Source organism: Chiloscyllium plagiosum, unplaced genomic scaffold, assembly GCF_037043375.1.
Source record: "Chiloscyllium plagiosum isolate Xiang-an unplaced genomic scaffold, Cpla_swu_hap1 HiC_scaffold_23, whole genome shotgun sequence".
In the NCBI taxonomy this organism is placed as follows: Eukaryota; Metazoa; Chordata; class Chondrichthyes; order Orectolobiformes; family Hemiscylliidae; genus Chiloscyllium; species Chiloscyllium plagiosum.
In genome coordinates, this window is record NW_028270161.1 from 18,309,017 (window position 1) to 18,453,195 (window position 144,179).

The 144,179-nt window shown below is 40.6% G+C and overlaps 1 protein-coding gene and 1 long non-coding RNA gene across 5 annotated transcripts; both read right to left on the reverse strand.

The window, feature by feature from the left end:
• Nucleotides 1-1,693: 1,693 nt before the first annotated feature.
• ube2h (ubiquitin-conjugating enzyme E2H (UBC8 homolog, yeast)) lies at nt 1,694-119,634 on the reverse strand. Of its 4 annotated transcripts, XM_087999421.1 has the most exons (8): nt 119,005-119,634; nt 63,586-63,662; nt 50,592-50,666; nt 35,480-35,533; nt 19,896-19,935; nt 17,260-17,312; nt 3,381-3,509; nt 1,694-2,701 (listed from the first exon to the last, which is right to left on the reverse strand). In XM_087999421.1, exons 1-8 carry the CDS (start codon nt 119,055-119,057, stop codon nt 2,577-2,579), a joined length of 606 nt encoding a protein of 201 aa, XP_087855547.1. In that variant the 5' UTR covers nt 119,058-119,634; the 3' UTR covers nt 1,694-2,576. The 4 variants fall into 4 exon arrangements, with proteins under 4 accessions (XP_087855547.1, XP_087855548.1, XP_087855549.1 ...); XM_087999422.1 differs by lacking the exon at nt 35,480-35,533 and having other exon boundaries at nt 119,005-119,629; XM_087999423.1 differs by lacking the exons at nt 63,586-63,662; nt 119,005-119,634 and adding an exon at nt 73,055-73,250.
• On the reverse strand, nt 87,228-118,997 carry LOC148145821 (uncharacterized). Its single transcript, XR_015761078.1, has 3 exons — nt 117,702-118,997; nt 93,639-93,721; nt 87,228-93,402 (listed from the first exon to the last, which is right to left on the reverse strand). It is a non-coding gene; the product is annotated as an uncharacterized LOC148145821 (long non-coding RNA).
• Nucleotides 119,635-144,179: the final 24,545 nt, after the last annotated feature.

The following is a 144,179-nucleotide window of genomic DNA, read 5'->3' on the forward strand; positions in this document are numbered from 1 at the left end:
CAATACCAGTCGTGATTACAGATGGAAAGAAAGCTTGCAAAATTTATCATAACCCAGGAGCAATAGTGAATTCAGTCAACATAACTAACTACTCAAATAGGAAAGTCCTTTAATACTCCCAATCCAGGTTCTCTCAGAATCAAAAGCAAAGTACTGCAAATGCTGGAAATGCAAACAAAAAAAATTTAATACTGGAAGTTCTCAGCCAGCCAGATAGAACCAGAAAAGAGGGAAACCAGCTGAAGCTTTGAGGGTTGATGACACTGTCAGAACTTGCAGCATTGATGTGAAACATTAGGTCTTTTTCTCTCACCACATCAGCACTGTTTATTTCTCTCATTGACTAATTTAAATGATGTATCCAAATCTGTCACAAATGGAATGGTACATATAACAGAGATGGCCATTTCCAAATGTTAACATCAAGACTGTTGAATGACAGAACACAAAAGAGAACTGAAATGCAGACAAACAGTACTGCACAGATTCTTTAACTGTTAAGAACTGCAAAAGACTTTGTTTGGAAATTAGATTCGGACATTAAAACTGCTGCTTCGCAGCTGTGCTTGCTAAAGCTTTATATAAAAATGGATGATCCAGGGAAAGTGGGCATTGTTGTGTGCAAGATACAAGCCCTTCACCTGCACTTAAACTGATAACAGATTGATGAAATCTCCTCTGGTTGATACCCAAAATAATTGGTGCAGTTTCAATGTCAGTACAGCACGAAGCTCTCGGAAATTAGTATGTGGGAAATATTCTGCTGATACAGTTTCTTTATGCTATGCTCCCTCAATATGGGTAACATCAAACACTCAAAACTAAACGGTGTAGCAGGTTTACTCTGAACATGGTTGGGTTGCAATGAAAGAGAAAAAGTGAGGACTGCAGCTGCTGGAGATCAGAGCTGAAAATGTGTTGCTGGAAAAGCGCAGGCCAGGCAGCATCCAAGGAGCAGGAGAATCGACGCTTTGGGCATGAGCCCTTCTTCAGGAATGAGGAAAGTGTGCCAAGCAGGCTAAGATAAAAGGTAGGGAGGAGGGACTTGGGGGAGGGGCGGAGGAAATGCGATAGGTTGTTTGAGAACGTGGCTGAAGAGCGTTCCACCTATCGCATTTGCAATGCTCCTCCCCCAAGTCCCTCCTCCCTACCTTTTATCTTAGCCTGCTTGGCACACTTTCCTCATTCCTGAAGAAGGGCTTATGCCCGAAACATCGATTCTCCTGCTCCTTGGATGCTGCCTGACCTGCTGCGCTTTTCCAGCAACACATTTTCAGCTCTTGCAATGAAAGGGCACTGGTAGATGGGCGAGAAATAAAACAAGATGAAACTTGCGAAATCCTTCAAAAGAGGCAGCCCAGACATGGTGAGCGTATCAGCCACCTTATATGCTCTATCTTCTGAATTTGGGTGAGGGCGTCTCTCTTTTAGAAGGAGCACAGCAGCAGGCTTTGCATCTGAATATAGTTTGTGCATTCGGTGAGTACATGAAATGTGAAGTGCTCTATTCCCAAGTATTCCACATCTTGTCTTGATGAGTGCAAAGTTCATACAAATGGGAGGGGATAGATGAAAAATCAATACATGCTGCAAAGAGGAAGATCCAATGTCCCTTTGTTGTACAGCTGTATTTACAATTGCTGGCACAGAATCCTACGCAGGAAAAAAATTTCAATCAATGTCAAATCAACTATTGTAACAATGAAAATATACATTTTTTATTTGAAATCACCAGCGAGCATACTAACTAACCCTAAATAAGTCAAACAGGTATAAGTCAGCACATAGCAATAGGCCATTTAAAAAAAAAATCTATATAGCAAGATAGGGTGCCAGCAAGTATTTCCCCAATAATAATAATACAACGTGCTAATTAGAGTAATCAAGTTCACCACTACCTAGTAATTACTTAATACTATCCTTCAGGTTAAAGCCACAAACACTAGGTTTTTTTTTTAAATAATTAAATCTGCTTTACGAACCAAAGTCCTAAACAAGTTGTATTCTTCCATATCATGCCACAATAAAAAAAAAAGATGGATAATCTGTACGTCCATTTTTATTCACGAGGAAAAAAAATAGAAACCAAAAATAACATGCAGAGCAAATAATGTGTTAGTTTTTCTTCTGCTAATAAACCTTCCATTGTGCTTCGATTTTACTGAAACTTTCTGTTCTCTCTAGCGCTGTTTTTTCTGATCGAGAAGCAGACAGCATAAATAGTCACTCTTGCTTGGTTGATATCCCGCTCTGCACCAATCCATTGTTCGTTTTTTCTTGCTCTCTTCCATTTTTGGGTCAAAACATGTTACAAGTTAGGTATACCAAAGTTATGAGATAGCATGCATTTGGGCCTCACAGCTAGTGGAATGTGCGGTAAGATGCACTTCAAGTTGGAGAAATGACCAAGGAGAGAAAAAAACTAGGGTGATAATATACCAATGCTATCCATAAAAACCTGGTTTTAGTAATAAAAAAAACTTGCTTTTTTGTTTTTAAATATGAATATTATAGTCTGCTTTTCAATGGTTAGGAAATTATATAGTCTGTCTCTTTGAAAGAGGATGGTGACACTACTACAATTCCATATCCTGGGCCTCATCCTCGGAGAAGTCAGACATGGAGCTCTCTGATGAACTTTCACCTGCACCCTCCTCTTGTTCCTTTAACGCCTCTTCTGTTGCGTATTTTTGGATATATTCTGTGAAAAGTGTTTGGGTTTGAAGGAGGGAGGGAAGGAATAAAAAGAGACTTGCATTTAGTATAGCAACTGCAACTTTACAAAATCTCAAATGCAATAATATACTTAAGGAAAACGCAACACAGCATGACAGCACAAAACAGCAGTGAAGTGAATGCCTAGTTAATTTGCTCATTATTGACACAGGCTCAGGATACTTTCTAATATAATGTCGTAATCTCTCCTCATTACAGTTGAGTGTCAGCGAAGACACCACTTCAAAGCTGGAAATCCTCAATCTCTGAGTACTGCAATAAAAACAAAATGTTGCAAACATATCAGTCAGCCACAAAGAGACTGAAAAGGTAACACTTTCGGTGGATCTGCCGGTAGAATGTGGGATCAGATAACACTGCTTCACTGGGTAAAATCAGCTGAACCAAAACAACATCCTAGGCCAGTCTGATTTACACACACACCCAATCCACAGTCAAGTTGCCCACAAAGGCAGGTGCAAATACAACAGTCTTCCTCAGGGAGGTTAGACTCCACCACTAGTCATGATGCTGCTCATTTAGGAGAACTCTGTGCCAGCACTGGATTCCAAATATGCCAGACTAGCACCAAATCTCTCATTCCACAACCATAAAACCTTGTATCATATTCACAGTTTTAATATAAATTTAAAGGTAACCCTTACCTTTTATTTTCTGTTTGTACTCTTCTGGTCGATGGAGGTACATTGCGGCAGCATCACCATTTAAAGGGTCAATTGGATTGGGATAGGCCAGCAGCTGAGGCAGGAACGACTCAAATATGTTGGTGAGGTCTAGTAGGAAAATACACAAGCCAAATTACTCCCTTGCGTAAGAGCAAATTTGTAGTGGGACGATCAAAAACTATCCCACAGACACTGTACAGTCTGCTCTAAAGACAACTGTTTATGTTAGGCCAAGTATGAAATGCCCTCATTACATGACAAGGAATCTGAACAAAAAGATTGATGTTTGATCAGCAGGGTATCAGATGTACATGGGTGAACATCACCATACCTGAACAGCCCTGAATTTAAACACAAATACCTAATCAGGTCTCTTTCCTTTACTGTGATTGCATACACTCTCCATTTACTTAATTGTGGACGTTCAGACATAGATTGCCAAAATTTAGGAATCTTCAACTATGCACACAGGCGCATAACTAGTTGAACTCCAAAATTTACCTTCATGCAGTTATTTGAACAGCTAGAGTCATCCTAACGATTAGTGATGTCCAAACTTCTCAGCTCAACTTGTTAAACCCAGTGATTGCACACAACTATGCAAGTGAAATTACCCAATAATGACATACCTAAAACAAAATATTTCCAAACTACCTTGCAGCCCTTGTCACTAACAACTTCATGCCTCAGCTTACTTAAATTGCTGAACCTGAAAGATGGGTAAAAGCACGTTTGTAAACCTTCAAAATCCAGAGAACACCATTTTCAAGATGTCCAAACCTCACAAAAGCTCATCCAGAATTGGCTTTGTACAAAGTGCATAAATGAAGGATTGAGATTGGGTTTCGAGGGTTAAATCAATCAAAGGAGTTCACAGAATGCACTGGTTCAGAGTTCACAGAATGCATTGGTTCAAACTTCTCATCAACTCACTTGAGGGGTAAGGTAGAATTGCAAAGAGTCCAAAAACAAATCTAGATCCCATTAAATCTGGCAAGCTATCAACAGGAGCAACATAGGGTCATCGATACTACATTACTGAGGTAAAGACTGTTTTAGATTGAAGTTTAGGGAATCTTGCACCCATACAACACATTACTTTGTTTTGCTTTCCTTTTCAATAACTTCCTTGCCATGAATGGGCATGCTTAACTCAGCTTTTGAAATCAGCTTTAAACTAACTTGGGTGATAAATGGTGAAAGTCACAATGGACGATTAAGGAACTGGGTGAAACTACTCCAGAGGCACTGTGCTCAGTACTTAAGTCGTCAGAAATGACAGCATACATAACAAACATGTTACTAGGCCCAAGGCTCATTTTCACCTCCAATTAACATGCATTGATTTTATAGAAATTGGTGTCACTTGTTTTCTTCTCTTGAAAATACTGACATCTTATTTGGTGTAGTTTCAGGAGTGTCTCAGCTATCTTACCCACCCAGCTTCTATTGGTGTGCAAGGACTGTCAGCAGGCTGTGGCATATTGCTTGCGCTCAATCTAATACTCAGATGAGTATATTGTTCAGTGTAGACTTCTAAGTGCCTTCAGGTTGAATTTAACACTCAAACGATTTCCAACTTAAACCATAACTTTTCACAAAATATAGATTACACTCAGCAGTTTCCTCAATCTAAATAGATCTATTGAGAGCAATATTTTCTCAATCTTATTCAGTTAGATTGGCATTGGGTTTTGGTCTCAGAACACTGATGGATAAGGCAATATTTGTCATGAAGCACTTTGTAACATTGCGAACAGTTAATGAATGTCCTTTTTCACAATGCTATTTGAAGCTAGATGGAATTCAAGTCTAGAATCCAACTCAAGATCGACTGAATGTTGCTCAAGAATTACATTTGAAAATTCAAACCAAGAAAAAAAATCTCAAAGTAGTTGGACTCACTTATTTCAAAAAACAACTTTTAAAAGAGATCAAAAGTTTTTGATTCTGAAGGAAACTGATTAACTAATCAAGAATATTTGTTCAGCATTGCAAAGAATTTTAAGTATCAGAAACATGACTTCAGACAGATGTGGTGAAACAAGACTTCAGCAAATTCTTGCTAAAATAAATCATGCAAACATGAGACAGGTTTCTGGGAGGAGGACAGATCGCAGAATCTCTGCAGTATGGACGCAGGCCATTCGGCCCCTCTGAAGAGCATCCCACCAAGACCCACTCCCCTTCCATACCCCTGTAACCCTACATTTACCATGGCTAACCCACCCAGCCTGTACAATCCTAGGCATTGGGGGCAACTTAGAGTAGCTATCCAGCATTTGTGCACATTTTTGGATTGTGGGAAGAAACCCATGCTGATATGGGGAGAATATGCAAACTCCAGTCATCTGAGGGTGGAATTGAACCTGGGTCCCTGGTGCTGTGAGGCAACATACTAAGAACTGAGCCACCTGTCATTGGTGAACAACTTTACTGAGATGGAAAGAATGACACTACTACCAGAGTTCAGCAGTTATGCAAATGCCTGGACTCAGTACAAATTGTTTAAATCTGATACATCAATGTACAATGAAATCAGAGGCAACTCAGAAATTATGGGACCATTTGAGCAAAATATAAATACATGGGTTAATGTCAACTACAACAGCACATAGAAAAGGAAAACAGATCAAAAATGAAATACATGAACAATAAAGCTGAATAAGACTGAGGTGTGCAATAGACTCAATGTTGAACCAATGTGAGAAGCAGTCAATAAAGTCAACTGATGTTGAAATATACAGCAAAAACTGCACCTCCATTGGGTACAAGTCAGAAGAAATCAAAAACTGTGCAGCATGCTGATCCAAACTACACTGCAGTTTTCACCAGGTTCAAGCTGCTCAGAAACACTGGAGACATTCAAACACTTTTTAAAAAAAGCAATGAAACTGATGCTTAGTATCAGATGATTTGATGATAGACAATGGTTCTTTCAACCTTCAAAGCTGGCAGCAAAGAAGTAACTTCAGAGGTGTGCAAGATAACAGTTGCATGATGAAGACATGAATTAAAACTCATCAAGGATGGCAGATTAGGAGATGTGTCAAGACAGCAACATGTGAAAGTTCATGGATACCACTGCAATCCAGGGCCAACATCTACAGTGAACAGTTGAAGCTCAAATCTTTGCTCAGAGTTTAAGCTAAAGGCTGAACTATAGGTGGGGTGGAGTGGGAACAAAGTTACTTGGATTCTTTGTACCAGGTGGCAATCACATCACTTGGGAAATTGACTTTTGATTTGGTCAATGGCAAGGGTAGGAGGGTTTGACTGCAACGGAGGCAGATGAGAGGACCTAAAGGCAAGGAACAATGTTCCCTTTAAACTATGCAGCTGCGCAGACTTCAGAAATTCTGGTAGGCCAACTAATGTGCTAAACTACTGACCTCTTATTCCAGAAGCCACAACTATGCATGGAGCGTGAAGGTCCACACAGAGGCAGTAATCATAAGGGAGAAGTAGGAGTGTTAGCTTCTGGAAATGCCCTACAGGTTTAATGTTCTCTCAACATGTTCAGATTAGAGCAGGGGCTGCAGGACAGCTGAACAACCAACTGTGGCATAGAGGTGCAGGAAACCACAGTGGGAGGAGCACCAAAGAATTGAGTAACAGTAGTAGGTGACAGTATAGTGAGGGGTTTTGACACCATTCTGTGCAAAGAGAGTATTTAAATGGCTGAGTTGGCAGCCTGGTACCAGGACCAAGGACAACTGCTCAAGGCTAGACAGGAACTTGCAGTAGTAATGGAGGATCCAGTGGTTGCGATGCATGTAAGTACCAAAATAAAGAACAAGGGAAGAAGTTCTGCACACAATATGAGGAGCGAGACATGAAATTAAAAAGCAGAACCTTAAAGTTTATAACTGCAGGATTATCACCCAAGCTTTATGCAAATTGGCATTACATAAATTAGAGAAATGAAGATATGGCTCAAAGACCGACATTAAAGAAGCAAGCCACTTGTACAAGTCTAAAGTCATAGAGATATACAGCACAGAAACCGGCCCTTCGGTCCAACTCGGCCATGCCGACCAAACATCCTGAATTAATCTAGTCCCATTTGCCAGCACTTGGCTCATATCCTTTTAAACCCTTCCTACTCATATACCCATCCATATGCCTTTTCAATGCTGTAATTGAACCAGCCGCTACCACTTCCTCAGACAGCTCATTCCATACATACACTACCTTTTGCATGAAAACAGTGCCCCTTAGGTCCCTTTTAAATCTTTCCCCTCACCCTAAACCTATGCCCTGTCATTCTGGACTCCTCCACCCAAGGTATAAGACCTTGTCTATTTACCCTATGCATGCCCCTCATGATTTTATAAACTCCTGTAAGGTCACTCCTCAGCCAGGGGAAAAAGCCCAGCCTATTCAGCCTCTCCCTATAATTCAAACTTACTGAAGAAAGCAGGTCTAAACTTGACTTGTGCTGGGGTCAGTATTCTTGTGAACTGCACAACAAGCAAAGTAAAGAGGGATTTACCAAAACAGAATAGGGAGAAAAGATTCAAATATGGAAAGATGTGTTATATCAAACAGACAAAGTGGTACAGGAGAAAGAAAACACAGGAATACACCAATCAAGATTAGATGCGACAAATGTAACTGGAAAAAACTAAAAGTTCTGTCCCTGAATGAATGCAGTATGCACCAGGTAAATGAATTGACAGAGCACACTGAAGTGAATCAATATGACCTGGTAGACATTACAGTGCCATGGGCTCAGGAAAATACGAATTGGGTTGTGTGTGTGTGTGTGTGTGTGTGTGTGTGTGTGTGTGTGTGTGTGTGTGCGCGTGTTGTGTTTTTGTGTGCCCGCATGCATGCATGCGTGGGGAGGGGGTTGACATTCAATAAAAATAGGAAGCTACATAAAGGTAAAGGGATAGCTCTGTAAATTTACTTGGCAGAGATGACTTTGGTTCAGGAAATCAGAATGTGGGACTTCTTTAGGTTTCGGTGAGAAATAGTAGAGGGTTGTTAGAGAGCATAGTCTACGGGGGGGGGGGCGAACATCAACAATAATGAAAGACAAAATATACAACAGGAAATAGTGAGAGATAATGGGAAGAAAATAATCATGGATGACTTTAATCCACATATAAACAGGACAAAAGATAGCCTGGATGAGTTTTTAGAATATTTTAAAAATTGTTTCTTAAAGCAGCACATGTTTGAACCGATCAGACAGCAGAACATATTTAGGTTTGTAGTTGCATATGATCTCAGACTTCAAGAATTCCTTGGTAGCAGTGACCACAACTATAGTGAATTTTGCATCCAGCTTGAGAGAGAGAAGACTGGGGCTAAGACTAGCATTTTAAACAAATACGGGCAACTATTTGGACATGAAAGCTGAACAGATCTGAGGTGAATTGGCAAACTACAGGATAATCGAGACAGTGCACAGACATTCAAGGGATTTTTAGAATGCTAAGTATATTCCTATTGTAAAGTACAATTCCAAAAGGAACAACCACATCCATAGTTAAATAAAGCAGTTAGGAAAAGCAGAAAATTTAAAGAGAAAGCATATTACTGCACAAAGATGAGACGCCAATAAGAGCTGTAAATCTGGAGATCAAATGGGAATGGGGAACCTGGTGAACTTACAATCACAAGTTAAGTGGAACTAACCAAACTGATAAAGCTGTAGGCTGAAAAATCTCTCAAGAACCAGATGGACCTCATTCTAGGGTTTTAAAAGAAGTTACTCATGAGGTAACAGATACAAGGAGGTCAAGTATCCAGTTTTTCCTATTATCAGGTAAAGGTTCCAACAGACTAGAAAGTAGCAAATATGACTGCGCTATTCAAGGGAGGCCAGTCAGCCCTATATTTATACTAGGAAAGGAATGATTCAGTCCAAGAAATTATGGCTGCCCACATAGAAAAACTCAACATAACTGGGAACAGTCAGAATGGGTTTGGCAAAGGAAAATAATGTTTAGCCATTTTATTGGAGTTCGCTGAAGGACGCAAATCTGCAGTCAAGTTTGCAGATGACGAAAAAAAAAGGTGGAAAGGCAAGTTGTGAGAGGGATATAAAGAATTTATAGATAAATATTGAAAGTGCTGTTACTCAGGATAAAAGGGAAGCCTGTGGACACATCACACTTGGATTTTCCCAAGTAATTTGATAAGATGCCACATCAAAGGCTACTGCAAAAAATAAAAGCTCTGGTATTGGGGTAACATTAATATGATAGAAGATTGGCTGGTTACCAGAAATAGAGTATACAAACTGTCTTTTTCCGATTTCTTGGATGTGACAAGTGGAGTCCTGCAATGATTGGTACTGGGACCTCAGCGTTTTACAATTTATATCCGCCAAATTTGATGAGAAATCAAAGGCATGGCAGTTAAATCCACATTCGACACGAAGATAGGTAGGAAAGAATATTAAGACAAGTTACAGATGGATATAAATAGGCTAAGTGAGTGGGCAAAAATCTGGCAGACGGAGGTATGGGCAACGTGAAGATGTTTGATTTTGATAAGAATAAAATAAACAGAATCAGTTAAATAGAACAGAGTGGAATAGAAATTCTATTCTATTCAAATAATATTCTGCATTTTTTTATTCTTATCAAGGTGGAGAATAAATGCAGAATTCTGAGCTGCAGAAGGATTTAGATGCTCTGATGAATCACAAAAAATTAATATACAGGTACAGCATATATTAAAATGGCTAATGGGATGCTATATTTTATTACAAAATTATTTGAGCCTAAAAGGAAGGATAATATGTTCCAGTTAAAGACAGCACCGGTGAGACCTCATCTCTAATACAGCATGTGCAACTTTGGTTTCCTTATTTAAGGCTGGGTGTAAACACATTGGAGGCTGTTCAATAGAGGTTTACTAAGTTAATAACTGGAATAAGTGGATTATCTTAGAAGCATTGGCTGGACATGGATTTGTTTTCACAGGAGCTGGAAGAGTGAGGGCGATATGATTGAAGTGCATAAGTTCCTAAATGGTCTTCATAAACTGCACATGCAAAGGGTGTCTCCAGAAATAGAAGACATAGCATTAAAATTATGGGTCACCATTTTAGGATAGGTTATTTTTCAGGTTGGCAATCTGCAACCAGTGGGGTTCCACATGGATCAGTACTGGCATTGCAACTGCTTAAAATACATTGCTTCCTTTCTTGAAATCATTAAATCTGCAGCCAAATTTACAATGATGAAAAAAAAGGTGGAAAGGCAAGTTGAGAGAGGGATACAACAGTTTATAGATAAATACTGATAGGTTAAATAAATGGATAAAAAATTGGCAAATGGAGTTTAACGTGTTAAATTATGAAGTTGCTCATTTTGGAAAGTGGAACAAAAGAACATAATTTAAATGGAGAAATACTGCAGAAAGCTGCAATCCAAAGGGACTTGGGATACTTACTGACAAAACACAAAGCTAGCACACAGGTGCAGCAATTAATCAGGATGGCGAATGGAAAGCTGGCCCTATTTCAAAGGTGTAGGAGTATGAGTGTGGGGCAATCTTCTGCAACTATGTAAGGTGCTGGTGATAATACATCTGGAGTACTGAGAGCAGTTTTAGTCCCTTTAAGGTACCATTTAATTGGAGGCAGATCAGAGAAGGTTCACTAGGATGATCCAAAGTGTAGAAGAACTGTTTTATAAGCAAAGACTAAATAAACTGGGCTGCTACCCACCTGAGTTTAGAACAGAGGCGATTTCACTGAAACATACAGGATTGTTAAGAGATTGACAGGGAAAATGCTGAGATGGTGGTTCCACTTTTAGAGTGTCCAGGACCAAAGGCAATTGCCTCAGAATTAAATGATGGCAATTTAAGACATGGGCTAGGAGAAATTTGTTTTGAGGGTTGAGTGTTTTTGGAACTTCTTACCACAAAGGTCTGCAGGCAGAGTCCTTGTGTATATTTAAGGCTGAGCTAGATAAACTCAAATCAGGAGGAGAATCAATGGCTATGGGCAAAACACCAGAAGGCTGACGCGAGGAATGTCAAATCAGCCATGATTCGAGAGAATGGCAGGGCAGGCTGGAGGGGTCAAATGGCCTACTCCTTTTCCAATTCCTCATGATCTTATTGCCAGAGACAAGGAGAAATGTTTCCAAAATAGAGGAAGACGAAGCAATGATCTCATTCGACGTAACAGCACTGTTCACCTCCATCAACATCGACCTCGCAAAGGAAACACTCGCCACACTTTTAGAACAGACCATCACACACACCCCAACCACCATCAATCACATTACCAACGAAAACATCATGAAGCTAGTGGACCTGTGCCTCACCACCCACTTCACTTTCAACAACATAGTCTACAAACAAACCAACGGCACACCCATGGGATCTCCGCTATCAGGATTCATAGCAGAAGGGGTAATGCAAAGACTAGAACAAACAGCCCTACCAATCATCAAACCAAAAATCTGGGTTCGCTACGTAGAAGACACCTTTGTCATCACAAAGCGAAACAAGATAGAAGAGACATTTAACATCAACAGGCATAAAGTTCACCAAGGAGGAAGAAACTGACAACAAACTTGCATTTCTGGACGTCACAGTAGAAAGAAAGGACAAGGGAGAATTACAAACCTGCGTATACAGAAAACCGACAAACACCTGACCAAATACTCAACTAACCAGCAACCATCCCAACACACACACAAACAAAGCTGTATCAGAACACTATTACAATGAGCCACCACACACTGCAGCACAGACGAACTTCGAAAAACAGAGGAGAACCACCTATACGACGTATTCAAGAAGAACGGATAGCCAGACTACTGAGACCCCTTGGAATCCTTGTAGCACACAAACCCACCAACACACTCAAACAAAAACTAAAACTTAAAAGACCCAGTACAACCCATGGACAAAACCATCATCTATAAAATTCCATGCAAGGACTGCCAAAAACACTACGTAGGACAAACAGGAAGAAAGTTAGCCACCAGGATACATGAACACCAGCTAGCCACAAAAAGACACGACCCCCTCCCCCTCGTAGCCCAAAACACAGATGAAAAAAAACCCACCATTTCGACTGGGACAACACATGTATCCTGGGACAGGCTAAGCAAAGACATGCCAGAGAATTCCAAGAGGCCTGGCACTCCAACCACAACGCCATAAACAAGCACATAGATCTACTTGCCATCTACCAACCCTTCAGAAAATGAACAGGAAATGACATCACCACAAACCCCAGGAACCCCATCCAGGAGAAAGATATAAATAGAAAGCAGGTGACAACAGCTTCACTTCACTTGGAGGTCGCCACTGATGTTACCTAGCCAGGTAATGAAACATCTGGATATCAAACCTACAGCTCAGTGAGCAAACCTACACCCTAAACCTCAACCTGAGCTACAAACCTTCACAAACCTTGCGTTTCCTCTCTGAAGGCTGTACAACTTTGGAACACAATGCCTCAGAAAGTAGTGCAAATGGGGTCGTTGAATTTTTTTTCAAACACAGGTGGACAGATTTTTATTATGCAGGGAAACTTGAAGTCATCGGGATAGATGGAAATTTTGAAACAATCCAATCTGCCATGATCTTACTGGCTGGTGGAGCAGGCTCAAGAAGATGAAGGAGCAAGTGACGACTGCAGGTGTTGGAGATCAGAGTCGAGAGCATAGTGCTGGAAAAGCACAGCCGGTCAGGCAGCATTCAAGGAGCAGGCGAATCAACGTTTCAGGGCTGAAGAAGGGCTTATACCCTAAATGTCGATTCTGCTGCCCCTCCGGTGCGGTCTGACAGTCTGTACTTTTTCAGCTCAGTCTCAATTCAAGAGCTGAAGGGACTAAGTCTACTCCTAATTTGTATATTCATAGAACCACACAAGGAGTGCAGAGAGATGCAAATGTAATTACTCACTTCTATTCTTGTGTGGGAGAGATGGAAGGAAATCATACCAATACCATATGGAGTGCTGAGTGTTAACTTGGTTAAGACACATTATTGGGCTAGGATAAAGGAATCATTATGCACCTGTGAAACCCAAGCTTTAGCTAGGTGTCTTGGGGCTGAGGTAGACAGTCAGGAGGGAGACGAAAATACTTGCTTTGCTACAGCATCTTTCCATCTCAGAAGTCAAAGTGTTTGACAGCCACTGAAGTACTTTTAAAAATCAAGAAAGGCAAAAGTGATTATTACATAGCAAAGTTTCAAACAACAATGTGACAACAACTTGTCCAAGTGATGAAAGAAGAATAATACATATTATTGGAAATGGAGAATTCTACTGCTCTTCAAAATAAAGCCATTAAATCTTTTGAATTGTCCTGAAAGCAGACCTGGCCATAGGATGAAGTCAACACTGCATCAGTAGTCAACCTGGATTTTGCAAACAAGTTCCCAAAGTGATTTGAACCCACAATCAGACCTGACCATAATAACAAGTAGCAAATAATGAGAAAGGAAATTAGTGCATCTCATCTTGCAAGGTGTGAAATACTTTCATGAATTTAAGTTAGAGCGTACCACAATGCAACAACTTCAATTTTCTGGATTCTGGCACAGTTTGAAAGGAGGTAGACACAAATCAAATAGTAATATTTTAAGAAGAATTGAAAAAACGTGTGATGGGGTAAAAAGTGTTACAGGATTATACAGAATGAGTAGGAGTGGGAGAAACTGGATCATACAACTAAGAGCCAGAACAGTAACAAGGGGACAAATGGTCACCTCGTTGGCTACATTAATCGATTGTGCGAAATAAGGCATTTCTCAGATCTAAAAACACCTGAGTAGACTCATTCATTTTTGTATTAATTGTTTGACATCACCAGTAAGATTGCAACTAGTCAAACATAATACTTGAGTCAATTGGCTTTTTTTGAAAAAACAACTTCAGAGTTGCACAAGCTGTTTATTGCTTTTCAACCTCTTTTGAACATAATAGTTCAAAAATACAAACATCACAGCCATTTAAACCTGTGAAATGGCAATTAAAAGATCTCCAAAGCAGTCAACCAACCAGGTGGCAAACTCTGGATATGCAAGTATTAGGTTGGAGCTCTTCTCCCTGGGGCTGAAGAGTGACTTTACAGAGGTTTACAAAATCATGAGGGGCACAGACAGCCAAGCTCTTTTGCCCAGGGTAGGCGAGTCCAAAACTAGAAGGCGCAGGTTTAAACTGAGATAGAAGATTTAAAAAGGTACCTAAGGGGAAACCTTTGCATGCAAAGGGTGTGTGTATGTAATGAGCTGCAAGAGGAAGCGGTGGAGGCTGGTACAATTACAACATGTAAAAGGCATCTGGATGGGTACATGAATAGGAAGGGTTTAGAGGGATATGGACCAAATGCTGGCAAATGGGACAAAATTTGAATAAGTAGGACCAAAGGGTCTGTTTCTGTGCTCTACAATTATGACTCAATCAGCAGAAATTTTCTCTTCAGGTTAAAGCAAATTAGCTGTTGGCAAGACTTGTCGAAGTATGATAAATATTTAACTACACTGCTGCATATTAACTATCTGAACTTGCAAATCAAAATTTGTAAGAGGAAAGGTATAAATATCATACAAGTTAGATATTGCTTTGCAGCAAATAGTGAGACAGCAATTTTCCATTAGCAATCTATGAGCAGACCAGTTTTGGCAGAAGCGACTCTCCACTTCAGTTAATTTACTGCACAGCACACAAAGATGCCTCTTGAAATCGAACAGCATTAAGCAGAAGCTTGATTAAAATACGTTTCAGACGAAAGTGAGTACTTGCTGGAGATTAGAGTCGAGAATGTGGTGCTGGAAAAGTACAACAGGTCAGGCAGCATGAGAGGAAGGGCTTTTGTCTGAAACAAGGATTTTCCTGCTCCTCGGATGCTGCCTGACCTGCTGTGCTTTTCCAGCACCACACTTGACTAAAATCAATTTCAGCCAAATTAATTCAGAAAATTATTTTACGCCATTCTGGATTGTATAACACTAAAGTTTGAGATCTAGCAAATGCAGAAACAAACATTTTAAAGATAATGTAGATTAAAGATGAAATGATTTCAGTTAATAACTATTGTCATTTGACAGAGTACCCCTACAGTGAGAATTCTGAAAGCCTTTGGCAGGCCCATGCACACCATTTAGCAACACAGTAGGAGGTGCACAAGAAGCTTTTCTTTCTGACTGCAGCAGTTTTATTCCACAGGTGGCATCTCTTAAAACTGCATCAACCTTCTATGGCATATTTGTCTATATTTATCCTATGTTTTCAAATGCTTTCAAAACCAGCTGCCTAGATACACTGGCTCCTTTCTCCCAGAAATGAAGACTATTTTGATGGTTGCTTATTCTAAATAGCTTCTGCAATTTAGAGTCTCAATCTCACTTTCCTGCAAGCAGCTTGATGCAGGTTATACAGAATCACTTCATAGCTACATGATCACATCTTCTCAGCATTTTACAAATCTTGATTGTGCTCTGTTCTCACTTCTCCAAAGATTATTTTTTCATCTGACTGATCAAGGTCAAACCCGACAATATTCATTCCTCATCTGAAACTACACAACTGCATTTTTTTTTAAAACCCGAAAGCATAACGTTTTAAAAAAATGCCTTTCCAATGAATTAGGGTAATTTCTTTTGCCTACTACTCCTCATCAAATGCCCATGAAATACATCCCAGCATCTCAACTTTAAACAGGCTCACAACGGTAAGATATTTTAAGAAACAATAAATGACTGAATCCAAAACACTTGGCTTTGCAATTAACTCTCACTTATTAACATTTCATTACCAACTTGTGCAACCATCCAGTTGTAGTTCACATACCCCTCTATTCCATCTTGGAATAGACAAGAATGTGAAAGAGATTAATTCACTTCTGCTCTGCACAGTTCTGTACAATATCTAGGCTAAGGCTGACAAGGGGAGAGTAACATTCACATTACTCAAGTGCCAATGACCATCACCAACAAGAGATTTTAACCATCAGCCCATGATATTCAATGGCATTCCCAATGCTGAATCCCCCATTATCAACATTCTGGAAGTTACCATTGGCCAGAACCTGAACTGATGTAGCCATATAAATACTGTAGAACACAAGAGCAGGTCAGAAGCTACAAATCCTGCATGGAGAAGTTCTTTTCCCAACTACCATTTACAAGGCACAAATCAAGAATGTAATACTCCTCACTTTCCTCAACAGATGCAGTTCCAACAACAATTAAAAGGCTTAACATGATGAAGGACAAAGCATTTACTCCCTTCATCATGGATGCACAGTTGCATTGATACACTGCAAGGAGTTACCAAGGGTTCTTAGATTACACCTTTCCAACTTATGACATGACCATTTGAAGAACAAGGGCATCAGATACATGGAAGCAATGCCATTCAAAGCCCCCTCTAAACAACACACCATCCTGACTTAGAAATATATCACCACTCCCTCACTGTTGGGTAAAAATCCTGGAACTCCAGTCCTAATAGCATTGTGGGTGTACCTGCACCAAGCAGACTGAAGCACTTCAAGAAGCAAGTTCACCACCACCTTGCAGGACAATTAGGGATGGGCATTAAATGCTGGCCCAGCCTGTGAAGCACATAATCCATGAAATGAGTAAATAAATGGTACAAAACCAAAAACTATTAAGTTAATGCTTCAATTTTGGCTTCTATCATTTTGCTAAGCCTATCATAGATTGTGGTTTATTAGGCTTGGGAAAAGCACAAGAGCAGGATCAGTTACAGAGACAGAAATATATTTAAAATATACTCACTTTGCTCCCATCTCAACAGTCAAGACAGGAACCCTAGCTCCAACTAATGCAGGATTACAGCTGATATCCAATTTAAATAAAGATGCATTTAAAATTCCTATTTGTTTTTACTACTCACCATAAAGAGCTGTCCACGTCTGGTTAATTACATCTAGACATACTGTTCCTGATCTAGAAATAAAAGTGAAAGAAAGATGCCTGAAACAAGTTTGACAAATAAAATCTTGTAACCCACAACCTTTCAAGGACCATATCAAGAACCAGATTCAGCAACATTTGAAATAGGCTGACTTCTGTGCAAGAACATTTTCCCTAACTGATATCAAAAATCTAAAATATATTTGTTGTAACTTGCAGTGCTGGATTTTAGTTAAATGGTCCACGACAATGGAAGAAATAAAAAGAGTAAAGTTACTGTGGTGATAAAGGAATACAGTTTTCAGGAGGATGATTTAATTTGGCATGGAAGAACATTTGCATCAGATAGAGACAACTTCATCTTAGCAACAGGATCTCTCCACTTTATCGGAGTAAAAGGCGGAGGAGGAAAAAGCAAATAAAAATTAAGTCCAAATTCGATGGCAATGATTGTTAGATTTCTAAAATGAATACTGCAAAGGTATTTTGTCAAAACTAAAAGAAATTGAGAGGGGTGAGTGGTTAACCAGAAGTCACCTTGAAGTAAAATCAGACCATCTATTGTCCAGGGGAAGCAATGCACTTTTTTTTAATATTTCACTGCATCCTAAGTTTAGGTTCAGCTGGTTCAGTTTGGGATGCAGAATGATGCCAACAGCGTAAATTCAATTTCCACACTGGCTGAGGTGATTATGAAGGACTCTCTCCAACTTCTCCCCCTCTCTTGAGGCATGGTGACCCTCCGATTAAACCACCACCAGTTGTCTCTATTGATACAGCAGTTCTCCAATCTGTGACTTCACTTTTACTTTTTACATTGTAAATTGCACTGTTTAACTGCAGCCAACTGCTGATCAGTACATTCAATCTATGCGAAATAAGGCAACTTATCAATTCACATCTGGACTTGTTTTAATCAAGATGTTTTCACTCTACAATGGCATGCCCCAAGTGAGAAAATATGAATCTCTCGTTTAGATCTTAGAGATGGATAACTGATGTACCTCTGGGTCATGCTATCATACATACAGACATAAGGCAATATATCTCTATTCCCAGAAAAGAAGCCGGCTTGAAGGAGTGACTAATGGCAATGAACTGGAAGTAACATTGAACAGAATAAACTCAATAGAAGAAAAACTGAATAATTCACCCCATCCTCAGTTGCATTACTTTGTAATTTTGGTGGTAAGTACTTAACTAATAGATTCAGAACACTAAACAAACCACATTTGTAGGGAAGCAGCAAAAAGGGAGAGAAAATATTTATGGGTGTGGTCTACAGGCCTCCAAATAGCAGTGATAAAGTAAGGGATGGCATTAACAGGAGATTAGGAAAATAAGCAACAACCATGCTATAGTTATCATGAATGACATCTACATAGACTAGGTTAACCACATTAGCAGTTAGACAGTGGTGGATGAATTCCCTGAGTGTGAACAGCATATTTTTAGACCAGAACATTGAAGAACCATTTAGGGAACTGAATATCCATTTGGTTTTGTGTAATTAGAAGTTTTTTTTTAAAAAAATCTTGTTCAGAGAGATCCTTTAGAAAACAAAAGGTGACCACAATAAATTGCTAGAATTCTTTATTTGGATTTGAAAGAAAAGTAACCCAATCTGAAACTAGAGTCCGAGACCTAAATAAAGGAAACTATGAGATTAGAGGTGACAGACTGGGTAACTCCATTAATAAACAATGGCTAATACTGAAGGAACAAAAAATTGGAACAGTAATATATTCCTTTTGGGCAAAAGAACAAATAGAAAAAGTAACCCAACCATGAATAACAAAATAAATCAAGGGTAGTATTGGATCCAAAGGAGTCATACGAAATTGTTATACAAAATAGCAAGCCTACTGCAGTCAGATTGTAGACAGTTTAGAATTCTACTGAGATACAAGGGCTCCAAAACAAAGGGTCAGTCTCAGTACAAGGCAGGCCATTTTGGACTGAGACAAGCAGAAATTCCTTCACTCAAAGTTGTGAATCTGTAGAATTTTCTACCACAACAAGTCTGTGGAGGCCAAGTTATTGCGTATGCCTAAGAAAGAAATAGATTGACTTCAAGAGGCTACATGTATCAAGGAAGTAAGGGGAGATTGCCAAAGCATGGCATTGAGATAGCAAATCCAACACAAACATATTGAACGGTCGAACAGACTTGATGGGTCAAATAGTCTGCTCCTTACTTAGTTTGCATTTTGAATTAAACTTGTTATTTTAAGCTTCTAAACTTGAGAAATAAAATAGTCCTCCCTTCTTTCCAATATACTTTCTAGATTCCTCTTGCCTAAATATATTTTTTCCAAAGGCAGCATCACCATGGCAGTGCATGGCTCCGGGGATATCACAGTCTTGTAATTTCACTCAGCACTCACAACTAGTTTATGCGGAATTGAGCTTATTTTAGCTAACATGACTGATAAGTAGTAACTTGATGTGCATTTAGATTACAGACAGTGTAGACACTGGGACTGTAACATCCTCTAAACACACCCTCGAATAATATCTTGAGATGGAAGTCATTGCCAACTCAATCACCAGATTTGTTCTCTCCTAATACTAAAACATTCTCTTACATGCTGCATAGAAAAAAAAATTACTTACGCTTCATCAATGTTCGGATGGAAAATTTTATTCATAAACCCTGTAAACAAACAAACAAATGGTCACCAACACAAACAGAAAATAAGTGGCAACATTTGAAAGAAGTGAGGATAGAAACAATTTCTGCTGTTCAAGAATGGGGTGAGACAAACTTAATCATCTTAAAACTTGGCAAAAAGGTCTCCAACTAGCATATGGCAAATCTGCAGCACCACTCGAAGTGGTTCACAGTACAGTTGCAAAACACCAAGGAATGAGAAATCATGCTAATATACTGGTCTGAATTAAGTTTTGTCTCGCTTTTGTAGCTATGGTATTAGTTTCAAAGTCACAGTTATATATGGTATCTTTGTACAACAGAGTTACCATGATTGATTCGATCTAATGATTATTGACATACAGCATCCCATCCATCAGCATTCTTCATTTTAAGGTTACCAACTAAAAGACAAATCTCGATCATATACTTGATTGTGCAAACATCTCTTGCCCTAAAATCCTTTTTTTAAAAATGGCTAATAAAACTTTCTACAGCATAGACCGACGCATGAAATTTAGCTCAAATGTTCAATCCAGCAATGTTTAAACTGAAAATCAGAGTGGTTTAAGCAAATTAGTTATGCTTCAAATGCTGAGCTATAAGACAGACAAGGAAAAGTTTTTTTCACCAACCAAATACCCGAACATGATTGCAGAGGCTTTTGCCAGCTTTCAAACCTTAGAAAAGAGGAAAGGTAACATCAGCATGGCAAACACTAGATTTTCATACTACATGATGACTGTGGCACTCTTAGGAATTCTCCTGTCTCCACTCCAGCCTCGATGCTGGAGGGCAAGAACAATCTCATTACCCAAGTTAATGCAATTTTCAAAATCATTTCTTGCCCTATCTTTTAAGATTGGTTCATGACTGGTATTTGAATAGAAATTCTGATGAAATAGTTCAGCTAACCAACAGTAGGTTATTTCCTATGGGGGAACACTACTATATAGCCTGATCACATCCTTAACTGGCACAATGGGAATTTCCCTTTCTAGGTGTGAAGTGAGCAGAAAAAAGCAGAAACCCAAATCTTGGTGACTAGCATCCAAAATGATGCTTGGGGTGCGATCAGCAAACACAACAGAATTACAGAACAAGTTCAAAATCTTGACAATTACACAGTTCACTTCTATAATCAGGTCTATAAAACCTACATTTATATAGCACATTATCAGGTGTTTCAGGGAGGCAGATTTGAGAACGAGTGTATGCACAACAAGTTCCCATTAATGATGGATGAACTGTCAGCATATAGTCCTCCAAGCTCTACAAATTTCATACATCTCAACTGCTACCACCATAGACTGGCAAATTACCAGTAAACAGTCAGTACTTCAAAGGAATATTCCAAAATGTTTTGAATATTATATAAAACCTTCCTCTCTCTTTGATACTTCTGATTAGGACTGATGACAATATAAATTATATACATATTCTCCATACTGTGTGCCTTGATGTTTGCCATATCTATATTCATCCCAGGAATAGAGAATCTAATGACAGCTATTGCAAAAGTTTCACGACTAAGTGCACCATGCAGATTGAACTGAAAATAACAAGATGACCTGTTTGATTCCTACTCTGAAGAGATTACTTGACCTCAACCAGTGGTTTCACTAAAGGTGTAGGCAAAGAAAGGTTAAGTGCAGGGGGACAAAAGAAAACAACCACTGTTGCAGAGTAATATCTAAGAACACGTATAGAGAAGTTTGTAGGGACAAGATGGGAGTAGAATCATGGTTTGGGCATGGTTCCTTCCCTGCCCAAACCTACGTTAACAGTATTTTCAGGACAGAACAAAGAACTGGTCTGAAGAATAAAAGGGATTATTATGTATGCTGCATACTGCAGAAAAGTCTTTTTTTCAGGAATTATCCATGGTAGCATACTTAACTTGAGGGAAGTTTTGTTTTGAGAGAGAATGCAAACACAAGCCAATGTTTCAAAATGCTAAGTACAATTTCCCACCACCTTAGTTCACTTCTGCTAATGCAGAATATCAATTTCACAAATTGAACTACCTGACCGATGCCTCTGATCTCATTCCTCACATATTTACTTGAGATTTTGAAAAGTAATCAAATTACAGGCCATGACAATGGGTGAAACAGAATTCAACTGCTTAAAAACTACAGTTAGAGAATTCACTCGTCACTAGACAGATTTTCTGTAATTACAAGAAACACTTACGAACGCCAATATATTTCAGTGTGATACATTTTTATGATGAAGTTGCTAAAATTGTACTTTATATTTTCTCTGTACCATTCCCACTAGAGCAGAGCTTCTCTACAGGACCAGCAGGAAACTGTTCAAGCTGCATCACTTCCAGTTCACAACCAAGGCCACCCCAACTTCCACTGAGCTATAGTGTGCTTATAGGCATTCATGAGTGCAAAGAGGCAGAGTTTCTAGTGTGCCAGAGCAACATTTGGCAATCTCAAAATTGACATTAAGCTGGTCTACAGGACAGCAATGTTACCAATCCTCCCACATGCAGAGGTGATCAATGTACAGCAGATACCTGAAATTAAATATATCCTCCACAAAATTTTCAGGATAGCCATTCCAACAGTGTCGTCTCTCAGGCCGACATCACCAGTACACTGGTCATAACCAGATTCTGTGTTGGGCAAGCCACATCATCCATATGCCTGATGTAACATTTGTAATCTGATTTGAGCTTTGTCACTCCAAACACTTCAAGGACTTTCTCAAAACTTTCCCAAAACTTTCCTCAAAAGAAAAAAAGCAACCACACTGGTTTGAAAGAATCTCTAGCCAAAGACTGTCTAATTTGAAAAAGCATCCATGAAAGAGTGAACCATTTAAGCATCCTTGCCAGGCTTAGTTGGAGAACAAGTGCAAACAGAAGGAGCATGGGAAACAGCAAGCATTTCACTTACTCAGGCAAACATCATTGGCTATATTGGTAGCAAGACTTGCAGATCCGAAATTGGACTACTAAGCCACCTCGGCACTAAGAACACTCGAGTGAAAGAAAGTCATCTTCACAGAATCATAGATGTATCGCACAGAAACAGACCCTTTGGTCCAACTCATCCATGCCGACCAGATATCCCAACACAATCTGGTCCCACCTACCAGCACCTGGCCTATATCCTTCCAAACTCTTCCTATTCATATACCCATTCAAATGCTTTTTAAATGTTGCAATTGTACTAGCCTCCACCACATCCTCCACCCCAGGCAAAAGACCTTGTCTATTTATCGTATCCATGCCCCTCATGATTTTTATAAACCTCTATAAGGTCACCCCTCAGCCTCTGACGCTCCAGGGAAAACAGCCCTAGCCTATTCAACCTCTCCCTATAGCTCAAATCCTTCTGAATCCTTTCTGAACCCTTTCAAGTTTCACAACATCATTGCACACAATATTCCAAAAGTGGCCTAATCAATGTCTTGTACAGCCACAACATGACCTTCCAACTCCTGTAATCAATACACTGACCAATATAGGAAAGCATCCCAAGTGCCACCTTTGCTATCCTATCAACCTGTAACTCTACTTTCAAGGAGATATGAACCTGCACGCCAAGGTCTCAAGTGATTGAGTTAAATGGCAGCAGGACTGAAACTTAACTTGAAGCCATGGCGGTTCATTGGGGACAACACACAAGATTAGCCTGTTGGACATCCAGGAACTATCCTATTTGTGCTTCCACTGTACAGTGGGGCCATGAGCATTTACAGTCCAAGTCATACAGCAAGGAAACTTTGGCCCAACTTGTCCATGCTGACTAGGTTTCCAAAACTGAACTAGCCCCATTTGCCTGTGTTTGACCCATATCCCTCTAAACCTTGCTTATCCATTAACTCATCCAGATCAATTTTATGTACTGTAATTGCACCCACCTCGACAATTTCCTCTGCAGCTCATTCCACATGCACACTGCCATCTGTGTGGAAAAAGTTGCCCATCAGGTCCCGTTTTAAATATAACCACTCTCACCTTAAACCTATGCCGTCTACTTTTGGGCTCCTTGGGGAAATCACTTTGGCTATTCACCTTACCTACACATTATTTTATAAACCTCTAAGGTCACCCAATAATTTCAAACATTCCAGGGAACAAAGTCTCAGACAATCCAGTCTCTCCTCATAACTCAAATCCTTCAGTCTCACTAACTTGCCTGTAAATCTTTTTTTGCAACCTTGCAAGTTTAATAACTCTTCCTTTGGCAGGATGACCAGAATTATATGCTGTCTCCAAATGTCACCATATCAATGTCTTGTATAGCCATAACATGACAATCCAACTTCTGTACTCAATGCACTAACCGAAGAAGAGAAATGTGCCAAACGCATTGTTTGCCACCCTGTCCTCCTGCAACCCTAGGTGTCTGTTTGACAATACTCCCCAGTGACCTACCATTATCTGTTTAAGTACTGCCCTGGTTAGTTTTACCAAATTACAACACCTCATTTATCTAAATTAAACTCCATCTGCCATTCATTGGTCCACTTGATCAAGATCCTGTTGTACTTTTAGATAACCCTCACTGTCCACTACAACTTTGTATCATCCACAAACTTATCAACTATGGTTCCTATTTTCTCATCCAAATCACTTACATAAATGTCAAACAACAGTGGACCTGGCACCGATCCTTGCAGCACACCACTGGTCACAGGCCTCCAGTTTGAACAACCCTCTACCACCCTCTGTCACCTCCCGTCAAGCCAATTTTGTATCAATGTAATCAATACACAATTGGATGAGCAACAAAATAGTATTATACTAGACTTTTACTGCATCACTAATGCCAAATCCTTCTTGTGAAAGGGATTTTTTTTGTGTTTCAGCCAAACTTAAACACCAAGGATTGCTGCTCAATATTCAAGACAAACTCTTCTAAAAAGTCAATTTGGAAAGGGTGCCAACCCATAAATCAAAACAGACGCAGGAGTTGGTAAATCGAATGTTAGGAGCAGGTTTCAAGTTCTGAGTTATCTCTGAAGAAAAAGACAAGGTACTTTTTGAGTTAAAGTATTACAATAGTTTTCTCCTGAGATCATGCAGTAAAAACAATGAAGTGTCTTATGGAAATATGAACATGGTGCCTCACAGACAAACATGTGGTTCCTCCCTAACTAGTTCACTGATGCTGGTTGTGGGATATGACTGTATGAATGAGACCACTGAGATGGAAGTCAGCAAATGGGACTATATCTGGTCAGTTCCCACCCAATGTGTCTTGAGAGAAAAGAGATACCAGCCAAGTTCTGAAGGAGCTAATGCAGCTTTGCAAAATTAGCTGCTTGAGGTTGGTTCTCTGGCTAGACGTGACATGTGGCTTCCATTAAAATAAATACTTTAATTTGCATGCAAAACATGCCCATTAGCAAAATAACACTGGAGTTGCCGTGAAGGATAGCTGGGCATGAAGAGTCAGTGCATATAAAAGGTGCAAAACTGAGGATATATAACCAGGATTGGCTATTTAGGGACCCCCACACCCCAGCTCCATCACCACCATCCACGTCAAGTACTTTTCTTGTCCCCCAATCTTTCCCCCACCTCAATAGTACAGATTGATCACTTTACTGCTATGTCCCAATTCAACTTACTATTTCAACACTGACAAAAATAGAAATTCCTGGAAAAGCTCAGGTCTGGCAGCACTTGTGGAGAGAATCAGAGTTAACGTTTTGGGTCAAGTGACCCTTCCGCAAAACACAATTTTGACAAAGGGTCACAACTCATTTCCAGTTTTCCCTGGTGCTGAGAAAGTTTGATTCCCCAAATAATTAAACTCATCAATAACTGTACAAAAAGCCAAGTGAACACAGACATGTTAGAAACTCATTGAGCCATACACTGTCAGATCTGACTTGGCTATATAAAATGCTATCAGGTTCTGCTGTCACCTGTCAAAACTGTTCAGAATTTCAGGTTAATTCTGGATCTTTCTTAACCGACATGCTGAATTTGGTTGTCAGCCACATCCTCGAATGCTTCTCGGCACGGTGGCACAGTGGTTAGCACTGCTGCCTCACAGCGTCAGAGACCCGGGTTCAATTCCCGCCTCAGGCGACTGACTGTGTGGAGTTTGCACGTTCTCCCAGTGTCTGCGTGGGTTTCCTCCGGGTGCTCCGGTTTCCTCCCACTATCCAAAGATGTGCAGGGTCAGGTGAATCGGCCATACTAAATTGCCTGTAGTGTTAGGTAAGGGGTAAATGTAGGGGTATGGGTGGGTTTCGCTTCGGCGGGTCGGTGTGGACTTGTTGGGCTGAAGGGCCTGTTTCCACACTGTAATGTAATCTAATCTAAATCTAAATCTAATCTAAATCTAAATCACTATCTAGATGGGTAAGGTTACACTTGCCTGGTTCCATGCTCAGCTATCCAGGCACAGCCAAAGAACCAGCTGTAATGCTTCCCCAAGAAACAATCCTAGTCTCTCACCTCCCCCTTTACTCCTATTTGCAGGCTTCCCATTGGCAACCTCATGAGCCAAGTGTCAATTGTCAACTTCCATTAATAACACCCAGCTTTGGTATCGAAGTCCAATTATAGCATCAGAAATTCTGTACATTTAATTGTGCAGTTAAGACAGATAAGTTCTTGATTAGCAAGGGGTTCAAAAGTTACAGGGAGAAGGTAAATGAATGGAGTTGAGAAACCTATCATCCATGATTGAATGGCAGAGCAGACTTGATGGGGTGAATGGCACGATTGGGTTTCTATATCTTATGGTTCTATGATCCAAGTTTAAATCACTAAGAATTGATAGATACATGATGGCATGCTGAAGGGTCAGACCTTGAGAACTATTAGAGAAGGTGCAAAAACTTATCTTACTCTTGGGAAATAAGGCAGGGTAGGTGACCGAGGTGTCAGTGGTGGAGCACTTTGGGGCCAGCAACCATAATTCTATTAGTTTTAAAATAGTGATGGAAAAGGATAGACCAAAAATTGAAGAAAGGACAATTTTGACAGTATTAGGCAAGAACTTTCAAAAGCTATGTGGGGGCAGATGTTTGCAGGAAGGCAAGAAGCCTTCAGAAATGAGATAACAAGAGTATAGTGATCTGTCAGGGAGAAAGGGAAGGCTGGTAGGTATAGGGAATGCTGGATGACTAAAGAAATTGAAGGAAAAGAAGGAAGCATATGTCAGGTATAGACAGGATAGATAGAGTGTATCCTTAGAGTATAAAGGAAGTAGGAGTATACTCAAGAGGGAAATCGGGAGGGCAGAAAGGGGACAGGAGATAGCTTTGGCAAATAGAGTTCAGGAGAATCCAAAGGGTTTTTGTAAATACATTAAGGACAAAAGGGCGATTAGGGACAGAATAGGGCCCCTCAAAGATCAGAGTTTAGATCAGAATGGTGCTGGAAAAGCACAGCCAGTCAGGCAGCATCCGAGGGGCAGGAAAATAGAAGTTTCAGGTAAAAGCCCTTAATCAGGAATAGAGGCAGGAAGCTTCTACACCCTGAAGGCTTCCTGCCTCTATTCCTGATGAAGGGTTTTTGCCTGAAACGTTGATTTTCCTGCTCCTCAAATGCTGCCTGACCTGCTGTGCTTTTCCAGCATCACTGATCTAAACTCTGGTTTCCAGCATTTGCAGTCCTCACTTCTGCCCCTCAAAGATCAGCAAGGCGACCTTTATGTGGTGCCGCAGGGACGGGGGGGGGGGAAGATACTAAACAAGTATACTGCAGTGTTTACTGTGGAAAAGGACATAGAAGATATAGAATGGTGACATCTTGAAATATGGCCATGTCACAGAGAAGGAAGTGCTGGATGTCTTAAATTGCAAAGAAGTGGATAAATCCCCAGGACCTGATCAGGTGCACCCGAGCTCTCTCTAGGAGGCTAGGGAAGTCATTGCTGGGCCTCTTGCGGAGATATTTGTATCATTGATAGTCACAGGTGAGGTGCTGGAAGACTGGAAGTTGGCATACGTGGTGCCACTGTTTAAGAAAGGTGGTAAGGACAAGCCACGGAACTATAGATCAGCGAGCCTGACGTCAGTGGTGGGCAAGTTGTTGAAGGGAATCCTGAGAGACATGACGTACATGTATTTGGAAAGGCAAGGACTGATTAGAGACAGTCCAACATGGCTTTGTGCATGGGAAATCCTGTCTCACAAACTTGATTAAGTTTTTTGAAGAAGTAACAAAGATGATTGATGAGGGCAGAGCGGTAGACGTGATTTATATGGACTTCGACAAGGTTCCCCATGTTAGACTGGTTAGCAAGGTTAGATCTCATGGAGTACAGGGAGAACTAGCCATTTGATACAGAACTGGCACAAAAGCAGAAGATAGAAGGCAACGGTGGAGGGTTGTTTTCCAGACTGGAGGCCTGTGATCAGTGGAGTGCCACAAGGATCGGTACTGGGTCCATGACTTTTCATCATTTATATAAATGATTTGGATGGGAGCATAAGAGGTATAGTTAGTAAGTTTGCAGGTGACACCAAAATTGGAGGTGTTGTGGACAGCAAAGAAGGTTACCTCAGATTACAACAGGATCTTGATCAAATGGGCCAATGGGCTGAGACATGGAAGTTTAATTTAGATAAATGCGAGGTGCTGCATTTTGGGAAATCAAATCTGAGCAGGACTTATACACTTAATGGTAAGGTCCTAGGGAGTGTTGCTGAACAAAGAGAGCTTGGACTGCAGGTTCATAGCACCTTGAAAGTGGAATCGCAGGTAGACAGGGTAGTGAAGGTGGCATTTGGTATGCTTTCCTTTATTGGTCAGAATATTGGGTACAGGAATTGGGAGGTCATCTTGCAGCTGTACAGGACATTGGTTAGACCACTGTTGGAATATTGTGTGCAATTCTCGCCTCCTTCCTATTGGAAAGATGTTGTGAAACTTGAAAAGGTTCAGAAAAGATTTACAAGGGTGTTGCCAGGGTTGGAGGATTTGAGCTAGAGGGAGAGGTTGAATAGGCTAGGGTTAGTTTCCCTGGAGTGCAGGCTGAGGGGTGACCTTATAGAGGTTCATAAAATCATGAGGGGCATGGATAGGGTAAATGGACCAAGTCTTTTCCCTGGGATGGGGGAGTCCAGAACGAGAGGGCATAGGTTTACGGTGAGAGGGGAAAGATATAAAAGAGACCTAAGGGGCAACGTTTTCACGCAGAGGGTGGTACGTGCTGGAATGAGCTGCGAGAGGGAGTGGTGGAGGCCAATACAATTGCAACATTTAAAAAATATCTAGATGGGTATATGAATAGGAAGGGTTTGGAGGGATATGGGCCAGGTGCTGGCAGGTGGGACTAGATTGGGTCAGGATATCTGGTCGGCATGGACAGGTTGGACTGAAGGGTCTGTTTCCATGCTGTACATCTAACTATATTTTTTCTTCAGATTGACATCAAAAATTCTTTTTAATTAGTATCTGAAGGGTTCACACCCTCTTCACACTGCACTGAGTTTGGTAGAGCAATTTGCAAACCTGGAAAACAATCAGAGACGATTGTTATCTGAAGTGCATGTGGGATGAATAGAAATTAAAGGGCAATCAGCAACAATTTGAAACAGACAATGTTATTAAATCAATAGACAATAGGTGCAGGAGTAGGCCATTCAGCCCTTCGAGCCTGTACTGCCATTTAATATGATCATGGCTGATCACTCCTAATCAGTGTCCTCTTCCTGCCTTATCTCCATAACCCTTGATTCCACTATCCTTGAGAGCTCTATCCAACTCTTTCTTAAACGAATCTAGAGACTGGGCCTCCACTGCCCTCTGGGGCAAAGCATTCCACACAGCCACCACTCTCTGGGTGAAGAAGTTTCTCCTCATCTGTCCTAAATGGTCTACCCCGTATTTTTAAGGTGTGTCCTCTGGTTCGGCACTCACCCATCAGCGGAAACATGTTTCCTGCTGCCAGAGTGTCCAATCCTTTCATAATCTTATATGTCTCAATCAGATCCCCTCTCGGTCTTCTAAACTCAAGGGGAGACAAGCCCAGTTGCTTCAGTCTTTCAGTGTAAGGTAATCTCGCCATTCCAGGAATTGACCTCGTGAACCTACGCTGCACTCCCTCAATAGCCAGAAAGTCTTTCCTCAAATTTGGAGACCAGAACTGCACACAGTACTCCAGGTGTGGTCTCACCAGGCCCTATAAGTTGCAGAAGCACCTCTTTGCTTCTATACTGCTTCTATACTCAATCCCTCTTGTTATGAAGGCCAGCATGCTATTAGCCTTCTTCACTACCTGCTGTACCTGCATTGACTGGTGTACAAGAACACCCAGATCTCTGTACTGCCCCTTAACCTAAATTGATTCCATTGAGGTAGTAATCTGCCTTCCTGTTCTTGCGACCAAAGTGGATAACCATACATTTATCCACATTAAACTGCATCTGCCATGCATCTGACCACTCACCTAATTTGTCCAGGTCACCCTGCAATCTCCTAACATCCTCATCACATTTCACCGTGCCACCCAGCTTTGTATCATCAGCAAATTTGCTAATGTTATTGCTGATACCATCTTCTATATCATTAACATATATTGTCGAAAGCTGCTGTCCCAGCACGGATCCCTGCGGTACTCCACTGGTCACTGCCTGCCATTCCGAAACTGAACCGTTTATCACTACCCTTTGTTTCCTATCAGCCAACCAATTTTCAATCCAATCTAGTACTTTGCCCCCAATACCATGCACCCTAATTTTACTCACTAACCTCCTGCGTGGGACTTTATCAAAAGTTTTCTGAAAGTCCAGGCACACTACATCTACTGGATCTCCCTCGTCCATCTTCAGAGTTACATCCTCAAAAAATTCAAGATTAATCAAGCATGATTTCCCCTTCATAAACCCATGCTGACTCTGTCCTATCCTGTTACTCCTATCCAGATGTGCCGTAATTTCATCCTTTATAATAGACTCCAGCATCTTTCCCACCACTGAGGTCAGACTAACTGGTCTATAATTACCTGCTTTCTCTCTCCCACCTTTCTTAAAAAGTGGTATAATATTAGCCACCCTCCAATCCTCAGGAACCTACCCCGAATATATCGAACTCTGGAAAATAATCACCAACGCATCCACGATTTCCCGAGCCACCTCCTTCAGTACCCTGGGATGTAGACCATCAGGCCCCGGGGACTTATCAACCTTCAGACCTAACAGTCTCTCCAACACCAAATCCTGGCAAATATAGATTCCCTAAAGTTCAGGTCCTTCAGCCACTGTTACCTCAGGGAGATTGCTTGTCTCTTCCCCAGTGAACACAGATCTGAAGTACCCATTTAATTCTTCTGCCATTTCTTTGTTCCCCGTAATATATTCCCCTGTTTCTGTCTTCAAGGGCCCAATTTTAGTCCTAACCATTTTTTTGCCTTGCACATACCTAAAAAAGCTTTTACTATCCTCCTTTATATTATTGGCCAGTTTACCTTCATACCTCATTTTTCCTCTGTGTATTTCCTTCTCAGTAATCCTCTGTTGCTCTTTAAAAGCTTCCCAGTCCTCAGTTTTCCCACTTATCTTAGCTATGTTATACTTTTTCTCTTTTAACTTTATACGTTTCTTAACTTCCCTCATCAGCCACGGCCGCCCATGCCTCCTCCTGGGATCTTTCTTCCTCTTAGGAATGAACTGATCCTGCAACTTCTGCATTATACACAGAAATATCCGCCATTGTTCCTCCACGGTCATCCCTGCTAAGATATTGCACCATTGAACTTTGGCCAGCTCCTCCCTCATAACTCCATAATTCCCTTTATTCAACAGAAGTACTGTCACTTCCGACTGTACCCTCTCCCTCTCAAATTGCAGATTGAAGCTTAATGTATTATGGTCACTACTTCCCAATGGCTCCTTCACTTCGAGGTCTCTGACCAATTCTGGTTCGTTACACAATACCAGATCCAGAATTGCCTTCTCCCTGGTCGGCTCCAGCACCAGCTGCTCTAATAATCCATCTCTGAGGCACTCCACAAAGTCTCTTTCTTGAGGTCCAATACCATTTTGATTCTCCCAGTCTACCTGCATGTTAAAATCCTCCATAACAACTGTAGTAACATCTTTGCGACAGGCCAATTTCAGCTCCTGATTCAACTTGCATCCGACATCCAGACTACTGTTTGGGGGCCTGCAGATGACTCCCAAGAGGGTCTTTTTCCCCTGAGTATTTCGCAGCTCTGTCCACACTGACTCTACATCCCCTGACTCTAGGTCCCCCCGCGCAATGGACTGAATATCCTCCCTTACCAACAAGGCCACCCCACCTCCTCTGCCCGTCAGTCTGTCCTTACGATAGCACGTGTAGCCTTGAATATTCATTTCCCAGTCCGTGTCCACTTGAAGCCATGTCTCAGTTATCCCCACAATATCATATCTGCCAATTTCCAAAGGAGCCTCAAGCTCATCCATCTTATGTCTAATGCTTCGTGCATTCATGTATAGTATTTTTAATTTGTTACTGCTCTCACTCTTCCCATCAACCCCTATTTCACTCAACCTTACAGCATGATCCCTTTCCAAATTTTCTGCCTCATTGATAGTTATCTTTCTTGACTTCTCTTGTTCTAACTTTCCCTTCAATTTCCTTTTTAAACATCCAGTTTGTCCCCTCCCCCCGCTACTTAGTTTAAATGTAGCGGTGTTGCAGTAGAAAACCTGCCTGCCAGAATACTGGACCCTAACCTATTAAGGTGCAAACCGTCTCTCTTGTAGAATTTATGCTTACCACAAAATATACCCCAGTGATCCAAGAACTTAAATCCTTGCTTCCTGCACCAGTTCCCCAACTACACGTTCCAGTCCATTGTCTCCCTGTTTCTGGCCACACCAGCCCGAGGAACTGGAAGCAAACCGGAGATAACCAATCTAAGCCAGTGAGGTTGTTTTGCTCGATTCTGACAGTTAAGGATATAAGTCATTTCAGGTATAAGTGCTACTCCCTCATACAGCCATATATTGAACCAAAACTCAATGTATTTTAAATACTGGAGCTTTTGACCAGGCTAACATGAATATCTTTGATACATGATCTGGTCGCCAATGCTTAACTAACTATATTTGCACGTCATAACTACTTAAAATTTATCTTTGCCTAAAATATGGTAACTTTACTGGAACCACTGAACAGTTTACAAGAATAGAGCAGCTTTTGTCTCAAAGCAACTTTAGGACCTACAGAAACAAAAACCTCCCAAAAGCAACTTTACTCCAAACTTAAAAGTCAGTTTTTGAAAAAAAAATTTACAGTCAAACTCTATCACCAAATTGCTGACCCAAAATTAAGCTATGACAAATAAGCAAGCATCTCCATCAGAAAAAGATCAAGATCCATGATGGCTCAGTGGCTAGCACTGCCACCTCACAGCACCAGGGTCCCAGGTTCAATTTCTGCCTCGGGCAACTGTCTGTGTGGAGTTTGCACGTTCTCCCAGTGTCTGCATGGGTTTCCTCTGGGTGCTCCGGTTTCTTCCCACAGTCCAAAAGAGGTGCACGTTAGGTGAATTGGCCATGCTAAATTGCCCGTAGTGTTAGGTGGATTAGTCAAAGGTAAATATAGGGGGGGTGGGTTTCTCTCCGGAGGGTCGGTGTGGACTTGGTGGGCCAAAGGGCCTGTTTCCCCACTGTAGGGAATCTAATCTAATCCCCCAAAACCTAACTGTAAATTTCCATTTTAAGAAACATTCCAAATAAAATACTTTTAGACAAAGAATATTTGGTACACCAGGAAATTAAGCAGTATCATGAACTATACATTTTCAGTCCTGGTTCTCTTCAAACTCAGTCTTGAAAGATGGGATGTTAGTCTCCTGTTTGCTGGTTGCTAGCATCACCACCTTGCACCCCAATTTCGAGCGAGTACAGGTACACTTGGACCCATTCTAGCCACTTCTGATTCAGTTAAAACAACTGTGGATTCAAACTAAATGTTTGTGTTCAACACATAATTTAAGCTGAGACTTGCAGGCAGTACTGAGGGATTGCTACATTGCCAGAGATGCCAACCTTCAGATCAAACTTCTATTGGGACATTAAAATAACAATCCTTACCATATGAACAGCAGAGAATACTTCACAATAACCACACACCATAATAGCTCATTCCTGCAGCCTTTTTATGAAACAAATTGACAGTTATGCTCCCCTACAGAACAATGATCGGACTTCAAAATAATGAACTGCATACCAAGCACTAAGTACAGTAGTTGGAGAGCTGTATTGTGAGAGATCACAAGCAAATCAGAGGCATGAAATGATTGGTTCAAATGCAAAAGTAAAGTATTGTTCTCGGACTCCCAAGGGATCGTTCCGTAGTGGGTGGGACAACGTACACAGGAACTTCCCTCGATTACCTGGAACAGCTTAAATGAGAAAATGTTGCAATGCCTGTACCAAAGGCCTTCACAGTGATTTCTAAGAAAGTTGCATTTCAAAATTAAAGACATTTTCATAGAAAAACAGGTAATTCAAAGTTAAATATTTATTTAAAGAAATCAGCTGAGTCTGAAAGCATGAAAGGACTGCATTAAACTGATTGCATACATAAAGTGGCAAATCAGTTTCCACAGCATCAATCTGTTACAGGGGAGGTAACAGCCTTACTTCAGAAATAGCTCATATTCAACAGTGTGTGTTAAGGTTACAAACGGAGTAGATTTGTTTTGATTGGGGGAGTCATTCCCACAAACTGGAGGCAGGTCAGAATATAACAAAATGATTGCAGCAATACAGTCCTTCCTCATCCGAAAAGGATGTTCATATAGAAATCTGGCATTGGCTAGGATGCCTCTGCAATACGCTACAGCTTGACATTCTGGCAAACAACACTGACAGCTTACAAACTATTCTTGCTACAACCTCCAGTCACAGTCCAACATTAATGAATTTCAATGGCAGTGACCCAAAATGGCACATGCCAAAAAGTTAAATAAAATTGCCAGGTGGCAATCAAATCTAAAGAAAACCAGAAGAAATCTAGGATAAAGCAACAATAATAGTACATAAATATTCATCACATTACACAGTCTACAATTCACCAACATGCTATTCAACATAAAACATCTTTGCCAGCATTCATGCTCCATATGAGTCTCTATCTACTTTGAATTAGTGAATCTGCACATGACAATGAGATGAAACAAGGGTGTTACAGTAACTTCCTTTTGTTCATTCAAGTATTTTCATTTTTCTGTTAGTTTTGCTTGCATGTCAATCTCAACTCCTACTAGCTTTCACTTGTTGAGTATGGGATCGATTAAAAACAAAAGTACTCGATTTTCAAAATTGACACATACCAGAAGGACAAATCAAAACAGATTTCCATATACTCATTCAACCTCAAAGTTCACTTTCAATACTTAATGAAATCAGCCAATTGATTACGAGGAACAACAAATATCATGCCTATCATCTTACAAGGAAATTAGTAGCTCTTGCAGCTCTCGTCTCACTGACGTTTTATTGTTAAATAGGTAGTGCAGAACTCAACAGCAAGGATGTCATAATAGAGATAACATCGATTATTTGATGCAGTTTTTTGTTACAATATGAACTGCAAATATGACAAATTATGTCTATTTACCTATTTTCATTCTCTGCAACTGTGACAATGGTGCACTGCAACTCACTGTTCTCTCTGCAGTTTAAAAAGAATTAAAAGGTCAGAAGATTGCCATTATTTAGTCATTCTGAGAACAAAGAATCAGGAGAAACAAATTAGAGCATGAAAAGATAGCTGGAAATGTAAAAATAGGTAAGAGTTTCTACAGTTATCTAAAAAGGGAGGGAGAACAGAGTAAAGCGAGTGCCCATCTTCTAGAGAGAGATGGAGTTTATAGTCGATAAGGAAATAGAAGACGAAATGAATAAATATTTTGTTTGTTTTCAGAATGGAGTGTACAAAAAATTACCATTATATTGTAAATCAAGAGGTGGAGGGAAAGAAGAGGTTTTGAAGCTACAATCACAAGGGAAACAATAGTGAGCAAACTATTGATAGAGGTGCAGGCTGATAAGTCTCCAGGTCCAAATGGATTTCATCCCAGGGTCATAAAAGCACAGACTAATCAGGGATAGAAGCATTGCCATTAGTTTTGAACAATTCCTTAGATTCAGCAAAGTACCAGAGTTGAAAAGTAGTTAATATAACCCTTCTATTCAAGATGACAAGGAGGTACAAAACAGGAAACTGCAGCCCAGTAAGTTTCATGCCTGCCATGGAGATCGTGAAAGAGGTTACAGCTGGGCATTTGAGAAACTTAAGGCAATCTGGAAGAATCAGCATGGCTCGATCAAAGGGAAATTATTTTAATTAACTAGAATTCTTTGAAAGAGATACATGTGCTGTGGATTAAGGGGAGTCTGTAAATGCATTGTACTTAGATTTCCAGAAGGCATGAGTCAAGATGCTACAACAGAAGTGGAGGGAAATAAAAGCTCATGGTGTCAGAGGTAACATGAGCAAGGACCTAACATTATCTGGCTGACAAAACAGAATATATAAATACGCCCTTGTTTGAATGGCCAGCTGAGTGGAGTAGTCTGCGACAGTCCTGGAGACTCAGGTATTTATGATTCACATTAATGACTTAGCGGAGAGAAGTGGACAACACAAAGGCAGGTAGAAAAGTATGCTATGAAGATGACAAAGAGGTTGCAGACATATTGATAGAATGACGAGTGTACAAAAGTCTAATAAATGGACCATAATGTGAGAAAATGTAAAGCTGTTCATATATATGTATCAGGAACACATGTGCCATTTGGACCATTGAATCTACTCCACGATTCAATAAAACCACCTGTTAGGGGTTGGATTCGATGTTCCCATCTACCTCAAATCTAATCTTTCATTTACTTGCTCAACCACTTCCAGCTTAAAAGATATTCTATACCTTCAATTCCATCACCTTCTGAGGCAGAGTTCAAAAGTTGCACAATGCTCAAACCATTTTGCTTATCTGTCCTAAAAAGGTCATCCATAATTTTAAAATGTTGTCCCATAATTCTGGACTCACCCGAGTCTCAATAACTAGGTATGGAGGTACAGCAAGTAGGCCAATGGGACTTGATTCTTCATTAGGAGTGGAGGCAAATATAAAAATGTGATCATATGCTTCAGTTATATTCGGTGAGATCCCATTTTGAATACTGCTTGCAGTTTTGGTCTCTCCAAGGATTATTTTAACTACACTGGAGGTGGTTCACAGGAGGTCTCTAAATGAATAACTGGAATGCATCGGTTGTCTTATGAGGACACACTGGACAAGCCAGGCCTATTTCCACTGGAGTTAAGATGACCGAGGGATGACTGAACTGAATTGTAATTAATCCATATTTCTTTGGAGTATTAACTAGGAAAAATGAAAGTTTGGACAGTGTAAAGAATGAACCAGGCGGTTTTTTTTCCCCTCAACTCCAATGTCAAAGTTAGAAGCAAGTATTGTTTACTTTTCTGTTATACATTATGTAACTTTTGGAGAAGCTGGATATGATATTTTGAGAGACAAGCAGGCACCAGATGCCTCTGAACTGAAAACATCCACAGCTTGGAATGAGGGGGCAGATGCAGGCAGGCCTCAAAAAAGCCTAAAAGCTAAGACAGGGGTCTCAACCTTTCATGCAGAGTCAAAAAAAAGACAAGATTCAGATTCTGGCAAGTACAAGTGAAGAACAGGATCCAAATGACCAGCTCCTGAATGGAGGACAGTCTATTGATAACATGACTTCACTGCCAAAGACCAAAAGAACTATCAGATTCTTGATCAACAGAATTTCTTTTTTTTTTGTCCATACTTTCAACTCTTGATATGCCTGCAGAGCTGTCTCCTCTTTCCAAATCCATTCGCTAATGCAGACATTTGAGGTTTAAGATAATATAGTTGAAATCAACATACTAGTAACTAGTGGAATTCGAAACACAGACAGACCATGTGATCATATTTAATGGCAAAGCAAGCTCAAGAGGTTGAATTGCCTATTTTTGCTCATATTTTATGTTTCTATGCTCGCATCAAGTTCCTCCAATGCCTCTGCTCTGCAATAAAGCATAGTGAGTCTATTCTATTGGAATAAAAAAATAAGTCAAATTCTGTTTAGATTAACATTCATAAAACACTGGCTTGACTTAATTATACTGTCCCAAATCTGAACTTAAAAAAGAATTGCGAAGGCTTTAGAAGGTGCAGAAATGATTTGAGAACAGTCCAGGGACAAGGGACTTCAGTCATGTGGATAAATTAGAGAAGCTTGGATTTTCGTCCTTAGAGGAAAGAAAATTGAAGGGCTATTGGATAGAGGTGCTCAAAATCATGAAGATTCTAGTAGATAGAATGAAATTAATTACTCCTGTGGGTGGAAGGATCAATAGAGAACACAAATAAAGACAACAAAACAAAGCAGTACAAAGAAAAGTATATCTGGAATGTACTGCTCACAACAGTGCTATTTAAACATGGCTTTCAAAAGGAATGGTTAGGTAACTGAAGAGAAAATTTTACACAGTCATGGAGAAAGGGGAGGGAGCTGGGACTTGTGAAACTGATCTTGCAGAAAGCCTGCATAGATTCAGAGGCCAAGTGGCCTATTTCTACTTGTTAACATTTCTCCTATTCTGTCTGTAGCAACTCTTTGTAACACTATCCAATCCAGAGTCCCCAAAGATGTGCCTTTTGGCAGCATCATTCAGACATGCTGCCAACTTCCACTGATATACACTGATGTGACCAAGCTATCCCCTTTCACCGACACCTCACGACCACTACCATCAAGACTTGTTGTTCACCAGTTAAACCATTTGGAAAGGCTGAAACCACTGCCTTCAGTCACTGCCACAAACTCTGTACTCTCACCATTGTTTCTGTTCTCCCAACTGTTTCTGAACCTCTAGCCCGTGATTACATCATTTTCATAAGTCGAGAGAGAAAAAGGGTGCAGTGCCACGTTCTGCACGACAAGTCTCAGCAGACGAAATTAAAAAATTAATCAAAATAGGTCAAAACCTTTTGGTCCAATTTCCTACCACCACATCCACTGAGAAGGGATGAGATTGTCGTGGTAATGGCACTGGACAAATAATCTAGAGGTCCAGGTTCTGGGGTCAGAGATACAAATCCCACCATTGCAACTGGTGAAATTTAAATTCATTTACCAAGATCTGAATTTGAAAATGTCTCAGTAACAGTGACCATGAAACTACAGTCAATCATTGCATTAACCAATCTGGTTCACTTATGCCATTTAGGAAGGAAATCTGCCATCTTTACCTGGTCTGATCAGAGCAACAATGTGAGTGACTCCTGTTTCCTGAAATGACCAAGAATGTCACTCAGTTCAAGCTAACTTAGGGATGTCTAACAAAAGCTAGCCTTGCCACTGATGCCTATATCCCATGAAAAAGAAAGTGGCTCTTGCTAGGACACAAACATGCAATGACCTTGCTCCTTTGCTTCTTTCAAACCTAAATAGTGAGGAACAGCTCCTTTTAACATGGAAAGCATCACATTCTAGCTTGCACTTACATGATTCACAGCTGCCTAATAGCAGAATCAAACAGATATTGGGAGATCCTTCCCTACCTTGGAGCAACCCAAGCTAAATATAGTACTCCTACACAGATGAGAGTCAAACTCGAGACCTTAGTCTGGTTCAATTACACATTACTGCATTGCTATTTTCCAAATGGAACAGTCAAGAATGTCAGACATTTAAATGAAAAATCAGTCCAGGTAAAACACGTTCAGTTTTTCCCGAACAAACTGACTACCCAACCTTTTTTATTTGAAAAGGATCAATTAAAGCTCTCTCAGGTAAAGGAGCCTCTTTTCTCTAGATTTGTTTACACATTTAAATTTAAATGATGCAAGTAACTTCATGAATCATTTGCAAATAAAGGATAATTTCACTGACACTTTCCAAATCAAGAACCACGTTCCAAGGATAAACATAAGAAAAATCAGTCTAATGAGGAACCATTCAGCGAGTCCCTCTTGCACGATAACATACTTCTGAAAACAGTAACGCTTTGAGAGCAACAGAACTGCAAAGAACAGGGATTCTAACAAAATCATACAGATCCAAAGTAGTCTATCATTAATAAGTAGCTCTTTAAAAATTTACTTGAAATTTTAAAATACAATTGCGGCTGAGAAACAGGATGTGCACATGCCAAACCCTATGACTAATAAAGGAATAATGTTGTCAAGTCAATGAACATGTTGATCAAGGAAGTTTTCCCTCCTCTCCAAGTTTTTCTTTTAATTATTAAAGTTCTTGAATTCCACAGCAATAGCTACAAGGTGAGATGGAAATTTAAAAATGTACACAGTACTCCACATGCATTGTAACAAAGTAAAAACAATGACTGCAGATGCTGGAAACCAGATTCTGGATTAGTGGTGCAGGAAAAGCACAGCAATTCATGCATCTGAGGAGCAGTAAAACCGACATTTCGGGCAAAAGCCCTTCATCAGGAATACAGGCAGAGTGCCTGAAGGGTGGAGAGATAAATGAGAGGAGGGGGTGGGGAGAAAGTAGCATAGAGTACAATTGGTGAGTGGGGGAGGGGATGAAGGTGATAGGTCAGGGAGGAGAGGGTGGAGTGGATAGGTGGAAAAGGAGATAGGCAGGTAGGACAAGTCCGGACAAGTCATGGGGACAGTGCTGAGCTCGAAGTTTGGAACTGGGGGAGATGGGGGAAGGGGAAATGAGGAAACTGTTGAAGTCCACATTGAAGCCCTGGGGTTGAAGTGTTCCGAGGCGGAAGATGAGGCGTTCTTCCTCCAGGTGTCTGGTGGTGAGGGAGTGGCAGTGAAGGAGGCCCAGGACCTCCATGTCCTCGGCAGAATGGGAGGGGGAGTTGAAATGTTGGGCCACAGGGCGGTGTGGTTGATTGGTGTGGGTGTCCCGGAGATGTTCCCTAAAGCACTCTGCTCGGAGGCGTCCAGTCTCCCCAATGTAGTGGAGACCGCATTGGGACCAACGGATACAATAAGTGATATTGGTGGATGTGCAATATCCTTTGATGGGTGTGGAAGGCTCCTTTAGGGCCTTGGATGGAGGTGAGGGAGGTGGTGTAGGCGCAGGTTTTGCAATTCCTGCGATGGCAGTGGTGCCAGGATGGGATGGTGGGTTGTAACAAGTCCTATACAGCTGCCTCACTCTAAATTGCTTTCAATGCATTTTCATTAGGTTAGTGGGGACTGAATACAAATCTGTCCAAGTTCAGAGAAGTAATGTATGTGCATTCTGCTTCCTCCTCCTGCATTCTAATTTAACATCATGAATAAATTTCAACTGGACAACAAAAGAACATGAAATTTAAAAGACAAATTAGTCATTGTTGGGATGTGGGCTTTGCTAGCAAGACCAGTTGTTATTGTCTATTTCACATTGCCATTGAGCAGGTGGTGCTGGACCTGTATTTTACAGTCAAGGAACTCTCAGAGCTTAAGGCTATTCCAGCATTTTAATCCAGTGACAAAGAAGAAACAGCAATGAATGCCATGTGCCTCCCCTTTGATAGTGCCATTCAACTCGCCCCACTTCCTTTCTCTTTCTTCAGAGTCCTGCACATTGCTCATTTCTAAGAGTGCTTCAAATACCCTTGTAACAGGTACATTCAAATTTGCTTCTACAAATCAAGTGCATTTCAGCAATTTTTTGTCATTGTTAACTAAATTCATCTTGTTAATTAACTTGTACTGTCATGCGTGACACCAAATACAATTGCTCTCAGAGATATTAAGGCCTGTTGTGCAAATTAACAGATTCCACAGAAAATATGGCACAGAGACAGGCTGTTCATCCCAAATGATGTTCATGCTCCACTTGAACGTCCTCCTATTTTGCCTCATCTAAATCTACCATTATAATCATCTATTCCCTTCATCTTCAAATGCTCACCTAGCTTCCCCTGCAATCGGTCTATACATTTTGTTTCAAACACTCCATCTTAGAGACAGAGTTCACGGGCTGTGTTATGCACAAAAGACAGATACAGGCCATTTCATAGGATCATAGCTAAGTTGTTTCTTACTCTAAATTCCAGCAGATGCAAGCCAACCTTTGCTCTTAAAGCAAACATCCATTCCAGGTACTTGCTTGGTAAAGTTGCTCTAAATTGCTTTCAATGCATTTACATCCTTCCTTAAATAAAAGGCAACTGGTACAGTGCACAATACTCCAGATGTAGTCTCACCAATTCCCAGTTGAAATGGAGCATAACTCTCTACTTTTATATTAAATCCCCCTTGCAATGGTGATATAGAATCACAGAATCCCTACAGTGCAGATCGTGTCTACTTAGCCATCAGGTCTGCACCAATCTGCTAAAGAGCGCCCACATTCTATCCCTGTAAACCCACATTTACCATGGTTAATCAGTCTAGCCTGCGCATCCTTGGACTGTACTATTACTCTGTGCTGTCAAGACTAATAATTATAATTCATTGGGTTAATATTCTATTAGCATTGTAATTAATTGCTGAAACTGTATGCTAATTCATTCAAATACAAAGGCCCCTCTAAGTCTCAGCTCTGCAATCTATTTAGCTAATTAAAAAAAAATCTTTCTGCCAAAATGAACAATTTCACATGATCCCATACGGTACTTGATTGGCCAGATCTTTGCCCACTCACTAAACCTATATGTATCCCATGTAGTATCCTCATGTCCTCTCAAGGTATTTTCCCACCTACCCTTCATCCACAAATGGAATGAACAAATGAAATTCTAGTATTGATCCCTGACACACCATTTATTACATCGTGCTAACCAATGACCCATTTACATCTGGTCTGTTTTCTGTTAGCTGGCCCATCTGCTTTCCACAGCAATACACTAATCCTACACCATGAGCTTCTATTTTTGACAATTACTTTGTCTCCTTTTAAATTTGATTTTATGACCAACCATGGTGCTGGACCTATCCCTTGGAATTTTTCTTATTCATTGGAATGTGCATTATGAAAGATTTCCATAAAATGGCAACCACTATCTTTATCACTCCATTATTTCACCCCAATATGCCAACTTTGCTTTTATTCTGCTTTCATGCCCTCATTGTTCCCAATTCAAGTTTTGAAAAATAGTCCCAGGCCCATTACTCCCTCCCTCAAACTCAATATGAACTTCAGTCTTAAGGTTCCTGCTTATCAGTAGCATCTTCACTTCGAGATGATAACTAACCCAAACTTATCAGTTAATACAAGGTCTCAAAGCCTGCTTGCTGGCTGGCTCCCAAAATTATGATATAATTGATAATGTATATCTTGAAGGGAAACCAACAACAGACATGAATAATTTCAAAATGCAATTAGTGCCAATCCCCTCATTAAGAACACTGAAGATTTTCTAACTAGATGATTGATAAGAAGATAGTTCTCACCTTAAAGATGTGCCCCCTAATTTGGGATTCCTCCATCATATGGAAAAGACCTTTGCTATTTAACTTATCAATACTGCTCATGATATTATGAACTTCTTTAAGTTCATCTCTCAATCTTATACAGTCCGGTGGAAAGAAGTCCCAGCCTATCCCCCCTATTTTTATAGCTAATATCCTCCAATTCTATCAACATCCTGGTAATTATTTTGAATCCTCTAGTTTAATATCCTTCCTCCACCAAGGAAGCCAGAACTGGACACAGTACTCCAGAAGCTTCACCAGCATCCTCTACAATCTCAACATGACATCCCAACTCCTATACTCGAAAGGACTTAGAAATGAAGGCAAATATGCAAAACATCGTGATCCAAATTTCAAACCATTATCTACCTCAACTCCTAGATGTCTCAGTTCCACAACAATACAGAGGGCCCTACTATTAATTGCATCAGTCCTGTCCTTGCTTGTTTTACAAAAGTGCAATACCACGCATTTATGCAAATTAAGCTCAGTCTACCACTCTTTAGCCTATTGACCCAACCAACCAAGATCTCTTTGTAATCTTTGATAACCTTCATTATCCATGTACCAATTTTGGTGTTACACTTACCAACCAGATCTCCTATATTCTCATCCAAGTCATTTAAAGACGACAAAAAATGGACCCAGTACTGATCCTCGCAGAACACTACTGGTCACAGGCTTCTGACCCAAAAAACAACCCTCCACCACCATCCTCCAAGCCAATGCTGCATCCAACTGGCAAGCTTACTCTGAATCTCACGTCATCTATTTAACTAAACTGGTCTATCATGCAGAACCTTATCAAGGCAGCATGGTGGCTCAGTGGTTAGCACTGCAGCTTCACAGCACCAGGGTCCCAGGTTCGATTCCAGCCTCAGGCAACTGTGTGTGGAGTTTGCATGTTCTCTCAGTGTCTGCGTGGGTTTCCTCCAGGTGCTCTGGTTTCCTCCCACAATCCAAAGATGTGCAAGTTAGGTGAATTGGCCAGGCTAAATTTCCCACAGTGTTAGGTGCATTAGTCAGAGGGGAAATGGGTCTGGGTGGGTTACTCTTCGGAGGGTCGGTGTGGACTGGTTGGGCCAAAGGGGCTGTTTCCACACTGTAGGAAGACCAAGTAAATAACACTTAGCACTCTGCCCTCAATCCTTTTGGTTACTTCCTCAAAAAAGTCACACTATTTCCCTTGTACAAAACCATGAAGACTAGCCCAAATCATTCCTAACCTCTCCAAAAGTATCTAAATCTTAACTTTCAGAATCATCTCCAACATCTTATCCACCATTGATGTCAGACTCTCAGGTCTATCGTTCCCAGGCTTCTCCTTACAGCCTTTCTTAAAGAAAGTCACAACATTAGCCACCTTCCAGTCTTCTGGCACCTCAACCGTGGTTATAGATGATACAAATATTTCTGCTGGGGCCATGCAATTTCCGAACTTCCCACAACTTCCTGTTCTAAGAGACATGATTTGGAGATGCTGGTGTTGGACTAGGGTGCACCAAATTAAAAATCCCACAACACCAGGTTATAGTCTAACAGGTTTATTTGGAAGCACTATTTGGATGCACCTTCATCAGCGCTCCGAAAGCTAGTGCTTCCTAATAAACATGTTGGATTACAACCTGGTGTTGTGGGATTTTAAAATCTGTTATCATAGAGTCATAGAGACATATAGCATGGAAACAGACCCTTTGGTCCAACCCGTCCAGATATCCTAACCCAATCTCCAGCACCCGGCCCATATCCCTCCAAACCCTTTCTATTCATATACCCATCCAAATGCCTCTTAAATGTTGCAATTGTACCAGCCTCCACCACTTCCTCTGGCAGATCATTCCATATACGTGCTGAAAATGTGTTGCTGGAAAAGCGCAGCAGGTCAGGCAGCATCCAAGGAGCAGGAGAATCGACGTTTTAGGCGTAAGTCCTTCTTCAGGAATGCTCATGCCCGAAACGTCGATTCCCCTGCTCCTTGGATGCTGCCTGACCTCCGCGCTTTTCCAGCAACACATTTTCAGCTCTGATTTCCAGCATCTGCAGTCCTCACTTTCCCCCCCATTCCATATACGTACCACACTGTGAAAAAGTTGCCCCTTAGGTCTCTTTCATATCTTTCCCCTCTCACGCTAAACCTATGTCCTCTCGTTCTGGACTCCCTGACCCCGGGGAAAAGACTTTGTCTATTTAGCCAATCCATGCTCCTCAATTTTGTAAATCTCTATAAGGTCACCCCTCAGCCTCATTCCAAAAATGTTATATGAACTCCGCATCAAGGCTACCTTTGCCCATCAGGCTTTTCCAGTCTATATGCAGATTAAAATCTCCCATTATTGCAGGCATTTCTAACAAGCTCCATTATCACATCTTCTATGCTGCACACACATCTGTGGAGAATGTTAAGGGACCTTCATTTCTCATCTCGACTTAAAACATTTCCATACCTTGGTTTCCGGAATGTAGACCTCCCCTTTGTATTAAGTAACACAGCTCGCCTTTCAACTTTTTCTAGTTTTCTGGCCTACACTGATGACCTATACTATTCAATATTCAGGTATTAATCCATGCCATTCTGCTGCCACGTCCTTTTAATAACCACCAGATCGTTTGCATTTATTTTTGTTTGTATTGTTTGCTTCATTTCAGGTGCTATTTGAGACAAAGTTAACTTTTATCTTTTTATAACCTCTTGCTTAATCTGCACATTTATTAATTTGTACTGTGCCCTGTCACAGTATCATTTTCCATAATTTTCCTCTTGCCTGTCGACACTTCGTTATATTTTCCCAAATTTGAGAGCTTGCCCTCACTACTTAGTTTAAAATCCTCTATTTCCCAGTTATACAGCTCATAACTCTGATGCTAACAGTAGTTGGAAGTCATCCAAAAGGTTACAGATTCCATTTACCACTGTACTAATGCCAGTGACTTAACAATTTCAACCAACATCAGTTTGAACTGCTCATCTGATTTGTCCAATGACAATTTGTACATGGGTCAGGTAATATTGCAGTGATTATAAGCTTTGAGATTCTGTTTCTTCATTTAGCCAGCTCCTCATCTGGACTATGCATCCTTCTTTTCCCTGCCTATTTTGGTAGTATCTACAAGAACCACAGTGGCTCACCCTCTCATTTCAAGTTCCTCTTCAGCCCTCTGCAGATGGCTTGAACCCTGGCATAGACAGGGGACACAGCTGCCTGAATTTGTGCTCTTTGCTGCAGAGAGCAGTGTCAATCTCAATGACTACACAGTTCTCCACTAATATGGCTTCCTACACCACAGAGCCATTGTCAGTTATCTCATCTACCTTGCAACCCCTATTCTCATTCCAACAATCAAAAAACCTCAGATCTGCGTTCACCATAGGTTGAGGCTCTTGCACTCTGGGTACCCTTACACACCTCATTCGCAGTCATGCACTTGTCCCTGAACAATGACCAAATATATAAACTGAACTATAAATACCTCTAAATTAAAAAATAAACAGAGTAAAAAGGGAAACTTACAAGTTGGCCAGTATGGGAAAGATAGCCAGTCACTGGGATTCTGGAAATTTCTCTTGTAATAAAAGAGTTGCGTGAAAGCAAACGTACAAGATCTTATACACAGTTTGTGGAAAATTGCTAGTGACAATTGCTAGTGGCTCTCTCCACTGGATAAAGGAACTGCAGCATATAGTATTACATGAATAGGATATCGGTTAGCATCCACAAGTTATTCTTGGTTGATCAAGGAATGTGTCGACATAAAGCTTGGGGTCAGTGAGGAATTGATTAGACAATCAGAGCAAAAGACCATCTAGAGATAAACAAGACACAAGAATGAGACAGAGCGAAATGATGAGAGAGACTCTCAAAGCTAGGACAGAAATCATTGAGCACTCTGCTTTCCAGATTTTGGAGTATATTCTATGTTAAACTGCAACTGATAGCCAAACATACAAACATGGTTTCTGAGAACTGAATAGATTAATCCCATTCTTGATTCAATGCAATCTAGAAGACTTGACCTCACGAAGCAGCAGCACTCAAAGCTTTTGATTTGAAATAAACCTGTTGGACTATAACCTGTTGTAATGTGACTTCTGACCTTGTCAACCCCAGTCCAACACTGGTATCTCTACATTATATTCAAAACAAAACAGCCACGTTTGTTCTTGCCTTAAAGATGCAAGACCTTAAAATCTGATATACATATATCTACAGTGATGTGACGGAAATTCACATTGTAAATCTAGTAACAGTGAAAAATGATGTTATGGATCAGACCTGGCCCCCTCAAAACATGAAGAATGTTGCCCAGACCCTAACCTTCTAGTTGTTTTAGGCACATTTAAGGTGGATATCCCAGGAGTGATGCAGTTGGTCAAACCACCTGGCTTCAAGTAAAACAATTTATTTACACACCCCCAAATGAAACAAACAAAAGAAAACAATTTCGAAGAACTATATGAAAACCTGAGCGACAATCTTACGAAGAGCAGTTCTGATTTCCTGCGACATCCGAATAACACATTCCTTAGCAAAAAGATAAATTCAAATACAGATTCTTACAGGAGAGAAGTTAAAGAAAGGAAGATCAGCCAGGATCATTTGATGAAACAGGGAACCTTTCTCCCCCAGCAGCTTTCTTTGACCAGCAGCGTTGAACAGACTGCCTATTAAAGCCAAACTAGAAATAAAACCGGAGCTGGGAGAACTGGCCACTCCTCTTTGATTGTACAAATTCTTTTTTTAAAAAAAACCCCAATAAAACAACCAAGGACAAAATCACCTTGTTAAAGAGGCAGCATAATCACAATGGCAACATAACTCCAAGACTGGATTGTGTGCAGCTTGCAGGTTAGTGGTATTGCCAGATTTTTCTTTTGTTTGAAATGGTTATTGAGTCACAATTATCAGTCTGAGCTTGAATCTATTTGGGTCTTGCTGCACATGAACACAAACTGTTTCTGGTCGTCAAATCTCTCCATGATTGGCCTCTCTCTGCACCCTCGCCATCCTTAGAAGCTTTTGGACGTTTCTGCATTCCTCTAAAGCTGGGTTTTTCTGTAAATTTACTTTCATGCAAACATACACTCCTTACTAAAAGCTCATCATCCTGCTTTGTGCCTTCCATAGTCAAATGCAATTCTCTAAGTTGCTCCTGTGAAGCACCTCAGGATATCACACTCAATGCAAGTTATTATTCTCCTAACCCTCAAGCAAACTGTTTCACCCTACACCCTGCTGTAATGGAAATCAAGACTGGTACTGTTCCCTACTTTAGTGTTTCTAAGAATCTCACTGTAGATCTCTAAATGCCCTTTGATTGCTCTTCCCAAGGTCCGTATCAACCAGCTACTGTTTTATATTGATCTTACTTTTTCTCTTTTTTTCAGCAAGATGGTGGGCCACTGATCAACATTACCAATGTTAGAAGAAAACTGCATAATATGTCGAACAATTCCCAACATGAATAGGAATTATGGGATCATAAAAGTACCAGCTTGCGGAGGTGAATAAAGTGGTAGTCAAGCCAAACAGATGTGAAAACGAACTGGTAGACAAGTTCATCCCCATAATTTGAGAAGAGTTAACGCAATTTTTTTAATAATACCTACATTTATACGAGATGTCTATACAATAGTTTACTTAACTTGTAAGTTATTCTATCTGCGAGAATTGGCACATTAAAACCCAACATATATAAGAGCCAACATTGTCAAATTACTCAATCTTCAAAATTAGAAAAAAATGAAGTCAATTTTTTGAAGCACAAGAAGTTCTTATTCAGCATTTTGATGACTTTCTCCTAAGTAATTCTCAACAGCTGTAAGCTATCACCACCAAAAATGTGGAATGGTTTAATATTTGGCAAGTTGTGAAAATCTAAATTTTGCTGAACTAAACCCAATTTTTATTTGGTGAACCAGCTTCTTTCATCCTCGAGATCAATACAAAACAAAATTAATCTCAATTCAGCACAGAAGGGAACATAAATGGTCTCTGGAGACCCTCGCCAAGATACTCAGTACAATTACATACCTAACGCATGCTAAGAAGAGTGCTTTTACAATTGCTTTGTATTTGGCAAACATGTGCCAAGCCTCTGTGTAGCTCTCATTATATGGCTATACACCTTTCTTGTGTTGCAGGTGCAGTTGAGGTACAGCATAGCACAACCTTAAAAAATAGTAGCACAGAGCTGGAATAAAACCACTGAGCCAGTTCTGGACATAGTATACAATGGTGCAAAACAATTATGGGCTGCATTAAGGCACATGTGCACTAACAATAGCTGACAAAGAAACCCAGGAAAAAAAAACATTTATTGTAATTTCAAAACATTAAAGATTTCACTGAAGAGTTGACCTTAAGATGCATGGCTGCCTTATTGTTGGCAAGATGGAGAAATGAAAAAAGGGAGAAAACCACAAGGGGCAAAAAACAGATGCCTGCCTGGTGACAGCTAGAGCTTAGCCACTTGCATTTATCCCAACCCCAAAACTGCAGAAAATTCACAATTCAATTCAAAACAAAAAGCCATAGCTTAATTTCACCAAGCCAAAGTCTTAACACTTTTGATTCCAGATACATTTAAATAAGTTTGGCTCTTGTTTTGCTAACAGAGAAAGTCCTGTGACAGAGCAGGAGCAACTTAGGACATTTTTGATGATAACCATGTATTACTGCTACCTCTGATAAGTATCGTAACCAGAAAAAACATCAAGCAGACCCAAAGCAAAACAATTCCAGAAAAAGGCAAAAGCATCTAAGAGGAGCGAAGTATAATTAACTTTACTCCTGGCTCCACAAGTTCTCTTTTCCTTTTACCACCAATTACCTATTTTGAGCTTCCAGTATTTACATTTTACCTTGGATAGAACTCATTTGCACAATATTGAGCCACCTTACACATCCTTCTCTTCTCCAGATACCTTGCTAAAGATGGTCTAGAGACTCCGTCACACTCTACTACATTGCCTCGGTGGCTATTACCTGTGGATGCTCATTCACAGCAGGGCATCGTGGCCAATTCTATTCTCAACTAGCGCATAGCCTGAGTCATCAGGAGGATGATCTTTAGTCAACATTTACCATGCCATCCCAAGGCACAATTCCAAGAGAAGAATCTTTTATCACCCGGCTGCAATGGTGTCTCCTAGTGTGCATGCTTTAGGTACTTGCTGTACAAACATCAAGTCATAATGGGGACCCTTCAAATCCTCAATGCCACTGCTCCACTGGATAAGATCAGTCATCTCAACATAAATACAAAACAAGTTGTTATGCAAGTACTTACCTATGGAAGGAGATTTGAATGGGTATTTGTCTGGTAGGTCCACTCTAACTTTCCATACACCACCTTCATAGGGAGCTAAACAATCAAGAAAACAAGTAGTTCAGTGACAGACAAGAAAGGTGTAACAGCAAAGACTATAAAATGATTCCTCAAAAATCCAGAATTAACAAGTGTAATAGTGGTACAATATGATATCCAGGGATGGTGACTCAGTGGTAATGTTATGGTCTAGTACCTCTTATCTGCTGCAGTACCAGTCTGACAAAGAGTAAAGAGGAGGGAAAAATTTTACTTCACCTCATACTCACCAATCTGCCCATCACAGCAATAGGAGGGACCATGTAGAATTCAAATTGCATGCTCTTACATTCACAATAAATGTGATAGACTAAGAACACATCTACCAGCTCAGAAGTGAACACACCATTATACATTGAGCGCTATCACCATCAGCTGAAGAACTTTCAACTGTCATCTTAACTTCATGGGCCAGCATATGCTTCACGATACTAAACTAAATCATCCCTGCTGTAAAGAGTTCAAGAAAGCAGACCAACAGGAACACCTGAATGAGTTTCCAATCTTGTGAACCTCCAGCAGGATTACATGCATGCTAAGCAGCAGAACATGATAAACTGCATGTACAGTTAAGCAATTCCATAACCTATAATCCTGCTACAACCAGTCATGAACAGGAGGGGACAATTAAACAACAGGAAGAGAAAGCTCCACAAATATCCCCAAAAATCAATGAGAAGCTAATCACATCACTGCAAAGGCAAGATTGAAGCATTTCCAATCATCCTCAGGCAAAGCCACTAAGTAGGTGATCCACCTCAACCTTCTGGAGCCTCCAGCATAATAGATGGCAATCTGTTGCAATTCAATGATTCAATTCACTATGTGAAGTGGTGAAATACCAGAGGGCACTAAATATAACAAAAGCCAAGTTCTGGCAACATTCTGGCCATAGTATCAAAGAGTTTTGCTCCAGATTTAGCCAAATCACAGTCAGACTGTTGCAGTACAGTTGCACCTACTTCATAATGTGGAAAATTGTCAAAGCATGTTCATAGAAGTCGGATAAATCAAATTCTACTTCTTACCACCCAAACTACTCATTTATTGAGTCACAAAAGCACTGCAACAACCTGCTCACCTACAGTCATTTTGGGCTCCCCAACCAGGACCACTTGGCCCTTGGCTTCATTACAACCATGATCCAAACATGGATCAAAGGGCTGAACTCACAGCACCTTTGGCAAGTCTTATTCTGATTTTCTGAATACAATGCTCACCACCAGTCCATTGTGTTCCAAAAACAGAAACATGCTTTAAAATTAAAAGGAACTAATGCTTGATTTGCCTATTCACTCACCAAAGTGGATTCTCCACACTCAAGTAAATTAGATCCCAAACTGCAGAGCTCAATATTCCCACTGGAAAACTGCTTTCTGAATTGCTATGCCCTTGACACATTTTTGACCTCTCCATTATCCTTACATGAAAAGGATGATTTCTGCAAAGAGACCAGAGCCAACTCTCAACAGGTGGCCAAACACTGGCTTGTATTTTTTTCCCCCCACAAAAAATGCTGTTAAGTGGAAACTGCTATTTGGAAGTTTTGTTTTAAAATATTAAATAGTAAAACTCCACAGACATTTATAGTCTTTGTTAAATTGAACAAACTGAACAAAATTTGCAGTCTTGTCACAATCAAGATATTGCTTTCCAATTGCAGCCACACAACATAGGAAAAGATTAGTGTCGCAGGTGTTATATTTTGGTAGTTCAAAGTTTTCACATCTTAAATTGGGCTAACCTCAAACTGCCAGCTATTTATATAGGCAAGACAGAAAACTAAAACCATGAATCCACCAAGCCAATCTGAATCGACCAATTTGTTTTCACACTGATCTTCCTTCCTCCTTTTGGATTATGTTTGTTCCTCAGATTTATGCAGCCATAGAAATCTTAAATTTTAGTATTGTTAACACATCAAAAGGAAACCATTTGGTCTGTGCTCTTGTTGACTCTCTGCAAGAACTCACACAGTCACATACCAAGTATATACCCCTGCAATTTTATTATTAATTTTCTAATTATCCTACTCTCTCGGTGAATCTGCCTCAATCACTGTCAGACAGCACATTCTAATTTCTACCTGCTTGGTATGTGAAAAAAAATTAACTTTGCTTTGTTTCTTTTAACAATTGTCTTAAACCAGTGTCCTCTGATTTTTGATCCTTTCTTTCCCATAGGAAGAAGGATGCCCCTATTTCGTCTGTTCACATTCCTCATGGTTTTGAAGATTTATACTTATATAAATTGTGGATGCTTTGTCGAGCTGAATGGAAATGACCATTATTCAATTTATGATGATACTGACATATGATTTATATTTAGGGAGTGGAGGAGGAGAAACTAACTGCAGCCAGATCAATCTATCGTGTCCAAACGCATTCCCAGCATGGATCACTGGATAACAGCCCAGAGTCGTAATTTCATAAGAGTCTTCGTTCATAACCCAATGTACAAAACACATGTGTGCTGAGTGTACAGTTCTGGCAAGGATCAGCAAACTCATCATGAACTGGTATTTTTCGAGTGCATGATTCATCACCTTACTGAGAGTCAGGAGCTTTCTCACTCAAAGGGAGCACCGAGAAACTGCCTACTTCACTGAACTTTTGGACGAACAATTTTAACATTAGTTTCCTTGGCTCAAAATGCAATGTCATTATCATACCATACAGCACAAGAGTTGCAAGCAAATCCATCTGGTTTATACGCAGTCTTTTGTTATCCATGTCTAGATTGTACAAATAGTCAATGCTAGCAACCTACATACTCTCCTCTGTTGTCATTCTTACAATTATTTAGATCAGATTCCTGAAGACTGACATCCATGAACTGGCTCTTTACATTTACGTGATTAAATGCAGCTCCTCTATTCCTGATCCACAAAAAGGTCACTTCAATTCTATGCTCATTAAGGAAACATGAGCTGGGACAAATTCAAGGTTGGATCACTGACTCCTCTCATTCATATCCTTCTTTCTGGAGTTTCTAGGTCAAATTTCAGGGGACTGGAGAGAAGCAACCAAAATTACTAATGATCAGAATAACTACTTTTGGACAACCATGAATAAGTTTGGGAAGAATAGCCAATTGCTCCCCTCTTTTATCCCTTCCTTAATTCAAATTAAAATGAGAAATAAGAACATAACACCTGTGCCACATTCAGCCTGCAAAATAAAGAGTCAGGTAAAGCAGTATCTGTACTGCATTTTATAATAACACCCTCTGTTGATCTTATGTGGACAGACTGAAGCTCGAAGACACTTGTGAATTTTCCAACAGCCAGAAAAAGAGCTATCAAAAAATGTCAGTCACCAGGATGAAAGTACATCAATATAAAACTTCATACCAAAGCCAAGCCCAAGTACATTAAAGTCTAACTACTGACCTTGCAAAGTAAAGTTATCAGAAAAGAAAAATCAGAACAGGTTGTTCCAAAGTCTAGAACAGTAATTCTTTGTTCAAATGAGATCAAAGCTAATCAGAGACCCTTCAGCTCCTCAGTGTAATTAGCCACATTTGATGCATGACTACACAATTATTTGGTTAGCTTCATTCAAATGCAGGACAACTAAAAAGTGTTATTTGCTGGAATGCTCAAAGTTAAGTCTTCTGAAATGCATAATAATCAAACAAAATAGGTGCTGTAGTGGACAGTAAAAAAGAATACCTCAGTACTGGGCCTCTTGCTGAGATATTTGTATCATCGATAGTCACAGAGGAGGTGCCGCAAGATTGGAGGTTGGCTAACATGGTGCCACTGTTTAAGAAGGGTGGTAAGGACAAGCCAGGGAATTATAGACAAGTGAAGCCTGATGTCGGTGGTGGGCAAGTTGTTGGAGCGAATCCTGAGAGTCAGGATATACATGTATTTGGAAAAGGCAAGGACTGATTAGGGATAGTCAACATGACAGAGTGGGAAATCACGTCTCACAAACTTGATTGAGTTTTTTGAAGTAACAAAGAGGATTGATGAGGGCAGAACGGTAGATGTGATCTATATGGACTTCAGTAAGGCATTCGACAAAGCTCCCCATGGGAGACTGGTTAGCAAGGTTAGATCTCACGGAATACAGGGAGAACTAGCCATTTGGATACAGAACTGGCTCAAAGATAGAAGACAGAGGTTGGTGGTGGAGGGTTGTTTTTCAGACTGGAGGCCTGTGACCAGTAGAGTTGCCACAAGGATTGGTGCTTGGTCCACTACTTTTTGTCATTTACATAAATGATTTGGATGTGAGCATAAGAGGTACAGTTAGTAAGTTTGCAGATGACAGCAAAATTGGAAGTGTAGTGGACAGCGAAGAGGGTTACCTCAGATTACAACAGTATCTTGACCAGATGGGCCAATGGGCTGAGAAGTGGCAGATGGAGTTTAATTTCGATAAATGCAAGGTGCTGCATATTGGGAAAGCAAATCTTAGCAGGACTGATCCACTTAATGATAAGGTCCGAGGGAGTACTGCTGAACAAAGAGACGTTGGACTGCAGGTTCATAACTCCTTGAAAGTAGAGTCGAAGGTAGATAGGATAGTGAAGATAGTGGTGTGTTTTCTTTTATCGGTCAGAGTATTGAGTACAGGAGTTGGGAGGTCATGCTGCAGCTGTACAGGACATTGGTTCGGCCACTGTTGGAATATTGTGTGCAACTCTGGTCTCCTTCCTATTGAAAAGATGTTGTGAAACTTGAAAGGGTTCAGAAAAGATGTACAAGGATGTTGCCAGGGTTGGTGGATCTGAGCTACAGGGAGAGGCTGAACAGGCTGGGGCTGTTTTCCCTGGAGCATCTGAGGCTGAGGGGTGACCTTATAGAGGTTTACAAAATTATGAGGGGCATGGATAGGATAAATAGGCAGAGTCTTTTCCCTGGGGTCGGAGAGTCCAGAACTAGAGGGCATAGGTTTAGGGTGAGAGGGGAAAGATATACAAGAGACCTAAGGGGGAACATTTTCACACAGAAGGTGGTAAGTGTATGGAATGAGTTGCCAGAGGATGTGTGGAGGCTGGTACAATTGCAACATTTTAAAAGGCATCTGGATGGGTATATGAATAGGAAGGGTTTGGAGGGATATGGGCCAGGTGTTGGCAGGTGGGACTAGATTGGGTTGGGATATCTGGTTGGCATAGATGGGTTGGACCAAAGGGTGTGTTTCCATGCTGTACATCTCTGACTCTACAACAGGACTTTGATCAGATGGGATGGACCAAAGAGTGGCAGATGGAATTTAATTTAGATAAATTTGAGGTGTTGCATTTTTGTAAGACAAATCAGGGCAGGACTTAAACACTTCATGGTAAGGTCATGGGGAGTATTGCCAATCAAGGAGACCTAGAGGTGCACAGTTTCTTTAAAGTGGACTCACAGGTAGACAGGGTAGTGGAAAAAGTATTTGGTACATTTGCCTTCATTGGTCAGTGAACTGAATCTAGGACTTAGGACACCATGTTGCAACTGTACAGGACATTGGTGAGGCTACTTTTAGAATACTTCACACAATTTTGGTCACCCTATCAAAAAGATGTTGTTAAACTTGAGAGGGTACAGGAAAGATGTACAAGGATATTGCTGGGACTGGAGGGTTTGAGCTAATCGGTAGAGGCTGGATGGGCTGGGGCTATTTTCCCTGGAGCATCGGAGGCTAACGAGTGACCTTAGAGATTAATAAAATCAAGAGGGGCATGGATAGGGTGAATAGCCTAGGATGGCGGAGTCCAAAACTATAGGGCATAGGTTTAAGGTGAGAGGGGAAAGATTTAGAAAGAACCTAAGGGGCAGCTTTTTCACAGAGACTGGTGCAGGTATGGAGCAAGCTGCCAGAGGAAGAGATGGAGCTGATACAACTACAACGATGTCAATACACCAATGTTGCAAGAATTGTTTTATTCATTCATGGGATAAGAGCATTTTGGGCTTGGCTCATTCACAAATGCCTTAGAGATTCAAATGCAATTGCAGTCATATGCACTTATTTTATAGATTGTTAAAAATCTACATTGAAACAATTATGAAACTTATGAACCTCAAGAGCATTTCTCAATCCGTGTTACTTAAACAATAATTGTACATAACCCAGAGCAGACTTAGTCCAACATGAAGATGCGGTTTTACAGTGAAGCATGGGAAGTGATGGGGTGCATTTGGAAGCTGGCTTAATACTGAAAACGATGATTGAAATCCAAAACTGCTGGATAAGCTCAGCAGGTTTGGGAGCACCTGTGGAGAGAATCAGTCAACGTTTTGGGTTAAGTGGCCCCTTCTCAAAACTAACCCAAAACATTAACTGATTTCTCATTACAGATGCTGCCTGACCTGAGCTTTTCCAGCAATTTCTGTTTTTGTTTCTGATTTACAGCATCTGCAGCTCTTTCCATGTTTAACAAAGAAAGATTGAAAGATGTGCAGGTTAGGTGGATTGGCGATGCTAAATTGGCCATAGTGTTCAGGGATGTGTAGGCTAAGTACATTAGTTCTGGGAAATATAGAGTAATAGGGTAGGGGAATGGGTCTGGGTGGGATACTCTTTGGAGGGTTGGTGTGGATTTGTTGGGCTGAAGGGCCTGCTTTCACACTGTAGGGATTCTAATTCTAAAAACCTTTATGTAGCATGTACATCAAAATGAAAGTTTTTCAACCATCGCAGGGATAAAATAAAATTTGTTCATATGAAGCAGTATTATTCTTCAGTCAATTAACAAGACTTGCAGATCCATTGACAGATTCAAACAAATCAAATTCATAAATTTCCTATTGCAGATTTCATTTAACCCAATGCATTAAAGAGTAATTACATAATATCTAAAGGGTAAATGAATGTTAAGTACTTATGAATACTTGAAACTTTCATTCCAAGCCAGATGTAAATCTAGTAAAATCAGCAAAGGGCAATGCAACTGAAAGCGGCTTGCCCTAATCATCCAAAATTCTTGCAGGTGCATTGGCTTAATTTGCTTTCCAGTTATAACCTTGATTTTAACAGCATTTTTTCGAAGCAAGATCTGTTCAGATTATTTGCATCAGTCAAGAATGTGCTGCAAATTCTAGGATTTTGCATCAAAAAAGATAGAAGGCTGACCATATCAGGTCGACTGCACCCAACTTGCATCATATCTTGAAACTTCCTGTGGATGCCAGAGGAAATAAAAGGTGTTGCAGAGGCAGCTAATGACATCATTCAACTCCTTTAGTGAATTCTCTTTTTAAAGAAAAGAGTTACAAACAACTAACACAAGCACACACGTTAGAAGCAGGAGTGGGTCCCTTGAGCATGAGCTGCTATCCAATAAGATCATGACTGATCCACTTACTCTACAATCCTAACTTCCTAAGTAATCTTTCAGATCCTTGCTCATCAAGAATCTAGCTACCTCTGCCTTAAAGAGCTCGTTCAGTTTTTTTTGAAATTGTTCTGTTGTTTCACTTGTGCTATTTTCATCCACTTTAATCATATAACATTTCAGCAAATACGCTTTGTAAAATCCATCTTTAACAAAACAACAGAAAAATCAAATGCTCAATAGTTACTATTCTATGTTAAGCATGAGGAATCTCTCCAGAATGAAGAAAAACAATCAAGTTAAGAGTTCAATTATTAATCTGCACAACAACTAAGGCTTAAAAATGACCAATGCCCCCTCTCAACTTACAAGTGCATTGGTGTTCTGCTGAGGCACAATGAAAAGGCTCTCCTGCATTTGTGAATTGACATCTTGCCGTTTTCCTGCTAATTTCCTCCCATCGCAATTCATCTACTTTTGGAGGGACTTTTCCATGGGTGTTAGTCACTGTCTGTGCAGGCTTGGGCATCAGGAGCCCTCACTTAACCATGGTACCAATTACTTGACAACCTGATGAAACATCAGAGCTGAGCCAAGGTCCCATTAATCGCCTGACATGCACATTATGCAAGTTTTGATAGATAGACAGGAAACATGAGCCCAGCATTTTGAACAATTTTTTTCACCCAATTCATGGATACAAAGGTCAATTCTAGGATGCAAAACAACCCTAGTGAGGTCGCGACATGCAGCATGGCTAAAGGAGAACCTCATGCCTCGACATAATCCATCTGCTCGCTTCACACTGCCTCGGATACTTGGACTCAAAATATATGAAGCCCTAATGAATATATCAGTCTATTGTTTATTGACTAAAGAGTGCAAGATAAAAATTAAAAGACAGCAACAAAAATTTACTCCAAGAACCAAAAGAAAGGATGTTTAATGAAGCAAAGTCAACAGGGACAAATGCAAGTAAAGTAACGTTGAGCCTATAACATTCAGAATATAGACAGTTATAAAACAACAAGTGGGCTTGCTTAGCTGAAGACCTACAGTTGTGACACCTTTGTCATTACCTGCAGTAATAGCAGTGTGAAGAGATCTTTTTGTCTTTTAACCAATTTACTTTCAAAAAAATTAGTGAAACTTGCAAGGTTGTAAAACCCATTTACTTCAGATTTTAAGTTTGCTCACTGAGCTGGAAATTTGTTCTCAGATGTTTCATCACCATGCTAGCTAACAGTGAGCCTCAGTTGAAGTGCTGGTGTTCTGTCCCGCTTTCTACTTGTGTCTTGGTCTATTAAGGTGGGTGATATTTCCAGTTCTTTTTTCTCAGAGGTTGGCAAATCCAAATAGACCCATTTACCAACCTCTGAGAAGAAGAACCGGAAATGATATCACCCACCTTAACAGACCAAGACACACAAATAGAAAGCGGAACTGAACACTAGGGCTTCAACAGAGGCTCACTGATGTTACCAAGCATGGTGACAGAAAATCTGATAACAAACCTTCCAGCTCAGCGACCAAACTTACAACCTGAACCTCAACCTGAGTTACAAATCTTAAAAACTGCAAACCATTTACTTCAAATCAGACCAAAACAAAACTAACCAAGAGATAATGAATCTCAAGGTCTGTTTCAGGGCAGCAATAGAAAGACTACATCAGAACGAAGATGGGTGGAGCTTAGAAAGGACCTCTGGTTTCAATTTATACAAGAGGTAGTTGCCATTTGGGCCCACTCCAAAGGAGGACAGCACAATGGTTAGCACTGCTGCCTCACAGCACCAGGGACCTGGACTTGATTCCACCTTGGGCAACTTTGTGTCGAGTCTGTCAGATCACAGTGTCGACATGGGTTTCCACTAGGTGCTCTGGTTTCCTCCCACAGTCCAAAGATATGAAGGCTAGGTGGATTGGCCATGTTTAAAAACTGCCCTACAGTATCCAGGGACATATAGGTAGATTAGTCATCATTAATTCAGGATCATGGATTTAGGGGAGATGAATGGGATGCTCTTTGGAGGTCAGTGCAAACCATTTGACCAAGAAAAACCATAAGACATAGAAGTGAAAGTAAGGCCATTCGCTCCATTGAGTCCACTCCGCCATTTAATCATGGTTGATGGGCATTTCAATTCCACTTACCCACACTCGCTCCATAGCCTTTAATTCCTTGCGAGATCAAGAATATATCAATCTCTGTCTCGAAGACATTTAACGTCCCGTCCTCCACTGTGCTCCATGGCAATGAATTCCACAGACCCACCTCTCTCTGGCTGAAGAAATAGCTCATTTCTATTCTAAATTGAAACCGTCTAATTCCACGGCTGTGCCTACGGGTCCTACTCTCCCTGCTTAACGGAAACAAATTCAAGCATCCATCTTTTCTAAGACATGCATTATCTTGTAAGTTTCTCTTAGATCTCCCCTCAACCTTCTAAACTCTAATGAATACAATCCCAAAATCCTCAGCCGTTCATCATATATTAGGCCTACCATTCCAGGGACCATCCATCTGCATCTCCACTGGACATGCTCCAGTGTCAGTATGTCCTTCTTGAGATGTGGGGCTCAAAATTGTGCAGAATATTCTAAATGGGGCCTAACTACAGCTTTATAAAGTCTCAGAAGCACACTGCTGCTTTTATATTCCAACTCTTTAGAGATAAAGGACAACATTACATTTGCTTTCTTAACCAAGGACTCAACCTTTAGAGAATCCTGGACGAGCACTCCCAGACCCCTTTGCACTGTGGCTTTATGAATTTTCTCAGTTTAGAAAATAATCCATGCCTGTACTCTTTGTTTTCTCCCCCAAAGTGCAAGAACGCGCATTTCATCAGCCACTTCCCGGACCACACTCCTAAACTGTCTAAATCTTTCTGCAGCCTCCCCACTTCCTCAATACTACCTGCCTGTTGGCCTAACTTTGTATCATCAGCGAACTTTGCCAAAATGTTACCAGTCCCTTCATCCAGATCATTAATATACAAGGTCAACAGCTGCAGCCCCAACTGAACCCTGTCACCAGGTGCCATTCTGAAAAAGAACCTTCTATCCCAACTCTCCGCCTTCTGTCTGACAGCCAATCTTCAATACATGCTAGTAGCATGTAGTGAACACCATGGGCCCTCACCTTAGTCAGCAGCCTGTGAGGCACCTTATCAAATGGCCTCTTCAGAAAATAGCCCATGCCACTATTCATCCTGCCAAAATGTATAACCTCTCACTTTCCCACACTATATTCTCACTGTATGACCCTCTGAGTGCAAGGACTGACAAATTGGCCAAATTAAGTGACAGTGCAAGTTTACGTAATTGTCAGCAGAGATAAAGCCTCACCAAAGAGAATGCAGGGCAGGCTAAATACCAAGTTGAATTTTGTGAGGAAGCAGAAGCTTGAATATCACCTAGTTTGACAAATGTGGAATAATCTACAAAGTTCAGTGAATCTTGTGGTAAAAAGAAAGCAAACTAAATAAACCTGGAAATATTGTGGTACAATAATTAGAACTAGGAATTGAGGCATCTTCAGAACGTAAATTAAAAATTTACCTCCAGAGATAGTAGTCCATGCAGAATTTTTAGACTTCAGATTCATCGTCTCTTGGTTAGTTTCTTTTTTGATCTGACGTAAATGGGTTTTACAACCTTTCAAATTTCACTGATTTATTTAGACCAATGTATCAGAGTCCAAAACAATCCTTTAAGACTGAAGAGAGAGAATTCTTGGAGCAAATAAGAATCCAAGCAGATAACTTATTTATTAATCATTCTAATCATTTTAATTTTCATTTAAAAGTGAACTTGTAGTTCTGTTCCTTAAATCAAGATACATTGATTCTTTTTAATATGTTAATGCTTTGTAACAGGATATAAAACCCAAAATCTTGGGATTATTTATCTTTCTGACAGCCAATTTCTTGGTGATATGCAAAGTAAAATCATTACCACAGGATCATTTTCACACAGCTTTACATCCATCACCAAATCTCATGCAAGATCAGAAAGAGGTCCTGTTTATTTTTCATGCTACTTGCATGAAACAATTAGTAAAAAGTATGGGTTTTCCAATGGCGAGCACCACAATTCTCCCTCGTCATACTTTCCTTAAAAGGCAATGTAGACTCTATTCGTGCAGGATTCACTGGCAACCCTGTTATTTCACTCAAACAAGAATCAATTACAAAAGCCCAGTGAGTATCGATTTGCACCACAGCTGACTCCCATCCAAACTCTCATCTAGAAAATGAGAACATCCAACATGGTCACAGGGTTAAACAGTCAGAAATAGTAACACTGGCAGATCCTGCTTCTCTTCAGTTCAGTAGCCTCAAAATCTAGTGCAATTTCGCACTATTATGTTGGCTAATCTTTATTAACTTTGTGGAAATTGTGTTTTATAGTTAACAGGATTAGGAAATTGGTAGGTAAACCATTAACTACTAACTACTGACTCAACCTCCATGTTCACCTTGAGAAGCCTGGACTTGGATTCCCAAGTCACTTTGGACTTCAGATTTCTGAATTTTCTCCCCATTTCGAAAATGATTAGATGGTTAGCACTGCTGCCTCACAGCACCAGGGATGTGGGTTCAATTCCTGCCTCGGGTAACTGTCTGTGTGGAGTTTGCACATTCTCCCAGTATCTGCGTGGGTTTCCTCCGTGTGCTCCAGTTTCCTCCCACAACCTAAAGATGTGCGGGTTAGGTGAATTGGCCATGCCAAATTTCCTATTGTGTTAGGTGCATTAGTCAGAGGGAAATGGGTCTGGGTGGGTTACTCTTCAGAGGGTCGGTGTGGACTTATCGGGCTAAAGGGCCTGTTTCCACACTGTAGGTAATCTAATCTAATCTAATCATTTAGAAAATAGCCCATGCCTCTATTCATCCTGCCAAAATGTATAACCTCTCACTTTCCCACACTATATTTCATCCACCATGTGTTTTCCCATTTTCTGAACCTGTTTAAGTCTTTCTGCCACCTCCCTGCCTCTCCACCTTACTTACCAGAATGCATAAAGTGAAAAGTTGTGGTCCCAACACCAATCCTTGTAGAACACGACTAATCATTGGCTTCCATTCTGAGAACGACCCTTTTATCTCCACACACTGCCTCCTGCCAGACAGCTAATCCTCTATCCATGCTAGTACCTCCCTCGAACACCATGGGCCCTTAACTTGCTCAGCATGCTCCAATGCACAACTTATTAAAACTGGAAGTTTTGATTGAGAATAGCCAAATTCTCAACTCACTTCATGAGCACTGCTGTGTAAAACAAATCAATGCCTCAATGAATACAAATACACAAACTACAAAGCAAAACTCTCCTTTCCTTCCTCCAGCATATTGTTATACCACTCAGAAATTAGACAGTCTGTCTCCTCTGCCTCTCCCTTCACCCAGTAAGATTCAAGGCACTGGTTTCTCTAAACATTGAGAAAGTGAGGATTGCAGATGCTGAAGATCAGAGTGTGGTGCTGGAAAAGCACAGCAGTTCAGGCAGCTCCTCTGATGCTGCCTGACCTGCTGTGCTTCTCTAAACATTATCTGATTTGCTTTTCAAAACAAACCAGCAGATAGCATTACATAGCTACAATAAGCAAAGAGAAGATATTAATGTACTTACTTCCTTGCGGTCCATAAAACTTGACTACAAATTCATTCAATCCACCCAGGATGGTTACTTCATGTTTGCTTTCAATACTGAAAGAAGTGTCAAGGAAAATGCCAAAACCAAAACAGAAAACTCACAGGAACTTGACTACATTAACTCGCACTTTTTTTTTTCCAGAAAGTTGATTAATACCTGGGGTTTCAAGCAAAATATTTTCGAGTCCGAATACTGCAGAACCACTGGGCACCTCAGGTGCAAAGAAAACATGCTCTTCAATGTTGAAAATTAATTAGTTTTGTCCTGAACAATACTTTGTTAAACCAGCATAACATATCCAAACAGCCTTGTTAAAAATCAAACCAAGAATAAAGAATTAAATCATACTATCTGGAATTGACCTCAACATGAGACACAACAAATATACCATGTCCAGTCAGCCATGCAAAGTCATCTGTAATATCTGGTAATTTCTCCCAAATAAGAAAACTAGCCAGCAAAATAGTCAGCCAACAGGCGGCTATAGACAGAGTCAACAGTCTCACCTTTGATTCGATTTTCGGTGGTGTACTGAGTATCAGGGTTGGGAGATTATGTTGAGGCTGTACAGGATAGTGGTTCGGCCACTTCTTGAATACAGTGCGCAATTCCTGTTTCCCTGTTATAGGAAGGACATTACGAAACTTGGAAGGGTTCAGAAAAGATTTACAAGGATGTTACCAGGATTGGAGGGCTTGAGCTAAAGGGAGAGGCTCAAGAGTTGGGCCTATTTTCTCTGGAGCATCAGAAGCTGAGGTTTATAAAATCTTGAGGGGCATGAATAGAGTGAATAGCTAAGGTCTTTTTCCTGAGGTGGGGGAGTCGAAAACTAGAGGGCATAAGTTTAAGATGAGGGGGAAAAGATTTAAAAGGGATCGAAGGGGCAACATTTTCATGCAGAGGGTGGAGTGTGTATGGAATAAGCTGTCAGAGGAAGTGGAGGAGATTGATAGAATTCCAATCTATCTGGATATGTATATGAGTAGGAAGGGTTTAAGAGAGATATGGGCCAAATGCTGGCAAATGGGACTAGATTTATTTAGGATATCTGATCAGCATGGATGAGTTGGACCAAAGGCTCTGTTTCCATGGGCTGTACAGCTCTATGATTTGATTTATTGTCATTTGTAAAATGAGTCAGTACATTAAGTATCCCAAACTGCATAAGATTCCTTGGTATGTCCTGTCCCAATGGCAAGTCAAATTCAAGAAATCGCAGCATAATGATACAATGGTGGGAGGGAGTAACTTTAGGAATCCTTAACATTGACTAAGTACATCATAACGTCTTCATGGCATCAGAGCAAACGTGTGAAGAAACCCTGTGCTGATTAACCCAGCTAATGAATCAGTTCTCTATGATCATTCTAAGATGCAATAAGGATAATAAGAACATAGAACTTGCTTGGTGTGGGTGACACGAATGCCCTTTAGAAAGAGAATAACTCAGTACTAACAAAAGCTGATTGTGTTTTGAAAATTGTAGATACCAGTCCAGGCTTGCAACAGGAGATGAAATATCTACATGACATTTCCATCAAATTATCTGTTATAGATGCATTTGCCCATAACAACAACAATAATAAAAATAATAAATACAGAAATAAACAGTAAGGGACCAATTCTGGTTCTGCTTCACGGAGGTGCCAATCTGGTGAGGTTAAAATACTAACTTACATGCATGCTGAATAATTAATGCAATATACAAAGCTGAACAATCCCATAATCAATGGATCAGATCCAAGTTCTACAATCCTGCTACATTCAGTCATGAACAATGGTGGTCAATATACATCTACCCAGACGAAATAGTTCTTTGAACATCCCATCCTCAAAGATGTGCGAAGCCCAGTATATCAATGAAGATGACAAGGCTGAAACATCTGCATCTTCAACAGATGTATCTTGTGTATGATCCATCTTAGCCTCCTCCACATGCCCTTAGGATTGCAGATACCAATTTTCAGCTGATTCAAATTACCACATATGATAAAGAAATTAGTGGAAGAACTGGATACAGCAAAAGCTATGGACTCTGACCACAGTTCAGCAAGTCCTGAGGATGCGCGTCAGAATTAGACATCTATAATTGAACTGTTATAGTACAGCTACTATACTGGCACTAGCCTGACAAGGTGAAAAATAGTCAATGCATGTCCTGTCCATTAAATGGACATATGAAACTTGGTCAATTACTGCCCCATCAGTCTATTCTCAAAGTGATGGAATCTGTCCCCTAACTGTGCTCTCAAATGGTATCGACTCAGTAACAATCTGCTCACTGATAGTCAGTTTGGGTTTTCACAAAGGCATTCAGCTTCTTACAGGTTTGGTCCAAACTTGGTCAAGTGAATTTCAGCAGCACGAGGCAGCTTGCCCTTGACATCAACTGACTAATTGGTTGAGTTTAAGGTCAGAGATCCCTAGCAAAATTGAAGTCAACAGAAATCAGAGTGAACTGTGCTGAATGAAGAGTAGAGTTCAACCAATTACCCTAAATACCTCCGCTCCTCTTCCTTCACCTAAAGGCAAAAATCAAAAGTGTGATGGAATATTCCCTGCTTACCTCATCTGCATTATTAAAACATTCACTACATTAGTGCACAGTTGCAACTGTATGTATCACATAAAAGCTGAAATACAGAAGGTTGCCTCGTTTCCTTTTAGCATTTCCAAATGCTCAACCTCCAACATCTAGAGGAAGAATGGCAGTAAGCACAAGGGATCAGGGCTTGCAAGCTCTCCTTCAAGCCACACAATATCCTGATTAGGAAGTGCATTGCTGTTCCTTCAATAGGGCTGGATCAAAAACTAGAAACTCCTATATCATGACTAGAGGTGCACCTACACAACATGGATGGCAGCAGTTCAATAAGCTCACTTTTTACTTTCTCAAGAGTAATTAGGGGCCAGCAACATATCCTGGCCTTGCGAGAACACTAATTTTGCCTAACAAATTATATATAAAGCCAATAAAACACAATCTTCTTGCTAAACTGTACCTGCTCCACCACTTAGCAACACAGTCTACTACCAACATTCAGTGTCTTTATTAGCCGTGCATTTCAGGTCATTTTTCAACAGCTGGAGACACCTCTGGCAGCTGGGGAGGGCTTGGAAATTTATGCTGCTAACAAATGCTGGAGATCACAGGTCAGACAGCATCCATGGAGAGAGCACAAGCTGACACGGAGTCTAGATGACTGTCAGATACAGATTCCAGCATATGCAGTAATTTGCTCCTACATAATGGAAAATTATGCAACAGGAAAAAGGTGGGAAGAGAAAGGAAATACAGGAGAAACTGACAATGCAAGATCTGGAGTCTTCTGAATGCACCTGAGGTATGAATTTTCAAAAAAAAAAAGCAGTTTCACAAGGCAGGTAGAGAAACAGCAAATTGAAAAGATTCGATTTTGTGAGATGACTGAAGATTCTGCCAACAACGCAGCTGAGGGGAAAGGACATAGAAAAGGGAAAATACGCCCTAGTTCCATCTCTGAAATGTGGAGGTGTCTGCAGCGTAGAACTGGAGAAGAGAAGTGGAGAAATGGGGCATGTTGGGGTTTATTAAAAGGTTTTTGAAAATAAAGCACAAAAATGAGAAGTCAATGAAGGTCAGCAGGGACAAGCACAGTCAGCAAGTTCAAAGTTAAACTGAACCATTCAACCTTACCTAGTTTTGCATTTGCTCTGAAACAGTACAGTACCATCTCACCCCTTATAACCAAGTAAATTTTAGAAACTGCCCTGGACAGCATTTGCATTGGACTAATCAAATTTGATGGTAAAAACCATATGAACTAGAGCATGAATGGCAGATAAGCAGAGGCAAGGTCAAGTAAGGCAATGTTAGATTTGGAAATAGGTAATCTTAGGCAACAGCACAACTGTGGGGTCAGATGCTCATCAGGGATCGCATGAAGCATCAAGGTTGCTCAGAGTTTGACGTGGTGTTGAGAGAATTGAAAAGAGGGATTGAGTTGGTAGAAGGAAGAGATCTTATGTTTGTGGTTAGTGGTGGAAAAAGGATGGAAAACTTTAGTTATTGGAAAACTAATTTGGGGATAAACTGGAAACAAACAAAAAAAACCATAAAAAATGACAGGTTCTGTGCGTTGACAGTAACACGCCCAGCAACAACAGTAAGCCAAATGAGGCTGCTAGTGAGACAATTAGCAACCATTTGAAGGCAATGGAAACTTACTGTTGGCAGATGGTAAAATTTGAATTAAATAAATTGACCACTGTTAAATGACTTTAAAAAATCATCTAGTTCACTTGTGTCATTTAGGGCAGGAAGCCTGCCATCCATACCTCCTCTGGTCCACAAGTGACTTCAGATGCATAGCTAAGTAACTACTCTTTAAAACAGCCGAGCAAGCCACTCTATTGTATCAAAAGCCACAAATTCTAAAGGAAGGAATGAAACCAGACCACCTGGAAACAACAGCATGTGGCAGCCTAGTCAACCACAGGTCCTCTTTATCTATAGTGCAAGAGCCATCACACAGACTAGTCAGGGAACAACCTGACATCTTTAAGGTATGATGCCATTAAGTTAGACTATATCCCAGATATCAATCACAATCCTTGGGCAGATTCTGTTCCACGAACAGAACAGACGCACCACAGCTGGCAGCATAGTGGAATGCAGTCAGGAGTTGTCCAATTAGCTCTCAACATGAACTCTGGACCCCATGAAACCTTAGGACAGCAAGTCAAACATAGGTGAAGAAATCTACTGAATACACCTAACAACCTCCCGATAAGAAATAAATCAGTGGTTGTGTTGAAAGTCATTTTGTTTAAGTACTGAGAGTGGCAAGGGAAGACAATGTACTCTGGATGGGAGACCTCCATGTCCATCACCAAGAGTAGCTCACCAGCACCACAGGCCATGGGTGGTAGAATGCAGGTAGTGAGAGAACCAACAAGATGGAAAAATCTACATGATCTCATCCTCCCCAATCGGACTGTCCCAGATACACCCATCGCTGACAGAGTGAATAAATGCACAGCCAATTCAAGGCTACCTCTGAGTCAGGCAGAGGCAGAGTGCGCATATCAGGTAATTTTGTTCGAAGTGGGAATTTAGTGAAGAAGGGAAAAATTGACGTTTCACTGCAAGTAGGAAAGTGTACAGAGTGGAGAGTTGAAAGGTAAGAAGGAAATGCTTTTTTTCCCCCCTGTACTTTTTCAGTAATTTCATTGGTTGGTAAGAATTTATTAGGGGTGGTCTTTAAGTTATTGAATTAGAAAAGCATATTACTTAAAAAGTAGCCATATTTGGATTTAACTGAAACATCAGGAGTAAGGAAAGGCAGGACCAAAGTAATAATCTAAACAGAGTAAAGTTTAAGGGAAGTAAAATTAAGACTTGAGTGCAAAGCTAGCTGAACTGGAATGTGTGGTCTGTAATATGTGGAAAGTCATGGGTCCGAGTGGTGTTCAGAATGACATGTGCAGGAAGTACTGCCAATTGCAGAAATGTGAGCTTGGGTTTCAGAGTTTGAGTGGTGGACAGAGTCACTGACATATCCATAATGTTGACTGTTACATGAGTAGCATGTTCAGAGAGGTGATCACACTGCAGCTTAAGGGCTCAAATGCAGAAGGGAAAGGGTGACTGTCAGGCAGTTCAAAAGGAAGAGGCAGGTTGAGCAGGAATCCCCTGGGATCACACTCAAATCAGTTTTATTTTGAAATCTGACAAGGATACTAGTTCCGCAAAGGGTGCAGTCATGTAAGTGTTTGTGACACAAGTGGTTTGATTATAAAGCAAAGAGAAAAGGAGGCACAATATTGATAGTTTTCCATAACTAATGAATAACCCAAGTTGTTTTTATAACTGTTGAGGTGACTCTCAGACGTTATGGTGCCTTGCTGGTTAAAGGATGTCACAGAGCAACTGCAGGATATTCTTCTGGGTGAAGGTTAACAGCCAGAAGGCATATTCCACACATTGTTACTAATAACTAAGGTAGGGAGGGAGATGTGGTCTGACTCAAAATTTAGGGAACGAGGTAGAAAATTAATAAGATTTCAAACACAATAAGCTCTAGGTCTCTCCTAATGCAGGTGCAAATGACTACCGAAATAGGAAGATACAGCAAATTAGTGCATGGGTAGAAAAACAGTGCACGATGAAGGGCTTTACATTCCGAAACTGTCTCTGGCAATTGAGTATTATTGACAGTTAGGGACCAAAAAGGGGGCTTACACATGGTCTTGGGCCATAGCTAAGGTAGTAAATTAAAACTTTGCATCTGTCTTTACCATAGGACCCAGGTCATGGCGACAGAAGGGAGCACTGACACCACTATATGGAAAATAGGGAAGATATGTTGGATAGACTGTTGGTACACAAAGATGACAAGGTACCAGGAAAACATGACAGACCTAAAGATACTCAAGGAATTCAGAGCAGAAATTGCACAGGTATTGGGAATAATTAATCAAAATCTCCCCTGGCCTCAGGGAGGTGCTAGGAATTGCAAATATCAGCCCTTTTTCAAAAAAAAGCTCACCAATTACAGACCAGCCAATTGATCTTCAGTGGTGGGAAAGCTTCTCGAAACAATTATTCACATTAAAATTAATAGTTATATGAAAAACTAGTTTAAAGTCCAGACTCCAGATGAAACAGTGGAAGTATTTCACGTCTGTCCTCCACATGCAATGTTAACACTCCATTCTCCCAGCTGGAAAAATAATTTCTTCAATGTGGGACCCACTAGCAGAAGATACTCCCCTCCACAGTGAAAATGAAAATTTTCTATTGCAATTCCTACCTGCCACAACTTGAAAATTAAATTACCACTATGTAGTACAATACAAAGGGGACATCTAAAGGAAGACAAAGTTGCAGCACAAATCATACAAGACATATTCAAAAAGTGCTCTGCTGAAGCAGCATCTCAATTATTTAATCCAATCTAGTTTGCACACATCGAAGTTTGTTTAAGCTCAGAAGCAGCTCAGAATGGAGTCGCAATCTGGATTTCTGATAGAAGAAATATCAAACAATGCACAGGTTTAGCCTACAATCATTGGAGTTTAGTAGAATCGTAAGCACCCTTATTGAAAGATACAAGTCTTAGGAGACTTGATGGGATAGATGCAGAAAGGTGGCTTTGCCTTGAGGGAAGTGTAAAATCAGAGGACGTAATTTCAGAATAAGGATTAGACATTTAAAATTGATTAGAAGAAATTTCTTCTCCGAGGAAAGGGAATATGTGGCATACTTTACCACAGAGGGTTGGAGCATCTGGATTGTTAAATAATCAGGGAATTAAGGGCTATAGGGAAAAGGCAAGAAAGTGGCATTGAAGATTATAGGGCGAATCTTAGAAACAGACCTACAACTCTGACTTAAGTTTCTTTGGCTCATTAAGTCTGTACTTGTCAAAAACAACCACCAACTATTCTAATCCCACTTTGCAGCATTTGGTCCATAGTCTTTGATGCTTGGCAATGCAAGTGCAAACCTAAATACTACTTAAATGTTGAGTGTTTCTCATTCTACTATCTTCACAGGCAGTGAGTTCCAGATTCTCACCACCCTCTAGGTGAAAACTTTTTTCCTCACACCTCTAAAAGTTCTGCCCCTTAATTTAAAATCTATGCCCTCTGGTCCGATCGCTCCATAAAGGAAAACATCTCTTCTCATCCACCTTACCCACGCCCCTGAATTTTATACATTTCAATCATGTCCCTTCTCAAGCTCCTCTGCTTCAAAAGGAGAACAACCCCAGTTTGTCCAATCTCTTGTCATAACTAAACCTCTCTAGCTCAGACAATATCCTTGTAAATCTCCTCTGCACCTTCTCTAGTGCTATTACATTCCTTTTATGGTCCTTTTCAAGACTTTAAACATTACATCTGAGGGACGACGGTATAGGAAAATACAGTCCATTCTGATATAACACGATTTTTCAGTTCTTGCATGATCTCATCTTATGAGATTCACGCAATAGCCATACCATTTAAATCAAAGGGGCCAGACTCGCATTATAGCCAATACAGGTCAAGAAAGTTCACGTTAAAGCCAATTTGCATTGAAGAAACATGCGCGTTATAGCAAAACCGACTGTACCATATTTCTCTCCTCTAATTCATCTGCCATTTGACACAGATCAACACAGAAGGACTACAGGTTCAAACAAATAAGGGTAAATAGATCGCCCTATAATCTTCAATGCCACTTTCTTGCCTTTGGAGTATAGAATATGTTCTGTTGCTTGTGGAATAGATCACTCTGAAGTGATCAGCAAATAGTTCCTTGCAGGACATCCAGGTGGAACCAGAAAATCAAATCACTGTATAGCCAGCTCAGTTTGGAGCATTACTTCTATGTCACTCTGATCCCATATTCCTGCTCTTGTACTACATTATTTTATAGTATATTTCTCTGGATTTCACATGGTTTCATAAAACCATAAGACAGAGGAGCAGAAGTAGGCCAAGTCTGCTCCATACAGATTCTGATTAAAGGTACTTTAGCACATACATCACTTTTAATAAAATCATGAGATAAAAAATTGACTTCTAAGGAATGGATTAAATATGTCTGCTTTTTCAAATGTGTATCCAATTTGAAGAACTGCAATTGCTGCCTCCAACTCTATCCTGCTATTCTCCCACTTCCACTTGTTGCTCTAAGCCTCTGTCTCAACTGGCATGGTGGCTGGGCAAGCCATGATAGAAATGGCAAAAACCTTTGGGCCTAACTACTTAATTATGATCATCATTATTTCAACAAGACAAACTGTGGTTGACAGAGCCTTAGTTAGATTGATCTTAATTTTATACCATCCCTAATGATAATATAGTTAATCCTAAAATAGTTAAGTGGATACAGTTAGCAGAACAAAGAAAAATAGAACACCGTAATAGAGCATTATCAAATATATTAGTAAACCTCATTGAAGACTTTTATTCCTGAAACAAAGTCCATTGTATTCAAATTTCAAGTTGATGTATTCCACAAGCAACAGAACATACTCCATATTGCCAGCAGAGTTTCAGTAAAGGCACAATGGTGCAATATTGTTCCATTGCATTGTGAATTGAGAAAATGATCTGATTGTGCATCTTTCAATCACTGGAGGAGCATTTTAATTTTAAGAGGTGAATTACAAGTGACAAACATCAATTAACTGGAAGTGAATCAAGAATATTGCACAATAATTACACTACAATTGCTGGTATCAATACAATAAAACATGTTACAATATTGACCCACGTCCCTTATTAATAAGAAATAGTGATTACAAAACCTAAGCTATACAAAGTAATTCAAATCAGCACAGAAATCTGAAACTACACAGTTATGTTCATACACTATAGTGTGTAGGATAATCATACATTAAATGAATGGGAAAGTGTAACAGCAGCGTACCCAAGGAAGCTATGCAACAAACTGGCAATGAGCATTCCTCACCTTATGGGAAGACTTTCCCTGACCAAGCAACTCTGGAATTAGCTTCTAATGTTGAGGTGACCTCCAGCTCCCACAGAATGCATTAGGGAAGTTTCCAGTCCAAACATAAAGGAAGGGTGCTGCAATAACAGCTGACTGATGTACTGCTTGCCTTATGGACATAGAGAGAGAGATGTGAAAGCTAGAACAGTGAATTTGACCAACGAAATACAGACCATGCATCACATTTCAGTCGCAAACTACAACTCAAATGTTCTCCCTATTCTTACCCCACCCACTGTACCTTGAGATTTCAGCATTGTACATCAGTTGATTTTGAGAAAACAATATTCTTTAAGTTTGAATTACAATAGGAAAAGATAGCACTTTAAATTAAAAGATAGTCTCCCCAGCACAAACTCTTTCCATTTTATTCAATGCTGTCAATTTGTACAGACCAGAGTTATTAATCACAAGTGAGCACAAGAAAACAAAGGTGCTATAAACAGCAATGAATAGATGGATGACGCAAAGTACAACTAAGGAATTCGATCTGTAGTTCTATATGACTTTCATCTCACTATTATTTAACTCAAACAAAACTCCACATTCCAAATTTGATTTAGAAAAAGCTGGATCGTAAAAGATTTATTTCTCCAGACACCAGACACGCTGAAGTCAAAACAAAAAGGAACAGACTATACATTGGTTTATCACCTCGCTGGCTTGAAGAATCTTACAGGCTCCAAAACCTGACTGCCAGCTTCAGGAATAACGGTGCCAAGGGTAGTCTATCCAACAGATGTGAAGAAACGAAGAAAAGGGTGACTGGACAGCATCAAGGCTCTCCCATTGCTATTAATGCTATCATTGAAGAAGTTGATCATTTCCCTATCTCAGAAGCAACATCTCCAGAGTTGATGCAGCAATCAAGATCCACTCAGGAATCATAAAGTAGCACTGGTCTTCCAGTGACTCAGGTCATTGGCACCCAACTCAATCCACACAGCCACGAAGCTGAAACTTTACATATTTATTTTAGTATCAACTTGAAACTATGCCAGAGAGACACGCAAGAGAACTATAAAGGTGTCAGAGGTATATACAAGATATAGTGACAGGCAGACAATGGATACTGGCATGACATATATTTTGCCTCCTGACATATACTTGCCAGAGCAGGAGAATGAATGGAAAAAGTTTGGGTCTGCCAAAGATGACTTGGCATTGTATACAATAGGAGGATCTTCAAGAACTTCTGTGCCTGATCTATAACCAAAAGTACCTGCTGGAAATGCATTCAAGGAGGCATCGAGCAGGTACAAGTTTGATCTTGGCATACCATCAATCTCAACTGAAATCCTGTACCCCAACGAATGTTCGCACTTTCAGACAAGTTGAGGCAAGTTAAAGAATTTATCAAAAATCAGACTTTGATCATGCAAATGTAATTTCACTGAAAGTCAACTAGAGCCATGGCCATCACTCCACTCAGCAAGCTGACCACATCTCATTTTTTTTTTTAAAACTTCTTTTGCCCGCTTTCCCCCTTCTTATTTAATCATCAGAGTCAGGTCAAGAGTACCACAAAATTCAAAGTATACACAAAATATTGAGCTCTTACATCAAATGCTAACATTAAGCATATCACAAGGGACACGTGTGAAGTAAAAAGATCACAGGCAGTGAATTTCAGGACTAGTTTTAATTATTTAAGAGGGTGATCCAGGAACTTACGTAAAAATGTATTTCCCAAATTGCTTTTTGTCTCCCTCACATTACATAGTTGTGGATGTGTTATGGAATGTATAGACTGTGACATGACACTAATATCAAATTGCACGAGACAGACTGCATGGGCAATTTCCATTCCATCACTATTTCACAGAATCATAAAATCACGACTTTGAGAAAGCAGGCCATTCAACCTATTGATTGCACACTGACCCTCCAAAGAGTATCGCACCCAGACCCACCCCCTATCCTATCCCTGTAGCCCCAGTGACCATGGTTAACCGTCCCAGCCTGCATTTCCCTGTCCATTATGGGCAATTTTGAACAGCCGATCCACCTAACCTACACATCTTCAGACAATGGAAGGAAATACCTTCAGATAAGGGGGTCAATGTGCAAACTTCACAGACAATCACCTGAGGATGGAATTGAACCTGGGTCCCTGGCTGAGAGGCAGTAACGTTAACCACTGAGTCACCATTCCAACAGTTTTTATGTCTATAAGATAGAGAAAGCAGCTCCAAGAAAGAAATTCTAAGCACCATTAAAAAGGTGAAAAAGAGTGCTGAACTGGCGTGACAAAGTACTCAGTCGTACTTATATGAACAGAAAAGAATGCACAATGACTCAATCAGGAAAGCAGAGTACATGTGCTAGGACATATGGTTAGAGAGAGGCTTAGAGTCAGAAGTCACAGTGACAAAAATTAGAAAACAAAGATCAGAAATTTCAAAACGATAAGCTGATGGAAGCAGCTTGGAGATCAGCAGGAAGTAGAAGAGGTGGTTTTTGGGGGTATATACAGCATGGATCTGAAAGAATTAGGAATTCAGCATGCACAATGACTAACACCACAAGAGTTTCAACAAGCTTTCAATGGAATATAGATAATTTAAGTGGGCAAGGTTCTGGAAAATGGAGTACAATGTGGAAAAGGGTGAAATTGTCCATTTAGCAGGAAGATTAAAAGATTACCACCTAAATGGTGACAGGTTGCAGAATTTCAAGAAAGCAAGCAAGACTGGGTCTCCTACTCCATGAATCGCCAAAGGTCGGAATGTTGCTTTGGCAAGTAATCAGGAATCGAGCAGATTATTATGGTTTATTGCAAAGGAAACAGAATGCAAGAGTGAAGAGATAAAAGCAAATTACTGCGGATACTGGAATCTGAAACCAAAAGAAAAAATGCTGGAAAATCTCAGCAGGTCTGGCAGCATCTGTAAGGAGAGAAAAGAGCCGATGTTTCGAGTCTAACTGACCCTTTGTCTTTGACAAAGGGTCAGTTAGCCTCGAAACATCAGCTTTTTTCTCTCCTTACAGATGCTGCCAGACCTGCTGAGATTTTCCAGCATTTTCTCTTTTGGGTGCAAGAGTGAAGAGGTTTGCTTCAGTTATGCAGGACGTTGGTGAGACCACATTTGGAGCATTGTGTACAGTACTGGTCACAATATTTATGGAAGGATACAAATGCATTAAAAACAGTTCAGAGAAGGTTTACTAAACTAATACAAGAAATGAGCAATTGCCTTACAGACTAGACCTGCATCCTCTGGAATTTAGAAGAATCAGTGATGACTTAACTGAAAGAAACATACAAGGTCTTCAGAGGACTTGACTGGGTGGATGTTGAAAGCATGTGCCCTCTTGTGGGAGAATCTAGAACGAAGAGTCATAGTTAAAAAAGTGGGTGCTCATTTAAAAAAGATAAAGAAACATTATTTTCTCATTGGAATTCCCTTCCTAAAAAGGCAGTGGATGCAAAATGTTGAAATATTTTTAAACAAAGGTAGATGGATTCTTGATTACCATAGGAATGAAAGATTACAGATATGCAGGAACATACAGGTTAAAAAAAAAAATCAGGTCATTTTTGATTTTATTGAATGACAAAACTGGTTCCCTGTTCATATGTTTGTAGCATCATACTAATCTGCAAAGGACTTTTTTTTTTGCCTCTCCTGAGTTTGGTATTAAATGGCAACATTTCTCAAGCATTGCGAATGGGTCCTTCATTCTGCACTGACTTTTATTAAATTCAAATACATTTACAATTTAACACAATAGCAAAATCACACTTATCTTTCCCATCAATAATTTTCTCCCTTCCCTTCTGACTCCTTGAATAGTAACTACCTGTGGTAGTTATGCATCTGCAAGCTTAGACAACAAGTGTGGGGTATACACCAGAGAACTAGAACTAGTCTTCAGTGATGCTGACATGATTTGGTGATGCCGGTGTTGGATTGGGGCGTACAAAGTTAAAAATCACCCAACACCAGGTTATAGTCCAACAGGTTTAATTGGAAGCACACTAGCTTTCAGAGCGGCTCTCCAAAAGCTAGTGTGCTTCCAATTAAACCTGTTGGACTATAACCTGGTGTTGTGATTTTTAACGTGCTGCTGATACACAGACATATGGGGCATTATCAGGACTTGGTCAATTTCCCCTCCCAAATCTAGAGTTATCCTGTTGCTAGCCATGTGAAAAGATCACTCAGCACAGACATGAGATCTTGCTAGATTAAGTTTCTCAGCTATTCACAAGAGAAATTGAGATACAGGAAGTACTCAGCTGGAGTAAAAATCTGAAATATGCTCTTCATGCTTATTTTGCACTATAGGATGCTACCTCATTGGTTCAATAAAAGTTTTTGAGAAACTTAGTTTGCAGTAAGATCAAGGCCAAATCTCGAGGGCTTCCAGAATAAAACTAAATTTGAAGGAGTTGGTTCTCAATTCCGCATTGTGCTCAGAGAGTGACTTATTAATCTCCAGTGCCAAGAGTTCTCAGGAAAAATTACATACAATAAATAGATTTAATTAGCTGAACTAGGTTTTCTTGCTCTGGAGTAACTTGAAAATGAACTACGATTCTCTCGGGTGCATCTGGCAAAGTATTGAGGTAAGAGCAGATTTCAGTATGGACACTTGTATTTCAGTTAGCATCTAAAGGCATAAACTAATGATATCAAGGAGTGAAATTATGAACTGTTCATCCATGATTAGGTTCTATATGGATGAAATAGTGGACTGCGGTGGGATATGGCAACGATGGCAAGCAGCTGACTAGTATATTTTGACTGTAGTGCAATTTTTACTGTAGATAATCAGTATCCCAGTAACAGCACTAGGTTCAGTGAATTACATGCTTTCACAATAGCACATAGCCACAAAATAAAAAAAACTGCTTCTCACACAAGCTATCATAGAGGTTTTGAAAAAAAAAAGTGTTGTTCAACTGCTACACATTTGACATCTTGTGTTTGCGTATGTTATGCCCCTTTCTTTAACCTGAAAAATATTTTTTCCACACACATCTGATTGATATTGAAGTCAACAGTCACTGCTGCCCATGGGATCATTAATGTAAATGTATCCATTATTGCAGTGGCAGCAAATTCCAACTTCCAGCTGTATGTGAAGAAGCAGACTTTTCATTTTGCTGTTACAATACTGTGTTTCTGAACCCATCTTTGTAGGCCAGTACCACTTTTAGTCAACTTATTGGCAGCAGTTGGTCAATCGTATTGTGCTCTGAACATGTTTTGAAGACTGCAATCATTATTGGTTATTCAACTTTTGGCAATATTTCCCACCAATAATCACTAAAGCCAAGATACTCAGACCATGGAGCAGTTATTATAACAAGGAAATAGACAAAAAGAGAGTAAGGAAGTGAGTTAATTTTTCTTAACTATGGAATGTGGGTGTCACTGGAAACGCTAGCACATACTTCCAAACTCTAATTGCCTTCCATGAAGTTGCGGTAAGCTGCCTTCCTGAACAACATTATTTGGGGTATAGGTAAATCTGCAGTGCTTTTGGGGATAAGGTTCTTGTGTTTTGACCTGACTGTGAAGGAACTGTAATACAGTTCCAAGGATGCTGGTGCTCCCAAGAATTTGCTTTCCTCTTCCTTCTAGATAGTACAAGTGCAGGTTTGGAAGGGGTTGTCATAGAAGCCTCGGGTGAGTTACTACAGTGCATCTTGTAGATTATATACACTGCTGCCATTGTCTTTTGGTGGTGAATGGAATGAATGTTGAAAGTGATGTCTGGGTTGTTCAGTGCTGGATGGTGTCAAGTGTTGTTGGACCTGTACTTATCCAGGCAGGTGAGGAACATTCCACCCCACCACTAAGTTGTGCCTTCTCAGTAACAAGGCACTGGGAGCCAGGAGGCTAGTTACTTAATTTCAAGTTCCTGACCTGGCCTTCTAGCCTAAATATTTACATGGCTGGGAAAAAGTGAGGACTGCAGATGCTGGACATCAGAGTCAAGTGTCTAGTGCTGGAAAAGCACAGCAGGTCAGGCAGCATCCAAGGAACAGGAGAATCAATATTTCAGGCAGAAGTTGTTCTGTTTCTGGTCAAAGTAATCCCAAGTTGTTGACATTGCGATATTAGAGATAGAAATGCAATTGAAAGTTAAGGAGCTATACGCAGATTACCCTTGTAGATGGTCAGTGCATAGCATTTGTGGCACACGTCACACCACATACACCAAGCTGAGATCGAGTTGGATATGAATGCAAGCTGTTACAAATGGTGAACATTGTGCAATTGTAAGTGAACATCCTCACTTCTGACGATAGAATGGAGGGAAGATAAAGCACTTAAAAACGGTGGGGCTCAGGACAAATCTCTGCAGTGATGTCCTAGGTCTGAGATGATTGGTCAAACCAACGACTATCTACCTTTGTGCTAGGCATGACTCCAGACAATATCTTGATTCTGTCATGATACTAAAGTAGATTTTTCCTTCTCATTGGTTCCCTCACCACTGGTTTAGATCAAGCAGCTATGACCTTTAGAACTTGATTGGTTCATTACCATGATTATTGATTTAGCCAATCATCACGACTGACATCGAAGTCTCACATCAGCGAACAATTTGTGCCCTTGTCACCCTTAATGCTTTTTTCAAGTCATGTTCAACATGGAAAAATAACGATTCAGTTAAAGGAGTACAAAAGGTACTAATTAGTAGAGGTTTTCCATGTCCACATCATGAAACTTCATGTCGTTCAAAGTCGATATTTAAAGCTTCTAAGACCAAGCTGTCCTGACTGTATGCGAATGTACCGCAAACTCTAGCAGATCTGTCCTGACAGTGAGACAGGACACAGAAGGGTGATGATTGAGGTATCTGGGTCATTATTTATAGCCATGATTTGGAGATACCGGTTTTGTGGACTGGGATGTACAAAGTTAAAAATCTCAACACCAGGTTCTAATCCAACAGGTTTATTGTAACAACACCTAACGAAGGAGCAGCGCTCTAAAAGCTAGTGCTTCCCAATAAACCTGCTGGACTATAACCTGTTGTGTGATTTTTAACATTTATCGTAAATGATTCTGTGCATATGACTAAGTCAGGCTTTTGCTTGACTCGTCTGTGGGGAAAATGCTCTTAATGATAGCACAGACCACCAAAATATTCGTAAGGAGAACTTGGCAGGATCAACATGGCTGTTTGCGTCAATGGCGAATCTGGCACCTGCGTCAATGCCAGATGATCTGTCCAGTCTCATTCCTCACTTTGGACTCTATACTAATTCGAACAACTGTGGAGCCTGCCGGGCCATTTTGGGGCACAGTAAAAAAAAAACAAACGTATTGCTGTCAGTCTGGTGTCACATACAGGCCAGACCAGGGAAGGATGGCAGATTTCCTTCCTGAAAGTCAGTGATGAACTAGATAGGATTTTATAAATAGTCAATGATCACATGGTATCAATTAGAATAGTTTAAATTCCAGACTTTTTTTAAAAAAGATTTAGATCAAATTTAACCATTCGCCATTTCTGATGCAAATCGCACAGTATTAGCTTAAATCTCAACTCAAAACACAGTATTCACTTTGACACATGGCCATCACTAATTTTTATATTTTCTATATTTATAGACATTCCAAACATAATTTCTATAAAAAACACTTTCCCAAAACAGAACTACACCCAACATTCACTAGACATTTGAGGGAACTGGCTCGAAGAGCAATAATTTGTTTCTGCTAATTTTTTTGGCCAAACCTCTCCCCATCACTTCAAACGACACAGACATGCATTATGATCAGTCAAAGTAGACAGTCACATGAAAAGCAACTCAACAGGAGTACTGGCGGGTTATTTTTATGACCTCTCCCGGAATAACCTTCTCATTCAACAATATTTTGGTTTCAACAGTGGGCAGTGTAAATTGTGCGACTTCCATATATATTTTGATATTTATTGGTAAGTTTGGTTTTCTGGTTTTGGAATCAGTAACAAGTGGGTTTCTTGGGTGTATGAAATGACTAGTTAAGTTGTTTGCTAAAGTCATGGTGATTTCTTTTAAAAACGTTGAGAAGCCTGCCTTTGGGCAGCACTATGGCTTAGTGGTTAACACTGCTGCTTCTCAGCACCAGGGGCCTGGGTTTGATTTCAGCCTTGGGCAACTGTCTGCGTGGAGTTTGCACACATTCTCCCCATGTCTGCGTGGGTTTCCTCAGGGTGCTCCAGTTTTCTCCCACAATCCAAAGAATCATGTGCAGGTTTGGTGAATTGGCCATGCTAAACTGCCCAGTGTTAGCTGCATTAGTCAGGGGTAAATACAGGGAATGGGTCTGGGTGGGTTACTCTTCGGAGGGTCGGTGTGGACTTGTTAGGCAAAAGGGCCCGTTTCCATACTTTCGGGAAACTAATCTTTAGAATGAAGAGGTTTTGTGCACTAATGAATGTGTGCTTAACTTAGATGCTTATACAACACAATAAAAAGGTAAACATTGCAGCCCCAAGGTGTTTTTTTTTTAGAAATTTCTGGAACTGTTAAGAGCAAGGGAAACACCCATAGCTCAGAGGGAAACTTTTGGATTCCAGTTTCTACTTTGAGTGAAATAATCCTGTCAAGGCCTTAGAAGAGGATGACTGTACAAACCCACATTTCTGTGACTGGAAGGATATACGGTGAATTAAGTTATTTTACAGTAAGGAACAGTGTTTATCAAAGACAAGTATAGGACAAAACTCCAGAGGTTACATAAAAGCATTACACATTTAAGTTCAGGTATCTAATAGATCCAAGAATAAGTTATCTGCAGTTCTAGTCAAAACACTCAAACATATGAAGTAATCGATACTGCTGTGAATATTGTCGAACACTGTACAATGCTTTTGGTACTGCACCAAGGATGTGTTTTTGGTTCTACATAAGTTTAACATATACAGGAGAACTTCAGGATTATGGAATAATATTTCAAAATATTTGGCTTTTTATCTAAGTATATAGCGTGGTTTAACAACAAACAAATTATGACGATAGAGAGTCATACAGCATGGAAACAGACCCTTCAGTTCGACACTCCACACCAAACATGTTCCCAAATGAACTAGTCCCACCTTCCTGTAGTTGGCCCTATCCTTCCAAATCTTTCCCATTCAATATCGTATCCAAATGTCTTTTAACTGTTTTAACTTTACCTGCCTCTACCACTTTCTCTGGCAGTTCATTCGATATTAACCACTGTTTAAGAAAAGTTGCTCCTTCTGCTCTTTTTAAATCTTTCTCCTCTCACTTTAAACATATGCCCCTAGCTTTAATTTCTCCCACCATTGGGAAAGACAACCTGCCATTCACTTTAGTTCTCTCATGATTTTATAAATCTCTATCAAGTCACTTGGAGATGGAGTTGTACAGCACAGAAACAGACCCTTCAGTCCAATTCGTCCATGTTGACCAGATATCACAATCTCATCTCGTCCGATTTGCCCACTTGGCCCATATCCCTCTAAACCCTTCCTGTTCACGTTTCCATCCAGATGGCTTTTAAACGTTGGAATTGTACCACCCTCCACCATTTCCCCTGGCAGCTCATTCTATACCTGCACCTCTGCATGAAAACATTGTCACTCAGGTCTCTCATATCTTTGCCCCCTTACGCTAACCCCACACCCTCTAGTTCTGGACGACTCCACCCCAGGGAAAAGACTTCATCTCTGTTTATCCTTTCCATGACCCTCATGATTTTAAAAACCTCTAAGGTCACTCCACAGCCTCTAAAGCTCCAGGGAAAACAGCACCAAACTATTCAGCCTTGCCCGATAGCTCAAGCCTTCCAATCCTGGCAACATCCTTATAAACCTTTTCTGAACTCTTTCAAGTTTCGCAACCTCCTTCCGATAGGAAGGAGACAGAATTGCACACAATATTCCAACAGTGGCCTAACCAACGCCCTATACAGCCACATGACCTCCCAACTCCTGTACTCAATACTCTGACCAATAAAGGAAAGCATACCAAACGCCTTCTTCACTATCCTATCTACCTGTGACTCCACTTTCAAGGAGCTATGAAGCTGCACTCCAAGGTCTCTTTGTTCAGCAACACTCCCTGGGACCTTACCATTAAGTGTATAAGTCCTGCTAAGATTTGCTTTCCCAAAATGCAGCACCTCGCATTTATCTAATATGAACTCCATCTGCCACTTCTCAGCCCATTGGCCCATTTGGTCTCGATCCTGTTGCAATCTGAGGTAACCTTCTTTGCTCTCCACTACACCTTCAATTTGGGTGTCATCTGCAAACTTACAAACTTTTCCTCTTATGCTCCCATCCAAATCATTTATAGGAATGACGAAAAGTAGAGGACCAAGCACCGATCCTTGTGGCACTCCACTGGTCACAGGGCTCCAGTCTGAAAAGCAACCCTCAACCATCACCCTCTGTCTTCTACCTTTGAGCTAATTCTGTAGCCATGTGGTTAATTTTCCCTGTATTCCATGAGTCCAAGCTTGCTAACCAGTCTCCCATGGGGAACCTGGTCAAATGCCATACCAGAAGTCCATATAGATCACATCCACCACTGTGCCTTCAATCGTCTTTGTTACTTCTTCAAAAAACTCAATCCAGTTTGAGAGACAGGATTTCCCACACAGCCAAGTTGACAATCCCTAATCAGTCCTTGCCTTTCCAAATATATGAACATCCTGTCCCTCAGGATTCCCTCCAACAACTTGCCCACCACCGACGTCAGGCTCACCAGTCTATAGTTCTCTGGTTTGCCCTTACCACTTTTTGTAAACAGTGGCACCACATTAGCCAGTCTTCCAGCACCACACCTGTGACTATCGATGATACAAATATCTCAGCAAAGGGCTCAGCAATCACTTTGCTAGCTTTCCAGAGTTCTATGGAACGCCTGATCAGGTCCTGGAGACTTAACCACTTTTATGCATTTCAAGACATCCAGCACTTCCTCCTCTTTAACACAAAGATTTTTCAAGTTGTCACCATCTATTTCCCTACAGTGTATATCTTCCATGTCCTATTCCACAGTAAACACTGATGCAAAATACTCATTTCATAGCTCCCCCACCTCCTGCGGCTCCACACAAAGGCCACCTTGCTGATCTTTGAAGGGCCCTATTCTCTCCCTAGTTACCCTTTTGTCCTCAATGTATTTTTAAAAACCCTTTGTATTCTCCTTAACCCTATTTGCAAAAACCATCTCATGTCCCCTTTTTGCCCTCCTGATATCCCTCATAAGTATATTCCTAGTGCCTTTATACTCTAAGGATTCACTTGATCGATCCTGTCTATAGCTGACATTTGCTTCCTTCTTTTTCTTAACCAAACCCTCAATTTCTTTAGTAATCCAGCATTCCCTACACCTACCAGCCTTCCCTTTCACCCTAACAGGAATATACTTTATCTGGATTCTTGTTACCTTATTTCTGAAGGCTTCCCACTTTCCAGCTGAACCTTTACCTGTGAACATCTGCCCCAATCAGCTTTTGAACGTTCTTACCTAATACCATCAAAATTAGTGGAAAAAAAATAAACTTCTGTTTTATTGGTAAAGCAAAAACTGCAGTATTGCACGCTTGCATTTCAGTGACAGATCACTTTGTTCAAGCCAAAAGAAATCAAACTAAGATCTATCAAGCCAGGTTCCCGTCTGTGCTTGGACTTGCCCAGGAACAGCAGCTAGGATCATAAAAACTAAGAGTCAGGGGAGTTTGTCTTCTGTTCTGGATAATATTTATCCCTCAATTAAACACTGTAAAAGCAGATTATCTGGTCACGATCTCATTGCTGTTTGTCAAGTCTTGCTTGCGTCTCACCTCCCAGTCACAGTTGCTTATGTACAATGCATCCCCAAATGATGGGCTTCAGATTCAGTCCCTCAGTAACAGATTCAGAGTTCATTAGAAGTAACTTGTTTTCTCAGGTTGGGTGCTCCAAGCAAGATACTAGCTTCAAAAAAGGTGCTCTTTGAAATTCTGGGCTATATGGAATTACTTAAAATTGCATTTCCTCCTCAAATCCACAAGCCTCAATGGACCACCTCCTCCAGAGTCAAAATATCTTGCAATTTTAAATCAGAAGTGCAACGATATAGCTAAGCATTAGTTTACTTTGGTAGTGGGAGTGAAATTTCTCAACCTTGAGATCGAAAAATAGTTGACAGCTTTCTGCACCTCACTCCCAACAGATTAAATTAAATGAGATAATCTTTACCCACATAGAAAGAGATCACCAGTGGGAAATTCTTAAATAATGCTCATGAGAAATAACCCAAAAGAATAGAATATTAAAGCACTGGAGAAGCAAACGAGCGTGAAAGTAGATCTTCAGCTGGGGTGTAACCGTTTGTGATAGCACACCAGTGTTAAAGCAGCAGGTGAAGGTTCCCAATTTTGAAAACTATACAGTATTGCCTTTCAAGAGTGCACATTCAGACAGAGCAAGGACAGGATCAGCCTTGATTCTACTACCTCCTAGCACTAAATAGTCTATCGCTTACAATAAAGTCTCACATATACATAAGTTATTCAAACGAGGTGTCGACTGATGACCAAGCTCCAAAGAACCTTACCAGAACTTGTACTGAGTATTCATGAGGGTAAGCAGAAAAATAGAGGATCTACTCTAACATGATTCAGCTCAATGCTAAATTAGAGACTTGTTCACAAAAATGTTGGGCAAGGGGAAATGCTGCACCCATCTGAAAAAAAAAGGAAACCTCGACTAGAATCTTAAAACAAGTAGAGAGGAATAGATCCAGTTGATCAAAAAAATGGGAACTTCGATGATAAATGAACCATACCCAGGAATACCAAAAAAGGGTTTCTAAAGATTCTGAATTCTACACATTTCCTATTGCTTACTCTATTTCATCAAGATAATCCTCAAACAACTTTATTTGCAGTGTAGAGTTGGTAGCAAATGGTTTATAATTGTCAATTACCCAAGGACAAAAATAATTTGAGCACTGTTTAAGTGGAATCAGTCCAGATCTTACTGTTAACATAAGATCACTGCACCTCTCTCAGCAGGTTAGGTGGATATTGAGATGGATGTGAAAAGCTGCTCACAATAACCCTAAAAGTACTTTAACAACACTGGACAAAGGGTTAGGCTGTTAAACTAGTAATACCATCTTTTTAAAAATTCCTTTTCGCTGTTTTTATTCATGTGCCCAGTCCTTTCTTCTGAAACATTACTGCATTTGTTCTCCTTCCTTCCAATTAAAAGTACAACAAAAAACTGAAGGACAATAATTATGATGTGTTCATTCTTTTGAGCCAAGTTGACTAAAAAGAACTGTTAACATTCGAATCTACCAAATCATTGAAATGGTCTCTTCCTTCTAAAAGATGTGAACTGTTAAACATTAAAACTGTTTCTATCAATTCATAACATTTTAACATTGAACCATAACAGTCAGTTAGACAGATGCAAAAATGGAAACAGGACGGAACATAAAACAAATGTCATCACAAATTATTTGAAAGATAGAATCGTATCCAAACGCCCAAAAGATTAAGCAACTGCTTACATAATTTAGTGTAGCAGCCTCAATAAGAAGTAATGTACTAGAAGGAAAAATATGAGCACTAGATTCTAAATGGCAGCTAGAAAATAGATCAGCATCCTGATGACCCCAACACACAAAACTTATATTTAGAAAACTTTTTTAAAAATCAAATTACAGTTTCTTGCAGTGATTTTGCTTTTATTGTCTCTTTCATTACAAACTAGAGAATCTTCAATTAAAACAATGGCTATGAACTAGTTGTCTTCAGACTCATGTCTTGATTGCGGTGAATGCTATATTCACTACCTTGCAATTAAAATCTGGCAAGGAACGAAAAGTGACTCCTCACCTATCTGCTTAACTCTGTCACTGACTCCATATCCCAGGAGTCAGTTTAACTTACTGGATGAAACATACAAACTGTCAGTGACTTTTTGCACTTTACCACAAACCCATGGAGCAAAATGGCAAACACCATATCACAGCATTTAAGCTGCAATATGCTTTAGACTATGGCCAGTAAAATGGAGATTCACATTAACAACCGCACATTGAAAATTACATGGAGGGCAGCCAGAAAGGTGGCTTTGTATTTGCACGTTTGAATTCAATATTCCCCTCAGTTATCTCTTCATGTTGAGGGAGGGGGGGGGGGGGGGGGGGGGGATATTTTCAGTAAGACAATTTATAAAGAGATCCATAGCAATCGCACAAGTCAAAGACAGGCAAGGACAAGTTGAGAAAGACACTCATTGCCCTTACAGTCAAGTAGCTAATCGAAAATCTTACTCAAAGATTTACAACTTTTATGTAACTGTACTCCTACAGGGATCAATATTGGATGAGGTGGGTCGAGACAGAAGCTCAAGATTCAGGTGCTACTGCAGTGCTTGCTGTCGTCTTCCAGCCTCGTGCTTGTCTACTTTGGATTCCAGCATCTGAAGTTGTTTTGTCTCTAATTGCACTGATTGGCTGTTAACAGTCCAATAGATTAAATACCAATTGGTAAAACCAGCTACTTGCCTTCACAAAAACCACATTCCCTCACAGGCCATACTGCAGTCAAGATACCGTGGAAACTACAGAATCACACCCACAGTCTTATTCTGTGCACATTTAAAGATCTGTCTCATTCAAATTGAGATAAGAGGATCGAAGGTCATAGTTGCTGCCTGACCTGCTGAGCATTTCCAGCATTTTGTTTTTTGAAAGCAAAGATCAAATGGTTTTCAGATATTCATCCAAGATACAAGACTGAACTGCAACCTGGCACTTTCCAATATTTATCATAAAATCTACAATGTTCTTAAGAGAGCAAATAAAAAACATGCTGACATTTGGAAAATATGAAAATCATCCTGAACAGGCTGCAATGTCATGAAATAGTCAGGCAATCCATTGGGAAGGGAGCACACTTAATCATCAATACACAAGTGATTGCAATGTTTTAGCCTTCATCTGGGACTGAACATGATATCAATCCAGTTAAGTAAAATTGAGATTTTCACTATTTGAACCTGTAAATTTGTTTTCTTACCTACACGTGATACAGTAGCTTGATTCAGTAAAAAGACAAGAACTTTCCAATATCAGAAACTATTTGTAACCAGAAGACATCTCTGTAGTTTCCTGAGTCACGAGTCCTACAGCAAAGAAACAGACCCTTTGATCCATCTCGTCCATGTCAACCAAGTTTACCAAACTAAACTAGTTCCATTTGCCTACGTATGGCCCACATCCCTCTAAACCTTTCCTATTCATGTACCTGTCCAAATGTCTTACAAATTTTTTACTGGACCTGTGTGTATCACTTCCTCTGGCAGCTCATTCAACATATGAAATACCCTCTGGGGGAAAAACAATTGCCCATCAGGTCCCGTCTAAATCTTTCTCCTCTCACCTTATAATTATGCCCTCTACTTTTGAACTCCCTTAGCCAAGGGAAAAGGGCTTTGTTTCTCACCTCATCTTTGCCCCTCAATTTTATAAACCTCCAAGGTCACTAACTTCCCATGCTTCAGTGAAACAAGTCCCAGGCTATCCAGCCTCTCCTTATACCTCAAAACCTCCAGTCCTGTTAACAACCTTGTAAATCTGCACCCTCTTGAATATAATAGCGTTCCTGTAACCAGGCAACCAAAATTGTACTTGTACTCCAAAGGTGGCATCACCAATATTGTGTTAAACCTCAACATGACCTCCCAACACCTATACTTGAAGGTCTGGACAACGAATATGGTGTTGGGTAATAGGGTGAAACACTTTTTTTGGGTTTTTAAATTATTTTTCTCACTGTATTCTATTTAGCTATACTTCGATGAATAATCACCATGTTAAATAAAATTTCAAAAAAAGGCCAGATTTCATTCTGGAATTTGACCTATCCAACAGTACCATCAGCAGGGATCATAAAAGCATCTGCATATTCTGCCAAAGCCAACACAGAAAACTTATATATCCAATAAATAATCAAAGCATTAAATTGTATTTTAAAAAGTTGTTCATGAGTACAGTTATTACAAAATTATGACAAAGCAGGACTGGCTCTGACCTCAAAAATCATGAAGTGATTCTAGATGCTGGTCATGGCAACCATCAATTCCAATCTCCCAGCCTGCCTCAATCCCCTACAATTTGCCTGTTGACACATTAGGTCCACTGTGGATACCAAATCCCTAGCCCTGCACTCATCCCTGGAACATCTAGACAAGAAGACAACCTAGGTTAGACTCCTGCTCATTGACTATAGCTCTGCAAACATTATCCCTTCCAGGCTGATCTTAAAACTCCATGATCTTGGTCTTGGCTCTCCTCTCTGCAACTGGACCCTCAGCTTTCTAACCCAGACAGGAATCAATGAAGATAGGTAACAGCATCTCCTCCACAATAATACTCAACACTGCAGTCCCCCTCATGCTAGTGTCCTCAGCTACCGACTGTACTTCCTGTATACACCCACAACTGTGCTGCCAAATTCTGAACAAATTTCAACTACAAGCTCATTGACAACACCAGCGTAGGAGAACGGATATCTCATGAGTCGAGCGCGAGAGCGAGCGCGAGCACTTGGCGACGTGGTGCAATGAGAACAACCTCTCTCAACACTGACAAAACGAAAGAACTGATCATTGAGTTCAGAAAGAAAGGAGGAGTCAATCTACATCAACAAAATTGAGGTCGAGAAGGTGGACAGCGTCAAGTTCCTCGCTGAGAATAACTGACCATCTGTCCTGGACCTTCCATGTAGATGTGATGGTCAAGGCAACACAACAATGCCTCTTCCTCAAGTGGCTCAGGAAATTTGGCATTCCCATGTGGATCCTCACCAATTTCCAGAAATGCATCATTGAAAGCATACTGTCCAAGTGCATAATGGCCTGGCATGGCAACTGCCTGACAGAAGTTGGTGTGTACAGCCCAAACCATCATGGAAGCCAACCTTCCTTCCATGGACTTCATTTACATGGCTCACTACCACAGAAAGACTGCCAACATCAAAGACCTATCGCACCCTGGTAATGATCTCCTACAACTTCTGTCAGGCAGAAGATAAAGAAGCCTGAACACACACCAGCAGACTCAGCAACAAATTCTTCCTATCTCATAAATGAATGAATGGTCTCTCATCTCAAATAATACTGATCTTGCTAACGCTGATCTCACCTAGCACACATCCTGTGTGATGTAACCTGTATGTCTCCAAGTCTTTTTATAACCTTTGATCTGCACATCCTTGCTTACTACAGTCTGCCTGTATTCCTCTTAAACAAAGCTTTTCACTGTAGTTCAGTACACAGACTGGTAAATCAATCAGGTCCATTATGCCAATACCAGCTCTTCAAAATGAGCATCATTACCAAGTGCCTATCTCCTGCCTTTCCCCCACAGCCTTGTGTACTATTTCTATCCAATCAAATCAGTAAATGCCCTCATTGTCTCAATTTGAACCGGTCTCCACCAGATTTCCAGACAGTGCATCCCACAGCTTAACTACTCAGTCAAAAACCTTTTTCACATATCAAGCTTGCTTCCTTTGCACTTTAAATCTAATCCCTCCCATTTAAGTTATTTTACAATCAAACAGCTGCTCCCTATTACTCCATCCAGCCAACTCATTGTTTTGAAAACCTCTATCAAATATCCGCAGCTTTTTTGGTCCAATCAAAATAACATCGCCAATATGTCCTCAGAACTGAAGTTTCCCATTCATGGGATCATTCCCGTGAATCACATCTGTACTAACTCCAATGCATTTACATTTTTCACACAAAGTGGTGTCCAGAAAAGTATACAACACTAATAATCATCTTGTACAAATTCAACATCACCTCTTTGCTCTTTCACCGTATTTCCCTATTAATAAAGATGGTGAGAAGGCATGCTTTAACTGCTCTCTCCACTGCCCCGACATCTTCAGTCATCAGTCCCAGTCCTTCTGCTCGTGCATCCCGTTAGAATTTCACCCCAACATTTTACATTGGTTGGAATAACATTGAAAGACAAAGTACATCACCTCAAACTTTCTCAGGACTGAACCTCATCTTCCAACTATCTACAGCAACACAAGTGCGCTTTGTCCTCCTCACAGTTCACAATTCTTCCAAATTTTATGTTCCCTGCATAGCCCCAAGATCCAGATAAATAGATAAATAAATATATAAATATTAACATTTGTGCAGTTGGCATTTTTAAATTAATTCCTATTAATCACAATACAACTCAACTAAGCAACAGGATTTCAGCAAGCTAATCAGCCTTTCCTCCCTACCAGTGAAGTATAAGCTGTTTACCAACCTTCCCAAATGATCAATTGCATCACTGATGTTTAATTAATCCACATTAGTTATAAAATTCAATTTTTACTGACTTTAACTATTAGCTTGCATGATCAGAGTGTGATTGCTATCCTTCACACCATTGATTGGTTCAGATCAACCAGGAGTCATGGTCCTAAATGAATTTCTCAATACCTTTTGGAAAGGTTTCTACAACCAGACATCTGGAAGAGTTGTGAAAATACTCAAAACTTGATTAAATCTACCAACACCAATTATTGGCCCTCATTTCAACAAACTTAACTTTGGGATCGGACCCAACACAGAAATTCCAAATGGAACAAGCTCCACTATCACAGCATTATCTATCCATCAAGGAGATATTGGGAGCAGACTGGAGAATAGAAAAGTTTTAAAAGGTTGAAGAATGTGGTGAGGTGGTAAAGAGCATCAATATTTTTAAAGATAAACTGATGATTAAATATTGCAAACTTTTGTTACAAATTTCCTGATTTAAAATTTCTGACTGATGTTATATTATATCACAGTTGAGTAATATCAAGGAATATATAGAAATTCCTGGAAAACAAAATCATCTCAATTGCCAAGTTTCCTTAGGTTACAATGATGGAATTCATCAGTTAAGGTTAAAAGAAGTTGTTCCTTCAGCACCCATATCAAATAGATTTCAATTTATACCGTCTCAAGACAATGCCCCCAATTAGCATTTTCATGCCATTAAGTTTACAGGAAACCATGACAACCGCACATGCAATGGCATCTTCTTTCCTGCTTGTCCAGCCTGAGTCACCCATATCCTAAAAATTAATAAGAAAACTTGACAACCATTACAATAATTTGGATTCTAGTATAATCTAAGATGAAACAATAACTCGTCTCTCACTTCCATGTCCTGATTGGTAACCTGTGCATGTCCAGAATTTTTTTTAAAACAATTGTAATCAGTCAATAGTTAGACAATGTTAATATAGTTTAAATGTCAAACCAAGATCAAAACATCAGAATAAAACAACTGTCTGATCCAAATGTGCCTTAAAGAAATCTTTCCACCAGAATTTGCAGAATACAAATCAGTGCCCAAACTTGTTCTTCCCTTCACATGTAAAAACTTGCAAATTAAGAGCAACATTTTTAATTTGAAAAGAACATTTTTGTCAATAGCTCATTTATTGTGGTTTGAATTAGCATTTCTTACCGTAGTCATTTTACAAACACCCTACACGTTAAAATAAAAAACCTCCCACCCAAATATAATGCATGTCATTACTACAGCAAGTAATTTACCATTCCAACTCTAATACATTTTCCTCAAATAATTCTGATGTAAATTAAGCCAACTTTTACGTATTCTTTGGTAGTTGTTATCTCTAACTATGGTAACATCTCTTATGCCACTGAACCAGTTCTACCTTGATTCACTACTAAAAGGTTCTTAAAAGATCATTCTTTTTTCTAATCAAGGTAAATAGAAAAAAAAGTGAGCTGAATTACTATTAAATAAGCAAAGCCAACTGAATGAGCAAAATGCAAACACCAAAACAGGAAAACAAAATGCCAGATTTAATTTCATCACATTATGGTTTCCTGTTGAGCAACCATTCTTTCATTATTCAGCTGCAAATGGTTTCAAAAGACGAACCAGTACCAAAGTTTACAGTGTTTCCTCTGTCACATCCTCAGTTACAAAACAATCCAGACAAAATCTATTCAAGACAGCCTAATCATGCTAGCATAAATTTTATATCATGCAGATATACTAATTAAATGTTCAGTCTTAATTACAACTTTCCATCATGCACTGTTATTAAACCTTAGTGTACAAGTTAGCCTCCCATGATAGTGTCAAAGTAAGTGTTCAGATGAAGTTACAGGCCAATTTAATAATTGGAACAAACGTAAGTATGCTTGCACATATAATTTAGTCTCTAGTTGGAAGGCATACATTCTGTGGTTACCTTCATATTTATAGATCAATTAAATTCCTATATCCTTTATTAGGAAAATTTGCGACACAAAAGGAATCCTTCCACACATGGTACCTACTGCAAGGGTACGAGAAGACAAAGAGCAATTAAAATTTTCTTTTTATGCATGAACATGGCAAGTTTAATAGAAATTAGTGATTTTTGATATCTTATTGGTTAATCTTCCATGGAGCTGCACATACATCAGTCAATACATTTCCCTATCTTCCTAACACTTTTTGCACACTAGCATTCATGCTCTGACCCTAAATTCATATGCTCTCTCAAAAGGTGCACAAGTTAAAAATATCAACCTTAAGTCTTTGTGAGGGCTTAAATCATTTTGCTTGATGCTGTGATCATTACAAACTGTAGGCGCACAGGAAAACATTGACAGCTGGCAAAACAAAAGTTGAAAGACTTGAGACCAAAATGCAGAGACTTCTCAACAATCAAAATGAATGCAGGAATGGAAATATACAACGGGAAAAGACTGAAAAACAAACAATAGGAAATGAAGCAGTCCAGATTAAAAGTGGGCACAAATGTATTATATCTGTCAAACTTTAATGCATCACAGAAAGATCAGCATGCTGATAGGCAAGTGGGCATGGGTGAATTCATACAGAAACCTGGATTTCACTAAACCAGAGAACCAGTTGATGTCTATTAAACTTGCACCTATTGTACTCTATGATGCTTTCTACCCACCCCCACCCTCCTCTAGCTTATCGCTCCACGCTTCAGGCTCACTGCCTTTATTCCTGAAGGGCTTTCGCCTGAAACGTCGATTTCGCTGCTCCTTGGATGCTTCCTGAACTGCTGTGCTCTTCCAGCACCACTAATCCAGAACCTAATTCCAAGGTTCAGCTGACATTTACGAACCACGAAATTTCAACACTCAGTTTTAAAAAATAATCGAGGTAAAAACAATGACTGCAGATGCTGGAAACCAAATTCTGGATTAGTGGTGCTGGAAGAGCACAGCAGTTCAGGCAGCATCCAAGGAGCAGCGAAATCAACGTTTCGGGCAAAAGCCCTTCATCAGGAATAAAGGCAGTGAGACTGAAGCGTGGAGAGATAAGCTAGAGGAGGATAGGGGTGGGGAGAAAGTAGCATAGACGACAATGGATGATTGGGGGAGGGGATGAAGGTGATAGGTCAGGGAGGAGAGGGTGGAGTGGATAGGTGGAAAAGGAGATAGGCAGGTAGGACAAGTCCGGACAAGTCATGGGGACAGTGCTGAGCTCGAAGTTTGGAACTCGGGTGAGGTGGGGGAAGGGGAAAATGAGAAAACTGTTGAAGTCCACATTGATGCCCTGGGGTTGAAGTGTTCCGAGGCTGAAGAGGAGGCGTTATTCCTCCAGGCATCTGGTGGTGAGGGAGCGGCGGTGAAGTAGGCCCAGGACCTCCATGTTCTCGGCAGAGTGGGAGGGGGAGTTGAAATGGTGGGCCACAGGACGGTATGGTTGATTGGTGCGGGTGTCCCGGAGATGTTCCCTAAAGCACTCTGTTAGGAGGCGCCCAGTCTCCTCCCCCCTCACCGCTATCCAAGGCCCTAAAGGAGCCTTCCACATCCAAAGTTTTACTTGCACATCCACTAATATCATTTATTGTATCCGTTACTCCCGATGCGGTCTCCTCTACATTGGGGAGACTGGCTGCCTCCTAGCAGAGCGCTTTAGGGAACATCTCCGGGTCACCCACACTAATCAACCACACCGCCCTGTGGACCACCATTTCAAATCCCCCTCCCACTCTGCCGAGAACATGGAGGTCCTGGGCCTACTTCACCGCCGCTCCCTCACCACCAGATGCCTGGAGGAATAACGCCTCCTCTTCAGCCTCGGAACACTTCAACCCCAGGGCATCAATGTGGACTTCAACAGTTTTCTCATTTCCCCTTCCCCCACCTCCCCCTAGTTCCAAACTTCCAGCTCAGCACTGTCCCCATGACTTGTCCGGACTTGTCTTACCTGCCTATCTCCTTTTCCACCTATCCACTCCACCCTCTCCTCCCTGACCTATCACCTTCATCCCCTCTCCCACTCACCCATTGTACTCTATGCTACTTTCTCCCCACCCCCACCCTCCTCTAGCTTATCTCTCCACGCTTCAGGCTCACTGCCTTTATTCCTGATGAAGGGCTTTTGCCCGAAACGTCGATTTCACTGCTCTTTGGACGCTGCCTGAACTGCTGTGCTCTTCCAGCACTACTAATCCAGAATTTTAAAAAAACAAACCTAGTTAAGCAGCAGCTTGCAGTCACAGCAAGCAACTGTTAATCTGCTTCAGTCTGAACTCAATGAGCAGCTGTCATTTCTCTCTAGTATGCAAAAGCATTAATTCCTTGTACTCAGCGATTCAGGCCTCATTCCATTCCTATCACTTTATACCTTTAACAGTACAAAACAACAGCCACAGGAACTGTACTTGTTCTCCTAACAGTCTAATAGACTATATTGGCCTATTACCATAAAGTAGTGAACTCAAGATCCAATTTCATTAAATTATTCTGCAGCCAAACTCTGATTTAACATTGGGAGAGTGGAGAAAAGTAGTAAAAAAATGAAATCAACCAATATTGCAGGGCCTGCCTTCCACCTAAACACCTTGGAGAAAGTGGATGTATTGTGAATGGAAATGGGGTGAAACTTAGTCCAAAGATAGCCACTGGCATCCTTGGCAAGAAATTAGAGTTGCAAGGAGATAGGGTAGTGATAAACGGCTCCATTTCAGAATGGCAGGCAGTGACCAGTGGGGTACCGCAGGGATCCGTGCTGGGACCACAGCTTTTTACAATATATGTTAATGATATAGAAGATGGTATCAGCAATAACATTAACAAATTTGCTGATGATACAAAGCTGGGTGGCAGGGTGAAAAGTGATTAGGATGTTAGGAGATTACAGGGTGACCTGGACAAGTTAGGTGAGTGGGCAGATGCATGGCAGATGCAGTTTAATGTGGATAAATGTATGGTTATCCACTTTGGTAGCAAGAACAGGAAGGCAGACTACTTCCTCAATGGAATCAATTTATGTAAAGGGGCAGTACAGAGAGATCTGGGTGTTCTTGTACACCAGTCAATGAAGGCAAGCATGCAGGTACAGCAGGTAGTGAAGAAGGCTAATAGCATGCTGGCCTTCATAACAAGAGGAATTGAGTATAGAAGCAAAGAGGTGCTTCTGCAGCTGTACAGGGCCCTGGTGAGACCACACCTGGAGTACTGTGTGTAGTTCTGGTCTCCAAATTTGAGAAAAGACATTCTGGCTATTGAGGAAGTGCAGCGTAGGTTCACGAGGTCAATTCCTGGAATGGCAGGATTACCTTACACTGAAAGACTGAAGCGACTGAGTTTCGAAGATTGAGAGGGGATCTGATTGAGACGTATAAGATTATGAAAGGATTGGACACTCTGGGAGTAGGAAACATATTTCCACTGATGGGTGAGTGCCGAACCAGAGGACACAGCTTAAAAATACGGGGTAGACCATTTAGGACAGAGCTCAGGAGAAACTTCTTCACCCAGAGAGTGGTGGCTGTGTGGAATGCTCTGCCCCAGAGGGCAGTGGAGGCCCACTCTCTGGATTCATTTAAGAAGGAGTTGGATAGAGCTCTCAAAGATAGTGAAATCAAGGGTTATGGAGATAAGGCAGGAAGAGGATACTGATTAGGAATGATCAGCCATGATTATATTGAATGGCGGTGCAGGCTTGAAGGGCTGAATGGCCTACTCCTGCACTATTGTCTAAATGTGTCTGCCAGCAAAACAAACAAATTCAAAGACAACTTTTCATCACTAGAAAACAAGGGAAATTTTGTTCAAGAACCTAACTACAAAATCGCTCTGTTAAACAGAATTTCTAATTACTTGCTTATAGGTCCTCAAAACTTCTTTCAAATCTCTCCCCTCCAAGATCTAAGGGGGGGGGGGGGGGGGGAACTCAATAAATCTCCTTTAAAAAGATAAAGATCTAACTTTTTCAAGCTAAAGAAAAAGGAATTATACAAAAGGCTTTGTGTCTAAGCTAAGATTGTTTCAAGAAATTCTTTTACATTGATGATACCATCCCCTCCAGAGAGAAAATACTATTTTAATACTGTGAATTGATTCTCAACGACAGATTTTCTATCTGAATCCAGTATCAAGCTATGCTGAGTGGAACAAAGCTATCATGGCACCAGTACAGCAGAATTTCCCCAATTCACTGAAGTCGCACAGCAGAATAAGCTTCAGACAAATAGTAAGGGAATCCAAAGGATGTTAAGTTGCAATCAAAGACAAGCAGCTTATCTGAAAAAATTCAATTACAGATCAAGCCTTTCAATTAAAAGCAAAGCACACAATAGCTCCATTCAGCAAATGTAGGGTATTAGACTATTAGAGTCATAGAGACATAGAGCATGCAAACAGATCTTTTGGTCCAACTTGTCCATGCTGACCACATGCTAAATTAATCTAGTCCCAGTTGCCAGCATTTGGCACATATCCCTCCAAATCTTGCTGATTCACGTAACCACCCAGATGCCTTTTAAATGTTCTAACTGCATCAGCTTCCACCACGTCCTTTGTCAGCTTATTCCATACATACAACCCGTACTGCATGAAAGAGTTGCCCCTTAGGTCCCTTTCAAAATGTTTCCCCTCTCATCTAAACCTATGCCCTTTAGATCTGGACTCTCCTGACCCAAGGGAAAAGACCTTGTCTACCCACTCTATCCATACTCATGATTTTATAAACCTCTATAAGGTCATACCTCAGCCTCCGATGCTCCAGAGAAAACAGCTCAGCTATTCAGGTGACAGCCTCGTTAGATTTGTGAAGAGTTAGAATAGACAGAACTGCTGAAATGGGATACTTGTTACTGTACTCGCAACCTTTCACTCTTGAACATTGTGGAATTGTTTGGTCAAAGGTCGCCTCAAACTGTCTTTTTTGCCGACAAAATAAACAAGTTTTTACTATGGTTTTTCTTTCAGGTTGAAGTTGGTAACAAACAACTTGGCCCAGCAGCCACAGCATTATTGTACTTTTGCATCTTTGATAACTTTTTTAAAAATATGTTTTCATTGGATGCAGACCACGATGACTGCCCAGAGAGATTTAAGACAGCTGCACTGCTGAGAGTCTGGAGTCACGTTTCTTCAATCAACTGGGCTTTTACGACAATCAATTGGTTCAGGGGTATTATTAGACCAACTTTTACTTTCACTTTTTTTTTTAAATTGAATTCAAATTTCACCCTTTACCGCAGTGGGATTCAAACCTAGTCCCGAATTCAGAGTATAAATTTGAAGTCTTTGCAAGGGCATTGTGATTTTTCACCACATTGCAATTAAATTCAAATGAAGAGCACCGAAAAGCTCACCTAACGCACGGAAACTTTTCACTCTTCTTTGCCCGAAATTAATCACGGTGACTTGAAAAAAAAAAATCACATTGCCATTGAATTTCCTTCAGACTTTTGCACTGTGTGCCGCACATCAAGTTAGTCAAAGACTTGCAATTCCTGCATTATTTATGAGCTAAAAGAAAATCACCACTTTTTGAAATGCAAGTGAATGGAGTTGAATAAAACACATCACATACATTTTGTTAGGGCCACAATTCAACAAACTCAACTAAACGAAGATCTATAGGAACAAAACAGACAGAAATCATTGATTGGAATTTGGAAGAACAGTCATATTGTACTTGGAATATCAACTCTCTCTCTCTCCATTAATGCTACCAGCTCAACTGATTTTCTTTAGCACTTTGCTTCTATTATTGAGTTAAGCTTCACTGTTCTCCAGCCCTACATCCCTGTCCTTTTCATACTGGCTTACTGAAATGCTTCTTAAGAGTAAAGGCATTAATACAAAACTTAATAGTTATTGCAAGTATACGGTGGTCATGTTTGTGTCTTTAATGACACCTGACAAAGAGTACATTAAGAAATGATGAAACTCTCAAGAAAAATGATGATCAGCTTTCCTTGAAGTACAAACTAATGGCTCATTAAATCAATAACATACTGAAGACAGAACTTCTGAAGTTATGAGTCACTGACACCATATTTGGTAACATGACTTTTAGGAAATATTGCTACTGTCCTGGAAATTCATCATTACAATTATTTAAAAGTAGCATAGAAGGAAACCAGAATAGCACCAACACAAATTGTTGACTTAGGGATTCGAATTTCAGCAGTTTCATTCAGCCAAGGCTTTTGAGAACCATTGTATTTTGTGGAAGCGTATGGCCAGCGAAAACATACTGATAAACACTAATTTCAAACCACAAATGTCAGCTGATGAACACACATCAAAACAGTAATGGGGGTGGAAGACTTACTCAAACTTACTCCCCAAATTCTTGTCAGCGTTCTGCAGTCCAATTTGATTTGTAAAGACAAAAAAGATAATAAATTTGAAATTGCTTATCCTAAACATTACCTTTTAACAAGGGGAAAAATGTAGCAACTAACTTCCTTCCAAACAGCATTATAACTGTACCTACACCATATGGGTGGCACAGTGGTTAGCATTGCTGCCTCACAGCACCTGAGACCCGGGTTCAATTCCCGCCTCAGGCGACTGACTGTGTGGAGTTTGCACATTCTCCCCGTGTTTGTGTGGGTTTCCTCCGGGTGCTCCGGTTTCCTCCCACAGTCCAAAGATGTGCCGGTCAGGTGAATTGGCCATGCTAAATTGCCCGTAGTGTTAGGTAAGGGGTAAATGTAGAGGCAAGGGTGGGTTGCGCTTCGGCGGGTTGGTGTGGACTTGTTGGGCAGAAGGGCCTGTTTCCACACTGTAATGTAATCTAATCTAATCTAAATATCAATGGCAACAGCTTACTGCGAGGGCAATTTTGAATGGGTCACAAGTGCTGCCCGTTCCACTGGTGTCCGCATCCTTCACATCCAAGGTGCTCCAAAATACTACAACCATTACTCAAGTGATATCCCATGTTATATTTCAACCAAGTAGGATGGCAAAGTCACAAAATTTACTTGGTTGGAGGACCTGTGTCCATTAAAGGTGACTCAGTAACACTACCACTGACCAAACTGATCGAGTCCCCCAGAAATCTACAGACTCTAATTACAACTAGATGGTGAGGGAATCAGTGAGAGGGAGAAATCGGCAAAACATTTTGCATATCAAATACTTTTCACATGCAGAGAGTGGTTCTCATGTGAAATGAACTGTCAGAGAAATTGTAGGTGGAGATACAGTTACAACGTTTAAACATTCAGACAAGTACATGAGTAGGAAAGGTTTGGGATATGTGCTAAACACAGGCAAGTGGGACTATTTAGTTTGACTAACTTGGCTGGCATGGACAAGTTGGACCAAAGGTTCTGCTTCCATGCTGTATGACTCTACAAGTTGATAATTTATGTAGGAGACTGCCAAAACTGTAAATTAAATGACCACCTTTTTTTGCTAAATATATGAAGCAATGCTTACAAAGGTGTGAATATTGGTCAGGACATGGCTGAAGTTCCACTGGTCTGATCTGAGCTGATTCACAATCTTTTTTGGCTACTTGAGACAACAGCTATAGGAAATATAGTTAAGACTGAGTGCATATACATGGCTAAACTACTCTTTCACTACGCTTATACATTGCTTCTTGACATGGTGGATTACAATACAATGAAAAATAAATTCTCGGACAATGAACTGTCCAATAGAACTAATCACTCAGCATGCTCTTCAGCAAATTATGCAGTTGACAGCTGAATCTACCAATTGCCAGTTATTAGTCATCCTCAAACATTCTACCCAAATCCCTTCACTCTAACACAACCTGCAACATCAGAATGAAAGATCCAATTTGACAATACAGTGAGAGGTCTCAGAATGGCTGATACTCAAAAATGTCTTGGATGCCTTATTAGGGTGGGCTTAAAAGTTAAAGCAAAGTGAGCAACCTGAAGCACAAACATTGACAGTACTTCCCAATCACTTTTGCTAGCCTACCTCAACTTAGATCTGACTCATCCTCCCTAACTGTGATGAGCCTTTTATTGGTTTATCATGTTAAAAGTTCTTTCAAATAAATGTAAACTATTTCAATTTTTTAAAAAACTTTCCACTCCGCAGTGAGAACCAATTATGAACTATAAGGCAACATTAAAAACATCACAAAAGAAATTCATAAGGGCTAAGGTATCTGTGATCGAAAGAATGCTGATGCAATTCTTTTATTAAATAATAGACTGGCCTATCATTACTTTTTAAAACAACAATCTCTGCTACTGTCAGAGTGAAAATCATTTGCACTAAAAATAGAGTATTTTCTATTTCCAGCATCCCGAGTCAACATCAAGAATCCAGTTGAAGTTAGACAAAATGAAGCTAGCTCACTTTGCACTTAAGGTCCACCATTATGCAGCATCCAATACATTGAGTACCAGCCAATCTGAGAGTCGTCACAAACTGTAATGTCACATCAGATCTTTAAAAACAGGCAATGGATAGACTCAAAACCAACGTTCTAGAGGTGAACAATCAATGTCTAACCCACTGCACTTTCCAGTGCCTAGATATGCTTTCTGCGTTTTGGTTCTGATCGTCTTTACTCAGCAAATCATCAAGTATTTTTAACAGAATGTTTTGAGATAAAACAAGACAGCTTGACTGCTTATTGAAGTTGTGCTCATTTGATAACAGTCTTCTCCTTGAAATATGCTACTATTACATGACTTTCCCTAATTGGACGAACAGCCAGTCTCCAACTTTTAATCATTTTCCTCTATTGACAAACAGTCAGTATTTTCACCAGCAGAATAAAAAAAGTGGAACCAAAAATTGCTAAACAAATTGAAACCATGCAGAGACATTAACCAGTCATTATTTGCCAAACCTTTCAAGAAATGAAACAATGTAACAGAAGTATGGAAGATTTTACATTAGTACAAATTAATTTCTAAATAAAGATAAGTGCTCTAACACATACCCAAATCACTTGCATTCATTTAACAAGGTATTGGACATAATTTGTTACACGAGGAAACACAAAATCATTCCTTTAATCTGTTATCAAGTATCCTGCAGTGAAATGAGGAGCGTAAATGACAGACATCTATAAAACAATAAACTGGCTTAATTTCCAACCACAAAAATAAAACATCTGCTTCTTGCTGAACAGGAAACCTTTTAAGTCAGTGGCCTTCCCCTTTGTTCCATAACTCTGCTTAGAGGTACAGGTTGTTCTGGTAGAATACATGTTTTGTCAATGTGAATTGACTATAACACAACTAACAACTTGTGGACACAGTGCAGATAATGCACACTTACTAGTGAATGGGTATAGTGATCTTCAATAGTGCAATTTTCTATAATTGTGTTCTGTAGCACGATTTTCTATAGCACAAGCTTATTGAGGAACACAACTATCGCATTACAGCAGAACACGCAAAACTCTTGGGTTCATAGCCGTTTGTGTCTTTATGCACTAAATGTCTGTTACAGCTCAATCTGACTAACCCCAACATGCAGACAAGTATCAACAGCTTTTTCATAAACATTTGGCCGAAATCAATGGTTACAAAAAATAAATCAAACAATTGGTATCAGCTCATTTGGTTAAGGCAGCAAGTAGCTAAGCAAATAGCCAAGCCATATAAGGCAGGAAAAACCAACTTCAGCTGTTGATCAAGAATGACATCACTAGCAATACAATTGGCATCAGCTCCCCAGGTTAACAAAGATGAATTAGTGGAGATTCTGGCTTATTACGCAATCATACATTACACATATATAGTTATCAGGTACTGCTGAGCTATTACTCTTCTCTGAAAAAACTTGAGGTTCTGTGGCAATGTCCCTACATCTAGGCCAGGAGACCCAGGTTCAATTCACATCTGCTCCAGAGCTGTCTAACACCACCTCTGAACAAGGCTCCCTTCTTTCCATCACAAACCTGAAACCTAATAAGCTTCCTGATACAGTAATTGGTTCCAATCCAGGCCCACACTTGAAGGGACACATGACAAAAGCACCAGATGCTCTTGAAGAAACCATAAGCAAAAATCATTGCTTTTAGGACATGAATCAGGGAAAATTGACAGAAGAATTTCTTATTTTAAAAAACACTAACTTGACAAAGCACATCAAATTATTTGGAGAATCTTTTTCACGATAAAGAAACTTCAGATTCGTTAGAACAAAATAATGAAGCATTCCTGCTAGCAATCCATTTCCACTAGGTCACCTCTAACCTCTCCATGAACATCATGTTAAATTTATTAAGCAAATGTTAAAAGTAACTCAAAATATGAGGACACGTTGCCAGATTCATAAAAATACAATCCCAGTCAACAAACTGACTATCACTTGACTTAAATGCTCAAGTTACAAGGTCACAAAAACAAAGACTCTGTTTCCGACAGACTTGTGTACTTGTACAGAACATTGCTTGAGCACAATTTTTTTTAATGTCAGCAGAAGATCACAAGGCAATTCAATCCTCCAATAAAATCTGATGAGCAAAATAACACTACAGTTAACAGCGCCAAACACTGCTTTTTAAATAAAGACTCTGGTCTGCTGCCTTTGGGTAAACAAGATTAACAGAATCCCTGTCCTGTACCCTTAGCGTAAGTAGCTTTGGTATAATCTCCAGAAATCTCTGCACAAATTTCTAATGCTTACACGACAGGTTTACAGACAAACATAAAAGAACACAATGCTTCTTGATTACTAGAATTTTTGGAACAATGGTATCCAATAGGGTTAACGGCAGCATTGCTGAACAGCATACATTGCTCTCCTCTGATTAAGCCTACAGCTCTACTTTAAGCTACTCTAAACATACACACAACACTTACATTAAACCACGAAAAATAGTTCAACTTAATTTAGTTTTCACCCACATTATTTTCATGTCACTCCAATATTCACAAATTGAAAATAAGCTAACTTCAAAAATAGAAGGCTGGTTTCAATAAAATGCACTAAACATCGATGCCTACATTGGCTTTCAGAAACAGTTTGAAAAGGAAACCAATTCCAAGGAAGCTTCAGGTGCTTTTAAATTAAAATAGCCTGGCATTCTCACTCAAGTCCAATTACTTCACTTCAGATACTAACAATTAGATTGTCAAAATCTCACCTCCATGTTGCTAACACAAAAGGTACACGTATATTATGTAGAACTGGCTTTATATTTTTCCCCTCTTCCTAACTGCCAACAATATTCGTTCTTCATTTAACCATAACTCACTTAACACGAGCAAATTCCCCATCTCCTTTGTGCTCATTTTCTATAATGAGACAAATCACGTTAGCAAGCAAGATCCACACACCTTTTGCCATTACTATGATTGTGAAAGCAACTTTAAAAGTCATCTATTCAGTTCATCAGTGCGTGAAGTTATAACAGACTGGTGATTCCTTTGCCTTGCCACAATCCTATCAGATTGATAAAACTAGTTGCTAGGAAGAAAACAGTAATACAGATCAAATAAATTAATTTTGAAAAATGACCCCATATGCAAAATGTCAATTCATTTGCAGACTCTACATAGCAAGCTAGGTATTTATAGGATTTGTGTTTCAGATTAGCTTTTTCCCTATAACTGCAAAACTAATCTTTTTATGAAATGGTTCTTGCAATATGGACTGCATTCTCCCAGAATGCAAGTGTGCAGAAATATCCAAGGTGTGAGAAGAAAGCTATTTACTTGGGAAGGCAAGATGAGAAATGCAGATTTGAGATTACAAACAGATCAGCCAGTGTATTGAATGGCAGAGCAGGTGCTTAAGGCTTGCTCCGAATTTGTATGTTTGTAATAGAACATTAAAAAGATGGAACTTCCATGCTTGTCAAGCAGACTTAAAGTGAAACAACTTTCCTACAATGTGGTCAAAACATGGAAGAACAAAAGCAGAATAATTTGAGACACAGAATTAGCTTATCAAACCACAACAAAATTTGTATCCCGTAAATTTCTTTGTATGCCCTGCTACCAATCAAATGCTACTTATCATTCATACAAGTAACACACCATATAGACTGACAATTGATGCAAACCTGTGGCTAGCACAAGATTCTCATTAACATTTTTTTCCATCTACCTACCAGTTAGAAACCAGCAATAAAATCAGGGTTTAACTTAAACTTTCCAATTCACACAAAGTTATTAGTCCAAAGTCAAATAGACAGATCTATAAGAAACATCCAAAAGAAAGGTACAGTGGCATAGAAGTTTAAGTAGGAATTCCAAAGCTTCAGACCTAGGATGCTGAAATAATGAAATGACTAAAATCAGGAGGTAAAAACAATGACTGCAGATGCTGGAAACCAGATTCTGGATCAGTGGTGCTGGAAGAGCACAGCAGTTCAGGTAGCATCTAAGGAGCAGCGAAATCGACATTTCGGGCAAAAGGTTTCCTGATGAAGGGCTTTTGCCCGAAACGTCGATTTCGCTGCTTCTTGGATGCTGCCTGAACTGCTGTGCTCTTCCAGCACCACTAATCCAGAATAAAATCAGGAGATGTATAGCAATGAGAATTGGAGATGTACAGACATCTCCCAAGATTATAAAGCTCGAGTGTGCTTGAAGGCAGGGAATGAGGCAAGGCCAGAAAGGGATTTGACAACAAGTCTGTGACTAGCAAACAGGTATACGAGAGAGAAAGAGAATTCAACTTGTTTGATGTTTGCACTGCAAATCTCTTCTCAAACAGATCAATGTTCACCTCAACAAGAATTCACAGACTAAGCGCCCTCACTTAGTTCACTTGAATGACATGATTAACTGATTACCAGTACGCCACCGCCTCCCCTGGAAGTGTATGCCCCTGGACGAGTAATCCAAAACTTTGATATGGCCTGGGGATATGGGTTTGAATTCTACAATGATGAAAATTTGAATTCAATAAAAAAAATCCAGAATAAAATTCTAGGCAATGGCAACGTTATAACTACAGTCAAATGTTGTAAAAACCCAAGGGAGGAAGTCTGCTATCTTTACCAAGTTGGCCAACATACAACTCCAGATCCACAGCTACTTGGTTGACTATAACCAGCCTTCTAGGAAATCGGGGTAAATACTGGCCTAGCCAGCAAAGACCACATCCCATGAATGAATAAAAAAATGTACAGTATCTGCAGTCATTTTTCATTTTTCCATTTAACTATTTTCAATGTATGTTATAATGTACAAGGCAGTGAACTCATGGAAGAACAGAGCCACAATATTAACTACTTCAGTTTAAAAAAAGAGATTTGCTCACACAATGAGCACTGCATTTTGAAAGTAATACACTGATATTCTCAAGTGATGAGGCTCTATAACTCAGGATACCAATTAACAGCCATTGCACAAGACTACTGGACTGCTGGGTTTTTTCATCAAAAGGCTTCAAATCCCATTTGTAACACATTCAATGAAAATTCAAATGAATTTAACTCAGATAGAAGGCAAGTTTAAAAATATTGAACAAGGGTGGTACTGGTTTTTGAATTGTGCAGGTCAATAATGAAAGCAAATGCACCAGCCAGTGTGATTAATCGGTTGCTTTGCGGTTTAGCAACAGATAGTCAAGAAACCTGAAAGACTTAACTGCTGCTATTTGAATACTATCATGTGATATTTTATATCATTTGAACAGACTGGCCTTCAGTTTATCTAATCCAAAAGGCAACACTCCTTCAATACTGCACTAAACTCAAAATATCACAGATTGCTACTTTTTAACCATAGAATAATGTTTGACTCAGAGCTAAATGACATCACACACAAGGCTAATGCAAGAACAAAATCTGAATGGTTTGTACAGTCACCAAACAGACAGTATGCCCAATGTCAGCTGGCTCAGATTGGCTGAATCACTGCTGCTTTCCTGTCAAGGTCTGACCAGTCAGTTGTCTTGTCACTCACATTTAGTTCAACCTTGCATTATTTAACAAGGAAACAGTACATTTTCTTCTCACCAGGCAGAGAATTTTTACTTTTCCTCCTTATGCTTTCCAATCCCTCCATCCTTCAATCACATCTATTTCTAAAAAAAACTCAACAAAGAATGGAGCTTCTCTTCAGCACAATGCTTTCCAAACAAATTGGTCGAAATCGAAGCTTCAATCAACACAGTGCAACACAATGTTTCAACAACCACATCAGGGAATTAAGATATATACTAAACTGGCATCTCAAAGGGTGCACTTTTGTATTTTTCTGTATTTTTGATTGTCGCCTGAAATGGGGAAACAACTGGTTTAAAAGCCAAGGATCACTGAAGGGCTGCTACACATTTGAAAAGCAAATACCCTGACACTCATCATAAGGATTGCTTACACTGCTGAGAGTTCAATGAGGGGGATGACTTGCAGATAAGCTGAACCCAAGAGATATGTACGGACGGAGCTTTGGTGCCGATTGATAACTGGTCACCAATCCACAGACGAATGATAAAGGCCCTCTGAAGAAGGGTCACTGGGATCCAAAACATTGACTCTGCTTTCTACTCAGATGTTACCAGGTCTGCTGGGTTTTGCAAGCTATTTACGTTTTCAATAAAGGCCCTCTGGCTGCCAAATGTAACTGGCTCCCACGCACCTGAAAAACTACACGGTGCAAATATTTAGAAGAAGCCATTGGACTTCCACAAGGACAGAAGCTGGCTCTTTTCTCTGCAGTAAAATCCACCTTAAGCATGAAGAAAGCCAGTTCATTGCTCCCTCAGGCATTACTATAAATTGTGTAGTGTCCAATTTATTGGTTAAGAGCTAACTGTGTACCAGTCACCCTGTACCACCTACAAATCAAAGTATCTGGAGGAGAATCGTGGAGTAGTATGCCATAACAAATTTTAAAAAAAGACCATCTCAGTAAAACATACAAACAGGGACCAATGAATTTCCTTCTGCAAACAGCATTCATATTTTTGCTTCTGTCTATGTATTTTTTGGGGGGTAAATCTATTTGTAATAGCAATTCTTGTATGGTACAGAAAACAGGTTTGAGCTGTCAACCTGGGTTGAAGAGACAGAAAAATTGGGAATTCTGCATACTGTTAAAAAATTTTTTGATTTTACTAAGAACTCCAAGGCATAATTTCCAGCATACTACCCCAGTCGTGAGGCATAACAATCTGTAATTCATGGAAAGACAAATCACCAGGTTGAATACTATACAAAAGTAGTTCAATTCACTCAGTTATTCTCAAATACCATTTGCTTACCAATGACATCACCTTCAAAGGATCTAACTGTCTAAAAAACCTCATGACAGAGAGCATTCTATTAGGAATGGTGCACATCCTTGAAAAAAATCTTTAAAAACTTTTTAAAATGTTTCTCAATGATTCAACTGGTTAAGAGTAAGAGGTACATGGACCAAAATTAACTCAGGTTCACCACTGATCTACCAGGGATTATGCAACAATTAGGAACTTTAAAAACTTGGTAGTATAAAATCTAAACATTGCTAAACGACAACAAGTTGAAGCTTTTTATCTTGCACACATCAGCATGACATGAAACAGAATTGAATGAGTGATCAGCATTTTATACATCATGAGAAAAGGATACTGTTTGGTCAGGCCATCATTAGCATGGAGTTGCAACAAGAATTACCTGTCAATATTCATTCTGAGACCAGGCAAGTAGATTCTGACTGGTCAGGATGTTGTCCTGGGGGATATATACATCGGCTGCCTTCATGACCCTTCATACAAATTCCTCATCTACCTTAAAAACAGCATCTTGTGAACTTAGATATCTGGCTCTTAGCACGTGTAAATACCTCACCAGCCTGACCAATCATCTTAACAATTAGCTGCATAACTATAAGCAAGTTCAGATTTAAGAAATGATTTCAAATGGCAAAAATCACTTCTAACAATGAATATAATTTTAAGGTTTGCAAACTTAGGCTTGTTAAACACAATTGTTGTGCTGCCCACAGCGAGTGGTCAACAGGACATGCATTTGATGCAGCTCGCCAGTCATTGGGATGTACAGCTTACATACCTGGCATCATGCCAGCACTGAAATGCATCACACTACTCATTTGTGTAGTTGGCTAAATGCTTTTGGCTTGAAGGCAGTGAAGAAAAGCACTTGTTGATTTACTACACAGTAGCTGTACTAGACAGCTAGCTTCACCTGTTCCATTTTTTCAAACATCTTTCCCTTTGAGGAAAATCTAGGTGGACTGGATATCACTCAACCCCAAAGGTAGTGAACACAGGCCCACTCTTGAGTTTTTCGATATACAAGTAATGATTTGATTTGGGCATCCAATATCACAGGATAGGTTAGGTAGAGCCTATCCTTGCATCAAATTTACATTGCGAGCAATGGTTAAGAACCTGTTCTTATGACAGGCCTTGTAGCATGTGGAACTTTACAAATCCAAGCACACTTACTGATCAGTGAACACAGACTTTCAATATATAGTAGTAAAGTGCTCATTGTCAGACTTAACAATTAACACAGCAAGAAAATGAGTGCAGGAAAGTACTTACTAAGCTATGTAAAGGAATTATTTGATGCAGCTGCAGATTCAAATACTGCAAACTTGTCATCTACACATCAATATACAAAAGATGGGAGGATAGTCATCTTTCCATCGAAGATGGGTTTCTCAGGGTAACAAACAAACAAAAACATTAGCAATGGCTGGACCTGGAAGTAATCCCACATTACCACATCTATTTGGGTATATGTGTTGTAATTTAAACTGAAGTCAACAGCTTTTGGTGTTAATTTATTGAATTTGATAAAGAATCAGACACCGGTGACATATTTAGATTGCCATGACAGTGACATAGTGCAAGTGTCAATGGCTTCTTTGAATGGTCTGCTAAATAAACCATTTACGTCAAACGAGCACAGACACACTATCCATGCCAATGATCGTCCAATCAGCAGCCTCCATTTTCATGCTTACAAAATCCTGTCCCTTGGTTCATGTCTGTTTCTTGTATTCCAGTTCTGACACATAGCTAGGGGTCAACTTGAAGCTTTTTGCTTTCGATTTTTAATATTAAAAGCCTTCAGATAAAGGAGGGTGTAAGCCCATGGCTTGTATCCTGATTACTATCCAGAAATCCTTACAACACATGCAGATACTTTACAACAGCAGACTGGACACAACTATAACTTAACATGCAATACCTGGATTTACAAATGATAAATGTTGGTTTGACAGTACCAGAGGTAAACAGAATATAAGACTTTGACCTTAAGCAAAGAGGCTATAATCAGCATTGGTTGAAAACAGGAGGAAAACAATCCAGGTCTTGTCCATATTTACAAAAATACTACTATTGATTTACTCCAAAATTAATAGCATCAAAAAAATTGTTCATTTTCCCCAAACATTTCATAACCATTACAAGATTTAAGACATGCTACCAACACGATGGGCAAAAAAATTAAACCACATTTTCAACTTTCTGCCAATACATTTTCCACGAACTTTCAATTGTCTATTCCCATTAGTATCACACAACAGACCAGAATGTCACTATTGTTAAACAATTCCAAAAGCTTTAGTTAGGAGTTATACAAGTTTGGAGAAGCAATTTATTATGGTGCTCCATTTTCTTCCCAATAGTCGGTTCAGTACACTAAGAAAATCTCTCACACCCATTATATTTTTTATCTTGGTAGAAGGGGCATGCACAAGCTTAGAATTTACAAAATTCTGTTCATAGATTGCTTTGCAAATAAGGTGCCATATGAATACTGAGGGAGCTTAAAAGTCATGAATCACTATGGAATTCAATTTGCTTTATAACCTTAATACATACAAGCAGAAACAGCAATTCATACATATCATACAGTCAACAATTTCCCTTTAAAAGCCCAGTATTCCCCAAGTTCAGTTGTTTTGCTGCCTCAGTTAGGACTGTAGCAGAGTTACATTCTCAGGGTCACCTTTGGCAAACAGCGCTGTATGATAATACAAAAGTACTGATTATTCTTTGCCACAACCAGTTCCGTTCTCCTCCTATAAAGCATACAAAGCATTCCACAACTAGATAAAACATGCATTTCTGTTCCTTTTTAGGAATATCAGCTTGGACAAATTTTACAGATTAAACTTAGTGTGAACCCACCACTTGTTCAGTCACTTGAGGATTGACACATGATCATTGTGGGAGCAGTACAAACACAAAGCGATTCAAGCAGTCACTGGCCAGTTGACACTGCAAGAATGAATGCAAGCGAGCTAAAATTGCTCTTTGATATCCAAGATATGACTGCACACATGGAGATTCACCACTTATTTTAAATTGTTTGATTTGATGACCAATCAAATCTCCAAAGGACCTTGTGGTACAATGATAGCTTCCCTCCCTCTGGGCCAGAGAATCCACGTTCAAGTGTTGCTTCAGGATGTTATGGCGCTAGATGACTGCTATAACATGTTCAAACACTGATGAAAAGAAAGCTCTAGTGTACACTTAATGCCTTCTCCTGTTTGCCTTCTCCGCTTACACCATCAGTAAAAGACCTCAACTATCATAATCCACAAAGTTATTTTCCAATGATCAAATTTCTCACTCAGCACTTGCTTGATGCCCTATTTGAGAAGTATCTTGACAGCATTTTAAATCAGTTTAATGTGACTTGAAAAGAGATTATCCTCCTAATCAGATTGCTTCCAGTGATTGGCAACAAGTACGAACACCAACAGTTAGACACCATGACTGAGACACAAGGATGATAATAGTGAAAACATCAATAATGGACTAGTGGATAAAAGCACACCCTGCAACCAGAATAATGCGGAGTCTATTTCCAGGATTGATTTCTTCGAGCTACTGCCATATTCACTCACCGTAACTTGTTATAATGATCGAAGTGCTCCACACGGGTACAAGAAATGAACTGCAGCTTATCTTACCATGAAGTTCTCACAGAAAACATTCTATCTAGTATCAACAGTAAATTTAATAGTCAAACTGGTCATCCACATTAGTTAATGTCTAGGCTTCAAGCTGCGTCTGCACAGGGTCAGTCATTGAGGAGCTGAAAATGTGTTGCTGGAAAAGCGCAGGTCAGGCACAAGAGAGACAGCTTGCACCTTAATAGGTTAGGGTCCAGTATTCTGGCAGGCAGGTTTTCTACTGCAACACCGCTACATTTAAACTAAGTAGCGGGGGGGAGGGGACAAGCTGGATGTTTAAAAAGGAAATTGAAGGGAAAGTTAGAACAAGAGAAGTCAAGAAAGACAACTGTATCAATGAGGCAGAAAACTTGGAAAGGCATCATGCTGTAAGGTTGAGTGACATAAGGGTTGATGGGAAGGGTGAGAGCAGTAACAAATTAAAAATACTATACATGAATGCACGAAGCATTAGACATAAGATGGATGAGCTTGAGGCTCTTTTGGAAATTGGCAGATATGATATTGTGGGGATAACTGAGACATGGCTTCAAGTGGACACGGCCTGGGAAATGAATATTCAAGGCTACACGTGCTATCGCAAGGACAGACTGACGGGCAGAGGGGGTGGGGTGGCCTTGTTGATAAGGGAGGATATTCAGTCCATTGCGCGGGATGTAGAGTCAGGGGATGTAGAGTCAGTGTGGATAGAGCTTTGAAATACTAAGGGTAAAAAGACCCTCTTGGGAGTCATCTACAGGCCCCCAAGCAGTAGTCTGGATGTCGGATGTAAGTTAAATCAGGAGATGAAATTGGCCTATCGCAAAGATATCACTACAGTTGTTATGGAGGATTTTAACATGCAGGTAGACTGGGAGAATCAGGATGGTATTGGGCCACAAGAAAGAGACTTTGTGGAGTGCCTCAGAGATGGATTCTTAGAGCAGCTGGTTCTGGAGCCGACCAGGGAGAAGGCAATTCTGGATCTGGTATTGTGTAACGAACCAGAATTGGTCAGGGACCTCGAAGTGAAGGAGCCATTGGGAAGTAGTGACCATAATACATTAAGCTTCAATCTGCAATTTGAGAGGGAGAGGGTACAGTCGGAAGTGACAGTACTTCTGTTGAATAAAGGGAATTATGGAGCTATGAGGGAGGAGCTGGCCAAAGTTCAATGGTGCAATACCTTAGCAGGGATGACCGTGGAGGAACAATGGCGGATATTTCTGTGTATAATGCAGAAGTTGCAGGATCAGTTCATTCCTAAAAGGAAAAAAAGATCCCAGGAGGAGGCATGGGTGGCCATGGCTGATGAGGGAAGTTAAGAAATATATAAAGTTAAAAGAGAAAAAGTATAACATAGCTAAGATAAGTGGGAAAACTGAGGACTGGGAAGCTTTTAAAGAGCAACAGAGGATTACTAAGAAGGAAATACGCAGAGGAAAAATGAGGTACAAAGGGAAACTGGCCAAGAATATTAAGGAGGATAGTAAAAGCTTTTTTAGGTATGTGCAAGGCAAAAAAATGGTTAGGACTAAAATTGGGCCCTTGAAGACAGAAACAGGGGAATATATTACTAGGAACAAAGAAATGGCAGAGGAATTAAATGGGTACTTCAGATCTGTGTTCACTGGGGAAGACACAAGCAATCTCCCCGAGGTAACAGTGGCTGAAGGACCTGAACTTAAGGGAATTTATATTTGCCAGGATTTGGTGTTGGAGAGGCTGTTAGGTCTGAAGGTTGATAAGTCTCCGGGGCCTGATGGTCTACATCCCAGGGTACTGAAGGAGGTGGCTCGGGAAATCATGGATGCGTTGGTGATTATTTTCCAGAGTTTAACAGATTCGGGGTCGGTTCCTGAGGATTGGAGGATGGCTAATCTTATACCACTTTTTAAGAAAGGTGGGCGAGAGAAAGCAGGTAATTATAGACCAGTTAGTCTGACCTCAGTGGTGGGAAAGATGCTGGAGTCTATTATAAAGGATGAAATTACTGCACATCTGGATAGTAGTAACAGGATAGGACAGAGTCAGCATGGATTTATGAAGGGGAAATCATGCTTGACTAATCTTCTGGAATTTTTTGAGGATGTAACTATGAAGTTGGACGAGGGAAATCCAGTAGATGTAGTGTACCTGGACTTTCAGAAAGCTTTTGATAAAGTCCCACACAGGAGGTTAGTGAGTAAAATTGGGGTGCATGGTATTGGGGGCAAAGTACGAGATTGGATTGAAAATTGGTTGGCTAATAGGAAACAAAGGGTAGTGATAAACGGCTCCATTTCGGAATGGCAGTGACCAGTGGGGTACCGCAGGGATCCGTGCTGGGACCACAGCTTTTTACAATATATGTTAATGATATAGAAGATGGTATTAGCAATAACATTAGCAAATTTACTGATGATACAAAGCTGGGTGGCAGGGTGAAAAGTGATTAGAATGTTAGGAGATTACAGGGTGACCTGGACAAGTTAGGTGAGTGGGCAGATGCATGGCAGATGCAGTTTAATGTGGATAAATGTATGGTTATCCATACATTTGGTAGCAAGAACAGGAAGGCAGACTACTACCTCAATGGAATCAATTTATGTAAAGGGGCAGTACAGAGAGATCTGGGTGTTCTTGTACACCAGTCAATGAAGGCAAGCATGCAGGTACAGCAGGTAGTGAAGAAGGCTAATAGCATGCTGGCCTTCATAACAAGAGGAATTGAGTATAGAAGCAAAGAGGTGCTTCTGCAGCTGTACAGGGCCCTGGTGAGACCACACCTGGAGTACTGTGTGTAGTTCTGGTCTCCAAATTTGAGAAAAGACATTCTGGCTATTGAGGAAGTGCAGCGTAGGTTCACGAGGTCAATTCCTGGAATGGCAGGATTACCTTACACTGAAAGACTGAAGCGACTGAGTTTCGAAGATTGAGAGGGGATCTGATTGAGACGTATAAGATTATGAAAGGATTGGACACTCTGGCAGTAGGAAACATATTTCCACTGATGGATGAGTGCCGAACCAGAGGTCACAGCTTAAAAATACGGGGTAGACCATTTAGGACAGAGCTCAGGAGAAACTTCTTCACCTAGAGAGTGGTGGCTGTGTGGAATGCTCTGCCCCAGAGGGCAGTGGAAGCCCACTCTCTGGATTCATTTAAGAAGGAGTTGGATAGAGCTCTCAAAGATAGTGAAATCAAGGGTTATGGAGATAAGGCAGGAAGAGGATACTGATTAGGAATGATCAGCCATGATTATATTGAATGGCGGTGCAGGCTCGAAGGGCTGAATGGCCTACTCCTGCACCTATTGTCGATTGTCTATTGTCATCCAGGGAACAGGAGAATCGACGTTTCGGGCATAAGCCCTTCTTCAGGAATGAGGAAAGTGTGTCCAGCAGGCAAAGATAAAAGGTAGGGAGGAGGGACTTGGGGGAGGGGCGTCAGACACCCCTCCCCCAAGTCCCTCCTCCCTACCTTTTATCTTTGCCTGCTGGACAAACTTTCCTCATTCCTGAAGAAGGGCTTATGCCCGAAACGTCGATTCTCCTGTTCCCTGGATGCTGCCTGACCTGCTGTGCCTTTCCAGCAACACATTTTCAGCTCTGATCTCCAGCATCTGCAGACCTCACTTTCTCCTCAGTCATTGAGGATACTGGACCAAAAATTGATTTTAGAAAGTTCTTAAGGAAAAACTGCCTCAAATACTTCCTATTCATTCACAGGATGTGGGCTTTGCTAGCAAGATCAACGTTTACTGGCCATCCAAATTGTCCTTTAAGAAGTGGTAACAGAGCAGAGTGATCCACAAACAAATGGATCAGATCAAAGCTCTATTCATCCTGCCACATCCAAGTACAGGCAATGTAGACAACTAAACAACCAATGGGAAGTGACCTCACCAAAATCTTCAAAACCATGTACTGTACAGTGTGTGTGATGACTTCAGTGCTTAGAACCCTGCATTCCTCAATGAACATACAGGCATAGGTTCCCACAGTTGTTGACACCTGCAATCATTCCCAATGTTCATTGGGGATAGAGTCCAGCAAATCAGTATTTGCTAAAATCTTTACAACTTTGGAGCTCAGCGATCATCTGTTCCAGTCTCCTCTCAAGGTCTCCACAACTACAGATGCTAATTTTCAGCCATGTCAATTCACTTCAGGTGATATCATGAAGAGGCTGAAAGCATAGATTACCACAAAGACTATGGGCCCTGACGTCATCCTGGCTAAAATACTGTAGACTTGTACTGAGGGCAGCTAGTTCTAGAGTACATCTACAAAATGACATTGAACCAACAAGGTGGAAAAGTTTGTGTCCAGCTTTTTGCAATCAGGTCTTACAGTATACATGAGCTTAGTTTAATTAACACATTTCAATTAGTAAAATGTGGTATCAAGAGGTAATCTCAACAACAGTGAACATAAAACTAACAGAAAAACTCATTTACTCCATTAACGTCCTTTACCTATGAAAATCTGCCAACTTTTCCCACTGTGGCATACATGGGACCCCAAACACACTGGTTGACTCTGAATTGTCCTCAGAAAGGCTTAACAAGCCACTGAGTTTCAGGATCGCCAACAAATACTGGACTTGCCAGTGATGGCCATGCCCCATTGAACAATTGAATCACATTCAACTCAATAAGATCTTAGTTATGATTTTAATAGTACGCAACATAATGGAAAGATCTGCAGTATGGTTGCAGAAATATAGTAGTACAGAGTAACCTTGATTATCCGAAGGCCAGACATGTCCGGGGGGGGAGAATAGTGGGAAGAGGAAGTGGACAGTGACTAGGACGTCAGGCTGGGTGTTATGAATCCTGCCGGATGCTTGGCAAAACATTCCCTCAGTTTACGTTTGGTCTCTCTGATTTAGAGAAGAGCACTAGATACCGTAAACTAGGTTGGAGGAGAGCTGAACCTCTGTCTCACCGAGGACTGTTTGGGGCTCTGCAGTTGGTGTCCCAGATGTAGGTACGAAGTGCCTGGACCAGTGGAGTTGAGGTAGGAAGAAATGAGTTCAGTGAGGCAGGAACGTGCAGAAATGATAGATCCACCAGGGTAGTTGGGCTTGTGGTTCTTGGGGAGCAGGTAGAACTGGACAGTGCAGGGCTGGGGATTCTGAGATTGGAGGCAGTGCAGGGGAGATCACTGGAGGCAATGAGATCACAGACAGTATGGGTAATAGTGGCCTGATGGGCCATAGTCGGATGATGGTAAAGGGGGATCCTGCCGGATGCTTGGCAAAACATTCCCTAAGTGTCGGAGAGCTGGCATTCTTAAATAACTGACACATTTTACAGAAAAGTGAATACTAGGAAAACAATAGCTCAGAACGTGTAACCCAAGACAACAAACAACCTCCAACTAATGACCTAAACACAGTCTTTGCAATAACTTTTTTTAAAAGTTCAAAAGATTATATCACTCCCTTATTTTGAATAAAATTCTGACAAATTTCTGGTACAGTTAAGAGCCAGAGGAAGCTGAACTGCTGTTGATTAGTAATCTGCCGTTTACTGTGTTTGCCCCCACCCAGCAAGAGTACAGACGTCTAAGTGGTCGCTCTTTTGTGGTGTCAGCTGGTGAACGTGTTTGTGTGTTAAGGAAGCTCCTCCTCCAACTCAATTCCGGCTGGTAACAGCACAACCAATCCGCTCTTTGCAACTCGCTTTAGGACCAACAGTTGCTGTCCAACGAGTTCCAGCAGGTAGCACCTTCAATAAACACAAGCCCAAAATGGGGTGGGGGGAGACAAGATATTAAATATTAACATTTGTGACACGTAACCATTTATAGAAAAATCTCAATTCCACCGTAATGTTTTAAAACAAAATTGACCTTTACGAGCCAGCACAGGAAACAAGAAAACTCAAATTATTCACCAGGCCAAAAACAAAAACAAAGACATCTCAACAACGTAAAAATTCAAGACAATAGAATTAATCCATCAGCTAATATAGCAAAAATCGCATAACTAAGTGTGCATTAAAAATGTCACTCGATTTACCAAAGAGTCGATATCCGCACTCAAATTCCTTCAGTTATTTTTCCTCTTCTCTAACCCCCCCCCCCCCCCCCCCCCACACACCAAGTAAACCTAGACAGATCAACAGGCCCAAAAATACCCTGGAAATACACGTCAGACAAGTCGCAACCTCCTTTATAGTTGAAAGCATAGAAACAAGGTTTGATGCTATGTGACGCTGCCTTTTAATCATAAATGGTTTTCTGAAACGTTATGTCTGGCTTTCAAACGTATGACACACGGCACAAAAAAGGCTTTTTGTTTTACAAAGATCGAAGGCCTCAAGCATCAGAACACGAACCATAAACTAGCCACAAATTTAACATGAGCGCACTACAAATTCCAATAAAATTTCATAACATACAAAAAGGCCAACAAAACGTTTCCCCCGAAAATATTCAACAAATACAGAGAAACAAAACTTCAACAAAAAAAAAATGAGGAAGCCTTGAAATTCGTCACCGTGCGAATGTTGTCATTTTTCAATAGAAACCATTGTATATTTCAAAGATCTAACAACACCCCCCCAATCATAACCATCGCCAGTACACACACACACACACACTTAGTGACATACGTTATGTATAAAAAATACCAACTGATGGGTTAAACCCGTGACAAAATTTTTAAAATGTACTTTTTTTTAAAAATCATCCCTCAACGCAAACAAACGGCGCATTTGACACGATAATTAACAGGCGAGACAAAAGAGTGAGAAGGGAGTGGGGAGGGGGAGGTGGAAGATAGAAAGGAAAAGCGTTAACTGCTGAAGCCTCTCCGACTGGAGAGACTCGCTGCTCTGAAGGATACAGTTTGACCACATCGGTGTCCATTCGCCTCTTCCCGGGACTCGGGGAGGACATGTTGGTGCTGCTGAGGAGGAGGAGGTGGCGGCGGGCGAGCTTTAATTCCTCTTGTCGGGCCTGTCTTCCTCCAAACCACCACCTCCCCTACCCGCCCCCCCTCCCCCCCCACACCCCCTCTCCTCCGCCGTGTACACACAGAAAAACAACCAAACTCTTTTCTGGTGCAAACGGAGAGACGGAACCCCCTGCCCGGGGGAAGGGGGGGGACGGAAAATGGGGTGGCACAAAAAAATGATAGATATCGAGATGTCTACTCAGGCGACAACGAAAACAAGATGGGGGATGGGGGGGGGAACAGACTGTGCTTGTGGTTTGTGTCTGAGGGGGATTCGTTCCCCCCTCTCTTCACTCGGGCGACGCCACTTTGTCCTCTTCGGCCTTTGAGGTGAGTCTCCGCCGGTCCCTGGGGTCCACTTTAATGATCGTTCTGGGAATGCAGCCGATTGTTTTCCCCACCCCCTTTTCCTCGCGGTTTTCTCTCTCCCTGGTCCTCCTTCTTCTTCCTCCTCCGCCTCCTTTCCTTCCACACGCTCCTTTCCACCTTCTTTCTTTCCCTCTCTCTCTCTGATCCTGAACCTTCTCTTCAACCCTCGCCCGTGACGTTGACGTTGTTGTTTGTCGCCGAAGTCCTACGTCATCGCGCTACGCCCACGATGGACCCGCCCCTACCCAAGGCCTTCTGGGAGCTGTAGTCTCTGTCGGTGACGGTTAGGAGTTTCAGTGACAATCTTCTGGAAGTTTTTTCATTCGCTGCCTGGGTCAGTTTATTGTTTAATTGTACTGCCATTATTCGTGATGACAATTAACAGACTTTACAAACAATGACATATCCGGTCATAATATAATTCGCAGATTGTGCGCATGCGTGTTGCGCCTGGCATGACGGGTACTGTAGTTCTCCTGTGGTAACAAGGGAAAACAAGGGAGAGGGGATTCATTGAGCAACATAGGGCTCTATCTTTAAAAAGATGTATTAAAAGAATGTAACTTAGAACCAGGACAATGTCACTTATCGACCGCATTGTTTTTATTAAATCTTCGCACACCTTTGACGATGAAAATGTTGAAAAAAAAAATAAGTACATCTGTTTATACATGGACTCTACAACCAAGGAAGTGCAGTAACTGTTACAATGTGAGACTGTAGAAGTCAATTTACATCCAACAAATTCTCCGAGGCATCACAGCCCACGTGATGAAAGATTAATTCAGTTTTAACTTTGAAACGTTAATTCAGTTTCTCTCCAATGAGTTTTTAAAACTTTTCAGCACTTATTTCAGATTTCCAGCAGCTGCAGTATTTTGCTTCAGTAATCCGTTTTCATGATGCTTGATCAAAGGAAGTATCGTTGGACAGGAGACGATGGTAACATCCAAGTGGACAAATGTTCGACACCTATAATGTAGTAAATGTGAGGCAAAAATGTGGGGAAATTCAGCATGCCTGGCAGCGTCTGTGGAGACTGAACATTTTATGATCCTTAGTCAGAACTGATAGTAGGTCGGGATACGTGGTATTTATGCCAATCACAGGGCATGGGGTCGGGAAGGCGTGAGCAGACAGGTGGAGACAGATCCGACAGAGAGAGAAAAAAAGTTAGATAAAGGGATGGTTGATAGCAAGCCAGGGAAGAAGAAAAGCTGATAATGGAGACAATATGTAGGTAAAAATAGATCGTCTGTGCTGAAACCAGTCCATGGCATAACAGGGCCTGGTGTATTGAGGTGGGTAAGGACATGGAAGGAGGGACTCGAAAATTATTGAACTCGGTATTGAGTTCTGAAGTCTGCAGGGATCCCAAGTGGGATAAGAAGCTGTTTTTTGAGCTTGTGCTGAGCCCTGCTGAAGCACTGCAGCAGGCCCTGGACAGAAACGTCGGCCAAGGAACCTGGTGATGTGATGAAGCGGCAGAGGACAGGAAGCTCGAGGTCATTTTTTACAAACAGAAGGAGGATCCTATCAGTGTTGTGGGAAGGAAGAGAAGCGGTGAGAGTAAAAGTGCAGGAAATGGGTCATATACACCTTAGGGCCTTGTCAACCATTGCAGTGGTTGAGGAAAAATCAAGAGTTCTCATTCTTAAATATGCATGTATGATTACACTCTGTTTTCTACGAATGGCGGAGGAAATTAATCTCGTGAAAGACAAGAAATAACTGGTCTAGAAGAGCCCAACCAAAGAACAGTCAGTTAAGGAACAGCTGATTGAGGATTGACTCAATAGACATCCAAAAGAGAACTTCATAGGTCTCATGCGATACCCCAAACAGAACAGAGAATCCATGTTAGTCACTACCCAGTGAGCTATCCTTTATCATCTTTTTATGTTTAAGGATAACTTCAACAGATTTTTGATTAACAATGGAGAGCAGGCAGGAAAGTGGAGGTGAAGCCACAATCAGATCAAACATGATCTTATTAAAAAGTGGAACAGGTTTGATGGATCAAATGGCTTACCCCGATCATAAATTTTATGTTTCATTGGGAAAATGTGACAAGTTGAAGTTCTTGCAAGACTACACATAAAACAACATTAATAATATGTACTGTCGGAAATCTAAATTTACACTTTATAATTTTGGTTACAAAATCATTAAACCTATAATGATGTTTATCTAAACTGAGCACATGAATATTAGATAGCAAGAATTTTTCCCTTCCTAAAACACAAACATAAGTTATTAAAACACATACTATGAATAATCATGGAAATATTTATTCTGTTCTATCAATTTAGATATTTAATTTTCTTTGGTTATTGTTGTTTTTAAGAACTTGGTGGTGTTTAACTGACCATACAAGAATCTGAAACTTTGTTTTAATATTTCTTTGGTATGATTGACTGCAATCCTAGTGAATTAATGTATAAATATTCTGATCTCAAAGAGGTAATAAGCCAGAGTTAGATCTTGTTGAATATATTCCTGGAAGTTTCAACACATGACGTACTGCAATCAATTGCTCCATCCAGTCAGGCAGCATTCCTGCCACCATCTTTAATATTTATATAAATAAAAAACTGAACTGTTCAGATCTTTTTTAAATGTTATATTCCTTTATATATGGTATTTCTGTTAATACTTTATATTTTATAAAAGCTGAACAAAAGCTTTCTAAAGATGGCTGTCCAATGGTCACCTGACTTCTGTAGGTTGAAACCAGTCCCCTGTCTCAAGGGGGAACAAAAGGGACATTCCAGACCGATGTTGAATCAGGTCATTTCTAAATTGTAAAGGTCATTCAAGTACAAAAGCATTGGTTGTCTCAACTCTCTCAAGTTGTCAAACCAGACAGGATGAATGGAATCAACAAACACATCACTCTTTGTTTAGAAAAGGACTTTCAACTTGTGGAAATCACATGGTGCATCAGCCATGTTTGTTGTTTGCTTTAAAATCAGGAGAAGCAATTTGCAAATACAGAATTCCACTGAAAGCCATTAAACTAGCTGTAAGTCATCAGCAGTGCTTTGGAAGAAAAAGTCTCCCTGAATGTCAACCTGTTCCACCTTTGATTTCAGCTGAGAATTAGCCTTCCAAAAATTCAATTACAAGAAACCTCACAACGAACTGAGACTCCTTCACTTTACCAGACTTTCATTACAGTTTTAAATGACCACATCCATCTAAGAAACTGCAGGCCTGTCATAAAAAGCTAGATAATCATAAGGAGTAATTGTATCGGTTTACCTGTATCTGACCTTTGTGTGCATGACATAATGTTTTAAAATCTGAGGCAAGCATGTGTTAAAGTAAATAACTTTTGCTGAAGATTTTTTATCTTCATGAGGAAAATTCACAAGAATAGCGATGCAAAGGAAAGCCATTTATATTGTAGGTAAGGACAGTGCTGCTCGGTTGGCAAGTGTCTGCAGAAAACCTACCTTCATTACTTAATATAAGCATTTGGAGTCCCATATCCTATGTGATCTGTAATCTCATGAAAAAGGCATTGGCTAGCCCTGAGCCCTCTGTTCAACATGCAAGCTTGCTATCGATATGGGGTGCATTAAAGTCATCCTGTGGGATAATGGCTACCCTGGTCAGATTACTTATTGCAATATATTATGCAAACTCTGAAAGAGCCTAAGACAGTTATTTTTGGTCCTGAAAAGTGTCCGGTCTACCTCAGACAGGTAAGGTTGGCAGTTTCATGCTGCTGCTACTACACAGCAGCATCACACATAATTTTCAACACTAATAAGATGTTGTCATGAAACCAAAATTCCCTCTCACTCAAATCAGTAAAGTGGTAAATGAATTTCATTGCTGGTGTGATGCTTGGTATGTAAACCCTAAATCCCAAAAGATTGATGAAATAAAATCCACCAGAATATCTCCTCAACTATTTGCAATAAGCAAGATTCTAACCATACCCAGCCATCCCACTTATAAAACTCACACCACTGTGTACAATATCAGATGTGATTCTGCAGTAAGACATTATTTGCTAGATAATCCCAAAAGTGCAAATAATTATACTGGCAACCAATATTGAATTGTCAGTAAACATCCATACATACTGGAAACTTCATATATTAACACACAGTCTCTGTTCTTTGCAAATATAGAGGACATGAATACACATTGCCCCAATTCAACTCAACGAAATAAGTGAAAGACATACCATGGTTAATTTCAAAGGACATTGCTTGACAAATTAGGGCCATCTTGACAAATTTCAATTTTAACAAAGTTTGGAGATTAATTCAAGATGAGAGTGGAGCTGGAAAAGCACAGCAGGTCAGGCAGCATCCGAGGAGCAGGAAAATCGACGTTTCGGGCAGGAGCCCTGCATCAGGAATCCTGATGAAGGATTCCTGCCCGAAACATCGATTTTCCTGCTCCTCGGATGCTGCCTGACCTGCTGTGCTTTTCCAGCACCACTCTCATCTTGACGCTGATCTCCAGCAACTGCAGTCCTAACTTTCGCCTTTGGAGATTAATTGTCAGTAATCTCTAATTGGTGTATTTTTATACCAGTCAGAGTATCCTTGTCTATCAATTGTCACTTCTCTCATACAATATAAATGTTGCTTTCCTTTTACATTAGTATGCTTGTGAGTTGACTTGAGAAGTAAGATAAAAAGTTTCAACAAAATGTGTCTTTTTTCAGCAATACTCAATTCCCAAATGGTTATAAATAACTATTTTAAAACTGACAAATATCTTCAGCTGGAACGAATTATTCAGAACAGTCATTCTGAGGGTAAGAAAATACATATTTTACTTACGAACAAACTGATTAAAAACGTATATAAGTTCTATCTGTGATAAAGACTTTAATGTGCACATTATTTTTCTGCCTGGTTGGCTCATTTGCAGATTAATCTTTATTTCTAGAACAGTCCAAAAGGGTCTGTACCCAGGATATCTTTGCTCCCTAAAAAGCCATCTGTGCAGTTCTCCTATCCTTCAAATAAAAGGAGTGCCGTACAATCAATTACCACAAACTTAAACCATTATTATGACTACTACCAGGGCAGTGACATGTTTCATTATTTTGGTGCATCATCACAGATCAGTTCACGATTAGTTAAGTGGAATTTCTGTCTGTTCAGAAAGACCACTGTTAAAAGAACTCTGAAACCATCATGATTATCCTTCGAGCTCAATGATACAGTATAGAGGAAACGCTTGAAATTCTTGGGACAACCTCCAATGGAGTAGTTCATCAAGAGGAGATTTAATAAATGGTTTAGATTGATTGCTCAAGGCATAGGTAGAGCAGGGAGCCACCTTCTTCTGACTCAAAGGTAAAGGGTGCTATTAATTGTCTGAAGTGACTTTTAGCTAAAGTATGTAATTATTTAACATATTACAGCTTACTGTGTTAAAGGCACTATACAAATTTTAATAATGAAGGTTTATTGACCTGAAAAGTTAACTTGGCGACACGGTGGCACAGTGGTTAGCACTGCTGCCTCACAGCGCCAGAGACCCGGGTTCAATTCCCGCCTCTGACTGTGTGGAGTTTGCACGTTCTCCCCGTGTCTGCGTGGGTTTCCTCCAGGTTCTCCGGTTTCCTCCCATAGTCCAAAGATGTGCAGGTTAGGTGAATTGGCCATGTTAAATTGCCCGTAGTGTTAGGTAAGGGGTAGATGTAGGGGTATGGGTGGGTTGCACTTTGGCGGGTCGGTATGGACTTGTTGGGCCGAAGGGCCTGTTTCCACACTGTAATGTAATCTAATCTAATCTCTCCATAGATGTTGTCTGAGTTAATGGTAGTTGTCTTTTACCTAGGAAGGGGGATTTCAAGACTAGGGGGCATCATTTTAAGGTGAGAGGAGAGAGATTTAAAAAGTACATAAGAGGCAAATGTTTTACACAAAGGGTGGTTTGTGTTTAGAGTGAACTTCCTGAGAAAGTGGTGGATGTGGGTCCAACATTTAATAGACATTTGGATAAGTACATGAATAGGAAAGGTTTGAATGGATATAGGCCAGGAGCAGGAAGCTGGGACTCTTTCAGTTTGGGATAATATTCAGCATAGACTGGTTGGACTGAAGGTTCTGTTTCCATGCTATGACTCTATGTGATTTACTGAACAGTTAGAGATTAGCATCTTTAGTCTTCTGCTTTTGCATTTAATTAAACTTGTTGTTATGTTCATCACAAAATTTCATTCTTCCTTGCACCTTTTAAGGTTCTTACATTTTCTCTGACAGTTCTCTTGCTGAAATCTTCTGCCACTTCTACAATAGTCTTGGCTGCTGTACTGTTCCAGCCTTTGCCTTTTATGCCACCCTTTTAATAGTTTTCTGCAGTTGGAACACACCCACGTCTCTCTTCTCCCATACACCCACATCCCACATGATCACCCACATTCACCCTACATGATTTGCAGATATAGCTTTTTGGTCTTCATTTTGCTTCTCTTTGATTTGCTGTATCCATATTTAGAGTCAAAAGAGTGGCTGAGTTGAGCAACTGTGAGGTCACTGGCCCAGAGGTTCTGCACCAATAATGTCACCCCACTTCATATGGGGAAGAAAGATAACATTATACGCTGATTATAAGCCAAAAATTGAGCTACTCACAGAAGCAGCAGGAAGATTTTCAAATGTCCATTTTCATACTGACTATAACCAAAAGACTGCTATTACTGGTTACTGCCTAGGTTACAGGGCAGAGGAAATTATGCTCGGTGGAAGTGTGAACACAGATTTCACAATGATTATGAAATCTGTGTTCTCTCTTTAATCAAATGAAATTTGGACAGGAAATTTCCCAAAGATCAAAGGGAATGCTCTCCCCTAGTCTAAAGACAGCTCCTTGCAGTAGTAAATGGAATGTCCTTGAATAATTTCTGATAATAGGACTGCTTGAGTGACAATTTTATACTTATTGACGACTCAGAAAGTCACATACTCTCCATTTCTGAAATTTGTAAGTTCAAACCTCACTTCGAAGACCCAAGCATATAAACAAGGCTGACTCTCCAATACAGTAGTGACATGTTGCTGCCACGTCAAAGGTGTTGTCTTTCAAATGAAATGCAAAACCTGAGGTTCAGTCCACTCTCTCAAAGGATGTAAAACTATTCAAAGAACAGCAATGTTCCTCTTGATGAGTATTAGGGGAACATATAACATCTTTTATCTTATCAATCACCAGGGACACATGAATGTGAGCTAATCTGATACAGTGATAAATGTACTTTCTACCTCAAGAGAGGTGCCATTGCAATTTAAATACACATCCATTGAAACCAGTCAGATTCAGAGGCAAACATTGAATTTGAAGCTCATCAAAGTTAAGCCTGTATCAGAATAAGGCTGATTCCAAGGCAGACACTACAATATGCATTCTCTTGTTGCTATGCAACTGATGTTATTAAGTTTATCTGTTATTATTGCATATATGTGGTAAAGATGAAATGCAGAATAAATGCCTGAAGTCCCACATAATTTAAATTTCAACATGATTTTTTAAATCCTTGCTGAAATCATCTCAATCAGATTCATCTATTTTGTGTTAATGCATAGAGAATCATAGTACAGTGCCGCATAGAAGTAGGCCATTGTTATTAATAGAAATGGGGTTGAAAGGGTTAATGTTGGTCAAATGGCATAAGTATTATCTACAGTGATGATGTCATGCAAACTGGCACAGAGTGTCACTAGAAACTTGAAGGAGTCAAACCTCAGACCAGGTCCTCCTAAGAGTCTCTGTAATAGCGTATACCATAGCCTTGTAGCATGTGAATAGTTGCATAGATGTGAAAAAATTGTATATAAAAAAGAAAAAATTGCAGATTACTGGAAATCAGAAACAGAAATTGCTGGATAAACTCAGGCGGTCTGGCAGCATTTGTGGTGAGAAAGCAGAGTTAATGTTTCACATCCAGTGACCCTTCTTCATAACTGATCATAGCTAGGAAAAGATTGCTTTCCTAGTTACTGTCAGTTCTAAAGAAGGTTCACTGGACGTGAAACATTAACTCTGCTTCCCCACCACAGATACTGCCAGACTGACTGAGTTTCTCCAGCAATTTCAGTTTTTGTTTGAAAAAAAATGTATGTGACTCTTCTAGTTAGAGCAGAAGGTGACCATACCAATCCATCCAGGTTTGCTCAGGGCCTTGGGGAAAATACCAAAATGATATTGCTAAAACAAACAATTAACTGGCATTTTGTTTGCAAAACTCTTCTCAGCCTTTCCTTCACTTTAGTGTCCTTAAGTATTTTCAAACCCAAGTTTGATGCCTCACTCCAACTGCCAATGAATGATGCATGCCTTATCTTCATTTCTCCTTTATCCTGTTCAGTATTAAGTGCCATTGATTTATAGGGATTTGGGGTGATTACAGAGATTTCCACAAATTAAAAAATAATTCACAGCAAGCATGAGAAGTTCTTTAATTTGAACAGTTCAGCAGAAATCTTAACAAAAAGGGAAAACTTAACCGTGTAACAGTGATAACTTTCTTCTAACAGTATAAAGGCAGTAGGAGTATACATCAGAGGGAAATCAGGAGGGCAAAAAGGGAACATGAGATAGCTTTGGCAAATAGAATTAAGGAGAATTCAAAGGGTTTTTACAAATACATTAAGGACAAAAGGGTAACGAGGGAGAGAATACGGCCCCTCAAAGATCAGCAAGGCGGCCTTTGTGTGGAGCCGCAGAAAATGGGGGAGATACTAAATGAGTATTTTGCATCAGTATTTACTGTGAAAAAGGATATGGAAGATATAGACTGCAGGGAAATAGTTGGTGACACCTTGCAAAATGTCCATATTACAGAAGCGGAAGTGCTGGCTGTATTGAAATGCATAAAGGTGGATAAATTCCCAGGACCTGATCAGGTCTACTCTAGGACACTGTGGGAAGCTCGGGAAGTGATTGCTGGTCCTCTTGCTGAGATATTTGTATCATCGATAGTCACAGGTGAGGTGCCGAAAGACTGGAGGTTGGCAAACATGATGCCACTGTTTAAGAAGGGTGGTAAGGACAAGTCAGGGAACTATAGACCAGTGAGCCTGACCTCGGTGGTGGGCAAATTGTTGGAGGGAATCCTGACGGACAGACCGTACATGTATTTGGAAAGGCAAGGACTGATTAGGGATAGTCAACATGGCTTTGTGCGTGGGAAATCATGTCTCACAAACTTGATTGAGTTTTGTGAAGAAGTAACAAAGAGGATTGATGAGGGAAGAGTGGTAGATGTGATCTATATGGACTTCAGTAAGGTGTTCGACAAGGTTCACCATGGGAGACTGGTTAGCAAGGTTAGATCTCACGGAATACAGGGAGAACTAGCCATTTGGATACAGAAAGGTAGAAGACAGAGGGTGGTGGTGGAGGGTTGTTATTCAGACTGGAGGCCTGTGCCAAGTGGAGTGCCACAAGGATCGGTGCTGGTTCCACTACTTTTTGTCATTTACATAAATGATTTGGATGTGAGCATAAGAGATACAGTTAGTAAGTTTGCAAATACACCAAAATTGGAGGTGTAGTGGAGAGCGAAGAAGGTTATCTCAGATCACAACAGGATCTTGACCAGATGGGCCAATGGGCTGGGAAGTGGCAGATGGAGTTTAATTCAGATAAATGCAAGGGGCTGCATTTTGGGAAAGCAAATCTCAGCAGGACTTATACACTTCATGGTAAGGTCCTAGCGAGTATTGCTGAACAAAAAGAACATGGAGTGCAGGTTCATAGCTCCTTGAAAGTAGAGTCGCAAGTAAATAGGATAGTGAAGAAGGGGTTTGGTATGCTTCTTTTATTGGTCAGAGTATTGAGTACAGGATTTGGGAGGTCACGTTGCAGCCATACAGGACATTGGTTAGGCCATTGTTGGAATATTGTCTGCAATCCTGGTCTCCTTCCTTTCAGAAAGATGTTGTGAAACTTGAAAGGGTTCAGAAAAGATTTACAAGGATGTTGTCAGGGTTGGAGGATTTGAGCTTTAGGGAGAGGTTGAACAGGCCCTGGAGCGTCAGAAGTTGAGGGGTGACCTTGTAGAGGATTACAAAATCATGAGGGGCATGGATAGGGTAAATAGACAAAGTCTTTTCCCTGGGGTCGAGGAGTCCAGAACCAAAGGGCATAGGTTTAGGGTGAGAGGGGAAAGATATAAAAGAGACCTAAGGGGCAACTGTTTCACACAGAGGGTGGTACGTGTATGGAATGAGTTGCCAGAGGAAGTTGTGGAGGCTGGTACAATTGCAACATTTAAAAGGCGTTTGGATGGGTATATGAATAGGAAGGGTTGGAGGGATATGGGCTGGATGCTGGCAGGTGGGACTAGATTGGGTTGGGATATCTGGTCGGCATGGACGGGTTGGACTGAAGGGTCTGTTTCCATTCTGTACATCTCTATGACTCAATTTAACACTTGAGTCAGATGGATAAACAAACATGAATTTCTCAGTTCAACAATTAGGAGAATTATAATTCTGTCAACTATTAAGCTTCACAAGGGTTTAAATTCATGACATTTATATTTCCAACCTATTGCAAAAATACAATTTAAGTTGAAATCAGATTTTAATATGAGGGTGCCTCTAATATTTTTAAGACCCTGTGTCAACCATGGTTGACTCCCTGCACTGAGTCAAAAGGTCATGGATTTATACTGTACTTGGATGCTTGAGGCCAAATACTATACTCCAGCATAGCACAGAGTACTTCACTGTTAGAGGTACTGCCTTTTGGCTGAGACACTAAAGCCCTACCTCACTTGCCTCCCAATTTGTAGAAGACAAGGGTTCGACCAGTGTTGGTCTGGCAAGTATTTATCCCTTAGCTAACATAATCAAAAACAGGTCATATTGCTGTTTGTAGACCTATCCATGCATAAATTGGGTCCCAAATTTCCTAAATTACAGAAGTGACTACACTTCAAAAAAATATTCTATTGGCTGTAAAGTAGTTTGGGATATCCTGAAGTTGTGAAATGTGCTGTATAAACACAAGTTCTTCTGTTAAATGTGTTTCTGTTGTCACACTGTTAGTATCCAACCTGTCTTGTCTCTCTATTTGATCAGCCCTGATGTAGTCAGTATTCCTCTGAACCCCTCTCACTTTATCCTTTGAAACAAATAATACACCTTTTTTCCATTAGTGTCACTCCTCCCTAATTTCTATCGATGATTGTTACAAATTACGAAGGGAAGAATTCACCCCATTCTCTCTCAAATATCCGAAATACGCCCTTATGTTGCTAAATACATTGCCATGTTTAAAAGATTTAACTTATAATAATTGAACCTTCTGGCTATTGTTTTAACCTGTTGCTTTAACCTGTCACTGTGTACATTCACAGACCTCAGGATCTTCCATGTTCCATCTTTCACCTCCTGGCTATGGGTTAAAATCCCATTCTTTATCAAGGAAACCATTACTCTATATTTCACAGCTGTACTATGACAAAATAAAAACCTTATACACAATTTCAACCCACTTAAAGGGTAGTGAAACTTTGAATTCTGTATCCTTGAATAATTAAAAGGCTGGAATTGATAGATTTTTGCTGTCTTAAGGAATGAAGAGGTATGAGGAAGATGCAAGCTAAAGGCCGAGACTAGTCTTGATCCTATTGAATAGCATGCTTGATGGACTGAATGGTCTACTCCTTCTCCTCTTTCTTGTGTTGGTATGATCTTTCCTACTCCATTCCCTCAAACCGTTTTGCACTGCAAAAGCAGAGGGTAGCCATAAGCTACCAATGTAAGGATGGGGCTTATCTTAAGGTACACTAGGCAACAGATAGACCTGGACATATTATGGAAGGAGGGGGTACTTATTGAAATTCACATTATGAGGCTAGGAAGGAGGATCTCTGCTCATCTCACAGTTCATGTTCAATGAGGTACCCTGTGACTAATTCATAAATTATTTCTATCTCCTATGTATCTCCTAATATTTAATCTCTCGTTGTGAAGAATGAGTAACGTCCTTTAATCAGGACCTGGTGAGTAACAAGTTTCATAATTGCTGCAAAAAATTGCCAATGACAAGCTTATCATCAAAGTATGGAATTAATGCAATTAAATTAAACTAATTATAGGAATAGTTGCCAACTTGACAATCTTTGATGCACAGTGATTGACTGAAACCATCATCTTCAACCCCCAACAGAAATGTTTTACCATTGCCACTATTGTGTCTCTTGCGCTTTTTGTTTCAGAATGACTTGAACAGAGAGATGTTCTTGTGTATACAGTTTAACACAGATCACCTGAACTATCATATAAAGTACGTTTTAACAGATCAGTGGAAGAGTGGCGTGATGCAAGAACATAATAGATATGTTTCCTCTGGACAATACAATGTTTGAGAAATTAGGCAAAGCACGAATTGTGAAAATGAATTAATTTTGAGAAATTGAGGTAATATTTAAATTGAGTGATTGACTAGCTTTTGAGATAGACTGTAAAAAATGTTTTCAGACCTACTCCATTCTGGAGTGAGGGGTGAATTGACTAGAAACTAAACAAGTCACGCAGTGGTTATCGATTGACTAATTCTGTTCTTTCCATAACTGTAATTTGATTAATGGCAGTAGTTTATTTCTGCGACCAAGTGATATAAATAGACCCACACCCTGACTGAAATAACTCCACGAAGGCCGGTATCCCATCACCAAGTTATCCTTTATTTCCACATGCATAGTACATGACACTGACCCAGCTAGCTCAAAGCTGGCTCCGAGAATAACAGAACCCCTGACACTCCTGTTTATATCTCTCAGCTAGGACTCCCTTGTTGGACCAATTTAACAGCCCCAATCAGGGAACTCATATTCTATGAGGTCTACCTGACTGATTTCATTCACTAGCACTTCCCTTCTTTAGATAATTTTGTTAGGGATTTTCATAACAAAGTTAATAGAAGGAAAAGGCCACTTGGTTCTCCATACAGCTCTTATGCCTGGGCCTCCCATCCATTCAGCTACCTCACCTGAGTTCATACGAAGTTTCACTCAGTGGGAAAGTGCTGATAAGGGGATATTGTCTTCCTGATTAGAATTTTGTAATATTTAACAATTAAAAAAAATGCTTTTATATGTACCTTTAATGTTGTAAAATACCTATAATTTGCTTCATGGAAATATTATAAAACAAAGGGTTGGGATATCTGGTCAGCATGGATGGGTTGGACCGAAGGGTCTGTTTCCATGCTGTACATCTCTATGACTCTATGACTCTATGTTGACAGTCAGCCATGTGGTGAGATGCTGTACTAGGCCAGATGACCAATGCTTTGGATGAAGAAATAAGTTTTACAAGCATCTTAAATGAAGAGAGAGAAGCAGCATTGTTTAAGCAAGGAATTCTAGATCATAGCATCCAGGCATCTGAAAACACATCTGTCAATGTTAGGATGATGGTAACTGGGGATGCAGAAAAGGTCAGTATCAGAAAAGCACAGAGATCCCAAAGGACTTTAGGGTGAGAAAAGGTTAAAGAGAGAGGTTATTTATAGATACAACATTCAGACAAAAGAGGGATTTCAAAACAGCACAAGAACCAATTTGGCAAATTTTTGGTTCTTTCCCTGTGGATCTCTCCCTCAGTTAGGTATCACACAGCCACACATCTCCTAGCAACCAGAGTGTGCTTATAGTCAAGATAAATAAATGGTCCCAGCCTCCAGAGTAATTACAAGGCTTTTATGACATCTGTTTTTAATTTACTAAAATATAATCATGTTCATCCAGGTTAATAGGTAGGTGTGTGCAGGGCAAAACTCAGACAAATTCATTAAATAACGAACAGACTGAACCCTCAGTACAAACAGGAACAGTTGCAAATTCCATCTAAATATTAAACAGCAGTGAACTAACTCCACAGAGTCCAGTATCATGTCACTAAGTCACCCTTTATTTACACGTGCATAGTACATGACATTGACCCAGCTAGCAAAGAGCTGGCTCCTACAGTGAGCAGAACCACTGACAATCCTGTTTATATCTGTCAGCCAGGACTCCCTGCATGTACCAGATTAACAGTTCCAATCAGGGAACTCGTCTTCTATGAGATCCACCTGGTTGACCCCATTCTAGTCTTTGCAATCAGAGCCCCTTGTTCCTTGAAAGCTTTTGACATGTTGATTTCTGAAATATGTTGGCCATTCCCTGCTCTGACGAAGTGATGCTCCAACACTCTCCCTGGTTTTGAGTGTCAGGCTTCAGACTAAGTTCAAAAGTAGCATTCAAAGTTTTTTTTTGAAGATAAACTGAAACATAGGCCATTAGACAACCATCCCTTAATAATGTAATCGCACAAGGTAACATTATAGCATAAGCGGTGAGAGTAGGGAACTGTGTAGGATAAATACGTCAGGCACCTGTTGGGTCAAATAGTTTTTTTGGTATTGTGAAATTCTACACAATTACCTAATTGGCTTAATGAGCATTTGTGAGTTGTCATACATGTTTGAAATAATGATTAAATAATTAGAATACTATGAATAATCCAGTCTAAATACAAGAATGGCACATAAACCATGGAGTTGAAGGCCTACTAATATATAAACCTCTGCCTGTTCCTAAGACTGAAAATGATCACATTGCACATTTTGCATGGATTATACAGCAAAGAAAAAGGCTGTCAGACCCAATTAGACATTTCAGTGATTATTCTACATGAGCCTCCCGTCATCCTCATAATAATTGCTACATTAATCCCAGTGATATAACAGCTGCAGCAGAAGTAAAATGAAGAGTTAAAAGCTGAGAATGCATTATTAAGGTGAAGTCAAACTTTGTGCATAGGCCATTCAGTCAGTTTTTCGATGTATGTATTGAAACAGCGAGTGCTTACTGACCTTAACCCTGTTATGTTGTGGCCAGTAAGAATTTCTATTTGATAAACAATGTCAAGTTGATAAGACACAAAGGAGGAGAAAGTGAGGGCTGCAGATGCTGGAGATCAGAGCTGAAAATGTGTTGCTGGAAAAGCGCAGCAGGTCAGGCAGCATCCAAGGAACAGGAGAATCGACGTTTCGGGCATGAGCTCTTCTTCAGGAATGAGGAAAGTGTGTCCAGCAGGCTAAGATAAAAGGTAGGGAGGAGGGACTTGGGGGAGGGGCTTTGGAAATGCGATAGGTGGAGGGAGGTCAAGGTGAGGGTGATAGGCCGGAGTGGGGTGGGGGCGGAGAGGTCAGGAAGATGATTGCAGGTTAGGAAGGCGGTGCTGAGTTCAAGGGATTTGACTGAGACAAGGTGGGGGTAGGGGAAATGAGGAAACTAGAGAAATCTGAGTTCATTCCTTGTGGTGGAGGGTTCCCAGGCAGAAGATGAGGCGCTCTTCCTCCAACCGTCGTGTTGCCATGGTCTGGCGATGGAGGAGTCCAAGGACCTGCATGTCCTTGGTGGAGTGGGAGGGGAAGTTAAAGTGTTGGGCTACGGGGTGGTTGGGTTGGTTGGTCCGGGTGTCCCAGAGGTGTTCTCTGAAACGTTCCGCAAGTAGGCGGCCTGTCTCCCCAATATAGAGGAGGCCACATTGGGTGCAGCGGATGCAATAGATGATGTGTGTGGAGGTGCAGGTGAATTTGTGGCGGATATGGAAGTGTCCCTTGGGGCCTTGGAGGGAAGTAAGGGGGGAGGTGTGGGCGCAAGTTTTGCATTTCTTGCGGTTGCAGGGGAAGGTGCCGGGAGTGGAGGTTGGGTTGGTGGGAGGTGTGGACCTGACGAGGGAGTCACGGAGGGAGTGGTCTTTTCGGAACGCTGATAGGGGAGGGGAGGGAAATATATCACTGGTGGTGGGGTCCGTTTGGAGGTGGTGGAAATGACGGAGGATGATACGTTGTACATGGAGGTTGGTGGGGTGGTAGGTGAGGTAGGTGGGGTTCTGAAGAAGGGCTTATGCCCGAAACGTCGATTCTCCTGTTCCCTGGATGCTGCCTGACCTGCTGCGCTTTTCCAGCAACACATTTCCAGCTCTGATCTCCAGCATCTGCAGACCTCACTTTCTTCCCAGTGGAGTTCTGTCCTGGTGGCGGTTGGAGGGGCGGGGCTCAAGGGCAGAGGAGCGGGAAGTGGAAGAGATGCGGTGGAGGGCATCGTCGACTATGTCTGGCGGGAAATTGTGGTCCTTGAAGAAGGAGGCCATCTGGGTTGTACGGTTTTGGAACTGGTCCTCCTGGGAGCAGATGTGGCGGAGACGAAGGAATTGGGAATATGGGATGGCGTTTTTACAGGGGGCAGGGTGGGAGGAGGTGTAGTCTAGGTAGCTGTGGGTGTCAGTCGGTTTATAGTAAATGTCCGTGTCGATTCGGTCACCCGAGATAGAAATGGAAAGGTCTAGGAAGGGGAGGGAGGAGTCTGAGACGGTCCAGGTGAATTTGAGGTCAGGGTGGAAGGTGTTGGTAAAGTGGATGAACTGTTCAACCTCCTCGTGGGAACACGCGGCAGCGCCGATACAGTCATCGATGTAGCGGAGGAAAAGGTGGGGGGTGGTGCCAGTGTAGCTGCGGAAGATGGACTGTTCCACATATCCTACGAAGAGGCAGGCATAGCTGGGGCCCATGCGGGTGCCCATGGCTACTCCTTTGGTTTGGAGGAAGTGGGAGGATTGGAAAGAGAAGTTGTTCAGGGTGAGGACCAGTCCAGTCAGTCGAAGGAGGGTGTCAGTAGAAGAGTACTGGTTGGTACGTCGGGAAAGGAAGAAGCGGAGGGCTTTAAGTCCTACGTGATGGGGGATGGAGGTATACAGGGACTGGATGTCCATGGTGAAGATAAGGCGTTGGGGACTGGGGAAGCGAAAATCATGGAGGAGTGGAGGGCGTGGGTGGTGTCCCGAACGTAGGTGGGGAGTTCTTGGACTAAGGGGGACAGGACCGTGTCGAGGTACGCAGAGATGAGTTCGGTAGGGCAGGAGCAGGCTAAGACAATGGGTCGGCCGGGGCAGTTAGATTTGTGGATAAGACATAAACAAAAGCACACTGGAGACTTGGTTTAATAAATAGGGACAAAAGCATTGGTCAAGGAAGTTATGGTGTACCTTTGTAAGTTGTTTGGTTAGGTTTCAGCTCACAAGCTGTGGCAAATTCTAGACAGGAAGAATGTCAAAGCTTTGGAGATCTTCCGATGTGATTTACAAGTATGGGATGTGAGACTTCAGTTAATGGAGAGATTGGAGAGGCTGGGGTTGATGTCCATAACAGTGAGAAGGAAGGATTTAGTTGATATTCAAAATTATGAATGATTGTTATAGAATAGTTAGGGAGAATCTGTTTCTAATGTCAGTAGTAGATAATCAGATGACATAGATTTACGAAAAGATGAGATTTCTTTACACATAGGAATCAACACGATCTGGAATGCACTGTCTATGTGACCTAAGGGACATTTGAATTGGGCGGGGGACGTAGATGGGGGTGGGGTGTTGATAGGGGTTGTTGATGGGATGGGGAGCGTATTGTTGGGTTGGGGTGCCGATGGAGTGATATTGGTAACAAGAAGAGATAAGAGAAATGTGGATTGCTGTTGTTGGTATCCATAAAGCTGGCAGAGGGTAAGATGGTATTTGGTGGTAGTCATAAGACTCAGGGGCTTATAATCCTAGGATCAGAGCGGATACAGGTGCTGGTGGTTGTAACTTGCCCTCCTTGCTGCAATGCAAATGCTCATGACAACAAAGAGGCAAAAATAACAGGAGACTCTTGGGCCCAGTGTCCAAAAGGCAGCCCTAGAAATAAGGGACCAATGTTGTTTCTTCAGGGACAAAGGACAAAGAAATAAGAGTCAATTCCTTTAAAACATAAGACAATTGGATCATTCGCTGTCTGTAAGAGTGATGGCCACATATTCAATAGTGCCATAACTTCAAAAAGGTTTTGGGCATAAAGAGCAGAGGGAGATGGCATTATTTGAATGGCTCTTTCAAAAAAGCCACCACTGGAACAATGAGCTGAATGCCTTTCTTCTGTGCTGCAGATTTCTATAATGTCAGCTTTTTGGTTGAAATCAGACTTTTAAAGTAGAAGGTTGTAGGTTTAAGCCCCACTTCAAAAACTTAACACATATTTTAGGATGATCTCTTCAGTACAAAAACAAAAATGTGCTGCATTGTCAAAGATCCATATCACTCTATTAAAGGCCATTTTTGCTCCTTCACAATCTACAGACCCAGAAAATAACACCGTCTTATTCCTCTACAAACACTGCCCCAGGTTAAATTAATCGTTATGGCTTTTATTTTAAGTTTAATCAAGAGACATATCTCCAAAAACATATAATCAAGAAAGAACCCATTCTACTCACTACTGCAGATTCTCTGTAGGCCACACTTAAAACAACGATTAACTTATCTGATTCTGTGCTGTGAACTTCGCCCAACAGTTCCTCCAAAATCAATTGTGAGTTTCACTGTTTGTTCATTTTCCCAGCTGTACTCAGATGTCCTGCGATACATGAATTCAAACAGCAAAGGCAGTAATTGTGCAGGTTCTCTCTCACTCTCTCCTCACCATGTGCTTCCTTTGTCAGTTCTTCTCCCTTTTAAAACTGCTGTTGTTTTGACTTTTTTTTCCAAAGTTCCAAAACAATGCAACAGCATATGAAACAGTAATTGCTGCTCCTAGAGTTCAAGGAAATCACCTCCAGCACCTAAAATACCTCAAAAAAGGAGCAGCTGTTACAACCAGAAATTTTTCCCGTCCTCCATCATGGATTACGCAGAGCTGCCAGAGGAAGTGGTGGAGGCTGGTACAATTGCAACATTTAAGAGGCATTTGGATGGGTATATGAATCGAAAGGGTTTGGAGGGATGTGGGCCGGGTACTGGCAGGTGGGACTAGATTGGGTTGGGATATCTGGTCGGCATGGACAGGTTGGACCGAAGGGTCTGTTTCCATGCTGTACATCTCTATGACTCTATCCCACCTTTCAGGTAAAATACTTACAAAGCTTGGTCACTGCTATTAAACAGAAATGTTGCAGTTTGGTTTCACTCAGATTCCAGAAGCAGCAGCACGTCCAATTAAACATCTGATTTAGGTTTGGTGCTTGAAAGTTAAATATTGGCTAAGTCACATCCGAAAGGTCTCCTGCCCACCTTTTGATTGGAGCTGTGGCATCTCTTAGGTCTAGCTGAGAGCGCAGATGGAATTTAATATCTGCTTCCAAAAGAACAACTCCAATTGTTCAGCATTCCTACAGAACAGCATAGAAATATCAGCTTACATTATGTGCTGATGTGTACATCAAAGATGGACAACCTTTCAAATCAAAGTGAAGAGCAGTCACAAAGTGTAAGACTTTTAAATTGAATTTTTAATTAAATGAAATTCCTCAGGTTCTAGAGTCATAGAGTCATAGAAAAGTCCATGCCGACCAGATATCCCAACCCAATCTAATCCCACCTGCCAGCACCCGACCCATATCCATCCAAACCCTTCCTATTCATATACCTATCCAAATGCCTCTTAAATGTTGCAATTGTACCAGCCTCCACCACATCCTCTGGCAGTTCATTCCATACACGTACCACCCTCTGTATGAAAAAGTTACCCCTTAGGTCCCTTTTATATCTTTCCCCTCTCACCCTAAACCTATGCCCTCGAGTTCTGGACTCCCTCACCCCAGGGAAAATACTTTGTCTATTTACCCTATTCATGCCCCTCATAATTTTGTAAACCTCTAAAAGGTCACCCCTCAGCCTCCGACACTTCAGGGAAAACAGTCCCAGCAGTTCAGCCTCTCCCCATAGCTCAGATCCTCAAACCCTGACAACATCCTTGTAAATCTTTTCTGAACTCTTTCAAGTTTCACAACATCTTTCCGATAGGAAAGAGACCAGAATTGCACGCAATATTCCAACAGTGGCCTAACCAATGTCCTGTACAGCTGTTACATGACCTCCCAACTCCAGTACTCAATACTCTGACCAATAAAGGAAAGCATACCAAACGCCTTCTTCACTATCCTATCTACCTGTGACTCCACTTTCAATGAGCTATGAACCTGCACTCCAAGGTCTCTTTGTTCAGCAACACTCCCTAGGACCTTACCATTAAGTGTATAAGTCCTGCTAAGATTTGCTTTCTCAAAATGCAGCACCTCGCATATATCTGAATTAAACTCTATCTGCTACTTCTCAGCCCATTGGCCCATCTGATCAAGATCCTGTTGTAATTAGATTCCCTACAGTGTGGAAACAGGCCCTGCGCCCCAACAAGTCCACACCAACCCTCCGAAGAGTAACCCACCCAGACCCATTTCCCTCTAACTAATGTACCTGACACTATGGGCAATTTAGCATGGCCAATTCACCTAACCTGAAAATCTTTGGACTGTGGGAGGAAACCGGAGCACATGGAGGAAACAAACGCAGACGCAGGGAGAATGTGCAAACTCCACACAGACAGGCGCCCGAGGCTGGAATCGAACCCGGGACCCTGGTGCTGTGAGGCAGCAGTGCTAACCAATGAGCCACCATGCCGGTAATCTGAGGTAACCTTCTTCACTGTCTACTACACCTCCAATTTTGGTGTCATCTGCAAACCTACCAACTATACCTCTTATGCTCGCATTCAAATCATTTATATAAATGACAAAAAGTAGAGGACCCAGCACTGATCCTTGTGGCATTCCACTGGTCACAGGCCTCCAGTCTGAAAAACAACCCTCCACCACCACCCTCTGTCTTCTACCTTTGAGCGAGTTCTGTATCCAAATGGCTCATTCTCCCTGTATTCTGTGAAATCTAACCTTGCTAACCAGTCTCCCATAGGGAACCTTGTTGAACGCCTTACTGAAGTTCATATAGATCACATCTACCACTCTGCCCTCATCAATCCTTTTTGTTACTTCTTCAAAAAACTCAATCAAGTTTGTGAGACATGATTTCCCATGCACAAAGCCATGTTGACTATCCCTAATCAGTCCTTGCCTTTCCAAATACATGTACGGTCTGTCCCTCAGGATTCCCTCCAACAACTGGCCCACCACCGACGTCAGGCTCACTGGTCTATAGTTCCCTGACTTGTCCTTACTACCCTTCTTAAAGAGTGGCACCATGTTAGCCAACCTCCAGTCTTCTAGCACCTCACCTGTGACTATCGATGATACAAATATCTCAGCAAGAGGTCCAGCAATCACTCCCCTAGCTTCCCACAGAGTTCTATGGTACACCTGATCAGGTCCTGGGGATTTATCCACCTTTATGCATTACAAGACATCCAGCACTTCCTCCTCTGTAATATGGACATTTTTCAAGGTGTCACCATCTATTTCCCTACTTTCTATATCTTTCATATCCTTTTCCACATTAAATACTGATGCAAAATACTCGATTAGTATCTCCTCCATTTTCTGCGGTTCCACGCAAAGGCCACCTCTAGTGTGATTATATTGGAAGCATCTGTCCAGAAACATCTGGTGTCCAGGATTAATCCAGAATGTCTAGGAGGAAGTAAATGAACAATCCATTCCAGATGAACACACAGCTGTGATGTTATAAATCTAATAGAAACAATGAAGAAGACAAAGCTTTTTTTTCTTATCTTGTGAGTGTTGCTGGTTTGGCTAGCACTTATTGCCAGTCTCTAGATGCTGTTGAGAAGGTAATGGTGAGCTGCCTTCTTGAACCCCTGCAGTTCATGGGCCCACAATGCCCTTAGGGAAGGAATTCCAGGATTTTGATCCAGCAACAATGAAAAAATGGTGACTGTTTTGGAGGGGAACTTGCAGGTGGTAGTGTTCTGATGAACCTGCTGCCTTTGTCCTTCTAGATGGAAGTGGCTGTGGGCTTGAAAGGTGCTGTCAATCGTATGAGGAAAGACTGAGACACTTGGGGCTGTTTTCACTAGAGAAAAGAAGGTTTAGGGGTGACTTGATTGAGGTGTACAAGATGATTAGGGGGTTAGATAGGGTCGACAGTATGAACCTTTTCCCGCGTATTGAGTCGGGTATTACAAGGGGGCATAGCTTTAAATTAAGGGGGGGTAGATATAGGACTGATGTTAGGGGTAGGTTCTTCACTCAGCGAGTCGTTAGTTCATGGAATGCCCTGCCAGTAACAGTGGTGGACTCTCCCTCTTTATGGGCATTTAAGAGGGCATTGGATAGGTATATGGAGGATAGTGGGTTAGTGTAGTTTAGGTGGGCTTGGATCGGCGCAACATCGAGGGCCCAAGGGCCTGTACTGCGCTGTAATCTTCTATGTTCTATGTTCTATGTTCTTTCGTGAATTTGATAGATAGTACACTCTGCTGCTACGGAGCATTGGTGGTGGAGGGAGTAGATGTGGTGTCAATCAAATGGGCTGTATTGTGCTAGATGATTTCAAGCTTTTTGTGTGTTGTTGGAACTACACCCATCCAGTTAGGTGCAGAATATTCCATCACACTCTTGACTTGTGCCTTGTAGATGGTGAACTGGATTTGAGGAGTCAGGAGCTAAGTTACTCTCCACAGTATTCCTAGCCTCCGACCTGCTGTGTTTATGTAGTGAGTCCAGTTGAGTTTCAGGTTAATGGTAACTCCCAGGATGTGAATAGTAAGGATTCAGTGGTGGTAACACCATTAAATTTCACAAGGCGGTGCTTTGATTGTCTTTTATTGGAGATGGTCATTGCTTGGCATTTATGTGTGGCGAATGTTACTTGCCATTTGTTAGCCAAGCCTGAATACTGACCAGGTGCCATTGCATTTGAACATGGACTGCTTCAGTATCTGAGGAGTTGCGAAAAGTGCTGAACACTGTCCAATCATCAGCAAACATTTTCACCTCTGACCTTATAATGGAGGGAAGGTCATTGATGAAGCAGCTGAAGATGATTGGCCTAAGACACTACTCTGAGGAACTCCTGCAGAGATATCCTGGAGTGGAGATGACTGACTTCCAACTATTACAACCATCTTCCTATGTGCCAGATATGACTCTAACCACAGAGACTTTGCCCCGATACCCATTGATTCCAGTTTTGCTCGGGCTCCTTGATACCACACTCTATCTAATGCAGCCTAGCTGTCAAGGGGACACTTTCACCTTACCTCTGGAATTCAGCTTTTTTGTCCATGTTTGAACAAAGGTTGTAATGGGATCAGAAGTTGAGTAGCCCTGGTAGAATCCAAACTGGGCATCACTGAACGGATTATTGCTGAACAGGTGCCTCATGATAGCACTGTTGATGATACCTTCCATCATCTTACATATTGCAGAAGATTGGTAAACAGGATGATCTTATTTGCAGTTATGGGGTGGAGTTTGACTCGAGAAGACCAAATATAGTCTGCACACTTAGTCAAGATAATTGATTGAATCAGTTGCTCTGCCTCTTTCGCTTACATCTCCTTCCCTGATGTTGATTATGGAATGAATGAAAGACCTCATCTTTACTGTTGGAAAATGTTCCAATGAAGTTTCTTCCAGTGGTAACACGACCAACTTATGTAAATAGAAGAAAATTGAATCTGTCATTATCTGCATTCAATATTCAGGTTGCCATTTATTACATTCCCTTGTTCCTATTCTTTTCATATAAATTTAAAATCTGGTTAAAAAGCCTCTTTATGGAGCACTGTAACAAAAATACAAACCTATGATGAATGGAAACTTATTAAATCAAAATATTGTTGTCCTGGGTGATGATGCACTCAAGCTGCTGCAGTGCCAACTGGTCTCTCAAAGCCTCTATCGTACCGTTGAACATCTCCAGGGACATTCAGACATAGCTATAACCTTGAAAGCAGGGCAGTCAAGTACAATGACCCCTTCCACAGCATAGACCAGTTACTGCCTCACTGCCCATACCTAGGAGCAGAACTAAGAGGAGGCCCCCTGAGCTGCCCACCTCTCCTCACACTGGATGTCTGTAAATTCGGAACATGGAATTGAATTCACTTATTTCTATTTTTTTTAAATTTGTTGACTTGATTTCAGCAGTTCTTTATTGATAAATAGAAATGTATAGAAGTCTCAGCAGAGATGCAATTCATTCATCTCAACCAGTCAATGTGAGTGTTTATTCTCCACATGGTCAAATCGTTCTAATCGTATTTACCGAAATGTTCCCTGTCCCTTAACCCTTTTTCCCTTTTCCATTGAAGTATAGTACGAATGTTGATAATTTCTGCCTCAACCACTGGACATGAATTCTACAGGCTCGAAATTCATTGTGAAGAGGTTTCTCCTGTTCTCTGTTCTCAATCAGATGCCCCTGCAAAATAAAACACTCCTATTTTAATAATATTTTGATTTCACATTTCAATCTTCACATCGTTATTGAATCTGTGCAAAAATAAGTGAAGCACAATGTATCGTCAATGAGCTGATTGGTAATTATAAAGTCATGAGCCAGTTTACAATTACTTTCCTCAGATTTTCAACAAAAGTCACTTTGTAGAGTTATTTACTCAACTGATTATATCACTAGAATATCATTCCATTTATTATTTTTTCTGACTCAGTTTCTCTGACTTCACATCTCTAAAGGCTGCGATTTGATTTTGCCTAAAGTCTAAACCCAGACCCTACATCTAGATGCCTCTTAAATTTATCTTATGCCACTACCACTGTTATGAATAGTCCACACGTAGGCACATCAGGCAGATTGTGGGGGAGGGGTTATGGCGAGAAGGTCACGAGTATCTCCTTTCCATTAATGGATGTTTTCAACGAGAGCACAGTCATTCACCAGTCTGGGCACTACCCTATTAGAAAACTG

What these genes read in the sequence shown, in the direction of transcription:
- ube2h (XM_087999421.1), bottom strand. Translation starts at nt 119,057, where the DNA reads ATGTCCTCCCCGAGTCCCGGGAAGAGGCGAATGGACACCGATGTGGTC. An exon ending in GACACCGATGTGGTCAAACT is followed by an intron (nt 63,663 to 119,004) that starts GTATCCTTCAGA and finishes CACTTCTTTCAG; the next exon opens with TATTGAAAGCAAACATGAAG. An exon ending in ATTCAAATCTCCTTCCATAG is followed by an intron (nt 35,534 to 50,591) that starts GTAAGTACTTGC and finishes TTTAAACTGCAG; the next exon opens with AGAGAACAGTGAGTTGCAGT.